A 144,179-nucleotide genomic window follows, 5' to 3' on the forward strand; every position below is an offset into this window, starting at 1 on the left:
CCATCACTTCTTCTAAAGACAGACACATCTACATTTGTAAATAAACAGTTATACCCCATGTTGCATAATTGACTAACAGATAGCAAATTATATCCCAAGGACTCAACTAAAAACACATTAGAAATTGAGTGCTCATTTGAGATTGCAATTTTACCTAACCCTTTTACCTTGCCTTGATTCCCATCACCGAATATGATTGAATCTTGGGAATCCTTATTCTTGACGTAGGAGGTGAACATTTTCTTCTCCCCCGTCATATGGTTTGTGCATCCGCTATCAATAATCCAGCTTGAACCCCCGGATGCATAAACCTGCAAGGCAAATTTAGGCTTGGGTCTTAGGTACCCAACTCTTGTTGGGTCCTACAAGGTTAGTTACAATTTCCTTAGGGACCCAAATGCAAGTTTTATCACCCTTGCATTTTGCCCCTAACTTCCTAGCAATTACTTTTCTATCCTTTCTACAAATTGCAAAGGAAGCATTCAAAGCACAATAAATTGTAGAAGATTCATTCACTACTTTCCTAGGCGCATGAATAATATTCTTCCTAGGCACATGATGAATAGCATTTCTCCTAGACACATTTCCATCATGCATAAAGGAAGAACTAGAAGCAAACATGGCATGAGAGTTAAAATCATCATATGTATTATAACTCCTATAAGCATTTCTAGTTTGTCTCCTATCATGATATATAAAAGCATGATTCCTTTTAGCGCTACTTGCCATAGGGGCCTTCCCTTTCTCCTTGGCAGAGATGGGAGCCTTATGGCTTTTTAAGTTCTTGGCTTCCCTCTTGAAGCCAAGCCCATCCTTAATTGAGGGGTGTCTACCAACCGTGTAGGCCTCCCTAGCAAATTTTAGTTTCTCAAAATCACTTTTGCTAGTCTTAAGTTGGGCATTAAGACTAGCTAATTCATCATTCAATTTTGAAATGGAAACTGCATGTTCACTACAAGCATTAATATCAACATCCTTACACTTAGTGCAAATTTCAACATGTTCAACACAAGAGTTGGATTTATGTGCTTCTACTAGTTTAGCATTTAAGTCATCATTAATGCTCTTTAATTTAGAAATTGAATCATGGCATGTTGACATTTCACAAGCAAGCATTTCATTCCTCTTAATTTCTAATGCAAGGGATTTTTGAGCCTCTACAAACTTATCATGTTCTTCATACAACAAATCCTCTTGCTTCTCTAAAAGTATATTCTTTTCATTCAAGGCATCAATTAATTCATTAATTTTGTCTATCTTAGATCTATCTAAGCCCTTGAACAAACATGAATAATCTACTTCATCCTCATCACTAGATTCGTCCTCACTTGAAGAAGCATAGGTAGAGTTGCGAGTACATACCTTCTTCTCCCTTTCCATAAGGCATGTGTGACGCTCGTTGGGGAAGAGGGTTGATTTGTTGAAGGCGGTGGCGGCGAGTCCTTCATTGTCGGAGTCTGAAGAGGAGCAATCCGAGTCCCACTCCTTGCCTAGATGCGCCTCGCCCTTTGCCTTCTTGTAATGTTTCTTCTTTTCCCTCTTGTTTCCCTTTTCCTGGTCACTATCATTATCGGGACAGTTAGCAATAAAATGACCAAGCTTACCGCATTTGAAGCATGATCGCTTTCCCTTGGTCTTGGCCTTGCTTGGCTGTCCCTTTTGACCTTTTAGCGCCGTCTTGAATTTCTTGATGATGAGAGCCATCTCTTCATCATTGAGCCCGGCCGCCTCAACTTGCGCCACCTTGCTAGGTAGCGACTCCTTGCTCCTTGTTGCCTTTAGAGCAATGGGTTGAGGCTCGTGGAGTGGACCGTTCAACGCGTCGTCGACATATCTTGCCTCCTTGATCATCATCCGCCCGCTTACGAATTTTCCAAGTACTTCCTCGGGCGTCATCATCATGTACCTGGGATTCTCACGAATATTGTTCACGAGATGAGGATCAAGAACGGTAAATGACCTGAGCATTAGGCGGACGACGTCGTGATCCGTCCAACGCGTGCTCCCGTAGCTCCTTATTTTGTTGATGAGGGTCTTGAGCCGGTTGTAAGTTTGAGTTGGCTCCTCTCCCCTTATCATGGCGAATCGTCCAAGCTCGCCCTCCACCAACTCCATCTTGGTGAGCATGGTGATGTCGTTCCCCTCGTGAGAGATCTTGAGGGTGTCCCATATCTGCTTGGCATTGTCCAAGCCGCTCACCTTATTGTACTCTTCCCTGCACAAGGAAGCTAAGAGGACAGTAGTAGCTTGTGCATTTCTATGAATTTGTTCATTTATAAGCATAGGGCTATCCGAGCTATCAAATTTCATTCCATTCTCCACAATCTCCCATATGCTTGGATGGAGAGAGAATAAGTGACTACGCATTTTGTGACTCCAAAATCCGTAGTCCTCCCCATCGAAGTGTGGAGGTTTGCCAAGAGGAATGGAAAGCAAATGCGAATTCGAACTATGTTGAATACGAGAATAATCGAATGAAAAGTTCGAATTGACCGTCTTTTTGTAGTCGTTGTCATCATCCTTTTGGGAAGAAGTAGACTCATCACTATCGTCGTAGTAGATGATCTCCTTGATGCGCCTTGTCTTCTTCTTCTTCCCTTCCTTCCGTCTATGCCCCGAGCCGGAGTCGGTAGGCTTGTCGTCTTTCGGCTCGTTGACGAAAGATTCCTTCTCTTTGTTGTTGATCACGATTCCCTTCCCCTTAGGATCCATCTCTTCGGGCGGTAAGTCCCTTTGTGAAGAGAACGGCTCCGATACCAATTGAGAGCACCTAGAGGGGGGGGGGGTGAATAGGTGATCCTGTAAAATCTTAACTTATAGCCACATAAACTTGTTCGAGGTTAGCACAATAGTTGCCAAGTGGCTAAGGAGGAGATCTTGCACAAAATGACAATCACAGAGAAGACACAGAGATTTATCCCGTGGTTCGGCCAAGTACAAAACTTGCCTACTTCCACGTTGTGGCGTCCCAACGGACGAGAGTTGCACTCAACTCCTCTCAAGTGATCCAATGATCAACTTGAATACCACGGTGTTTTTCTTTCCTTTGATCTTTTCCCGTTTGCGAGGAATCTCCACAACTTGGAGTCTCTCGCCCTTACAATTGAGTTCACAAAGAAATACGGAGTAAGGTGGGAATGAGCAACGCACACAAGACTCGAAAATCAGAGCAACAACACGCACACAAGTCGCAACAAGAGCTCGCAATGCAACACAAAGAGTTCACAACTCCACAAGAGCTCTATATGCTATCACAATGAAACGAATGCGTGAGATTGATGTCTTGGTGCTTAGAAGAGTTGTAGGAATGCTTGGTGTCCTCCTCCATGCGCCTAGGGGTCCCTTTTATAGCCCCAAGGCAGCTAGGAGCCGTTGAGAACACAACTGGAAGGCTATCCTTGCCTTCTGTCGTCTGGCGCACCGGACAGTCCGGTGCACACCGGACACTGTCCGGTGCCCGATTTGTTTCCATAATAGGCGCAGCCGACCGTTGCAGACTGTTGCAGATCTGGAGCACCGGACAGTCCGGTGCACACCGGACAGTCCGGTGCTTCCTTCCGACCGTTGGCTCGGCCACGTGTCGCGCGCCGATCGCGCGGCCGACCGTTGGCCCGGCCGACCGTTGGCTCACCGGACAGTCCGGTGCACACCGGACAGTCCGGTGAATTTTAGCCGAAGTCGCCGGAGAAAAACCCGAGAGCAGCCTCTTCGGCCAAGGCGGCCTGGCGCACCGGACACTGTCCGGTGCACCACCGGACAGTCCGGTGCCCCAGACCGAAGCAGCTCCTTGGCTGCACACAGCCAAGTCTTCTCTTCTCTTCTTCTTTCTGTTTCTAACACTTAGACAAATATATTAGTACACAAAACCAATGTACTAAGACTTAGAAACATACCTTTGCTCTAGATTTGCACTTTGTTCATCCATTGCATAAATTCACATTTAAGCACTTGAGTTGGCACTCAATCACCAAAATACTTAGAAATGGCCCAAGGGCACATTTCCCTTTCAGGGGTGAATTCGTCTGGGACTACTGTTCCCGCCCGAGGCTAGGGTCGGGCAAGGCGAGATTGTGTCCCTTGGTAGGCGAGGTCTTGACCTGAACCGTGCCCATCAGTCTCTGCAGTTCGTGCTGATGGTGTTTACCAGCCGTGTTTAGGAGTGTTGGGGGTACCCCTAATTATGGTACCCGACAGATATGGTCTCAAACTCAACTTTTACTAGGGGTTAGATTAGATAATTAGGCACAACTTTCATAATTAGAGCTAACGGTTTTGGGGCTTGTAGCTCGGTGAACATGGGGTTTCTTTGGGATAGGGCTGGTTTGGACTTAGGCAAAATTCTGTTTTTTTCTTTTCCTTCTCCCACATGTTTGACATAATTTGGACCTTTGCCACTTCTTTTCGGGGCATAACCCTTAACAACTTTTGTTAAACTCTTAGTGAGCTACAACTTTTGTTAAGGGTCCACTTATGGGTAGTTTCACGGAACCTCCCAAGGTATTAGGCCCACCTACAGTTCTCATTGTCCTAAGGACCTCGGACAACCCTGTAAATACACATAATCACTTGACAAGTTTGGTCATCTGTATCCTCATCATTTCGCCCAAGAGTGCTTTACCCATCACGTAGACATTACATCACATCGGAGGAAAGAATAAGCGGAACCAGATTACAATAACTTAATTTACATTCATAAAATATAGGGAGAGAGTATTATTACAGTACCGGGTGTTATGAGCGCATAAAATATTATTACATACCAGGGAGGCAAAACACCCTCCCGCACAAAGGCTTAGTGTTATCAAACTGGGAGGCAAACATCCTCCCACACACACGATCACTGATTTGGCTCCTCCTTTGGTACCACCTTCAAGAAGAAACAACAAAACTCCATTGTTTCATCACCTACAACAACATGGGTTCGAAAACCCTGAGTACGAAGTGTACTTTCGCAAGTCTTACCCGACAAAGGAAAAGACTCTCAAGGATATGCTGGCTTGTGGGATTCAAGGTAGAGCTGATCAAGAATCAAAGACTCTGTTTGCAGAAATGCTTACTAATAGTGGATCCTTAAATTTCCAATTTTATTATCAGGTTAAGTAAAGTTACCTGCATCTAAAGTTCTTTCTATCCTAGTTCAAGCACTTGGCCTACACTAGCCATCTTTTATCCACCCTTCACTTTACTGGATTGCTACGTGTAGGGCAGTGACATATCCGGGAAGTAACAGCGATCCAAATCCGAGAAGTAACAGCGATCCAAATCGATTAATACTGAGCTAAGGATCTCCAACCACACGACATATGTAGCACTTAACCCTTGCATATGTCAACTCGCCACCGAGTTTCTCAAGACCAGACCGGGTTCACGCCAACCGAGAGCACAGATACACCATCGTCCAGCCTCTTGCCACAGAGGGTACAAGCTACTCTCGCCATCTCTCCACTCCTATTGCGTGTTGGCCTTTCTGGTATTGGTCTGACCGAGGCAAAGCTTACCCATGACGAGGCATGTGGCCAGTTAAAAGGTCCTCGATCATCAAGTCTACATTGGTACGATCCTTAATCGACTCAGATGAAGACACTACACGGAGACTTCCTTCTCGTGCAAGTCCCCCCCTCGGTCTCGTCTTTATCATTTTAACCCAAAGTTTGGTACCTAACAGAGGTACATCTTTCCAGATGTTGAACCCATCATGGCCATGATGGATTCACCATCAAATCTTTTCTTTTGAAAACTTCCCATCCCATATGAAGCATCATCTTTGTTTAAAACAAAACATTTTGTTTTCTAAGGCAAGACTAAGCATCAGAAAACTTTTAAGTAATGTCCAAAGCATGTCAAACTTTACCCAAGGGCTTTAATCACTAACCCAAGCTTAATAAAAAAGTTTCATTATTTTTGGAGCTACCAATTTAATTCTAAAATTCTAAAAGACTAGGTTTAGGCGTCCTTAAATGCTAAATAATTCTTGGTTGGGATTAAAAATCTTGAAACTAGTTTTATTAAATATTAGAGGGATTTAGGAGTCCAGTAAAATTGGTCTCATGATTTTATCATTTTTCTATAATTTCCTATAAATTTCCTAAGCCTGACAGAAAAAGAAAAAGGAAAAGAATGAATAGTGCTAGGCTGAATCCAGCCCAAGCCGGCCCAAGAACGGAGGCAACACGTGCGCCCGCTCTCTCGCTGGCAACCTTGCGCAGAGACCCCTGTCAATTTGAAAAACCTGTAAAGAAGCCGCAACACTATTCACATGTTTCTCTGACATTCGCACTTAAGCCCTTGCACTTCTATTTCTTCACCGCACTCGGTCCACGATGGTGAACGGCGATGAGCGCGCCCTCCGGCGAACTTGTACCGGCCGGGATGCGCAACGACCGGTGCCCTAACTCGGTCGACACCTAATTCTACTCCTGGCGATCCTAATCCGACCCTCAATTGCACGAATCCGTCCAGGAGTTCATCTGTTCACGACGACGGCGAGACCCGAGGGAAAACTGAGGTGTTCTAGGTGACTCAACACGGTCAAGTTCAATCAATCAGGTCTACGAGCAACAAGAGACTTAAGGGATGCTAGAACACCAAGCAGAGAGGCATGAACCAACCTGTAGATGGGTGGCCACGGTGAGAAGCTCACGGCGGCGCGGAAAACCGATTTGGGGAAAAGCCTGAATTAAGGCGCTATGGTGGACGATTGGAGGCGAGGAGCGATGCACTAGGCGCGTAACAACCTAGAGGAGCTAGCTATGCACTCAATTTATAGAGATCAACAGCGGTGGCGCCCAATTTGAGGAAGACACGCTGGCGGGCGGAGAGAGGGGTAAGCTACTGGCGTGAGCTACCGTGGCAGTCACTGGCTAATGAGCTACGACGGTCACTGGTTACTCTCCACGACTCGCGACGGCGTGGTAAAATAGCCTAAGGCGTGGCACAACTGAGTGAACGGCGGCAGCCACGGCGATAGCCGCACAGCCACGTCGCCGGCAAGTGGGTAAAATGAACAGTCCGGTGACAGGGTTCGAGCTCATCCCAGCGCCAAGATATTTTACCCCGAGTCATTATCCGCGTGCCACCAGGCATGAATCGCAGCCCCGGCGCGAATCCAGGCGCGGGTATCACCGGCAGCGAGATACACTGCACCTGATCTTGTTCAATACTGTACCATCGAAACCATTCATCACAGCGCCTAACAGAGTGAGTTAGAGGGCTTGATTCTCAAACTTTTGTGTAGCAACTCACCAATCCTTCAGTAGCAAAGTTGTTGATCTATAATCTAGCTACAACTTTGTTACAAAGGTCTTGCGCAAACATCCACTAAATCCCCCACAATTCGATCACAAAGTTCATCTGATTTCACTGTCACTCAAAATTCAGTCTTTAATAGTGACTGACAGTCCAACTTCATGTCCATTTATCTTCAATTTTTTACAACACTAATGCTTAGTCACTTAATCAAAGTTGTGGTCCTATCATAGCTCTACAAGAATTAAGAAATACAAAGCTCCAAAGTTGGCCTAATCTCACTGAAATCAGAGTTAGCCACATAAGTCTGCTTGATACTTTTTGCAATTAAGTCCAAATTGTCCCACAATACTTGAAAATCCTCCAATGTAAAAGTTGTTTGGTTTTTGATGTTCTACCACTTTGATATTTACATTTTGGTCCAAAAGTATATAGAATTTGAATTCACACCATAGGTCACAAATTAGGGTTTTCTAGGGTTCCTTCTAGGGTTTTGAGCACTTTAGGGTTTTTTTGTCACTCAAATCTACCAAGCTTGATATCATGTGAACATTTCCAATGACTTTTGAGATATTACTCACTTTGGCTTACTATTATACAGATGCCCTAATCCCAGGGTTAAGTACCCTACCCTAGGGTTAAGAATACTTCAAATCATCCCATCACATTTGTTTTGAAATTTTACCTAGTGGATGCATTCTAGGTGTAGCAAACAACATGAAATGCCAATGCATATGATGTCATGCTCAAGTTTTAGTGCCACTAACACCAAGGGTGTTGCATCCTTCCCACCATAAAAGAATCTCGTCCCGAGATTTAAGGTCCTAGGGTAAGTAGTGGAAAAGGAAACACGTCACATCTTTATTTCCTTATTTATCTTATAGGGCAGGGGGTGGTATGGGGTTTATTCCAACTTTACAATCATATACACAAATCTTACAAGTTACATGAAGCTAAAAACCTAGAAAAATTCTTTTCCAAGAAATCTTGAGTCTCCCAGGTAGTTTCGACTTCAGTGTGCTGGTTCCATTGTACCTTATAGAATTTAAGAGTCCTTTTTTGGGTGATTATGTCCTTTTGATCCAGAACTCGAATAGGATGTTCCGAATAAGTCAAGTATGGTTCTAAAGTGACATACACCACGCCAATGGTTCGATCAGGAATCCGAAGGCACTTCTTTAACTGGGATACATGGAACACGTTATGTACCGCAGATAATGATTCAGGATGTTGAAGTCTATACGCCACTGGTCCGTATCGTTCAAGAATGGGAAATGGACCAATATATTGGGGTACCAACTTTCCTTTTACCCCGAATCAGTGGTGATACTTTCAAGTATACATGATCCTCGACTTGAAAGACCAAAGGTCGGCATCGCTTATCCGCATAGCTTTTCTGTCGAGCTTGAGCTTCCTTCAAGTTGTGTCTTATCTGTTGAACTTTTTCTCTGTTTCTTTGACCAAGTCAGGCCTGAAAAATCACCTTTCTCCAGGTTCTGACCAATTTAAGGGTGTCCGGCATCGTCGTCTGTACAGTGCTTTAAACGGTGCCATCTTAATGCTTTCCTGATAGCTATTATTATAAGAAAATTCTGTCAATGGCAGACAATCATCCCATTTCTGCGGAAACTCCAGGACGCATGCCCGTAGCATATCTTCTAGTATCTGATTTACTCTCTCAGTTTGTCCACTTGTTTGAGGATGATAAGCCGAACTGTGGAGCAACTTAGTACCCAAGGACTTGTGTAGCTCTTCCCAAAACTTGGATACAAATTGCGGTCCACGGTCCGACACTATTGTTTTTGGAACTCCATGTAAACTGAGAATACGGGCAATATAAAGCTCTGCATATGCGACCACTGGATATTTTGTCTTGACAGGAAGAAAAAGAGCAATCTTTGTAAGCCGATCAGTTATGACCCAAATAGAGTCAAAGCCTCTGGCTGTCTTGGGCAATCCCACAATGAAATCCATACTAATATCTTCCCATTTCCAAATTGGGATGGGCAAGGACTATAGTGGTCCAGCGGTCTTCATATGTACTGCCTTGACATGTCTGCAGGTGTCACATCTTGCCACATAGCGTGCGATTTCAATCTTCATTTTTGTCCACCAATAATGTTGCTTTAAGTCTTGATACATCTTAGTACTTCCAGGGTTAATGGAATATCGACTAAGATGAGCTTCATCCAAGATCTATTGGCGGACTTCAGCATTCTTTGGCACAACTATGTGATCTTTAAACCATATTACTCCTTGGTCATCCTTCCTGAAGCAATTTGCTTTGCCGGCTTCTATTTTCTCATGAATATACTTCATACCCTTATCGGCTCTTTGGGCATCAATAATTCTTTGTAGAAGAATTGACTCAAGCTTCAAATTCGTCAAGGTTCCTTGTTGTACATTACCCAGGTTCAACTTTTCCATTTCTTGACATAGAGTGGTGTCAGGTGTTCTTACTATAAAACAATGACAGGAAGCTTTGCGACTTAATGCATCTGCCACCACATTGGCTTTTCCTAGGTGATAATGGATCTCCAAGTCATAATCTTTAATTAGCTCAAGCCATCTTCTCTGCCTAATGTTCAGTTCTGACTGGGTAAAGATATATTTCAGACTTTTGTGATCCATATATAAATGACAAGTATTTCCTAGCAGATAATGAAGCCAAATCTTGAGGGCATGAACGACTGCAGCTAGTTCCAAGTCATCAATTGGGTAGTGTTCTTCATGCTGACACATTTGTCTTGAAGCATAAGCTATGGCTCATCCTTCTTGCATCAAGACACATCCGAGTCCACTGCCTGACGCGTCACAATATACATCAAAAGACTTTTCAATATCCGGTTGGGCCAACACAGGGCAGTGGTTAATAACACCTTCAGCTGCTCAAAGGCTTCATTGCATTTTGAGGACCAATCAAACTTTGTATCATTCTTCAATAATGCCGTAATGGGTTTAAAAATCTTGGAGAAATCCGGAATGAATCTGCGGTAATATCCAGCCAGTCCAAGGAAACTCCAAACGTGATGTACTGTAGTGGGTGGATTCCATTCTAGAATATCCTTGACTTTGCTGGGATCGACCACAATCCCTTTAGTAGACAATGCATGTCCAAAAAACTGGATTTCCTCCAACCAAAATGCGCATTTGCTGAACTTTGCATACAATTGATGTTCCCTTAAGCGCATCAGCATGATTCGCAAGTGCTTTGCATGCTCCTCTTCATTTTTGGAATAGATTAAAATGTCGTCAATGAAGACTACCAAAAATTTATCCAACTCGGGTATAAATACCAAGTTCATTAAATATGTGAAGCTTCCTTCAAGTTGTCTTATCTGTTGAACTTTTTCTCTGTTTCTTTGACCATGTCAGGCCTGAAAAACCACCTTTCTCCGGGTTCTGACCAATTTAAGGGTGTCCGGCATCGTCGTCCGTACAGTGCTTCAAACGGTGCCATCTTAATGCTTTCCTGATAGCTATTATTATAAGAAAATTCTGCCAATGGCAGACAATCATCCCATTTCTGCGGAAACTCCAGGACACATGCCCGTAGCATATCCTCCAGTATCTGATTTACTCTCTCAATTTGTCCACTTGTTTGAGGATGATAAGCCGAACTATGGAGCAACTTAGTACCCAAGGACTTGTGTAGCTCTTCCCAAAACTTGGATACAAATTGCGGTCCACGGTCCGACACTATTGTTTTTGGAACTCCATGTAAACTGAGAATATGGGCAATATAAAGCTCCGCATATGCGACCACTGGATATTTTGTCTTGACGGGACGAAAAAGAGCAATCTTTGTAAGCCGATCAGTTATGACCCAAATAGAGTCAAAGCCTTTGGCTGTCTTGGGCAATCCCACAATGAAATCCATACTAATATCTTCCCATTTCCAAATTGGGATGGGCAAGGACTGTAATGGTCCAGCGGTCTTCATATATACTGCCTTGACACGTCTGCAGGTGTCACATCTTGCCACATAGCGTGCGATTTCAATCTTCATTTTTGTCCACCAATAATGTTGCTTTAAGTCTTGATACATCTTAGTACTTCCAGGGTTAATGGAATATCGACTAAGATGAGCTTCATCCAAGATCTGTTGGCGGACTTCAGCATTCTTTGGCACAACTATGTGATCTTTAAACCATATTACTCCTTGGTCATCCTTCCTGAAGCAATTTGCTTTGCCGGCTTCTATTTTCTCATGAATATACTTCATACCCTTATCGGCTCTTTGGGCATCAATAATTCTTTGTAGAAGAATTGACTCAAGCTTCAAATTCCTCAAGGTTCCTTGTTGTACATTACTCAGGTTCAACTTTTCCATTTCTTGACATAGAGTGGTGTCAGGTGTTCTTACTGTAAAACAATGACAGGAAGCTTTGCGACTTAATGCATCTGCCACCACATTGGCTTTTCCTAGGTGATAATGGATCTCCAAGTCATAATCTTTAATTAGCTCAAGCCATCTTCTCTGCCTCATGTTCAGTTCTGACTGGGTAAAGATATATTTCAGACTTTTGTGATCCATATATAAATGACAAGTATTTCCCAGCAGATAATGAAGCCAAATCTTGAGGGCATGAACGACTGCAGCTAGTTCCAAGTCATCAATTGGGTAGTGTTCTTCATGCCGACACATTTGTCTTGAAGCATAAGCTATGACTCGTCCTTCTTGCATCAAGACACATTCGAGTCCACTGCCTGACGCGTCACAATATACATCAAAAGACTTTTCAATATCCGGTTGGGCCAACACAGGGCAGTGGTTAATAACACCTTCAGCTGCTCAAAGGCTTCATTGCATTTTGAGGACCAATCAAACTTTGTATCATTCTTCAATAATGTCGTAATGGGTTTAAAAATCTTGGAGAAATCTGGAATGAATCTGCGGTAATATCCAGCCAGTCCAAGGAAACTCCAAACTTGATGTACTGTAGTGGGTGGATTCCATTCTAGAATATCCTTGACTTTGCTGTGATCGACCACAATCGCTTTAGCAGACAATACATGTCCAAAAAATTGGATTTCCTCCAACCAAAATGCGCCTTTGCTGAACTTGGCATACAATTGATGTTCCCTTAAGCGCATCAGCACGATCTGCAAGTGCTTTGCATTCTCCTCTTCATTTTTGGAATAGATTAAAATGTCGCCAATGAAGACTACCACAAATTTATCCAACTCGGGCATAAATACCGAGTTCATTAAATATGTGAAGTGGGCTGGAGCATTTGTTAATCTGAAAGACATGACCAGATATTCAAATAACCCATACCGCGTAGTGAATGCGGTCTTGGGTATATCCTCGGGTCGAATACGGATCTGATGATAACCCGATCTGAGATCAATCTTGGAGAATACCCGAGCTCCTGTAAGTTGATCGAACAGAATATCGATCCGAGGAAGAGGATACTTATTCTTGATGGTAACCTCATTGAGGGGTCTATAGTCCACGCACATTCGTAGTGTCTGATCCTTCTTCTTGACGAAGATTGCTGGACATCCCCACGGTGATGAACTTGGTCTGATGAACCCTTTCTCCAACAAATCTTGGAGTTGAGTCTTGAATTCTACTAGTTCATTAGGTGGCATGCGATACGACCTTCTAGAAATGGGAGCCATACCGGGCTTCAATTCAATCACAAATTTCCACATCCCTTTCAGGAGGCAGTCTGGGCAAGTCTTCGGGAAAGACATATGAAAATTCACATACCACTAGAATATCCTGAATTTCTTGTACTATGGTTTCGAAAACTTGTCCAGATGCTTTGACTGGGACAGCTATAGGGATGGACAATTGGACTTCTTCATGACCATAACTTAACTTAATGGTCCTTTGGTCAGTATTGAGGATGGCTTTATTCTGGGCTAACCAATTCATCCCTAGAATCACACATATATCTTGCCCCTTTATAACAATCATGTTTGTAAGAAATTCCCGTCTGGCCGAAGATACGGGTATGTGGAAGGCTACTTCCTTAGTAAATATTCGGCCCCCAGGTGAATGGATAACAAATCCCTCCCTTGATTCAGTGCAATGTATGCAATATTTCTCCATAAAAGTCTTGCTTATGAAGGTATGTGATGCACCAGAATCGAAAAGGATAGCTGCTGGGCGGTTGGCAACAAGGAACGTACCCATCGTCACCGGTTCGCCTTCCGGTGTAGTAGCCACCTGGGTATAATAGACCCGTCCAGTTCTCTTCAAATTTTTGCCCGTAGAAGAGTTGGTCGTGTTCCCCTTTCCTTGATTTGATTTCCCAGAATTCTGCTGAAAGATGGATTTGTTTTGCTTCGGATATGGGCAGTCCTTGATAAAATGCCCGGACTTTCCACAGTTGAAGCAACCACTGGAGGAACTGGAAAGGGCAGGGAAACGAGTACCAGAGGCACTCGACTGATTGGTAGGAATGGGGCAGGAGTGGGACGAATAAATACGGGCTGCTTGAATGGATATGAAGGTGGGCGAGGCGAAGAACAATTTGGATTGAAAGGTCGGATTACCAACCTTGTTCTCTTTTTAGGTCCTTGAGTTGATTTTTCACTCGCATATCCCTTTGACTTTCCGTGTCCCGCATTTTTGGCTTCAACTACCAGTGCTGTATTGACAGCCCTACTGTATGTGAGGTCCAAACATGTCACCATCTTACGCTGAAGTCTGTCATTTAGTCCCCTCATGAAACAATTCTTCTTTTTCAGATCTGTATCCATGTGATCAATGGCGTATTGGAGAGGTGGTTGAATTTATTGAGATACTGCATCACAGTATCCCCCCTTGCTTCAGTTGGATGAACTCTTCTAGTTTCATTTGGAGCACTCCCTCTGGAACATAATGTTCCTGGAATGCCAGCTTGAATTCTTCCCAAGTGACTTGATGTCCAACAGGCTGGATCTTGGAAAAATTCGCCCACCAGGTACTGGTAGGCCCTCTTAACTACTAAGCGGCAAACAGGGGCTTTTGCGTCTCCGTGCATCGGATTAGCCCAAACTTCTGTTCCATTACTCGCACCCATTCGTCGGCTTCCAAGGGTTCCTCTGCCTTGACGAAGAGCAGTGGACGAGTTTCAGAGAACTCCAGAGAGGTAGTATCTCGTGGTCCCTGAGGAGGAACTCTTCCTCCATGTTGTTGAAATTGGTTGCCCACCATTTTGCGCAGAAAGCGTGTGTTATCGGCGGTGGCGTTGACCAAGGCAGCGATAGCCTTGGCCAATGTAGGAGGTACGAGCGACGGATTGGGAGTGTCCTCCCCACCACGAGATGTACCTACCCCATCATGTGCACGGGTCTGGGATGGCATCTGAGCCAAAGAAACATTTGGAAAAAATATAACATGCCATCATACACCATCTTTATTTCATTGCGTAATAGTAATAATTATACAGACTCCATTATACAACTCAACTTTTCTTACTTATTTTACATAAGTACATTACTTAGACTATACTACTCTAGTCTTCTTCATCCTTAGATGTTCCGCTGCCTGCTTCAAGAGACCATTCATCTGCCAGATTCATGGAAGGAGGGGCTCCAAAAAGGTCAATTCCCCCATCAGATCCTCCATTTGTGGTTCCAGATGGTCCAGCTCCCATTGCTGCCAAATTAGGTGGCACGTTCGGATGCAGTCGATTATACAGTACATGCACTTCTTCATGCAAGGTGTTACAGTACGCCTGCAAGTTTTCGAGGGATGCGCTACGTTCTGCTACACAAGCTAGAGCTTTGGCTTCACAGTCCCAAGCAAAAGAGCGCGAATTGATGGCCCAATCAATGGCCGTATCGCGTTCCAAAATTTCATACTGCAGGCGACTAACTTCGGCTGACAGCTCCGCTATACGATGGCTATCCCGCTCACGCGCCCTATTCCTGTGACGTTGTTCTGACCGAAGTTGTTCCACCCGGGCTTCCAGGTCTCCAATTGGGTCATTACTGCCACTACTACTTCCTTCATGCCTGGAGGCCAGCTGATGTCGAGGCACACCCTGAGGTTCAGTCGATTTGCGCTGGGTAGTCTTAGTGCGCGCCATATCTCCATAAGAGGGGAAATTTATTAGTATAGTTTTAAACATGATGCATGCGCAACCTAATAATTATGGGATCACACTTTCGTCGATCCCTTACTTCCTTATATATTGCACTCTGCTACCCGATTCTAAAAAGTAAGTTACAACCAGAAAGTGGCAAGATAAGAATGAAAGAATATTTTAAGGTGAGTATTTAAAAATTCTTTTGAAGTACTACGTAATGTCTGAAGAGATGGGCTTCGCTCTGATACCAGCTATCACGGAACCTCCCAAGGTATTAGGCCCACCTACAGCTGTCCTTGTCCTAAGGATCTCGGACAACCCTGTAGATGCACATAATCACTTGACAAGTTCGGTCATCTGTATCCTCATCATTTCACCCAAGAGCGCTTTACCCATCACGTAGACATTACATCACATTGGAGGAAAGAATAACTGAAATCATATTACAATAACTTAATTTACATTCATAAAATATAAGGAGAGAGTATTATTACAGTACCGGGTGTTATGAGCGCATAAAATATTATTACATACCAGGGAGGCAAAACACCCTCCCGCACAAAGGTTTAGTGTTATCAAACTGGGAGGCAAACATCCTCCCGCACACACGATCACTGATTTGGCTCCTCCTTTGGTACCACCTTCGAGCAGAAACAGCAAAACTTCGTTGTTTCATCACCTACAATAACATGGGTTTGAAAACCTTGAGTACGGAGTGTACTTTCGCAAGTCTTACCCCACAAAGGAAAAGACTCTCAAGGATATGCTGGCTTGTGGGATTCAAGGTAGAACTGATCAAGAATCAAAGACTCTGTTTGCAGAAATGCTTACTAACAATGGATCCTTAAAATTCCAATTTTATTATCAGGTTAAGTGAAGTTACCTGCATCTAAAGTTCTTTCTACCTAGTTCAAGCACTTGGCGTACACTAGCCATCTTTTATCAACCCTTCACTTTACTGGATTGCTACGTGTAGGGCCGTGACCAAGTCTTCATATCCGAGAAGTAACAGCGATCTGAATCGATTAATACTGAGCTGATGAGCTCCAACCACACGACATATGTAGCACTTAACCCTTGCATATGTCAACTCGCCACCGGGTTTCTCAAGACCAGACCGGGTTCACGCCAACCGAGAGCACAGATACACCACCGTCCAGCCTCTTCCCATGGAGGGTACATGCTACTCTCGCCATCTCTCCACTCCTATTGCGTGTTGGCCTTTTTGGTATTGGTCCGATCGAGGCAAATCTTACCCATGATGAGGCATGTGGCCAGTTAAAAGGTCCTCGATCATCAAGCCTACATCTGTATGGTCCTTAATCGACTCAGACAGAGACACTACACCAAGACTTCCTTCTTGTGCAAGTCACCCGCCCGGTCTCGTCTTTATCATTTTAACCCAAAGTTTGGTACCTGACAGAGGTACATCTTTCCAGATGTTGAACCCATCATGGCCATGATGGATTCACCATCAAATCTTTTCTTTTGAAAACTTCCCATAGCATATGAAGCATCATCTTTGTTTAAAACAAAACATTTTGTTTTCTAAGGCAAGACTAAGCATCAGAAAACTTTTAAGTAAAACAGGTATCAAGGAATGGTAAACAATTCCAAGGAAGGAAATGCAGCAATTGTTTAGCACTGAACTCCTATCACCTAATGCATCATTTCAAGTGATAAAGAGTTTGAAATAACAAGGAAGGGGTAAATGCACCGGGGCTTGCCTTGTGTTGTAGGAGACTCAGGATCTCTTCCACAAATATCAAAGTAGAAACTATTCTCGATAGGTGGAATTTCAGCTTGTGGGACAGTTTCTTCTTCGACTATCACTTCTTCTTCATTTTCTACACATAACAATACATATACATAAATGCTTATGTGATGCTATGAATATGCAGTTATAATAGAAACAGACTAAGTTGTATCTTGAATATAACTTTCCTTCACGGTACACCTGAGTCACTCGGGTTTCCTGAGTTAGTACTCTATTAGGGTTAGGCAATTTTATCCTAGGAAGCTAGTGTCTTGGGTTTGGGTGCAAACAATGTCCAAACCATGTCAAACTTTACCTAAGGGCTTTAATCACAAACCCAAGCTTACTCAAAAAGTTTCATTATCTTTGGAGCTACCAATTTAATTCTAAAATTCTAAAAGACTAGGTTTAGGCATCCTTAAATGCTAAATAATTCCTGGTTGGATTAAAAATCATGAATCTATTTTTATTAAATATTAGAGAAATTTAGGAGTCCAATAAAATTGGTATCATGATTTTATCATTTTTCTAGAATTTCCTATAAATTTCCTAAGCCCGGCAGAAAAAGAAAAAAGAAAAGAATGAATAGTGCTGGGCTGAATCCAGCCCAAGCCGGCCCGAGTAAGGAGGAAACACGTGCGCCCGCGCTGGCAACCTTGCGTAGAGACCCCTGTTGATTTGAAAAACCTGTAAAGAAGCGGCGGCAAAAACCTGTAAAGAAGCGGCGGCACTATTCACATGTTTCTCTGACATTCGCACTTAAGCCCTTGCACTTCTATTTCTTCATCGCACTCGGTCCACGATGGTGAACGGCGATAAGTGCGCCCTCCGACGAACTTGTACTGGCCGGGATGCACAACGATCGGTGCCCTAACTCGGTCGACACCTAATTCTACTCCTGGCGATCCTAATCCGACCCTCAATTGCACGAATTCGGCCCAGAGTTCATCTGTTCACGACGACGGCGAGACCTGAGGGAAAACTGAGGTGTTCTAGGTGACTCAATGTGGTCTAGTTCAATCAATCGGGTCTACGAGCAACAAGAGACTTAAGGGATGCTAGATCACCAAGCAGAGAGGCATGAACCAACCTGTAGATGGCTGGCCACGGTGAGAAGCTCACGGCGGCGCGGAAAACCGATTTGGGGGAAATCCCGAATTAAGGCGCTATGGTGGACGATTGGAGGCAAGGAGCGATGCACTGGGCGCGTAACAACCTAGAGGAGCTAGCTATGCACTCAATTTATAGAGACTAACAACGGTGGCACCCAATTTGAGGAAGACACGCTGGCGGTCGGAGAGAGGGGTAAGTTACTGGTGCGAGCTACCGTGGCAGTCACTGGCTAATGAGCTATGATGGTCACTGGTTACTCTCCATGACTAATGACGACGTGGTAAAACAGTCTAAGGCATGGCGTAACCGAGTGAACAACGGCAGCCACGTCGAGAGCCGCACAGCCACGTCACCGACAAGTGGGTACGGTGAACAGTCTGGTGATAGGGTCCAAGATCATCCCAGCGCCAAGATCTTTTACCCCGAGTCATTATCCACGCGCCACCGGGCACGAATCGCAGCACCGGCGTGAATCCTGGCGTGAGGATCACTGACGGCGAGATACGCTGCACCTGATCTTGTTCAGTACTGTACCATCTAAACCATTCATCAGAGCGTCTGACAGAGTGAGTTAGAGGGCTTGATTCCCAAACTTTTGTGTAGCAACTCATCAATCCTTCTGCAGCAAAGTTGTTTATCTATAATCTAGCTACAACTTTGTTACAAAGGTCTTGCGGAAACATCCACTAAATCCCCCACAATTCGATTACAGAGTTCATCGGATTTTACTATCAGTATAAATTTAGTCTTTAATAGTGACAGACAGTCCAACTTCATGTCCATTTGTCTTCAATTTTTGTACAACACTAATGCTTAGTCACTTAATCAAAGTTGTGCTCCTCTCATAGCTCTACAAGATTGATGTATTGACCTAGGGAAAAATCCTCATGAATTAAGAAATACAAAGCTCCAAATTTGGCCTAATCACACTGAAATTAGAGCTAGCCACATAAGTGTGCTTGAGACTTTTTGCAATTAAGTCCAAATTGTCCCACAATACTTGAAAATCCTCCAATGTAAAAGTTGTTTGGTTTTTGATGTTCTACCACTTTGATATTACATTTTGGCCAAAAGTGTATAGAATTTGAATTCACCCCATAGGTCACAAATTAGGGTTTACTAGGGTTCCTTCTAGGGTTTTGAGCACTTTAGGGTTTTTGTGTCACTCAAATCCACCAAGTTGATATCTTGTGAACATTTCCAATGAATTTTGAGATATTACTCACATTGGCTTACTATTATCCACATGCCCTAATCCCAGGGTTAAGTACCCTACCCTAGGGTTAAGAATACTTCAAATCATCCCATCACATTTGTTCTGAAATTTTACCTAGTGGATGCATTCTAGGTGTAGCAAACAACATGAAATGCCAATGCATATGATGTCATGCTCATGTTTTAGTGCCAGTAACACCAGGGGTGTTACAGGTAGGTGATTTGGTAATTTTTCTTGATCACTTTATGTTGGTGCTCCTATGCTCTTAGAAGGGTGAGGTTAGGGTTTTGGTCACTCCCTTCCATTTCACCACTATGGGATGGCTATGCTAATCCTCTAGGGTGTATAACACATAATTAGAAGTTTGATCCTTAATTTTGGTGGCTTTTGCCTTCATTTATCCACAATTGATAATATGTTATGTGGTGTGGGTTTGGTTAACCTCTCCAGCTAACACTAGAGGTGTTACAAAAAGCTCTAAAGTTGTACCCAAGGGAATTGATAGGTATCGAGTTATATTTGGTACTAGGGTGGCCCGATCTTCATGATAGTAGGTTGATAAATAGGATGATTGGATATAAAAAATAATGGAATAACAAGGTGAATTTGCTGAAGAACAGCGGGTAACTGACTTTATACCTGATCAAGGTCGGAGGTGACCAAGCGACGGGGAGAGAGAGACCGAAACCGTGTAGACTTCGACTCGATCTCTGAACGATCGCAGAACGAGAACTAGAGCTAATCCACACAATTCGGGGCAGCGTACTGGAACCCGCAAGGCACGAACTAGTGGATCTCGGAGGAATCTCTTCACAAGTCTAGGAGAACAACGAAGAACAGGGGTAGAGTAAACATTGAGCAGCTTGGCTGCACAAATCGGTTGGATTATCAAATCATCAAAATGCCTTTCAATCGTGCTTACATCATAGACATGTGGGGGTATTTATACTAGCAACAACCAGCCTTAGATAGGTATAAACAAGAAAAGAAAGTATTTTAACGTGCTAATGTGAAGGGGGCTCTTTGGGAGATCTCCAGAGTTGTTTCCGCGTGGTTGTTTGACTTCTGCACAGTTTTCAGTATTTTGATAATAACTTCTCCTAGGAGTCTCCAAATGGTGTGGGACTGGATGCATTGGAAAACTTCCTTGATAAGCTTTCTCACCATGTATAGCATGCCTAATGAAACTTCGTAGAATGAAGCAATTTAATATATAAACTTGGTCATCAAGCAGACTGTTGAACTTCTGACCACTCAGCACTAAAGTAGGTCGGCTGCCTTGCTGGGAGATCTAATTAAGTCGGCCTTAGAAGCATTGGAAAACTAGACTTCAAGAGCTCTCCAAAAAGTACTTATGGGTCTTCACAGCTTTTGGGAATCAAAACATATGACTGTTTCTTCTGGACGGTTCTGTTGCGCTAGACTAACTCGAACATAGCTCTTCTCTCTGATTCACCCTTGATATGTTCTATCCTTCCTCTTTGGTGAACCTAAGAAACATCAACATACACGACTTAGGTAGCATAGAGTTCTCATTAGTGTTTAATTGAAATTCATAAAGTAGTGCGTGCATGTCTTGTTGTATCTTTTTCTCTTAGCTCCGAGTGATAGGTCTAGTAGGAATGGTCGGCAAGGTTAACGATGTTGGTATGGTCACATCCTCCTCCTTGAAAAAGAGTCGTCCTTGACTCTTCCAATACAAAGAAAGGATAGTGGTCAGCCACATTAAAACTAGAACTCACACCATAAGTATCTGGTAGATCAATTTCATAAGCAATGTCGTTGATCTTGCGAAGCACTTTGAATGGACCATCAACTTGTGGTTGTAATTTGCTTTTGCGTTGTTTAGGAAATATTTCTTTGAGTAGATGTACCCAAACCATGTCTCCTGGTTCGAACAACATCTTTCTTCGACCCTTGTTGACACGCTTTTCATATTTCTTGGTCATCTCCTCAATGTTTGCTCGAGCTTTTTCATGAAGGTTCTTGATTAACTTGTCCCGCTTGCTAGTGTCAAAGTTTACCCGTTCCTGCACAGACAATGACAAAAGATGTATGGGAGCAGTGGGTTTGAAGTCTTATACAATTTCAAATGGACAAAATTTAGTAGTCGAGTGTACAACTCTGTTGTATGCAAACTCGACATGTGGTAGACTTTTTTCCCAAACTTTCAAATTTTTCGAGAGGATAACTCATAGCAGCATTGATAATGTTCGGTTTACAACTTTAGTCTGTGCATCTGTTTGTGGATGACATGTTGTAGAGAACAATAGTTGCGTACCAAGTTTTACCCAAAAATTTTCCAAAAGTAACTCAAAAATTTAATGTCTCGATTAGAAACAATGGTTCATGGACTCCCATGTAAATGAACAACTTCTTTGAAAAACAATTCAGCAATATGTGAAGCATCATCACTTTGTGGCATGGAATAAAATGTGCCATTTTGCTAAATCGATCAACCACAACAAAAATTGAATCCCTTCCCTACTTGGTTTGGTGGTAAACCATGAACAAAATCCATAGATATATTTTCCCAAGGCACACTAGGAATAGGTAGTGGAGTGTATAAGTCATGAGGGTTTAAACGAGACTTAGCTTTATGAAATGATTCGCATAAGAAGATGTCGATCCACATCCCTTCTCATTTTAGGCCAAAAGAAATGGTTGGCAAGCACTTGCTCCATCTTCTTGGCGCCAAAATGACCCATAAGTCCTCCTGCATGAGCTTCCTGCAAAAGTAAAATCCGAACAGAACATTCTGGAATGCAAAGTTTGTTAGCTTGGAACAAAAAATCATCAACAACCTGAAATTTTACCCATCCTCTAGCATCACAACACTTAGAATATGGCTAAGCAAAGTATGAGTCAGTGGGATATAATTCCTTTATACTTGCTAACCCAATAATTTTATCATCGAGTTGGGTCACAAAGCATGTCGTCGAGACAAAGCATCTGCTACCACATTATCTTTTCCTTTCTTGTATTTGACAATATAAGGAAATGATTCAATAAATTCACACCATTTTGCATGCCTTCTATTTAGTTTTAATTGTCCTTTATGGTGTTTTAATGATTCATGGTTTGAATGTATCACAAATTCCATAGGAAAAAGATAGTGTTGCCAAGTTTCCAAACTCCGAACAAGAGCATATAATTCTTTATCGTAAATTGAATACTTTAGAGTCGGACGACTTTTCACTGAAGTAGGCAGTTGGTCTTCGTTCTTGCATGACCATGCCTCCGATCCCAATTCCACTGGCATCACATTCTATTTCAAATGTCTTATCAAAGTTTGTGAGTGCAAGAACTGGGGCTGTTGTTAACTTCGTTTTCAATTCTTCAAATGGCTTCTGTTGTGCTTCTCCCCATTTGAAAGGTATTTCTTTTTTGGCCAATTCATTGATGGGAGCAGCAACAGTACTGAAGTCCTTTACAAACCGCCGGTAGAACCCAGTGTGTCCAAGGAAGCTTCTCACTTGGCTCACATTCTGTGGAGGCATCCAAACACGTAGAGCTTTGATCTTGTCTTCGTCTACCTCCACACCTTGTCCCGATACAACAAATCCAAGAAACGCTACCTTATCGGTGCAAAAGGTGCACTTCTCAAGGTTCGCATACATTTTTTGTTCCTGAAAGACAACAACTACTTATCAGATCTATTCAACATGTTCATCAAGGATTTACTATAAATTAGTATGTCATCAAAATAGACAACAACAAACTTGCCAATGGAAGTCCTAAGGACATGATTCATTAATCTCATAAATGTACTAGGTGCATTTGTTAACCCGAAGGGCATCACCAACCCTTCATACAACCCAACCTTTGTGTTAAAGGTTGTTTTCCATTCATCTCCCTCTTTCATACGAATCTGATGATAGCCACTTCTTAAGTCAATTTTAGTGAAAATAAAAAGCACCACTAAGTTCACCAAGCATATCATCTAATCTAGAATTGGATGTCTATACCTTACGGTGATGTTATTGATAGCTCGGCAATCCACACATATTCTCCAAGATCGATTTTTCTTAGGAACTAGTAGGATAGGTGTGGGGGACGGATATCCCCCGGGTCCACCGGAAGGGTAAAAGACCTCACAAAAGGCCCGTGGGCCCAATAATTCGCAAGGTCATTCTTTCATGGGCCTAGGGAGGAACGTCTAATGAAGCGGATTTACACAAGACCAGATCAACGCGAACCCAAACGGCCCGACGAGTTTGAATTACGACTGCAACGGAGACCCGACCTTCCCGCGCAGGGGCCTCGTACATTGGAACAGAGCGCGGATGAGTAGGCTGAGTTATAGGAAGATAGACTCAGTCGGTTCACTATTACTTAGGCACACATTGTTATCATATCCACATGTAATGCCCCATGGTCGAGTATATAAGGCCTAGGGGGCACCCCCTCAAAAGAGATCTATCTCACTACTTAGCCATCCACCCGGTTCTCTACGTCTTCAACACTAGAGAGCCTCCTTGTAACCCACCACATAAAGTACTCACGCCAGGACATAGGGTGTTACGCATCTCAAAGCGGCCCAAACCTATACAAAATTGTCCACACCCTCTCGTGCATTAGCACGAACCATCGAGCTACAGTCGGTAACACTGTCCTACTCCAAAAAGCACCTCGAGGGGCAACCCCGGGTGCGCGGTCGGACCCAAAACACCGAAAGCTGGCGCGCCAGGTAGGGGGTGTGTCACTGATCCAAGCTAGCTCAATGGCTGTCACTTTCCAGCACAAGATTGTCCTCCGCCCCGGGTCCGTGTTCTGCATCGGAACCATTTCGTCTGTAGCAGATGAGGAAGGAACTCTGCATCGCATCGCGGATCCACCGGAGAGAAAGTCTTCCTCAAAAATCTTTGGGAAAATCGGAGCGAAGCAGGAAAAAGCGCAACCTCCATCGCTCCGAGCAAAGACCACCTTCAGCAAGCTAGAAGCCGAGGGTCCGTCCACCCGGAGAACTCCGTTGTCCACTTCTCCGACGAAAAAATGGACACGGATCACAAGGAAAAAGGAAGTGAACAAGGTAAAGGATTGTCAAACTGCTCTTTCGGTGCCTCCGACCTCAAAGGAGAACGGAAAGAAGCTCGTCACAGCGGCAGTTCCATTCTACCCCGACGTCCTCTTCATCGGGAGAGTGGAGTCGCCCCCCGTCTCCTACGATGAACCAACCGCGCCCGGGGAAGAACTTCCTCAGCGGGAATCCCGCCGATGAAGGAACCGACGCCGAAATATTCGGCGACATCACGAGGCCGGAGAGTGGGACCCGGCGCAGCCCGTATCGAGAGACGAGGTCTCGGAGATAGGAGAAACTCCAGAAGAATGGGTCTTCAGGGAAAGGAGGAATTCCCGACGACGTGACCGTCGGCAAGCTCAAGAGCAGGCTGAGCAGGAAGCGAGGCAACATCGAGAAAATCCACTTTTCGGACGCAACCTGAACCCCGACTTCGCCTGAGCCATGAACTCATCGAGCGAAGTTGGTGGAGTATTGGCTCGGATAGCCGATGGCCTCCCCCGGACTCCAGACGCCGAGGGCTATCAGCGGCTGTTCACTCGAGCGGCCAACCACCTTCTACCTCTTGCTCATCCGCCGAGCGACCTACGACATGCCATCAACAGTCGGTGAGACGCACGGAGCTCCATCAACGCCTCGCGCGAACGATGACATGAGAAAGAGATTCGGCGCCTGGAAGAATATGACCGGGACCACGACATCCTTGCACGGAGTTAGGCCGCCAGGACTGAGTCGGCAACGGCTTCGACTGGCGGCACGACCCGGGGACGGTCGAGGAACCACGACAATGTAATACCTACTTTGTAAGAAAATCTAAAAAGAGAAATGAAATTCATGTATATATGTATGTGTGTTATCTCTACTTGTCATTTCATGTGGACACCTCACTTATACAAATGAATAAGTAATAAAAGGCACTCAAACAAATCATGCATCATGCTGGTATTTTATTTTGTGTGCATTATGTGACAAAAAAACAGTGTAAAAAGGAATATATCAAAATCCAAAATTTGGAGATTTAACCCCAATTTGTAAATTGAAGTTTAGAAAAGAGAAAAGAAGGAAAATACAATGCAAATGAGATAAAATAAATATATAAATATACTTACCTTCCACTTATATTTGAAATAATACAATTTTTGAGGAAGGGTGAATTTCATAACCTAATCCAAATTCAAATTTGAATTCTAAAAGCAAAGAGGGAAAATAAATTCAGAAAAGAAAAACCAGAAAAAAATAAAAGAAGAAAACCGCGCTTGGGCCCAAGACCTGATTTCGGCCCATCTCCTCTTTCCTTCTCTTCCGCGGCCCACTACCTGACTCAGTCGCGCGCGCTGACCGGGTACATCTGGCGTACCGGGCCCACCCACCATTCGCATGCGCGCCTGGTGACTTGCATGCGGGCCCCACTGCTCAGCTCGCTCGCACTGGTGCACGGGGTTAATCGCTGGCGACCTAGGCCCACTGGATAGCCCATCCATTAACGGATGCTCGCGCCGTGTTTCACCGCCAAGTGGGGCAGCGTTGGCAGACCCGTCTTCTTCACCGACCCAGTCTTCGCGGCAACAAAATTGCGCGCGCCGAAGCTGGGGGACGCAAATCGCAGGGGATAGCTCGGGTCGTGCAATCGCTTTGACCCTCTCCTCCGCGTATAAGTATTGGCACACCTCTTTGACTTCTCGTCCCTGTTGAACTAGCGTCCATACCCCAAGCCCTCACCATCGACGCAGATAATGGACTAGTGCCGTCGCCGCTAGTGTTCTCAACCGTGAGTAACTTTGCGACCCCGAGGAGTGATCGAGGTGGGCAGTGGAGTCTTCGCCTTTCGTGCGAGTCGCATCGTCGTGAGGGATCGGTACCGGGTGATCGGCAATTGCTCGCCGTCGTAGGGCACTACCGCGAAAACCGCCTATCGCCGTGGATCAGCTTCAACTCTCGGCCAGTGACGGTAAACACCCTCCCCTGTTGTTCATAATAGCATGCGCTTCGTGTAGCACACTTTAGATTGGGTCAGGGGCGCTGGAATGCCTATTGGGCACTGCTCCGGCAATGTCGCGCCGCGATTCGATGGGCGGCGCCGCCGGTGGTGGTCGGGGGAGACCAGCTCGTCCTAAGCCGTTGATGGCGCGATCTACAGTGTAGATTAGAGGGTGTGTACTAGGTTAGGTCAGAGTATTGTGGAGCATTCGATTCCAATCGAACGGATCGGTGCACGGACGAGATCGACACCGTCGGATTCGGATCGGATGGTGCTTAGCGCGTACCGATTCAATGTATAGTAGATCTAATCGAGGACGTAGAATTCCAATCGGACGGCCAGTGTCTGCCTGTACCCCTTCGGCCTTGTAATTTTGCGTAAGAGACCCTGCAGTTACCTTAATAACCCGCCGTCCATTTTTACTGTGCTCGGTGTCTGGGGATTCTTACTCCGAGCCCCCTTGGTTTCTCTGAATTTGAGGCCCAGTCCAGTCAACTCGAAAATCAGAGAAATAAAATAAAAATGGATTTTTAGTGAATAAATAATTGCTAGAAAATTGTATAATTCATAGAAAATTCATTTGGGCTCCAAATTACTTCATTCCAGTTTCGAAAAATTTGTAATATTATTCTCCATCACATAGAGGATCTGTTTTGTCATGAAAACAGTAATAAAATTAATTTCTCATTTAATCCTATTTCAAACACATTAAACCTTAGGAAATCCATAACTTAAAATCTATAACTCCAAATTTAATGATTCCTGTTCCTAGGGTCTTATTTTAATATGTAGATTTTTATCATGTATTTTATCTACATGTTTGGTGTGATGTTAAGTTTTGCTGTACTATGTATGTATTGTGTTGATGTGATTAGACGAGCAAGCCACTGTGGATTCTGAGGTTCAGCAAGTAGAAGTAGCTGAGCAGGAGCTCACTGAAGGCAAGTTGTGCCCTTGATCACTTTTATTTACCCAATAATATTCTTTATTATCACTATTCAATGCATAGGTTTAATTTTGATGGGACCCAATAGGTCACCCTAGTCTGTTTATCCTGATTACCTTGTTTACCCCTGAATCACTTGGGTAGTCCTGCTATTGCTTTATATGGTTTTGGGTTAATATTTCATTATATCTATGTTCCAATTATGTTGTTATTTTATTTATGTTCATGTCAAGATCATTAAATGTTAATTGGAACATAGAGCTTAACTTGAGAAACACGTGCCACCACACAAGGGTTTAACGGGACGCCCTTGGCCAACTAACTAGGAAAGCTAGTGGAAGACTACCTTACCCGAAAGGGGCAAGGGTAGTAGGGGATTGCATGCAAGGAGGTTCTCGGGTTGATTTTGCTGCGATGGCGGTCAGATGAGGGATTCTTGGAAGTGTTCTTCCCATAAACTGTAGCGGGTTTTCGGAAGCTAGTGGAACTTTGTAAAGGCCACGTAGTGGATCCCTAGCCATTCACCTCGGTAGTGTCTAAGGGTCTAGCTAACCCTGGTGGCATGGGATACACGACTTGTGGGTAAAGGGTACAACCTCTGCAGAGTGTAAAACTGGTATACTAGCCGAGCTCACGGTCACGAGCAGCTCAGGACTCTCTAATGATTAAATATGGAACCTAAACTCAATTTGTCATTTGCATTGCATCGGATTTGTTAATTAATTTTGTTCTATTATTATTTATTATGTTTTGGTATTTACTTACATCTAGTAATTGCTAATAAAATTTTGACCAACTTATTAAAAGCAATGCTCAGCTTTAACCCCTGTTGTTGATTAGCCTTACACATCACATGAACTCCCACCTTTGGTGAGTTCATGCCCACTGGTTCCCCACAACTTGTTGAGCTATGATCATGTGTGGGCTCACCCTTCCTGTCTCACACCCCCCACAAGAGAAGAACAGGTGGTTCAGGAGGAGCCACACAATGAGGAGTTCGATTCGATCTAGGTGGCGTCTCCTGTAACACCCCAAGTGTTACCATGGCCATGGCACATCTATGCACTAATGACTGTGATCACATGTGGAAGAAACTTGAGGAGAAGAGCATAAAAACTTGAGGTGACAAAAGATGTTGATTGATAAATTTGCTTGCTACCATGAATGAGTAGATAGTACACATCTAGTCTTAAGAGAGTCACACTAAAACTTGACAAAGCTAAAACTTGATTTATAAACTCGGCTAGTGCTTTTGGCAACCAAAACCCACAACCAAACAGCTGCATGTCTAGAGGTAGAGGAGTAGACTCCTCACACCGGGTAAGTCTAGCTGAGTATTAGTATACTCAGCCTTGCTTGTGGCATAATTTTATAGGTTCTCTGGAGGACATGGTTGCTGGAGTGACTTGGCCATCCATCTTGCCACCGGGTTGGACAGTCGAGTGGGATCCTACCTCGGCTGAGGAGGAGCATGAGGAGTGATGGGACAGGCTTCCCCATCTCTCTGTTTATTTTACCGTTAGTTTTATTTCGCTGCACTTCGAACAATGATGGCTACTTTTGCTAAAACTCCGATGAGGATGTAATAAGTTTAATACTCCTTATGTATGGTTTTATGCTTTATTGTATTTGCTCTGTGACTCACCATCGAGTGAGACCGTGGTACTTGATCCTGTCAGTGGCCTCGTGGGACTAGATCCGAGGGATTGACGGGTTATTCCCATTTAAGTGTGGTCTAGCTTCTAAGGCGGGACTTAGGCACTTAAGTTGGAATAATTCGGACAGTTCCGCCACATCTCCCAGCCAACTTTCTGGCGCCAAGGATGGATTTTAGATCCTGTTATATTTATCTTTTATTTTGTAAGACTTCCGCTATGTAATAAGTACTCTGATTATATTGTGACATTTATCTCTATACACTCTGTTATTATATATGTTGTCTTCTTTGGCGCATGTATGAGATGCACCCAACTTTGTCCCTTAAAGCCCGGGTGTGACAGAAGTGGTATCAGAGGAAATGTTGACTGTAGGACAAAACCTAGATAGAAATGGACAAACCCTTACCTACTTACCTTATTCTGAATCCTTCTATACTTACCTTACTCTGATTCTTTCTACACTTATTTTGATCCTGTCTCACCTTCTACTGTTCTACTCTGATCATTCTTATCTTTTCTACTATGAGACAAGATGGATTTCACACCTTGGAATCCTACACTTATGATCTTTTAAGAGATAGGAGACCTAAGACAAAATTAAAACTATTTTCTCTATTAAAAAATGTTGGTTGATTGTTCTGATGATAAATGCTTGATTTGCTTCTTTGATTGATTGAAACATTGTAGTTGGTCATCTTAGCATGTACTACCATAAGGTAATGTATTAGCTTTAATGGATAAAACACTAATATACTTTGCTAATAAATCCCCCGCAGTAACATTTCTCGTAATTACTCGCCTTGTCTACAATTCTTCCTTTCTTACCCTGTATTTCTAACCCAGATGGGCTACCCCTATAGTGTTAGAAGAGAGCACTATAGATGTGATCCTTGGTATGTCATGGTTAAGAAAGGCAAAGGCAGTTTATACACTGTGCTAATGGAACCATAGAACTCACCAGTTCCAAAGGAGAAAGATTTGAAGTTGGAATTGCAGTAACTACCGCCACCAGACTAGCGGCATTCTTAGTAGATGGGAAGTTTGTTGGTGTCAACATCTGTGTGGTTAGAGATTTTCCGGATGTCTTCCCAAAAGAGTTACCAGGGATGCCACCATATAGGGAAGTTGAGTTTGTCATTGATTCCTTACCTCGGACTGCCCCTACTTTCAAATGGCCATACAGGAGGTCTGTAGAAGAGTTAAAGGGACTGAAGAAGCAGTTAACGGAATTACAAGAGGCTGGTTACTTACGTTCGAATTCTTCACCTTGTGGAGCGTCGGTTCTATTTGTACAGAAGAAAGAAGGATTGCAAGGGATGTGCGTGGATTATTGGTTCCTTAACGATGTCACCGTGAAGGACAAGTGTCCATTACCACGCATTAAGGATTTATTTAATCAGATGAGAGGCGCAATGGTATTCTCAAAGATTGATCTCCGATCGGGTTACCATCAAATGAAGATTAGGCCATCGATATTCCCAAGACGGATTCCTCGACCCGATATGGTTTATATGAGTTCACCGTTATGTCATTTGGATTAACTAGTGCACCAACCTATTTTATGGATCTGAAGAATAAGGTGTTCATGATCTGGACAGATTCGTCGTGGTTTTCATCGACGATATTTTTATTTATTCCAAGAGTGATAGTGATCATGAGGAACATCTGAGATGGGTGCTACAGAAGCTACGAGATAATCAACTCTATGCCAAGTACAGTAAATGTGAGTTTTGGATTGACGAGGTGCCATTCCTTGGACATATCCTTTCTAATGGAGGGATATCAGTGGATCCTGCTAAAGTCAAGGAGATAGTGGTGTGGAGCATAACCAATACAGTTACGGAGACTCGGAGTCTCTTGGGACTTGTAGGATATTATTGGAGATTTATTGAAGGAGTTTCTAAGATTGCTAAGCCTATGACCTCACTTCTGGAGAAGGGAAGAGAGTTTAAGTGGGACGAGAAGTGTCAAGATAGCTTTGATCAATTAAAGAAGAGATTGATGTCACCACCAGTGTTGGTTATGCTAGTTCTAAAGGAGGGATTTGATATTTATTGTGATGCATGTGGCCAAGTCTTGGGATGTGTGCTCATGCAAGAAGGACATGTGATTGCCTATGCGTCTCGTCAGTTGCGGAAACATGAGTTGAACTACCCCACTCATGACTTAGAACTGGCAGCCGTTGTGCACACACTTAAGATTTGGAGACATTATATCATGTGAACTAAGTGCCAAGTGTACACATATCATAAGAGTTTGAAGTATATATTCACTCAGAAGGATCTCAACTTTAGGCAACGCCGTTGGTTGGAGCTTATTAAGGATTATGGTTTGGAGATTCACTATCAACCGGGCAAGGCGAATTTGGTTGCAGATGCCTTGAGTTGAAAGGAGCATGTTCATTCAGCCGTTGATGCCCAACTACCCGATAAGATTATTGAGAATTTCAGGAGACTTAACCTGGGGATAGTTGCTCACACTGGAGGAGTTACTATTGATGTGAAACCTACCTTGGAGCAAGAAATCCGCAAAGGATAGATTGGTGATGCTAAAATACAAGAGATTAAGGATCTGATTACTGAAGGTCGAGGTCCGGAATTCACGGAGGATGAGCAAGGCACCGTGTGGTTCAAGGACAGGATATGTGTTCCTGATATTGAAAGCCTTCGTGAGACTATATCGGAGGAGGCCCATGATTCAAAGTATTCTATTCATCCTGGTAGTACCAAGATGTATCAGGATTTGAAGCAGAAATATTGGTGGTATGGATTGAAGAGAGATGTGGCTGCACATGTGGCTATGTGCGATGTGTGTCAAAGAGTTAAGGCTGAACACCAGAGGCCAGCTGGACTACTGCACCCACTGAAGATACCCGAGTGAAAGTGGGAAGAGATTGGTATGGATTTCATTACTGGATTGCCTCGCACCCAGAAAGGATATGATGCAATATGGGTGATCGTGGATAGATTGACTAAAGTGGCTCACTTCATTCCGGTAAAGACTACTTATAAAGGCTCTCAACTGGCAGAGTTATATATGGCTCGGATTGTGTGTTTACATGGAGTACCAAAGAAGATCGTGTATGATCGGGGTTCGTAGTTTACCTCAAGATTCTGGAGAAGCTTCCATGAGAACATGAATACAAAGTTGAATTTTAGTACAACCTATCATCCTCAGACTGATGGACAGACTAAAAGGGCTAATCAAGTATTGGAGGACATGTTGAGAGCTTGTGCCCTTCAGCATGGTAGTAGTTGGGACAAGAGTCTACCTTATGCTGAGTTCTCATATAATAATAATAATTACCAGGCCAGTCTGAAGATGTTACCGTTTGATACTCTGTATGACAGGAAATGCAGGACTCCTCTATTTTGGAACAGACTAGAGGAAGACAGTTCTTTGGGCCTAAACTGATTCAAGAAGCAGAAGAACAAGTCCGTATAATTCGAGAGAATTTGAGGGTAGCTCAAACCAGGCAAAAGAGCTATGCTGATAATAGAAGAAGACCACTGGAATTTGAGGAAGGAGATTATGTGTACCTCAAGGTGTCACCACTTCGTGGAATGAGGAGATTTAAAGTTAAGAGCAAATTGTCCCCTCGCTATATTGGACCATTCTTGATCTTTAGGTGAGTTGGGGAGATGGCATACCAACTCGAGTTACCTGATAGTCTATCGGATATGCATAATGTGTTCCACGTGTCTCAACTTAAGAAGTGTCTCCGTGTCCCTCAGGAACAGTTACCAATGGAAGAGCTTAGTGTTCAGGGAGATTTGACTTACATGGAGTATCCTGTCAAGATTCTTGATACTTTGACTCGAGTTACAAGAAATAAGGTGATAAAGATGTGCAAAGTACAATGGAGTCACCATGGTGAAGATGAAGCAACATGGGAAAGAGAAGAAGAGCTTCGCATAGATTTTCCCCATCTTTTCCCTAGACCTTCTTAAATCTCGAGGACGAGATTATTTTTAAGGGGGGTAGGATTTGTAATACCTACTTTGTAAGAAAATCTAAAAGGAGAAATGAAATTCATGTATATATGTATGTGTGTTATCTCTACTTGTCATTTCATGTGGACACCTCACTTATACAAATGAATAAGTAATAAAAGGCACTCAAACAAATCATGCATCATGTTGGTATTTTATTTTGTGTGCATTATGTGACAAAAAAACAGTGTAAAAAGGAATATATCAAAATCCAAAATTTGGAGATTTAACCCCAATTTGTAAATTGAAGTTTAGAAAAGAGAAAAGAAGGAAAATACAATGCAAATGAGATAAAATAAATATATAAATATACTTACCTTCCACTTATATTTGAAATAATACAATTTTTGAGGAAGGGTGAATTTCATAACCTAATCCAAATTCAAATTTGAATTCTAAAAGCAAAGAGGGAAAATAAATTCAGAAAAGAAAAACCAGAAAAAAATAAAAGAAGAAAACCGCGCTTGGGCCCAAGATCTGATTTCGGCCCATCTCCTCTTTCCTTCTCTTCCGTGGCCCACTAGCTGACTCAGTCGCGCGCGCGCTGACAGGGTACATCTAGCGTACCGGGCCCGCCCGCCATTCGCACGCGCGCCTGGTGACTTGCATGCGGGCCCCACTACTCAGCTCGCTCGCACTGGTGTGCGGGGTTAATCGCTGGCGACCTAGGCCCACTGGATAGCCCATCCATTAACGGATGCTCGCGCCGTGTTTCACCGCCAAGTGGGGCCGCGTTGGCAGACCCATATTCTTCACCGACCCGGTCTTCGCGGAAACAAAATCGCGCATGCCGAAGCTGGGGGACGCAAATCGCGGGGGATAGCTCGGGTCGTGCAATTGCTTTGACCCTCTCCTCCGCGTATAAGTTCCGGCGCACCTCTTTGACTTCTCGTCCCTGTTGAACTAGAGTCCATACCCCAAGCCCTCACCACCGACGCAGATAATGGACTAGTGCCATCGCCGCCAGTGTTCTCAACCGTGAGTAACTCTGCGACCTCGAGGAGTGATCGAGGTGGGCCGTGGAGTCTTCGCCTTTCGCGCGAGTCGCTTCGTCGTGAGGGATCGGTACCGGGTGATCGGCAATTGCTCGCCGTCGAAGGGCACTGCCACGAAAATCGCCTATCGCCGTGGACCGGCTTCAACTCTCGGCCAGTGACGGTAAAGACCCTCCCCTGTTGTTCATACTAGCATGCGCTTCGTGTAGCACACTTTAGATTGGGTCAGGGGCGCTGGAATGCCTATTGGGCACTACTCCGGCAATGTCGCGCCGCGGTTCGATGGGCGGCGCTGCCGGTGGCAGTCGGGGGAGACCGGCTCGTCCTGAGCCGTTGATGGCGCGATCTGCGGTGTAGATTAGAGGGTCTGTACTGGGTTAGGTCAGAGTATTGTGGAGCGTTCGATTCCGATCGAACGGATCGGTGCACAGACGAGATCGACACCGTCGGACTCAGATCGGATGGTGCTTAGTGCGTACCGATTTGATGTATTGTAGATCTAATCGAGGACGTAGAATTCCAATCAGACGGCCAGTGTCTGCCTGTACCCCTTCGGCCTTGTAACTTTGCGTAAGAGACCCTGCAGTTACCAGAAAATAATCCGCCGTCCATTTTTACTGTGCTCGGTGTCTGGGGATTCTTACTCCGAGCCCCCTGGGTTTCTCTGAATTTGAGGCCCAGTCCAGTCAACTCGAAAATCAGAGAAATAAAATAGAAATGGATTTTTAGTGAATAAATAATTGCTAGAAAATTGTATAATTCATAGAAAATTCTTTTGGGCTCCAAATTACTTCATTCCAGTTTCTAAAATTTTGTAATATTATTCTCCATCACATAGAGGATCTGTTTTGTCATGAAAACAGTAAGAAAATTAATTTCTCATTTAATCCTATTTCAAACACATTAAACCTTAGGAAATTCATAACTTAAAATCTATAACTCCAAATTTAATGATTCCTGTTCCTAGGATCTTATTTTAATACGTAGATTTTTATCATGTATTTTATCTACATGTTTGGTGTGATGTTAATTTTTACTATACTATGTATGTATTGTGTTGATGCGATTAGACGAGCAAGCCACTGTGGATTCTGAGGTTCAGCAAGTAGAAGTAGCTGAGCAGGAGCTCACTGAAGGCAAATTCTGCCCTTGATCACTTTTATTTACCCAATAATATTATTTATTATCACTATTCAATGCATAGGTTTAATTTTGATGGGACCCAATAGGTCACCCTAGTCTGTTTCTCCTAATTACCTTGTTTACCCCTGAATCACTTGGGTAGTCCTGCTATTGCTTTATATGGTTTTGGGTTAATATTTCATTATATCTATGTTCCAATTATGTTGTTATTTTATTTATGTTCATGTCAAGATCATTAAATGTTAATTGGAACATAGAGCTTAACATGAGAAACACGTGCCACCACAAGGGTTTAACGGGACGCCCTTGGCCAACTAACTAGGAAAGCTAGTGGAAGACTACCTTACCCAAAAGGGGCAAGGGCAGTAGGGGATTGCATGCAAGGAGGTTCTCGTGTTGATTTTACTGCGATGGCGGTCAGACGGGGGATTCTTGCAAGTGTTCTTCCCATAAACTGTAGCGGGTTTTCGGAAGCTAGTGGAACTTTGAAAGGCCTCGTAGTGGATCCCTAGCCATTCACCTCGGTAGTGTCTAAGGGTCTAGCTAACCCTGGCGACATGGGATACACGACTTGTGGGTAAAGGGTACAACCTCTGCAGAGTGTAAAACTGGTATACTAGCCGAGCTCACGGTCACGAGCAGCTCAGGACTCTCTGATGATTAAATATGGAACCTAAACTCAATTTGTCATTTGCATTGCATCGGATTTGTTAATTAATTTTGTTCTATTATTATTTATTATGGTTTGGTATTTACTTACATCTAGTAATTGCTAATAAAATTTTGACCAACTTATTAAAAGCAATGCTCAGCTTTAACCCCTATTGTTGATTAGCCTTACACATCACATGAACTCCCACCTTTGGTGAGTTCATGCCCATTGGTTCCCCACAACTTGTTGAGCTATGATCATGTGTGAGCTCACCCTTGCTGTCTCACACCCCCCATAGGAGAAGAACAAGTGGTTCAGGAGGAGCCACACAATGAGGAGTTCGATTCGATCTAGGTGGCGTCTCCTAGCCAACTTTCTGGCACCAAGGATGGATTTTAGATCCTGTTATATTTATCTTTTGTTTTGTAAGACTTCTGCTATGTAATAAGTACTCTGATTATATTGTGACATTTATCTCTATACACTCTGTTATTATATATGTTGTCTTCTTTGGCGCATGTATGAGATGCACCCGACTTTGTCCCTTAAAGCCCGGGTGTGACAGACAACAACTCCCCTCCTCGGGACATGCATCATCATCGATGACATGAGGACACATGTGGAGTATCGACACTCACTCCACGCCATAGGGCCATTCAATGGCCCACTAACTTCAAAGTCTCCAATGTCGACAAGTACGAGCCTAAGCAAGATCCGGGAGGCTAGCTGGCTGTCTACACCATAGCCGCCCGAGCCGCTGGGGCAACCGAAGACATGATGACCGCATACTTGCCTATCGTTCTCGGGCGGGATGCACTGCAATGGTTGCGACACCTACCCCGACACTGCATCGACGACTAGAGCGATTTCAGTCGGTGCTTCACCGCCAACTTCCAATCTCTCTCCGACAAACCGGCGCAGCCATGGGACCTCAAATACATCAAGCGCCGAGGGGATGAGACTCTCCGGTCATACCTCAAAAGATTTCAAACCATGAGGAATTGTATCCCCGAGGTCGCAGAAGCAGCAGGGATCGAGGACTTCTACCGGGGATCTAATGACTCGGCCTTCGTCTGCGCCATACTGCAGAAAGCGCCGACTACCTCCGAGCAACTGTTCCGGGAAGCCGACCTCTACATCACCACCGACGAACGAGCTCAGGACCTCATCAGAGGAACAAAGCCTACATCGGCAGCACTGCGACGCGACACTAACCAACAACCCGACAAACGTTGGGAAAAGAGGCCTCGCGAAGAAGTCCACGCCGCCGGACCACCTGCCTCTCGCGCCCGAGGAGGACCTCGCGGAGGCGAACACATGCTGGACGACATCCTCGACGCCCAGTGCCCATACCAAAAGGACATGCGCCACACCCTTCGGAACTGCAGAGACTTCAAGCATTCCATGGGGAACGACCGACCCTTCCAACCTCTGCCGCCTCCCCCACCACGAGGAGGACCTGGAGAACCTCGACAACCCCAATAGCAGGAGGGGGTGGAGGTGGAGCCTTCCCACGCGTTAATGGAGAAGTCAACGTCATCTTCGGTGGACACGGGTCGCAAGAAAGCAAGAGGCAACAAAAGCTCAACGACCGTCAGATACTGGTGGCAGCCACTGGTCCTCCCGCCCCATATCGATGGTCCGAACACCCGATCACCTTCACCCGGGCAGATCAGTGGCTCAACTTCGACCACCCGGGCAAATACTCGCTCCTCGTCGATCTGGTGATCCGAGAGAGCAGGGTAAAGAAGGTATTAGTGGACGGGGGAAGCAGCATCAACGTCACCTTCCCCGGACACTTCAAGGCTTGGGAGTTCCCCTCAAAGAGCTCCACGAGTCGGACACTCCTTTCTTCGGCATCGTGCCGACTGAAGGAGAATATCCACTGGAACACATCTACATGTCGGTCACCTTCGGAACTCCAGAAAACTACAGAATCGAGTTCCTGAGGTTCGAGGTGGCAAACTTCGACTGCGGGTACAACGCCATCATTGGCAGGCCAGGATTGGCAAAGTTCATGGCCATTCCGCATTATACATACATGATATTGAAGATGCCAGGACCACAAGGAATCATAACTGTGCGCGCTGACTTCCAAGGCGCCGCAAAATGTTTCCGAGTGGCCATTCAAGTGGCCCTCACCACCAAACCATCGACGACTTCTTCTGCGCACGCAATCTCAAAGCCTGAAGAGGACCTCGCGGTACCCGCGAATGAAGCTCAAGCCATGACCTCTATGCGGCCGACCGAAGAAACCAAGAGAATCAACCTCGGGTTCGCCGATGAGCGCAAGACGGCCATCATCAGTTCTAGCCTGGATGACAAATAGGAAGGCACGCTCGTCCAGTTCCTGCAAGATAACCGAGACGTATTCACATGGCAACCTGCGGATATGCCGGGAGTCCCGAGAGAACTGGCCAAGCACAAATTGAAGGTCTACCCCCAGGCAAGGCCGATCCAACAAAAATTACATCGCTTCACGCCCGACAAAAGAGAAGCCATCCGTGCAGAGTTGGCTTGCTTGGTCGCGGCCGGATTCATTAGAGAAGTGTTACACCCTGAGTGGTTAGCAAATCCTGTTCTTGTACTAAAAAAGAATAAAGTGGATTGGTGCATGTGCGTCGGCTATACGGATCTCAACAAACACTGTCCGAAGGATCCCTTCGAACTTCCTAGAATAGACCAGGTGGTAGACTCGACCGCCGGATATTCTGTACTGTCTTTCTTGGATTGCTACTCCGGGTATCATCAGATCAGCCTAGCAAAAGAAGACGAGGAAAAAACAACATTCATCACCCCGTTCGGAGCCTTCTGCTATACCTCCATGCCGTTCGGCCTCAAAAACGCTGGAGCGACTTAGTAGAGGGCTATTCAGACATGCTTAGCCGACCACTGGGGCAAGCGTGTGGAGGCTTATGTGGATGATGTGGTAATCAAGATAGAGAACTCAGAAAATTTCATTGAAGATTTACAGCTGGTCTTCAACAGTCTACTGCTATATCGATGGAAACTTAATCCCGAAAAATGCGTCTTCGGAGTACCAGCAGGAAAATTGCTCGGGTTTGTTGTCAGCCACCGGGGAATTGAGGCCAATCCAGAAAAGATCGAGGCTATCATGAGAATGGAAGCACCACAATCACAGAAGAAAGTACAAAGACTTACCGGATGCATGGCAACTCTGAGCAGATTCATATCAAGGCTGGGAGAAAAAGGCCTACCGTTCTATATGTTGCTCAAGAAGGTAGACAAATTCCAGTGGAATTCAGAGGCACAGGAAGCTCTAGACGCACTGAAGAAATTCCTGACAACATCGCCAGTGCTAAAGCCACCACGCTGAGCCACACCGAGTCAACCGGCTGAAGATCTGCTGTTATACATCTCTTGCACGACTCACGTGGTGAGCACCACGTTAGTAGTCGAGCGAGTAGAAGAAGGACACGCATACCCAGTGCAACATCCTGTCTATTTCATCAGTGAAGTCCTAGGTCCTTCGAAGAAGAAATACCCTCAAGTTTAGAAATTATTATATGCAGTACTCCTAACTGCACGCAAGCTCCATCACTACTTCGACGATCACAAAGTCATAGTAATCACTGGATTTCCGATAGGGGATATTCTCCACAATAAAGAAGCCATCGGAAGAATAGCCAAGTGGGCCTGTGAACTGGGAGCTCATGACATTGAGTTTTGACCTCGCACTGCAATCAAGACTCAAGCACTAGTTGACTTTGTATCAGAATGGACCGAGCAACAAGTGCCCGATAACCCGGAAACTGCAGAAGTATGGCGAATGTATTTCGATGGCTCGTTGAAGCTGCAGGGGGCAGGTGCAGGGATCCTCTTCATTGCACCTGGAGGTGAACAACTCAAATATGCCCTTCAATTGTTATTCCTAGCGTCCAACAATGCAGCAGAATACGAAGCTTTGATTCATGGACTGAACATTGCCATGTCACTAGGCATCAAGAGACTGATGGTATATGGGGATTCTCTGGTGGTCATAAGTCAGATAAACAAAGAGTGGGATTGCTCGAATGACTCCATCGGGAAATACTGCTCCGCCGTCCGAAAACTAGAAGACAAGTTTGAAGATTTGGAATTCCATCATGTGGAGAGAGACCGCAACACGGCAGCTGATGCATTGTCAAAGCTAGGATCCAGTCGGACTCAGGTCCCGCTTGGAGTTTTCGTCCAAGAAGTACTGCACTCGAGCATTTCACTAGATCGGGTAGAGGAATGCAATATTCTGAGCCAACCAGAGTCAGATCCTGAAGACTAGAGGGAGCAGATCATCAGGTACATAAAGAATGAGGAAGAGTCAGATGACAAAAATGCAGCAGAGCGCATTGCGAGGCAGTCAGCTCATTATACTCTCATTTGGGAAACACTATACAGAAGGGGCGCATCAGGAGTCCTCATGAAATGCATTCTTTCGGCTACAGGGAAGCAACTACTAGATGAGGTCCATGCTGGACAATGCGGGATACATGCAACATCAAGGACTCTGGTTGGGAAGGTCTTCAGGTCTGGTTTCTACTAGCCAACGACGAAGAGTGATGCAGCCGAGTTAGTCCAGAGGTGCGAAGCCTGTCAGTACTTATCAAAACAACAACATCTACCAGCACAGCAACTGCAAACCATACCTGTAACCTGGTCGTTCGCGTGCTGGGGACTGGATATGATTGGACCCTTCAAGAAAGCTCAAGGAGAATACACTCATGTACTGGTTGCTATCGACAAATTCACTATATGGATAGAGTTCAAACCCATTGCTTCTCTAACTTCGGCTAAGGCAGTGGAATTCATACAAGACATAATATTCAGGTTTGGGATACCGAATAGTATCATAACCGACCTGGGATCCAATTTCACAAGCTCAGAGTTCTTCGATTTCTGCGAACAAAAAAACATTCAGATCAAATATGCCTTAGTGGCGCACCCAAGAGCCAACGGGCAAGTAGAAAGAGCCAATGGGATGATATTGGAAGCACTCAAAAAGAAAGTCTTCGATGAGAATGAAAAATTCGTAGGAAAGTGGATCAAAGATTGTCGTATGTTGTCTGGAGCCTGAGAACTCAACCTAGCCGAGCTCTGCATGGAAACACTCCTTTCTTTATGGTCTATGGTTCGGAGGCAGTGCTACCCGCTGATCTCAAGTTTGGGGCACCAAGATTAATCTTTGAAAACATAGCAGAAGCTGAGGCTACTAGACTAGAGGATGTTGATATACTAGAAGAAGAACGATTGAATACGGTGATTCAGTCAGCCTGGTATCAGCAAACTCTAAGGCGCTATCATGATAGGGCCATACGACATCGATCCTTCGCAGTGGGAGATCTCGTCCTCCGCCGAATTCTAACGGGGAGGGACGACACAAATTGTCGCCACTATGGGAAGGGCCATTCATAGTAGCAGAAGTCACTCGGCCTGGATCATATCGTCTTACTCAAATGGACGGCACGGAAATTGGGAACTCATGGAATATAGAACATCTCAGGAAGTTTTACCCCTAGCTATATTTCGAAAGCTATTGGGATAGCCTTGTAATCTGTAAACTAGGAAATATATCATCAATAAAAAGACTTCATTCTCAAAGGCGCTCAAATTGTTTACTGTCAACCTGCATGCTTACTTAACTCAGGGTGACCACTATACCCTACTAATGGAGCAATCGACTTAAGTCGGCAACGACTTAAGGTGGTGTAACATGCTCACGCTTACTTAACTCAGGGTGACCACTATACCCTACTAACGGAGCAATCGACTTAAGTCGGCGACGACTTAAGACGGTGCGACATGCTCACGCTTACTTAACTCAGGGTGACCGCTATACCCTACTAACGGAGCAATCGACTTAAGTCAGTGACGACTTAAGGCGGTGCGACATGCTCACGCGTAACTCAGGGTGATCACTATACCCTACTAACACTACAGGAATTCTACTGATTCCTGTCGGCCAGGGTAATTCCCGTCGGCCAGAGCGAAAGCCGACGGGAATAGACTAATTCCCGTCGGCCACAAAATAGCCGACGACCATTATTTTAATTCCCGTCGGCCCCGTCCCAAGCCCACGGGGATTAACTAATCCCCGTCGGCCCTGTGCTCTGGCCGACGGGAATAAGTTAATTCCTGTCGGCCCCGTATACTAGCCAACGGGGATTAATCTTTTTAGAGCCAGGCCGCAGCCGCGCGGGCTCATTTCTTCTCCGTTCGCACCCCTGCCCGACAGCCGCCCCTGCTCAACCGCCGCCCTGCCAGACCGCCGCCCGAGCCGCCCCTGCCCGAGCGCCGCCTGCCCGAGCGCCGCCGGCGAGGCCGCCCCCACCCGAGCCGCCCCGCCCGAGCCCGCCGGCCGCCCCCGCCCGAGCCGCCCCGCCCGAGCCGCTGCCTGCCCGAGCGGCGCCCTGGCCGAGCACCGCCGCCGCTTGAGCGCCGCCGCCCTGCCCGAGGCCGCCCTGCCCCCGAGGCCACCCTGCCCGAGGCCGCCCCGCCCGAGCGCCGCCGCCGCCCTGCTCGAGCGTTGCCACCGCCGTCGGCCCGCCCCGGAGCGCCGCCGCCGCCGCCCGAGTGCCACCACAAGCTCCCGAGCTCCTCGTACCCCGAGCGTCGTCGTCCCCAGCCCGTCGTCGTCCATCGTCCGCTCGTGCCCCGACGGGAATCAGTAACTGAGGTATAATTCTATCTATATGTAAATAAGTATTGATTATTTTCGTCGGTTTTTTGTGGCCGACGGGAGTTAACTTTCATGTGATTAGAGTTAGTTTAAAATTGTTAATTTATAGTGTTTTTAGTTTTCATATGACTTTATGCATTATTGAATGTAAATGCGAGTGCGATTGTTAATGTAAATGCGAGTGCGATTGTTAAATTTTTGTATACATGCTTATTTTCGTCGGTTTTTTATGACCGACGGGAGTTAACTTTCATATGATTAGAGTTAGTTTAATATCACATGTGATTAGAGTGTAATTAGAGTTAGTTTAATTTCACATGTGTGGCTTGATGTTAGGTAAATATTAATTCTATTATTATAATAGATTTAACTTATGCTATTGAAATGTTGAATTTGATGTTATTTAATAATTAGATTCAACTTATAATATTAGGTTGTATGAAGGTTTCGATATTGATAAATTTAATGTTATTTATGTATATATATAGTTATTTATGTATATATATAGTTTTACTACTTACCTATAGATGTATGTGTGACGTGTAGAAACGTGATTGTCTCACACACACTCTTTACTCGTACACACAGCCGCAATAATGTGTGATAGACGTGATTGGATGTATGAAGGTTTCAAGAAGGGTGGGTGTCACACAAGTGAATGGTTTGCCAAGACGCAGATATTTCTGGACCATGCAGCTGCTTTGTCACAAATAGATAATATTAGGTGTCCATGCAATAAATGTAGAAATATGACGAGCCACACCAAGAAACAGGTCACACTACACCTGTGCTCACATGGTTTCGTGCCAGGCTATAAGGTCTGGTATCTCCACAGTGAAGATGTTGAACGAGCAACAGAAGTAGAAGTTGATGATGGTGAAGATGATGTTGATAGGATGGACCAGATGCTTGAGGATCTGCAACCTGAACTAGCACCAGATCATCATGATTCACCTACACCGGAGGTTCAGAAGTTCTTCGACCTACTCAAAGTGTCAGAAGAGCCTCTTCACGGGCACACTGACGTGACCGTACTGGAATTCGTGACCCGGCTGATGTCAATCAAGTCCAAGTTTGCATTCTCAATTAATTGTTACAAGGAGCTTGTGGATTTGATTAGCGAGGTTCTTCCTACGGGTCACAAGATGCCCAAAGACATGTACCAGTCCAAGAAATTGCTTGAAGGTCTTGGTATGGAGTATGAGAAGATTGATGTTTGCCAAGACAACTGTATGCTTTTTTGGAAGGAACATGGCAGAGAACAGAAATGCTTAAAATGTGGGAAGTCGAGGTACGTGGAGCTTGTAAATGAAGATGGGGAGAAGGTGGTGACAAAGGTTGCACATAAACAACTTCGGTACATGCCTCTCACTCCTAGAGTGAAACGTTTGTTTCTCTCGAGGAAGACCGCTATGCACATGAGGTGGCATAAAGATTGTACGGACAGACAAGATGGGTTAATGGTGCACCCGTCAGATGGTGATGCATGGAAGGCTCTTGACAAATTTGATCCAGATTTTGCCAGCGATGCAAGAAACGTTCGTATCGGCTTGGCAACTGATGGTTTCACGCCGTTCAATATGACCGCTGCGTCGTATTCATGTTGGCCTGTCATTGCCATACCGTACAACCTTCAACCTGCTCTTTGCATGAAATATGAGTTTATGTTCCTATGTCTTGTTATACCTGGTCCTGAGCATCCTGGCGTACGCCTCAATGTGATGCTTCAACCACTGATTGAAGAGTTAAAGAAGCTATGGCAAGGTGTGGAAGCCTATGATTGCTTCAAGAAGCAGAAATTCAATCTTCGTGTTGCATATCTGTTCTCGGTTCATGATTTTATGGCGTATGGTATTTTCTCTAGATGGAGCGTGCATGGTAGATTGACGTGTCCTTATTGTGCTAAAGATACAGATTGTTTTCATCTTAGTGCTGGTGGCAAGATATGTTACTTTGATTGCCATAGATGTTTTCATCTTAGTGCCTATGGCCGCCACTCAAAATAGTGGAGTCATTACTAGGGCAACCGACATGGAAGGACACGAAGCCTACTATTACGGGAAAATCAAAAATATAATCGAGATTACATTTGCTGGAAATAAGCCTTTAGCGCTAGTTTTCTTTGAGTGTAAATGGTATGACCCGAAGTATTATAGGACCGAATTTGGGATGACACAGATCCAACCTGAGAAATTGCTTCAAGGACACGACACGTATATCCTTGCCCATCAAGCAGACCAAGTTTATTTCTCGACATATCCATGCAAAAAGTTGTCTAAATGGAGGGTTGTGTACAATGTAAATCCCCGCGAACGCCTATACACTCCTGGTGAGGACGAATATCAAATTGGTCACCTTGAGCAGGTTGATGAGGTGTTTCAAGAAGAAGAGTTGCCAACTAGTTTTCATATTGATCCTGCACCGGCATTAGATTCTCTAGTTGCAGACGTTAACGACTTAACTTTTCCCGAGAGACGGAGAAGACAACCTGTTAGGAGAAAAGTTACATGGCGACCTCTGCATAGAAGAGAACAAATAGATCCTGATTTTGATGATATTTAACAAGTAAAGTTGTTTTGTTATTTCATTTGTTTATATTTTAAGTATTATGTCATTTTTGATGCACTAATGAATAATTTCTTATTTTTTATGCAGGATGCCGCCAAAATCAAAGAAGTCAGTGAAGGGGTTGTTCAAGGGCCTGGGCCTTTTTCAGGGCAGTTCTTCGAGCAGCAGCAGACGTCGAGAGCTGTTGAGCGCGGTACATGGAGATGAGGTAACATATCTTGTACAAATAAATTTGTTTACATATTTACAAATAAATCTTGAGTTGTATGTACCAGGATGAGCAGCACACTGAGGAGCAGCACATTGAGGAGGAGCAGCACAATGAGGCTGAGCAACACAATGAGGAGGTGGAGCACAATGAGGAGGTGGAGCACGTGACATGGGACCAGGCCGCACAGCATCACCAGCCATGGGACCAGTGGGACCACCAAAGAGAGCAGCAACAGGCGTGGGACCAGTGGGGCCAACAGGGCGAACCGGCTGACAACCCGATGGATGATGGCTCGGGAGGCTCTTCAGCGACACGCACATGTCGCTCAAGAAAAAGCCACTCAGTAAAGCCTCGTCACACGATAGAGCGAGAGGCTGATAGGACTTTAATCATGCCACATGGAGATCGGTGAGTGTAATATATTAACTTATCTCATATAACTATTATGTGTATTATTAATGTTTTTGTGTAATGCAGGAATTGGGAGGACCTGTCCTTCGACGGCAAGGGACACCACACTCAGGTTAACCTTACGTTGGGTTCTCTTTGCCGCCTTCACTACCCTGGTATAGTGAAGGTGTCAAACGGTGATACCGAGGATGAGGTGCTCGTCAGTACCCGGACGAGTACAAGTTTAAAAAGGAACGAAACCACACCGACAGACAGGGACTTGTGCGTAATGACTTTTGGGTATGAATTCTTTATTATTTTTGTTATGTTTCTTAATATTGTAAATCTATGACTTATACCATTGTATTTGTATTCTTTATGTTGTAGCTTCGATATCGGTTGCCTGACGGAGAGGATTACATGGGGCACGCTGAACGTGTCTTCCAAAATAATGCAAAGAAGCTGGTGAAGGATGCCATATACTATGCGAGAATTCAGGCTACAAACCTGTATTTTCAAAAGCATCCAGAAGAAGCAGGCCCCTTGAGTAAAAAGGAAGGGTCCTCAAGATATATTTGACTGAGGATCAATATCGTGAGGTTAGTATTTAATTTGTTTTACCCTTTATATTGATTGTTGTGATTGATATAATATGTAACATTGTGTGTGCAGGTGATGGTTCCATGGATGGCGCCCGTGCCTGATGCGTACTATGCTTGGTGCCGATATTGGGCTTCCGAAGGCTTCCAGAAAGCGTCAGCGCATCACAGACAATGTCGAGGAACCAATCCTAACCACAAGTTTGGCGGTGATGACATGATACGAAAAGCTAAAAGAATGGTAAGTTTGATCTAGCTATGTCGATCAACAAATAGTACGATTTCTTATGAATGTGTTTTGTTTATATAGGAAGCTACAAGTGGCCAGAAGCCTAGTGACATTGAGGTCTACCAGGAGGGCCACAAAGGACCAGACCCGAACAACCCTGACCAGCTCTACAGCCAGACAGCCACGGATCACTTGGTAAGTTTTGGCCCAAAAGTACAAACGTTCAAAGTATAGAAATTCCTGCATTTGTAAGGTTGTGAATGATGTATAGGCGGCATATGGGGAGGAGATGGTTCGTCGCCATGGCCCTGACTTCGACTGGCGTCATGAACCGGTGGATCCCTCGGTGGTGTACGCAAGTGGTGGTGGCAAAGCACATGGACGGTAAGCTCTAACTTATGAAATTATATGGTTGACACTAAATTGATTATGCAGTAATAACATTTTTTGAATCACTTATAGATACGCACTCTTCGATGGATTCATTGACTCGTCGTCGGTGAGATCTCAGAGGACGGGTTCGTCTTCCCGTAGCTCATGCTCTCGTTGACCGAACGAGCAGGAGTTGGAGATTATGAGGATGCGTGAAGAGATGAGACAACAACGCGAATTTATGGAGGCTTGCAATGCCCATAACCAAGCCATGTATCAAGTGAGTACACATAATCCGAACTCTAAATTATTATATTTCAATACAACATCTTCAGTAGTAACACATATGTTTAACAGTTAATGCAGCAACAGAGCATGGCAACAAATTTTCCACCGCCACCACAATGGAGCCAATTTGCAAACACACCGGTTCCACCACCACAGTTCAACACCCCTCCGCCACATATACCTGCACCTGGAGATAGGGTACGTTTCATAACTCTCGATTAATTTATACACTTGTATACTTTTTGATATTTGTATTTAACGTGTTGATATTTGCTAACTTGCATAGGTTACGCCTGAAGCGGGTGGTAGTGGGTCTGATCCCGCAGCAGGGACTGGATTTGTTGACTCGCTCTTCGCATTCCCTCCTCCTGGTGGTGGTGGCAGCAGCGGTCAAAGCTCTAACCACCCAAGTGGTGGTTATCTCTAAACACTTGAACTCGTGCTCGTTATGTTTTAACTCCTGGACGTTATATTTGTGTAAACACTTGATCTTAACTCATATCAGAAATGTTTGTGTATGTTATGTGACGGATTTAACCTATAATGCGTTTGTGATGTGTATGTTCATGTGGATGATATATATGTTTGTGATGTGTATGTTTTGTGATGTGTATGTTCATGTGAATGATATATATATTTTGTCATATGTTTGTCTGTGGAGAAATATCTAATTTGGTGTTGCTGTTGCAGAATTATAGATTAACTCCCGTCGGCCCAGTTAATCCCCATCGGTTTGACCATAGCCGACGGGCATTAACTATTAATTCCCGTCGGCCCAGTTAATCCCCGTCGGCTGACTGGGCCGACGGGAATTAACAATTAATTCTCGTCGGTTGGTAGGGCCGATGGGAATTAATTGATAACGCCCGTCGGTTCTCCTGGCCGATGAGGATTAGCCATAACTCCCGTCGGCCATTGGCTAGCCGACGGGGATTAATTATTCCCGTCAGCCGCCGACGGGAATAACCGTATCCCCGACATCTGACGCCTGTCGGCTAACAACCGACGGGAATAAGCCATAAACCGACGGGAATAGGTAATTCCCGTCGGTTTAAGGCTTATTCCCGCCGGTTCCTGGCCGACGGGAATTAATTGATTTCCTGTAGTGTAACGGAGCAATCGACTTAAGTCGGCGATGACTTAAGGCGGTATGACATGCTCACGCTTACTGAACTCAGGGTGACCACTATACCCTACTAACGAAACAATTGACTTAAGTCAGCAACGACTTAAGGTGGTATGACATGCTCATACATAACTCAGGGAGACTACTATACCCTGCTAACAGAGCAGTCAGATTAAGTCGGTAGTGACTTAAATCGGCATGGCGCACTCACGCCTACTCGATCCAACACAAGCACGTTTGCAATTACTCATCTTAGGGCGATCTCTATGCCTCGCGAAATAAGAAAAAAATTCAAAATCATCACACTGCATTTACTTCTGCAATTGTATCTACTGTTGGATTCTAACAACAGGAAAATAATAATGGCATTCAGTACTGAAAACGCTTTCTGACATAATATTCGAGCACACTAACCACATATACAAGGCATTCAGTGTTGCTACTTGGTAATGTTTTTCTCATGACCGACCGATGAAGAGGGGCGACTCGAAGAATCAGGAGCAGCATTCACATCTGCCACTATGTCGTCAGGAACAATCACACTGGGTCTCCTCATCAAGATTCGCCCTGCGCGAATGGCTTTGTCCATAGCTCTGTCACGCTAGGCCCTCAAAGTAGCGAAAGTGTCTTCAGCAGCCTTGACAGCCAGCCGAGCAGTTTCTAGCTCCTGGACGACTGATCTCTTGGAAGCGCACAGATCCTTGATGACAAAATCTTTGCTCGACACCAATTGCCTAAGGCGAATCTTATCATCCAGGGACTCTTGCAGCTTATAACGATGATTATCCAAGTCCTCCATGGTGAAATGATGGCTCCTCTCTAAGATAGTCAAAGAGTTGCTGGCATCGCGATATAACTTGTCAAGGTTGTCACGAGAAGTTGCAAGGACACGTTTTTCCTCCTACAGACAAGAATCAGTTCTCCAACGTCAAGCAAGCATTAAGAACACAATAGAGAAAGTCAAGTAAAGCTTAATTCATTGGCCATCTTTTCAGAGTCAAGCTGAGGATTGAGAGTGGAATTCAGCATGTTGGCATCATTCAGAGAAGCAGAAACCTGGGCCAAGTCCATCTGACCTTGAGAATATTTCTCTTCAAGATCAGAGTACCGACGGTCCATATCTAGCAAGAAACGGTCAAACAAGGGTGTTCAGCCAAGAAGCAGATCAGTCAAGTAGCCAAGGAAGAAACAAAGGGCACTAACCAGCATTCGCCATCTCCAAGTCAGATACCCACTGCTGAAGCAGCACTGGATTCCAATGTGTTAGAGACAGAACTCTTTCTGGGACAGAGGCACCCTGTGATCTCAGCTGACCAGCCATCTCGTCAACCAATGCCTAACATTGAAAACAAATGAGTGTAATAACAGTATTTTACCCAGAGTATAGTGAGGTCAGAAAAAACCAAATTACCTGGAGATTGGAGAAGAACGAAGGAACCCCCAAATCATGGGAATTCAGTTGGTGACTTGATGAAGGATTACCAACCGAAGCAATTTGCAGAGCATCAGTGGGGACCAATTCAGCGTCACCAGCAGAAATCAAAACTCTATCATCAGGTGCGCCGGCCTCCTAGGCAACCTCCTGACCCGAAACTCGTGCTGCTACCATGCAACCAGAATGTGGAGGAGAAGACCCGACGTGAACATCCATGGAAGTATGAGAAGGAGAATCCGCTCGGACACCCTTGGGGGCTGGGTGATAGCACCTAGAGGGGGGGGGGTGAATAGGTGATCCTGTCAATTTCAAAACTTAAGCCACAAAACTTTGATTAAGTGTTAGCACAGTTAATGCCAAGTGGCTAGAGAGAAGATCTTGCACAATAGGATAATCACAAGGAGTTCAACACAGAGAAGACACAGTGATTTATCCCGTGGTTCGGCCAAGTACAAAACTTGCCTACTCCACGTTGTGGCGTCCCAACGGACGAGAGTTGCACTCAACTCCTCTCAAGTGATCCAATGATCAACTTGAATACCACAGTGTTATGCTTTTCTTTCAATATCTCGTTTGCGAGGAATCTCCACAACTTGGAGTCTCTCGCCCTTACACTTGAGATTCACAAAGAAATACGGAGTAAGGGAGAGAAGCAACACACACAAATCCACAGCAAAATGCGCACACACACGGCCAAGAATCGAGCTCAAAAGACTATCTCAAGTTTCTCACAAGAACGGAGCTCGAATCACTTAGAATGACAATCGGATGCGCAAAGACTGAGTGTGGATGATCAGGAATGCTCTAAGGTTGCTTGGTCATCTCCTCCATGCGCCTAGGGGTCCCTTTTATAGCCCCAAGGCAGCTAGGAGCCGTTGAGAGCAAATCCAGAAGGCCAATCTTGCCTTCTGTCGTCGGGCGCACCGGACAGTCCGGTGCACACCGGACACTGTCCGGTGCCCGATTTATTTCCATAAACAGCGCAGCCGACCGTTGCCGACCGTTGCAGATCTGGCGCACCGGACAGTCCGGTGCACACCGGACAGTCCGATGCCTACTTCCGACCGTTGGCCAGACCACGTGTCGCGCGCAGATTCTGCGGCCGACCGTTGGCTCGGCCGACCGTTGACTCACCGGACAGTCCGGTGCACACCGGACAGTCCGGTGAATTTTAGCCGTACGCCGTCGGCAAATTCCCGAGAGCAGCGTCTTCAGGTCGAGGCAGCCTGGCGCACCGGACACTGTCCGGTGCACCACCGGACAGTCCGGTGCCCCAGACTGAAACAGCCTCTTGGCTGTACACAGCCAACTCTCTTCTTTTCTTCTTCTTCCTGTTTCTAATACTTAGACAAGTATATTAGTACACAAAACCAATGTACTAAGACTTAGAAACATACCTTTGCTCTAGATTTGCACTTTGTTCATCCATGGGCATTGATTCACGTTTAAGCACTTGTGTTGACACTCAATCACCAAAATACTTAGAAATGGCCCAAGGGCACATTTCCCTTTCACTGGGTCATAGCTCGCGCTGCCCACCTGAGCCGGATCATCACCGGCAACACCCTCGGGGCTGGGTAAACGCAAGCGCCATCCTTGGGGACCGAGTTCTTTGTAGCAGCCACCTCTAAGGCTGAAGGATTTTCAACCACTTCCATAGGAACGGAGCAATCCAGATCAGCCTCCTGACTCTTAAAACCGCGCTCCAAGGTCGATGAGGCACGAGACGCTGCTCTGGATAACTCTACCCCGACAGCAGGCACGTCAGCACAAATTTCCATCATTCCACCATCTGCCGGCTCCGACGACAGGTCTTCAGGGACCTTATCTTCGATAGCCTGATCAAAATTTGCTAGAGACAATTCTTGCAGACCAACAAGAGCAGACAAAGCTGGAGAAGGAACACCACTACTCTCCCCACTGGCTATATAGCGCCGACTGTTCTTCCGAATTAAGGGGATTTCCTCCTCCTCTTCCTCATCCTCATCAATAATACGGACAGTACACCCATTGGGATCAGCTCTGACCGGATTACACCCATTGGGGTCAGCATCATCAAGGCCACACCCATTGGGGTCAGCATCAGTCGGGTCACACCCATTGGGTTCAGTTTCAATAAAAATTGGCACTAGCACTTCCCCGGTAGCAGGAGCAGAAGGGCCGGCATCCTGATTCAAGCATGACACTCGCCGAAGACGTCTCTTTTTCTTTTTCTTCCCCTCAGTAGGAGAAGTTGGATGATTGATTCGGCGAGGACGCTTCGGGCGAATACTATCAGATCTCTGAATGTCCAAAGTTTTTCCAGACTCTGGGATGGGTGCTACAGCTAGTGTTTCAACAGGGACCGAATCAGAGGAATCCTCAGCCAACATGTCTAGCATGGCACTTATTTCTATGTCACTCGGATTTAAAGGCATCTCAAAATGAACCTGCCTCTCGTCATCGGGGATTTCACCAAGCGAAATAACCAAAGCCTCAACCTCTTCGGGAGAAGGTCGCACTCTAAGGCCCAAACCACTGTCACCAAGAGGAGGATTTGACACAAAATTGATGAAAGCCTTGGAAGGATGCAGACTCCAGGCTGAATATGCAACAGGAGCACCGATATTCGACACCTTGCCTCTAACGTTCATTTCAAGCCGGCTTACCAGATCCACAACAGGAATCCTTCTGTTGGTAACCCGGGTCGAATCAATGAGGCCACGATACAAATAAGCTCGGTACGCTCTGTCTTTTAGTGGTTGAATGTTCTTAAAAACAAAATCAGCAACCAGAGCCTTGGCAGTCAGACCCTTCTTCAACAATCCAACCTCGGCAAGCAGAGCCTCGACCTCAGCTACCTCCAAGTCAGTGGGGGGTTCTGTCCAACTTGGAGTGCGAACATCTGGCTGTCTTCCTGACCGAGGGGGGAGAGAATTCCCGTGATTCTCTATGATAAACCATTACAGGCGCCATCCTTTGATGCTGTCCTTGAGTGGGATATTGAGGTACTCGGTTTTCCTCCCACGACGCATCTCCAAACTCGCACCCCCACGAGCTAGTGCTGTCCCCCGGCCATCCCAGGCCGACAGTGATACAAGTATTTCCACAAGCCAAAGTGTGGCAAAATACCAAGGAAGGCATCACACAAATGAACAAAAACGGAAACTTGCAGAATAAAATTGGGATTCAGATGGGTTAGATTCAAATGATAGAAATCAAGGAGACCGCGGAAGAAAGGAGAAATAGGAAGAGCAAGGCCGCGGATGAGGAAAGGAATATAAATAACGGATTCGTGGGTGTCCTCTGTCGGGACAGTGACCCCACGGTAGATCCGCCAAGAACAAAGTTCCTTCAGAGGAAGAACTCCAACGGATACAAGGTGAAGAAGGTCGGACTCAAAAACAATAGACATGTGATTACCTGCGAAAGGCAACTGGCTGTTGGGATCGATGGGAGGAATGGTTGCGACAGATGAACTCTGAGTCTTCCGCTTGGGCGCCATCTCAATCTTGCTGGCGAGCGGGGCGGAAGCAATATCGCAAGAAAGCAGAGAAGGTCTGGATGCAGAAAAGCAAGACTAGGGCTTAGAATACAGAGGCATGCGACGACGCAATGCAAATGGGGTTTTCCCGGGCCAGATGCCATTTCTAAAAAGCGCCCAGTCATCACTCAACTGTTATTTCGCCAACGCTGGCGTGCCATGTCATCACTCGGCCGTTATTTCCAAAACGGCCGACGTGGCCCAATATAACTCAGCTGTTATTTCTAAAAACGCTGACGTTACCAGTCTTCACTCGGTCGCTGTTTCCAAAGCGGCTGACATGGCCTGTTATCACTCGGCTGTTATCTCTAAAACACCGACGTCACTAGTAACCGCTCGGTCGTTATTTCTAAAACACCAACATGGCACGTTATCACTCGGCTGTTATTTCTAAAACGCCGACATCACCAGTAATCACTCGGCCGTTATTCCTAAAGCGACGATGCGGCTCTAAAGGACTCGGCTGTTACCTCTAAAACGCCAACGTCGCAAAAAGGGAAAACCACTCGGTCACCACCTCTGAAAATACTAACAGTAAATCAGCTGTTTTTTCTCTATGAATATGCAGGCAAATCTAAAACGTGACTCGATGATTCCAAGTCGTTTCTCAAGCATTAGATCCAAGAACAAAAGCTGCATTAAGCATAAATACGATCGACCGATCGACGAGAAAGCAAAGGAGCGCACACAGAATGGGGCGAAATCTTCTTCATTATAAAGGGAGGGGAAGTATTACCAAACTTAAAAAACCAACTCATTATGAGTTGGTTTTCTTCCCACTGTTCGACACCCTACACTACTACATTACATTTCACTACACTATACTACTAACTACTACTACATTATTTCACTAATACTACTTATACTACTAATCTATACTAACATTTATAACCAGTGGCGCCTAGCCACTGGCCTTGTTGCTGCCCTTGCTGCTGCCTTTGTTGCCGTCCCTGCCGTCACCGCTGCCGCCGTCGCCGCCACCCTCGCCACCGTCGCTGTCGCCATTGCCACCGCCTCCGCTGTCTCCGTCGCCCTCGCCATCGCCCTCCTCGGACGAGTCCGAGGAGACCTCCAACTCATCCGAGCCCTCGAGCCCGGCATGCTTGACGGCCCGGATGTAGGTCCATACCTCTGCGGCGATCCCCTAGGAGTCGTCTGAATCATGGACCAGCGAGCCCTCTGACTCGGAGGAGAACTCCTCCTCCGAGTACTCCGAGTCGCTGAAGTCATCCGAGGGAGGAGTTGGATCGCGTTTCCACTTATCGCCGGAATGATGTGAGGAACTCCCACGTTTCTTGCTCTTGCCCATGGTGGAGTGAGAAGGAAGTGAAGAGAGTAAGCAACAAGCGGCAGTAAGAGATGTGAAGATGCTGGAGAAGCAAGCACACTATTTATAGAAGAAGAAGGCAACCGCTCACCTCCTACCACGGCCACTGAACAGTCGCAAAAATTCAATATGCAATTCAAACCGTCTGGAAACACGTCAGGCGGCTGGCGCCGTTCCACGTAACACGACACCCATTGGGACTCCAGTCAACTGCTTGGGCGATATGATTACACTCACGGTCACGTCAAGTTACTACTCAGAAGCAGTTTGCTAAACGCTCAGCACACCAAGCCGTCCCTTGCCTACACCCATTGGGGGGGACATCCAGGAATTTTCAATAGATTTTCCCAAGCAGTCACATCCATACAGTATACGCAATGAATACCTCAAGACAGAAGGAAGATATCAACAGAGATCAGAGGAAAGCCAAATATAGCCGATGAGGTACAAGTCTAATCAATAGAAGCATTGAAGCACGAAGTGATATGAAAACTAGCCAAAGGCCATCTACCGAACGTCCAATCAGTCGCAAATCAAATAAATTGCAAGACCTAACAAGATATGGGCAGATCGCGTGCTCGATCTCAAAGAAAAAAAATGTATGCTGACCTCTAAAGCATAATGTTGATGGTACAATGCTGATCTCTAAAGCATTCGACAAAAGGAAAGGATGATATATGAAAAACAGCGTGAGATGAAGACCTTTGAGTGGATTGTTTTCAAAAATCCACTTAAAGCTTGAGGGCTACACCCATTGGGTGCACCTTTGGTGCACCCAACGAATCATCAACCCCGAGAGGCAGAATGTTAACTTCTAAAGCATAAGGCGAAACTAAGACAAGGCTGACTTCTAAAAAAGCACAAGTGGAAGATAAAAGTGATTTCTGAGAAGACTTAAAATGAAGACCTTCGAGTGGATTATTTACAAAAATCCACTCGAAGCTCGGGGGCTACATCCATTGGGTGCACCTTCGGTGCACCCAATGAATTTTGAAGTTCTATAGAGCGAAATGCTGACCTCCAAAGCATAAAACCCGAGACAGAACACCGAATTTTGAGGAATAGTAGCGAAAAAAGACAGTAAAAGATCGTTTTTACCGGATCACTCAGAGTTCAGAAGCAGTGGCCCGACAGACTTATTTTCAAGGCATTCCTTATCAAAATAAAAAAGGCTGCAAGCTGGACCTAGGATCTTTGGGCTGGTTATTTCAAAATCAACCCAAAGATCGGGGGCTTGTGTGGGACGGATATCCTCCAGGTCCACCGGAAGGGTAAAAGACCTCACAAAAGGCCCGTGGGCCCAATAATTCGCAAGGTCATTCCTTCGTGGGCCTAGGGAGGAACGTCTAATGAAGCGGATTGACACAAGACCAGATCAATGCGAACCTAGACGGCCCGACGAGTTTGAATTACGACCGCAACGGAGACCCGACCTTCCCGCGCAGGGGCCTCGTACATTGGAACAGAGCGGGGATGAGTCGGCTGAATTATAGGAAGATAGACTCAGTCGATTCACTATTACTTAGGCACACGTTGTTATCATATCCACATGTAACGCCCCACGGTCGAGTATATAAGGCCTAGGGGGCACCCCCTCAAAAGAGATCTATCTCACTACTTAGCCATCCACCCGGTTCTCTACGTCTTCAACACTAGAGAGCCTCCTTGTAACCCACCACATAAAGTACTCACACCAGGACGTAGGGTGTTACGCATCTCAAAGTGGCCCGAACCTGTACAAAACTGTCCACAACATCTCGTGCATTAGCACGAACCATCGAGCTACAGTCGGTAACACCGTCCGACTCCAAAAAGCACCTCGAGGGGCAACCCCGGGTGCGCGGTCGGACCCAAAACACCGACAATAGGGACAACACAAGGGGAAAGACTTTCTTTCACTTATCCTTTTTAATCAATTCTTAATCTTGTTGCTGAATGTCCTTTGTTTCTTCTAGGTTGGTTCGGTAGGCAGCACGATTTGGGAGGGAAACGCCAAACACATGGTCTATTTGATATTCAATCCCTCTCTTAGGTGGTAGCTCTGGTGGCACTTCATCAGGAAACACATCCTCATATTCCTGTAATGCATCAAAGACAATACTTGGCAAAGTATAGGGTAAGTTGCTAGTAGAAAGAAGGGTGTCCTTGTATAGGAGCACAAAGAACATGGCATTAGGTTCACTCGATTCTTTAGATCCCCCTTGCTAGTCATCAAGACTAATCCCTCCTTTCCCGGTGTCTTGGACATTGGAGGCTGTGGAGTTTTATTTGGCTTTGAAAACTCTTCCTTACTATTTTTGTGGACCACTCTCAAGTGATTCTCGCTCTCACTATTTCTTCTTTTAGATCATCCTTCATAATTTCCTCTTGTGTCAAAGGAAGCAAAGAGATTCACTCTCCTTTGTACAAGAAAGATAACTTGTTGGTTCTTCCAAAAATCTGGACATCACGATCATATAACCAAGGTCGGCCTAGCAGCAATTGACATGCTTGCATAGGATCCACATCACATTCCACATGATCATTGTACTTCCCAATAGAAAAAGGAACATTTACCATATAGCTAACATGCAACGCTCCAGAATCATTAAGCCACTGCATTTTATATTGATTAGGTTGACGCCTTGGTTTCAATTCCAATCTATCAACCGATTCTTGACTAGCAATATTGTTGCAACTACCATTATCAACTATGATGTGACATAGCTTATCTTTGATCATACCTTAGGTATGGAAAAGATTGTGGTGTTGTCCATTTTCTTCCTTTTCAGCAGTCACACTTAGCACTCGAAGAGAAATAAAACAATTATGATCTCCTTCTTCTAGCTGGATCTCATTCTCTTCCTGTTGAATTTCTTCATCAAACTTTGCTCCATCATCTTTTGGATCATTGACTGATTCCCATTCACCTTTTTCATTCAACAACTTTGTTCTTTTACATCGACATTGAGCCGTAATGTGACCACGACCATGGCACTTATGTCACACAATTTCTCTAGTACGGGTAGAAGAAGTAGCGATTAAAACTTTAGTTGGGTCTATTGTACTAGTAGCAGACCGTTGCTTATTTTTAGGGAATGACCCTATAGAAGTTTCCATTTTTGATGTACCATTGGATGGAGAAGACCTAGCCGTGTTTCCTTGGGACAACGTAAAATGCTTGAATCAAATGCGAAATGTAAAGCAAGGTTTAGAAGACTCCTCTAATTTTTTTCCCGAGGTATCGAAGAGTCGACACTCTTCCCTAGTCCTCGTTGGAGCACTCGCGCAAGGGTATCGCTCCCCCTTAATTGGTCCTCGCAAGAACCAAGTGCTCACTATGAGATGATCCTTTGCCACTCCGGCGCGGTGGATCCCTCACGACCGCTTACAATCTCAAGCCGGGTCACCAACAAGTCCTCCAAGGTGATCACCATGCTCCCAATGCCACCAAGCCGTCTAGGTGATGCTGATCACCAAGAGTAACAAGTCATAGGCTTTCACTTGACCAAGAGAAGCCTAATGCATGCGGTGTGTGCTCTAGGTGGCTCTCACTTGCACTAATGAGGTCCTAATGCGGGATTAAGATTTTCTTATCACTTCACTATGCTTTGTTGTGCTTGTAATGCTCTAGAAATGTATGGTTATCAATGTGGGCAGCAAGACATTCAATATGGTGGGTGGAGGGGGTATAAATAGCCCCACCCACCAAACTAGCCGTTACTAGGGTTTCCTGTGCATGGGCGCAGCGGACAGTCCGGTGCGCCACCGGTGCGCCAACGGTCAACTCCAACGGCTTGTTCTGACAGCTAGCCATTGGGTTGATGGCACACCGGACAGTGAATAGTTCCTGTCCGGTGCACACCGGACAGTCCAGTGTGATAGCTAAAATTCCAGTTCACAACTCATTGCTCTCAGGTTTTCATGGGGGAGAGGCTCTTCCCCCGGGCTTTACTGGCCCCACTGTCACGGGTCGTACCGGATAGTCTGGTGCACACCGGACAGTCCGGTGCTCCTAAGACAGAAACCCTAAGTTCTTTTTCATTCTGATTTTCGAATCCATTTTCGTTCTAACTCGTGAGTGTGTTATAGAGTGACACCTAGCACTAAATGTGAGTGTGAATATGCACCAACACTACACTAGAACACTCTTGGTCAAACTACTCATCCACAACCCCTCTTAATAGTACGACTAAAATAAAATAGAAGACCTAATACTATATAGAGGGTTGGCTCTGATACCACTTGTAACACCCCGTCCAATCCCTGGACCGGCGGTACTTACTCCTGGCAGCTCTCTAGGATCATATATCGTTCCCACAGACCAACACAGGTCTTTTGTGCGCATTTTTCCTCACTCATGTGAACCATCTTAGGGGCTAGGACATCACCATCCCAGGGGCCAGGATATCACAGTAGAAGTTGTGGCAGAAGGTGTGGAGGGAGCAGTGGAGCGAGGCCAAGATGTGAGGCGACGAACTCTATAGGCAATTTGATCGGAGGAAATCTCAAACTGTCCTCCCCGCTCTGTCTGTTCTGCTATTGCTGCCGCTGCAAGTGCTGCACGAGCGGCTCTGTCCATACGACGCTTCTTTCGGCATTTCTGCTGCTCAAGGTACACAGTCTTCCCCTTGACCTGCCTGAAGGGGCGAGGAGGATCCTTGTCGTCTCCTCCCCCTAGCGCTGAGACATTCTTCGTCCGCACCATCCTAACCTGAGTGTTGCATAAGTGATTGAAAGGCTAAGCAGGAGTAGATAGCATAAGATAAGATCATAAGTGAATGGATAGCTACCTAGAAACCTCACGAGAGAGAGAGAATCCAGGCAGGATAGGAGACGGGCACGCAGGCAGGTGAGATCACTGACATGACAAAAGAGGTGAGCACGTATTAGTCACATAGTCATAAGTATATGAAATTTGAATAAATACATACACAAAGAGTGAAGACACAAGAACTGACTGATATGGAGAATCAGATCTCAAACGACGCGAAAACAACGTTTGAACGAAGAAAATAGGCCATAGGAGGTTTGAAATTGGAGATGGGGCATTGAATGACTTGGGAGCTGATACTTCACAAGTAGTTATATATGAGTGCATATGAGTGAAGTGTGCGCTTGGTTTGAAATTTGGCGAAGAAAATGAATTTATGGCACTCAGCTCAGAAACAATCGTTATATATGTGAAATAGTGATGTAATCGGTGTTTGGGATTACGGATTGGCGTGAAATTTGGCAAAAGTGTTTCTTGAGCTGTCATGAAGGTGCTAGAAAAATCTGGGGTTTTGAGCAAGTTTAGCTAGTTTGGGCATTTCACCGAGCACTTGGCATGCGGGGTTTTGCATTAAGGGTGAAATGGCTATTTGAGTGGATGAATCCTTCTCTAGGGAGCTCAAGACCTACAGAGGAACTTAATGGAGCACTAGACACACACATGCACATGATTTATGAGATTTCCTAGGATTTTGAGAAGATTTGCAAAAGGGGGGGTGAAGCTCCTCCTCACTAGCAGAGAGAATAGAGGGAGAGGGAAAGAAGATAGCTCACCAGGAGGAAGAGGAAGGATCCGAGCACAGGCTGGGGCAGACCTCATAGGAGATCTGCTGGAGCACATCGGCGGTGAGGGAGAGGGAAATCGCCAGAGCACCAGAGACCGAGAGGAGAGGAGTAACTGAATGCCTGGCTCAGGCTCGGTTGGGGAAAGAATTTTTTAAAAACCAGTTATGGGCACACCGGACAGTCTACAGTGCATGGCCGGTGCACACCGGACAGAGAGACTCCGAACTAGATCTGCACGCTCCCAGCCGGTGCACCGGACTATGGCGGAACCACCCGAATTATTCCAGCTTAAGTGGCTAAGTCAGGCCTCAGGGGCCGTAACACACTTAAATCGGAATAACCCGTCAGTCCCTCAGATCTAGTCTGATAGAGCCACTTAACCAGGATCAAATTCCACAATCTCACTCGAAGGTGAGTCACAGAAGAAATACAATAAAACAGGAAACCTCAAATTAAGTACTGAGTTATTACATAAATCGGAGTTTTGGAGTAGCAAATAAGAGTTCACAAAAATAAAATGCAGCGGATAATCGACGTCGTCGGTATCGAGGAAATGGGCAAGGCCAAGCCCACTACTCCTCGTGCTCCTCTCCTGCCGGAGCAACATCCCACTCGACCGTCCAACCCGGTGGCAGGGTGGTAGGCCAAGTCACACCATCAACCATTTCCTGAATGGTACCTGCAAAAATTGTGCCACAAGCAAGGCTGAGTATACTAATACTCAGCTAGACTTAACCGGTGTGAGGAGTCTACTCCTCTACCTCTAGACTATGCAGCTGTTTGGGTGAGGGGTTTGGTTTGCCAAAAGCACTAGCTGTTTCTAAAATCAATTTTTAGCGTTTCAATTTCTATCATCATTAACTTAGCTAGATTTGCTCCTTCTAAGCATACATGGTGACAAGCATTTAGTTCAATCAACAAGTTATCTCATGTAACCTCATTTCACTTCTTACTCGATGCAGTACAAGGGGTCAAGCAGTCTCATTAGCTGCGAGAAGCAGACGATTCGAATCGAGTTTTAACCTTGCAAGGTAAACCTAAACACACGACATGTCAGGGTACTCCGACCCCACACATGACAACCGTCCCCATCGATTCCACGTTCGCGTCCTGGCCTCACCGCCTTGGCATACAATGCTCCACTGACCCCGGCTGCCGCCGTGCAGTGACCGCACTTGTACCCATCATAGCTAGCATGGGAGACCCAGTCTCAGGTCGCATGAGGGATAAAGTCCGCGCCCGGCTTCACTCAGGTACTAGGTTTACCGGTTACCATTTTTCCCGGCATGTGCTTAGCACGTTCAAAAGCTTGACTCAGGTATCCACACATTAATCCTTAATTCTTTTTCCCGTCTCATGGTCAAGGCATCCTCCCTGGATCCAAGTCCATAGACCAACATATATCCCGTTATCAAGATGAATACAATCAATTCCTGACCTCGCGCGAGTGCTAGAAAAATCACTCGACTTCTACCGAGATCCTGATTAGCAAGCAGCTACTCGACCTAGCATACTAGTATTCATCTCAAAAAGGAATCCTAAGTTCATGCAACTAGAGGTTTCAAGCAACTCCTACACTTAAGTGCACATTACAATCCTACAAGCATTAAGTGTAGTAAAATAGCATAATTAACAGGTTATGCATAAAACCGGGGCTTGCTTTCAATTGCTGGTGCTGCGGGGAGATCCTCAATAGCAGCCTCGGAAGCCTGCTCCTGGTCCTCCTCTTGGACAGGTCCCTGCTCAGGGATGAGCACGTACTCTCCGTCGGCAAGATTACAATCTAATGAATGCAATGCGTAAGATACATGCATGATATGATATGTACTTTTAGAAATTACAACTTTTGATGGTGTATGATCTACTTGAGTTAAACAAGGTTAACTTTACTGATGTAAGACCCTTGGGTGGTATACTTGGTAAATTGGGTTAAACTTAGCTAAGGCAAGTGGTAGGTTTATTTTTTTTGGGGCTCCACTGAATTCCTTTTTAAACCTTAGTGAGAATTGATAAGTACTCAAGTTAGACTTATTGGGGTGAGGTTTATTCCTTCTTTCCTTTTCTTTTATTCTCTTTAATGTTTTAAAGTGGGTTTGAACTACAAGTTACTTTTATAAAATTCCACGAATTCTGCAAAAATTACAGTGGCTTGGTGCTGGTGTATGTTTCTCTGTCTAAAAATTTGGGGATCAGAAAGTGAATAGTTTTCTCTGGACAAAATTATTAAATTCTAGGGCAGAAGGGGTGCTTTGAACTACAACTATTATTTAACAATGAGTAATTCTCTAAAACTTATTTTTGCTGGCTTTTAGGTGCTATAACATGACTTCATGCAAATTTCTAGTCATTAATACCTTTTAGTTATTTTACTATGGTTTTCTCAAGTTTCTAGCCAAGTAGGTGCTTTCTACTACCACTATATTTGAAAAATATCAAACAACAAAGTTCTTATTTTTCTTAGTTTGTATTTTGCGCAAGAGCAATCATTTTGAAGTTTGGCATCTTTTTGCTTAAGGGAAGGGGTGCTATGCATTATTTGAATTAAGTGGCCTTTCTCATAAATCCTTAGCAACATGTATGAGTTTGCTCCTTTTTCATGGGTTTGCATTTTTCACTGGTGGTTTATCTCATTATGGACTTAGCAAATTTTTGGTTGCCCATTATTGCATCATTAGGGGTTGTTCATGACTTATTTGGAAAATGCCTCATTATCACTTTATATTTATTTTCCTTACTTAAAATGTTGGGCTGAGGTGTTCTTTAATTTTATAGTGGGGCTCTAGTGGTTGTAAGTCCACTGGATTTTTATTATCCATTTTGGGTATAGTTTTGTAATTCTAATAATTGATTTTTAGTTGAAACAACGCTAAATAAAACATTTTAATTTAAAACTGATCTGAACTAATGGTCTCTTTATTTTTCCTAGGTTCTCTGTTACTTAAGCAAACTAGGAAAAATAATTCTAATCACTGTTCATCAATTTCTAATGCCTTTCCGATTTTTCCTAAGTTTTGGGCAAAATAGCTTTAAATGAATATCTACATCATATTTTTCAATACTGGGGTTCCTACTATTTTTAAACAATGTCTAAATGAGGTTTGAATACCTACAAATTTTCTTAGGTTCAGTACAGAAGTAAAACTAATTTTCCTTAATTAAACAAGGTTTGGTCAGTTTCCGTCTTTAATTTTAAACTCTAAAATTTAGAACAGAAGGCATAGGGTTTATCATTTTTAAATGATAGTTCATAATATTTAGGATTTAGCAAAATTAGTTTGGCAACTTTTTATTAAGAATTCATCAAGTTATGGGTTTTCTAAGTTCTCTGGTTATTTAAAAAGATTAACATAATTGATTTAGTGGAAAACCACTTTGCACGGGGGTCCCTGGCGGGTATTTTAAGTTTTCTTCGCGGATCAGTCCCTAGGCTACTATTCACATGGGTCACTGACGTTACAGAAAGCCCCTCGGGTTCTTTAAATCCTAACCTGAGGTCCTTCTCCTAACTTAAACAGTAACCGCGGCGGAAGAAAGGGCGGAGGGGCTTACCGGCGGCGAGATTGCTCTGGTGAAGTGGTCGAGGACGTAGGGGAGGTCTCGGGGATCACAACAGTGTGCGGGTCGCTGTCGGGGATGGTCGGAGTTGGCCGGTCCACGTGCGCAGGCGGGGATGCTCGTCGACGGCGAGGAGTCCGGCCTGCTCACGGCGAGATAGTTCAATTGGACGGGTCAGAGAGGTTCACGGGATGCCAGAGAAGATATGGGTGCAAGGAATTGGACAGAGACTCACCGGTTAGCTCTGTCCACACGCGGCGACGAAAGACCGAAGTCCGGTGAGGTCGATCTCGGGCCTCCGGTGAAGTCCGGCCTGGTCCGAGGGCTTGGAAAGGTTCACGGCCACTGGCGGAGCTAGCCGAAGCACTGGCTCGACTTGGGGGTGGCTGGAGTGGGCTGGCCACAGCGGCCGAAGCTCTGGTGGTTGTGGCGGGCGGAATTGAGCTCGCCGGAGCTAAGGAGAGGGGGCTGGCCGGTGAAGGTGAGCGCGGGGTGAAGTGAGGCGCGCCCAGGGAGGCTTTATAAGCGCGGGCGAGCACGGCCGAGGGCGGGGCTCTGACATGCGCTCGGGGCGTGCGCGGCGAACGCCAGTGCGCGCTCTAGCGCCTGGCACAGCGTCGAGCACGAGACAGCGCAGAGAGAGGTCAAGTTCAAACGCGGATTGGGCCCAAATCTTTGAGATTAAGGCCACGATCCCGTTGAAAGATCTCTTCCTCTCAGGTCCCTTTGTCGTTTGTGTGTGGAGGCTAGCAAGTTTCGCTGACTGGATTAGGAGATAGAGAGGGGAGAAATCCTGTTTGTCTCACTGCCACACACAGGGAGAAAATATCTGGTTTGACGTGTCCGAGGCACGCGTCCCAATGCCATCTCCTGGCACATGACAGAGGGGTTAGTTAGGCACATTTTTGTCAATGGGGCCATTAGGATTCGAGTTAGGGATCAAGGTGAACACCCTTGATCTTTGGCTCAAGGTCTGAATTTCAGAATTCTGAAATTCAGAATTCCCATTAAGTCCCCACATGAGAAGCTTGATTTGGGGTTTTATTTGAGTTATTTTGGCTAAGCTTTCTGAACCTTTCTTGTTGCTTATTAAATATACTTCAATTTTTATAATTGGCTCAAGTCATGATATCAAATTTTTCATACCCTTTTCCTTATTTTCTTGAATTTTGCTCATGGGGCTCACTTAGGGTTTTTATTAGGGTTGCAACATTCTTACCTTTTTGAAAGACCCATTTGTTTTGATCATGATGCTTTTAAGTATATGCTTGGTGAATTCTTTACTCTTAAGTTAATTTGATGCTCATGCTTACTTTGGTTCACATAAAATGATGGTTCTTGGTTTGGCATTTTAAGAGAAACCCTAGGTGACACTGGGGTGTCACAGCCTTCCCCCCTTAAAGGAATCTCGTCCCGAGATTCGGGCCAGAGTCCTCCCAGGGTGAAGCGAAGGGTGAGACTTATAGGAAATGGGTGATTATTGTTATTATTAGGGTAAAACTACTCTTCGAATGTAATTCTCTTTGCAACTTCAGAAGGAAGCCCTTTTTAAGTTTTACTTCATAGTTACTTCATTCTGAATTAAGATCATATTTTTGAAAATTAGATTCGAAGGGCAGGAGGAGGGGTTGGGTGTGATTACGTACCAGCTTCCTTAGGTAGGTAATCGGGGAAGTTGGATCTCAAGAATTCCTCGGTTTCCCAAGTAGCTTCCTCCTCTGAGTGATTACTCCACTGGACCTTGTACATCTTGATCGATTTAGCCCGAGTTGATCTTTCTTTGCAATCTAGAATCTTGGAGGGGTACTCTTGGTACGATAGATCTGGCTCTATCTCCAATTCTGGCTCTGCTATGATCTCGGTCGGCAATCGAACACACTTCTTCAGCTGAGATACATGGAATACACTGTGAATGGCAGACATTTTTGAAGGTAACTTCAGCTCGTATGCCACGGGTCCACATGCTTCTATAATCTCATAAGGTCCAATGTAACGAGGGGCTAGCTTGCCTTTGATCCCAAACCTCTGCACTCCCTTGGTGGGTGATACCTTGAGGTATACAAAACTTCCCACCTCGAACTGGAGAGGTTTCCTTCTTCTATCATGGTAACTCTTCTGCCTGGCCTGAGCAGCTTCTAGATTCTTCCTGATTAGTTTGACCTTCCTTTCGGCTTCAGTCACTAAGTCAGGTCCAAAAACTTCTCTTTCTCCAGGTTGAGACCAATTGAGTGGTGTCCTACACCTTCTTCCATAGAGAGCTTCAAAGGGTGCCATCCTTAGGCTGGATTGATAACTATTGTTATAAGCAAACTCTGCCAAGGAGAGGTGCTTATCTCAGTTCTTGCCACAATCGATTGCACAAGCTCTCAGCATATCCTCCAGGATTTGGTTTACCCTTTCTGTCTGACCATCAGTCTGTGGGTGGTAAGCTGAACTTCTAATTAGCTTGGTTCCCAAAGACTCTTGCAATTGTTCCCAAAATCTGGCAACAAATTGGGCTCCTCGGTCAAAAACAATGGTCCGAGGTAATTCGTGCAAACACACGATCCGGTCAATATATCGGTCCACAATAACCCAAATCGAATCATGATGACGAGAGGTGTTGGGCAGACCCACAATGAAATCCATGCTGATGTCATCCCACTTCCACGAAGGTATGGACAGGGGTTGCAAAGCTCCAGCTGATTTCAAGTGGCTTGCCTTTATCCTCTGACAGGTGTCACATTCTGATACATACTGGGCTATCTCCCTCTTCATTCTGGTCCACCAGTACAAAGGCTTCAGATCATGGTACATCTTGGTGCTTCCCGGATGCATAGAGAAGTTGGAGAGATGAGCCTCATCCAAGATTTTCCTCTTGAGGTCCTGATCTTTAGGAATTACCAATCTGCTTTTGAACCATAACACTCCCTTTTCATCCTGGCGGAAACAATTATACTTCTCAACCTTCTGATGGAGATTCTTCTTGAGAATTTGCACTCCCTTGTCACTGAGCTGGGCCATGATAATCTGGTCTTGCACAGCTGGCTCAACAGAAATGTGAGACAAAGAACCAGAAGGAATCACTTCAATTTGCATCTTGCTCAACTCATCACACAAGGTGTTAATGCGAGAATCCATTAGAATACAATTGCATTGCAACTTCCGACTCAAGGCATCTGCTACTACATTAGCTTTTCCTGGGTGATAATGTACCTCCAGGTCATAATCCTTGATCAGCTCTAGCCATCTTCTCTGCCTCATGTTGAGATCAGCCTGAGTAAAGATGTACTTAAGGCTCTTATGATCAGTGAAGATGTTGCAGTGGGTTCCCATTAAATAATGCCTCCACATCTTCAATGCATGAACCACTGCTGCCAACTCGTGGTCATGAGTGGAATAGTTTTGCTCATGAGGCCTGAGTGCTCTTGAGGCATAAGCAATGACTCGGTTGTCTTGCATCAAGACACAACCTAGCCCGGTGCCAGAGGCATCACAATATACATCAAAAGGCTTGCTGTTGTCGGGTTGTGCCAATACTGGTGCTGTGGTCAGATGCTGCCTTAATGCATGGAAGGCATCTTTGCACTTCTGACTCCAAACAAATTTGACTTCTTTCTTCAGCAACTCAGTTATAGGCTTCGCAATTCGAGAGAAGTCCGGAATAAATCTTCGGTAATAACCAGCTAATCCTAGAAAACTCCGAATCTGACGGACAGTTGTTGGTGGCTTCCAGTTCATCACCTCTTGCACTTTATTAGGATCAACAGCTATTCCAGCCTGAGTGATAGTGTGACCCAAGAATTTGATTTCCTTTAGCCAAAAATCACACTTGGATAACTTGGCATAAAGGTGGTGCTCTCGCAGACGTTGAAGTACTACATGCAAATGCCCGGCATGTTCTTCTTCGTTCTTTGAGTACACCAAAATATCATCAATGAAAACCACTACGAACTTGTCCAATTCCGGCATGAAAACAGAATTCATCAGATACATGAAATATGCTGGTGCATTTGTCAGCCCAAATGACATCACCAAGAATTCATATAGCCCATATCTGGTTGAGAATGCCGTCTTCGGAATATCACTTGCTCGTATCTTGATCTGATGGTATCCAGAGCGAAGGTCTATCTTGGAAAACACCTTGGCTCCGACCAACTGGTCAAAAAGAACATCAATACGAGGCAAAGGATACTTGTTCTTGATAGTTACCACATTAAGCGGGCTGTAATCTATACACAGCCTCAAGCTTTCATCCTTCTTCACAAACAGTGCTGGACATCCCCAAGGCGAAGTGCTTGGGCAAATAAATCCCTTGTCCAGCAACTCTTGCAATTGCTTTTTCAATTCTGCCAACTCAGCGGGTGGCATTCGGTAAGGCCTCTTGGAAATTGGGGCCGTTCCCGGTTGCAACTCGATGGCGAATTCAATATCCCGGACTGGTGGCATTCCTGGCAATTCATCAGGAAAGACATCTGCATACTCACAGACCAATGGGATCTTCTTCAGAGGTAACTCCGTCATAGAGAAAGCACATGACTGAGTAGAACCTTGACTAGGCAGAATTAAGGTGAAGTTCCCGCAGAACGGAGAATTAACTTCCACGGTACGGCTGGCTACATTAAGGACAACTTGGTGCAAGGTCAACCAATTAGCTCCCAGAATAATGTCCACAATTTCCAATCCCAACACAAGAAGAGTGGTTTTGACAATGTGGCTTCCTAGTTGAATAGGCACACTTTGGTTTAATTGGTTAGTTGCAATTTTACCCCCAGGTGTGACTATCATGAATGACCCTTTTGAGTGAGAGAATGGCAGTTTACATTTAGCACTGAACTTTTGGCTAATGAAACTATGAGATGCACCAGAATCAAACAGAATTAAAGCAGGTTGATTATAAACTGAAAAGATACCGGTCATGATAGGAGCTCCTTCTGGTACTTCCTCCAGAGTAGTGAAGTTGAGCTTCCCTTGCGTGACTTGCACCTTCTGCTTTCTTCCCTTGTCTTGATTTGGTGCTGGCATCTGCCTCTGCTGGTTCCTGGGACAATTCTTGGCATAGTGGCCCACATTGCCACAAGTGAAACACTTGTTCCCATTGCCATGGCGGAACTGCTGCTGCTGCGGAGGCTGATTGTTCCTTGGAGCGGGAGATGGAAAGCGGTTGGGTGCCGGCTGCTGCTGCTGGAAACCCCTGATCACCCATCTGCCTGCCTGCTGCTGGAAACCCCTGCTCTGATTGTGAGAAACAATCCGGAACCTCTGAGCCTGAGCGGATGGTGCTGCCATTGGTGCCTTTCTCTTCTTCTCTGCCCGGTGAGCTACAATGCAGTCCTCCTGGGAGATGGCCATGTTGACCAACTCATTGAAGCTATCAGCCCGGACAGTGTTGAGTCGTTCCCGCAGCTTGGTATTGAGACCCCTGCGGAAGCGATCTCTCTTCTTTTCATCAGAATCAGCATGATACCCTGCATACTGGCATAAGTCGTTGAAGGCTTGCGCATACTGCAGTACCATGCGGGTTCCTTGATTAAGGGCCAGAAATTCATTCAACTTCCGATCAAGAATGCCAGCTGGGATGTGGTGTCCTCTGAAGGCAGTCTTGAATTCCTCCCAAGACACTTCACGATCAGCGGGGAGCATAGCACGGAAGTGGTCCCACCAAGTCCGAGCAGGGCTGCGAAGCTGCTGTGCGGCGAAGCGAGCCTTGGCCTCATCAGGGCAGTCTCCCGTGAGGAGGGGAAACTTGGACTCAACGACGCGAAGCCATACGTCGGCGTCCAATGAATCCTCTGCCTTGGTGAACAAGGGTGGCTGCGTGCTCAGAAACTCCTGGTAAGTTGCCATAGCTGGGGGTCGCAGATGCTGGCCTCCACCATGCTGCTGAGGGTGGGGCTGGCGCTGCAAGAGCTGTCGCAGAATCTCATTCTGCTGGGCCATCAGCTCCTGCACTGTGGGAGCTGGAGGAGGTGGCGGGGGAACCTGCTCGTTATGCCTGCGACGCTGCCTAGCTGCCATCTGAAAACAGAGATTGTCGCCATTGTTATCCCAACTCACAGTTTCGAACGACAAGATATCATCTCATATGGAAGGAAAAAAAGCCATAATCATAATATTATATTCGAAATGAAGATAACATGGTGACAAATACCCCACAGATTTCAAAAGTTCACAGGGTTACATCAATCAGGGGAAGTACCCATAAGCCTAGTCCAAAATCTGACATTAACTAAGCTCGCATAGGTTTCTATCCGCCTAAAAGTGTCGAAGTGACTGCTTAACCCTGGGCGGTGGAAGCGACACTGGATACGGGTGAAGGAGGCATCGCGGAGGTAGTTCCATTGGCACCAAGGGCTGGTCCTAGCTCCTCGGGAGCCTCTTCTCCCTCGCTTCCTGCTTCATTGGCCTCCATCTCTAGGTGGTGCATGTCCAAGTGGTCGTTCGCTTCTTCGAGTTCCCTCTGCACATCGTGAAGCTGGTTCTCCAAGACATCAATAGTGTTGTCTTGGATCTCCACCTGCTGCTCCAAGGTGGTGATGCGCTGGCTCAGCCTCTCCACCTGCAGATCCTTCTCTACCAACTCGGTGGATAGATCGACCACAAACTCTTCTCGACTGTCGAGAGTGAGCTTGGCAGTTTGAGCGGTGTTAGCAAGGAGTGCCATAGCATCGCTCTGAAGGGCCTGGAGGCGGTACAGTGCACTCATGCACTAAACGGTGACCCTCCCAACCAAGTCAGGATACATCGCCCACACATCCTTTACATGGCTCACGCGGTTACACCACATGGGATCATCCTTCTTCTCAGCAGGGAAGAGTCCCAAGGGGTGCATCACCATCTCGAGGGGATGGTAGCCACAGAAAGTCGTCAGAGTCTTCATGGCTGCTGCTTCAACGGTGACGTCCGTCCTGAGTCCAATCGTCTCAGAATCAAGAGAACGCCAACCTGGCTGAAGGGGATGAGCCTCCAAAGTCAGCCAGACCTGACAACGAGGCACCCGATGCTCCTCATACAACTGCACCGTGTACAAAGGGGGCGTAGGGTAACCGGCGGAGTTAAGCACTTCCCACAAGATGGAAGGAAAGCCATCGCGAGAAAGGAAGTCAGAACTGAAATGAGAGTCTCCTCCACTGGCGGGGGTGGGTGAATTCATCTGCGGAAGGGAATCAAAGGTAAAGATTATGGTGGAAGGAAAAAGAAAAAGAGAGCCCGGATGGTTTTAAAGAAAGTGGGTTAGCTCAAAATTTTAATTCCTTTTTGTGTTTATAATGCATGCATGCTGGAAGTAACGTTGCCTCTCAAAAGAAAATAGGGTGCTTTTTAGGGCATCCATAAAAATATAAGTACTGGCCCACGGGGCCTAAGTAATTAGCCACCTAATTCTCCCTCTATGCCTAAGGCCTTTCGTCCTAGGTCTAGCGGTCTAGTCCTGACGATCCATAGCAGTTTTAGGCAAGTTTTAGATTTTGAAAATTGGTATTCATGGTTTATTGTCCTTCTCTGTGGTGGAATTTGCTCCGATACTAGCTGTGGCGGAACCACCGGAATTATTCCAGCTTAAGTGCCTAAGTCACGCCTCAGGGGCCACAACACACTTAAATCGGAATAACCCGTCAGTCCCTCAGATCTAGTCTGATAGAGCCACTTAACCAGGATCAAATTCCATAATCTCACTCGAAGGTGAGTCACAGAAGAAATACAATAAAACAGGAAACCTCAAATTAAGTACTGAGTTATTACATAAATCGGAGTTTTGGAGTAGCAAATAAGAGTTCACAAAAATAAAATGCAGCGAATAATCGACGTCGTCGGTATCGAGGAAATGGGCAACGCCAAGCCCACTACTCCTCGTGCTCCTCTCCTGCCGGAGCAACATCCCACTCGACCGTCCAACCCGGTGGCAGGGTGGTAGGCCAAGTCACACCATCAACCATTTCCTGAATGGTACCTGCAAAAATAGTGCCACAAGCAAGGCTGAGTATACTAATACTCAGCTAGACTTAACCGGTGTGAGGAGTCTACTCCTCTACCTCTAAACTATGCAGCTGTTTGGCTGAGGGGTTTGGTTTGCCAAAAGCACTAGCTGTTTCTAAAATCAATTTTTAGCCTTTCAATTTCTATCATCATTAACTTAGCTAGATTTGCTCCTTCTAAGCATACATGGTGACAAGCATTTAGTTCAATCAACAAGTTATCTCATGTAACCTCATTTCACTTCTTACTCGATGCAGTACAAGGGGTCAAGCAGTCTCATTAGCTGCGAGAAGCAAATGATTCGAATCGAGTTTTAACCTTGCAAGGTAAACCTAAACACACGGCATGTCAGGGTACTCCGACTCCACACATGACAACCGTCCCCATCGATTCCTCGTTCGCGTCCAGGCCTCACCGCCTTGGCATACAATGCTCCACTGGCCCCGGCTGTCGCCGTGCAGTGACCGCACTTGTACCCACCATAGCTAGCATGGGAGACCCACTCTCAGGTCGCATGAGGGATAAAGTCCGCGCCCGGCTTCACTCAGGTACTAGGTTTACCGGTTACCATTTTTCCCGACATGTGCTTAGCACGTTCAAAAGCTTGACTCAGGTATCCACACATTAATCCTTAATTCTTTTTCCCGTCTCATGGTCAAGGCATCCTCCCTGGATCCAAGTCCATAGACCAACATATATCCCGTTATCAAGATGAATACAATCAATTCCTGACCTCGCGCGAGTGCTAGAAAAATCACTCGACTTCTACCGAGATCCTGATTAGCATGCAGCTAGTCGACCTAGCATACTAGTATTCATCTCAAAAAGGAATCCTAAGTTCATGCAACTAGAGGTTTCAAGCAACTCCTACACTTAAGTGCACATTACAATCCTACAAGCATTAAGTGTAGTAAAATAGCATAATTAACAGGTTATGCATAAAACCGGGGCTTGGCTTCAATTGCTGGGGCTGCGGGGAGATCCTCAATAGCAGCCTCAGAAGCCTGCTCCTGGTCCTCCTCTTGGACATGTCCTTGCTCGGGGATGGGCACGTACTCTCCGTCGGCAAGATTACAATCTAATGAATGAAATGTGTAAGATACATGCATGATATGATAGTGTACTTTTAGAAATTACAACTTTTGACTGTGTATGATCTACTTGAGTTAAACAAGGTTAACTTTACTCATGTAAGACCCTTGGGTGGTATACTTGGTAAATTGGGTTAAACTTAGCTAAGGCAAGTGGTAGGTTTATTTTTTTGGGGCTCCACTGAATTCCTTTTTAAACTTTAGTGAGAGTTGATAAGTACTCAAGTTAGACTTATTGGGGTGAGGTTTATTCCTTCTTTCCTTTTCTTTTATTCTCTTTAATGTTTTAAAGTGGGTTTGAACTACAAGTTGCTTTTATAAAATTCCAAAAATTCTGCAAAAATTACAGTGGCTTGGTGCTGGTGTATGTTTCTCTGTCTCAAAATTTGGGGATCAGAAAGTGAATAGTTTTCTCTAGACAAAATTATTAAATTCTAGGGCAGAAGGGGTGCTTTGAACTACAACTATTATTTAACAGTGGGTAATTCTCTAAAACTTATTTTTGCTGGCTTTTAGGTGCTATAACATGACTTGATACAAATTTCTAGTCATTAATACCTTTTAGTTATTTTACTATGGTTTTCTCAAGTTTCTAGCCAAGTAGGTGCTTTCTACTACCACTATATTTGAAAAATATCAAACAACAGAGTTCTTATTTTTCTTAGTTTGTATTTTGTGCAAGAGCAATCATTCTGAAGTTTGGCATCTTTTTTCTTAAGGCAAGGGGTGGTATGCATTATTTGAATTAAGTGGCCTTTCTCATAAATCCTTAGCAATAGGTATGAGTTTGCTCCTTTTTCATGGGTTTGCATTTTTCACTGGTGGTTTATCTCATTATGAACTTAGCAAATTTTTGGTTGCCCATTATTGCATCATTAGGGGTTGTTCATGACTTATTTGGAAAATGCCTCATTATCACTTTATATTTATTTTCCTTACTTAAAATGTTGGGCTGAGGTGTTCTTTAATTTTGTAGTGGGGCTCTGGTGGTTGTAAGTCCACTGGATTTTTATTATCCATTTTGGGTATAGTTTTGTAATTCTAATAATTGATTTTCAGTTCAAACAAGGCTAAATAAAATATTTTAATTTAAAACTGATCTGAACTAATGATCTCTTTATTTTTCCTAGGTTCTCTGTTACTTAAGCAAACTAGGAAAAATAATTCTAATCATTGTTCATCAATTTCTAATGCCTTTCTGATTTTTCCTAAGTTTTGGGCAAAATAGCTTTAAATGAATATCTACATCATATTTTTCAATACTGGGGTTCCTACTATTTTTTAAATAGTGTCTAAATGAGGTTTGAATACCTACAAATTTTCTTAGGTTCAGTACAGAAGTAAAACTAATTTTCCTTAATTAAACAAGGTTTGGTCAGTTTCTGTCTTTAATTTTAAACTCTAAAATTTAGAATAGAAGGCATAGGGTTTATCATTTTTAAATGATAGTTCATAATATTTAGGATTTAGCAAAATTAGTTTGGCAACTTTTTATTAAGAATTCATCAAGTTATGGGTTTTCTAAGTTCTCTGGTTATTTAAAAAGATTAACATAATTGATTTAGTGGAAAACCACTTTGCACGGGGGTCCCTGGCAGGTATTTTAAGTTTTCTTTGCGGATCAGTCCCTAGGCTACTATTCACATGGGTCACTGAGGTTACAGAAAACCCCTCGGGTTCTTCAAATCCAAACCCGAGGTCCTTCTCCTAACTTAAACAGTAACCGCGGCGGAAGAAAGGGCGGAGGGGCTTACCGACAGCAAGATTGCTCTGGTGAAGTGGTCGAGGACATAGGGGAGGTCTCGGGGATCACAACGGTGTGCGGGTCGCTGTCGGGGATGGTCGGAGTTGGCCGGTCCACGTGCGCAGGCGGGGATGCTCGTCGGCGGCGAGGAGTCTGGCCTGCTCACGGCGAGATAGTTCAATTGGACGGGTCAGAGAGGTTCACGGGATGCCAGAGAAGATATGGGTGCAAGGAATTGGACGGAGACTCACCGGTTAGCTCTGTCCACGCGCTGCGGCGAAAGACCAAAGTCCGGTGAGGTCGATTTCGGGCCTCCGGTGAAGTCCGGTCTGGTCCGAGGGCTTGGAAAGCTTCACGGGCCATTGGTGGAGCTAGCCGAAGCACTGGCTCGACTTGGGGGTGGCTGGAGTGGGCTGGCCACGGCGGCCGAAGCTCTGGCGGCAGTGGCGGGCGGAATTGAGCTCGCCAGAGCTAAGGAGAGGGGGCTGGCCGGTGAAGGTGAGCGCGGGGTGAAGTGAGGCGCGCCCGGGGAGGCTTTATAGGCGAGGACGAGCACGGCCGAGGGCGGGGCTCTGACATGCGCTCGGGGCATGCGCGGTGAATGCTAGTGCGCTCTGGCGCCTGGCACAGCGTCGAGCACGAGGCAGCGCAGAGAGAGGTCAAGTTCAAACGCGGAAGGAGAAATCATGTTTGTCTCATTGCCACACACAGGGAGAAAATCTCTGGTTTGACGTGTCTGAGGCACGCGTCCCAATGCCATCTCCTGCCACATGACAGAGGAGTTAGTTAGGCACATTTTTGTTAATGGGGCCATTAGGATTCGAGTTAGGGATCAAGGTGAACACCCTTGATCTTTGGCTCAAGGTCTGAATTTCAGAATTCTGAAATTCAGAATTCCCATTAAGTCCCCACATGAGAAGCTTGATTTGGGGTTTTATTTGAGTTATTTTGGCTAAGCTTTCTCAACCTTTCTTGTTTCTTATTAAATATACTTCAATTTTTATAATTGGCTCAAGTCATAATATCAATTTTTTCATACCCTTTTCCTTATTTTCTTGAATTTTGCTCATGGGGCTCACTTAGGGTTTTTATTAGGGTTGCAACATTCTTACCTTTTTGAAAGACCCATTTGTTTTGATCATGATACTTTTAAGTATATGCTTGGTGAATTCTTTACTCTTAAGTTAATTTGATGCTCATGCTTACTTTGGTTCACATAAAATGATGGTTCTTGGTTTGGCATTTTAAGAGAAACCCTAGGTGACACTGGGGTGTCACACGGACATTGCACAATGCAGTGTCTGGTGCACACCGGACTGTCCAGTGCACACCGAGTAGAAAACCAATATCACAACGTCTTTGAAACTTCCCTAGGTGTTGGTGTTTCTTGTAGATGTAGCATTTGCATCCAAACACCCGAAAGAAGGAGACGTCTGGTTTTTTCCCATTTAGTAGTTCATAGGGTGTCTTCTCAAGTAGCCGGTGAGGAAATAGTCTGTTTGATACATAGCATGCAGTGTTGACAGCTTCAGCCCAAAACCTCTCCAGTGTGTTATACTCATCAATCATTGTTCTTGCAAGAGTGATCAAGGTCTTGTTCTTCCTTTCAACAACTCCATTCCATTGAGGTGTGTATGTTGCTGAAACTTCATGCTTGATCCCAATCTTGTGGCAGAACCGCCCGAATTATTCCAGCTTAAGTGCTTAAGTCACGTCTCAGGGGCCGTAACACACTTAAATCGGAATAACCCGTCAGTCCCTCAGATCTAGTCTGATAAAGCTACTTAACCAGGATCAAATTCCACAATCTCACTGTGACACCCAGTGTCACCTAGGGTTTCTCTCAAGTGCTAACCCAAGAACCATCATCTTATGTGAATCAAAAATGAGCATGAACATCAAGTTGATTTAAGAATAAAGAACCCACTAAGCTTATACATAAAAGTATCATGATCAAAACAAATGGGTTTTTCAAAAGGCAAAATGTGCAACCCCAACAAAAACCCTGATTGAGCCCTATAAACAAAATTCAAGAAAATGGGGAAAAGAGTATGAAAAACTTAGAATCATGGCTTAGGCCAATTATAAACATTGAAGTATATTTAATAAGCAACAATAAAGATTGAGGAAGCTTGGCCAAAGCAATTTAAATAAAACTCTAAACAAGCCTCTCATGTTGGATTTCATTAAGGAATTCTGAAATTCAGAATTCTGAATTTCAGACCTTGAGCCAAGATCAAGCGTGTTCACCTTGATCCCTAACTCAAATCCTAATGGCCCCATTGACAAAAACGTGCATAACTAACCTCTCTATCTTGTGCCAGAAGATGGCATTGGGACGCGTGCCTTAGACATGTCAAACCTGAGATCTTCTCCCTGTGTGCGGCAGTGAGACAAACATGATTTCTCCCCTCTCTATCTCTTAATCCAGTCAGCAAAACCTGCTAGCCTCCACACACAAACGACAAAGGGACCTGAGAGGAAGAGATCTCTCAACGGGAACATGGCCATAATCTCAAAGATTTGGGGCCAATCCGCGCTTAAACTCGACCTCTCTCTGCGCTGCTTCGTGCTCGACGCTGTGCCAGACGCCAGAGCGCGCACTGGCGTTCGCCGTGCACGCCCCGAGCGCTTGTCAGAGCCCTGCCCTCGGTCGCGCTCGCCCGTGCCTATAAAGCCTCCCCGGGCGCGCCTCACTTCACCCCGCACTCACCACCGCCGGCCAGACACCCCTCCTTAGCTCCGGCGAGCTCCTTTCCGCCCGCCATTGCCGCCAGAGCTTCGGCCACCGTGGCCAGCCAACTCCAGTCACCCGCAAGTCGCTCCAGCGCTTCGATTAGCTCCGCCATAGGCCCGTGAAGCTTTCCAAGCCCTCAGACCTGGCAGAACTTCACCGGAAGGCGAAGATCACCCTCACCGGACTTCGGCCGCCCGCCTGCACGCGTGGACCGGACACTTCGGTGAGCCATTCTTCAATTACTCGCGCACACACCTTCCTTGATCCCTGGTGAAGCTCTCTGACCCGTTTGATTGGTCAATTTCGCCCTGGATAGGCCGGACTCCTCGCCGCCGATGAGCTCCCCCGCCTGCGCACGTGGACCGGCCAACTCCGACCATCCCTGACGGTGACCCCCACATCGTCGTGACCCTCAGGACCTCCCCTAGACCCTCGGCCACCTCACCGGAGCAACCTCGCCGCCGGTAAGCCCCTTCGCCCTTTCTTCCGCAGCGGGTACTGTTTAATTTGGGGGAAGGACCTCGGGTTAGGATTAGAAGAACCCACGGGGTTTTCTGCGATGTCAACGACTCATTTGAATAGTAGCTCAGGGACTAGTCTGTAAGGAAAACATAAAACAACCGCCAGGGACCCCGTTGCAAAGTAGTTTTCCATTTAATCATTTCTATTTAACCTTTTTAATAAACAGAGAACATAGAAAATTCATAACTTGATGAATTCTTAAGCAAAAGTGGTCAGACTAATTTTGCTAGATCCTGAATAATATGAACTATCATTTAAAAATAATGAACCCTATGCTTTCTGTTCAAATTTTTAGAGTTTAAAATTAAAAACAGAAACTGACCAAACCTTGTTTAATTAATGAAAATTAGTTATGCTTCTGTGCAGAACATAAGAAAATTTGTAGATGTTCAAACCCCATTTAAACACTGTTTAAAAATAGTAAGAACCCCAGTATTGAAAAATTTAGTGTAGATATCCATTAAAAGCCATTTCTGGCCAAACCTTAGGAAAATCAAAAAGGCATTAGAAATTAATGAACAGTGAGTAAAATTATTTCCTAGTTTGCTTAAGTAACAGAGAACCTATAAAAAATGAAGGGACCTCTAGTCCAGATCAGTTTTAAAGTGAAATGTCTTATTTAGCATTATTCCAACTAGAAATCAATTATTAGAATTACAAAACCAGATCCAAAGTTGATAATAAAAATCCAGTGGACTTGTAACTACCAAAACACCACTGTAAAAATAATAAACACCTCAGCCCGTCATTTTAAGTAGGGTAAATAAATATAATATGATAATGAGTCATATTCCAAATAAATCATGAATAACCCATAATAATGCAATAATGGGAAAACAAAATTTTGCTAGGTCAATAATGAGGAAGGCCACCAGAGAAAAGTGCAAACCCATTAGCACGATGCAAAATAATACCTATTGCTAATATTTTATAAGAAAGGACATTTAATCCAATTAATGCATACCACCCCTTCCTCTAAGCAAAAAGGTACCAAACTTTAGAATGATTGCTCTTGCGCAAAATAGAAGCTAGGAAAAATCAGAAATATGTTGTTTGATATTTTTCAAACATAGTGGTAGTAGAAAGCACCCCTTTGGCTAGAAACTTGGGAAAATCATGATAAAATAACTAATAAGAATTAATGGCTAAAATTTTGTGCCAAGTCATGTTATAACATCTAAATGCCAGCAAAAATAAGTCTTAGAGAATTACCTACTGTTAAATGGTAGTTGTAGTTCAAACCATCCCTTTTGCCCTAATATTTGGTAATTTTGTCCAGAGAAAACTATTCACTTTCTGATCCCCAAATTTTTAGTTGCATGAACTTAGGATTCCCTACTGTTAAATGGTAGTTGTAGTTCAAACCTCTAGTTGCATGAACTTAGGATTCCTTTTTGAGATGAATACTAGTATGCTAGGTCGAGTAGCTGCTTGCTAATCAGGATCTCGGTAGAAGTCGAGTGATTTTTCTAGCACTTGCGCGAGGTCAGGAATTGATTGTATTCATCTTGATAACAGGATCTATGTTAGTCTATGGACTTGGATCCAGGGAGGATGACTTGACCATGAGACGGGAAAAAGGAATTAAGGATTAATGTGTGGATACCTGAGTCAAGCGTTTGAACGTACTAAGCACATGTCGGGAAAAATGGTAACCGATAAACCTAGTACCTGAGTGAAGCCGGGCATAGACTTTATCCCTCATGCGACCTGAGACTGGGTCTCCCATGCTAGCTATGGTGGGTACAAGTGCGGTCACTGCACGGCTGCAGCCGGGGTCAGTGGAGCATTGTATGCCAAGGCGGTGAGGCCTGGACGCGAACGGGGAATCGATGGGGACGGTTGATGTGTGTGGGGTCGGAGTGCCCTCACATGTCGTGTGTTTAGGTTTACCTTGCAAGGATAAAACTCGATTCGAATCGTCTGCTTCTCGCAGCTAATGAGACTACTTGACCCCTTGTACTACATCGAGTAAGAAGTGAAATGAGGTTACATGAGACAATTTGTTAATTGAACTAAACGCTTGTCACCATGTATGCTTAGAAGGAGCAAACCTAGCTAAGATAATGATGTTAGAATTTGAAAAGCTAAAAATTAATTTTAGAAACAGCTAGTGCTTTTGGCAAACCAAACCCCTCAGCCAAACAACTGCATAGTCTAGAGGTAGAGGAGTAGACTCCTCACACCGGGTAAGTCTAGCTGAGTATTAGTATACTCAACCTTGCTTGTGGCATAATTTTTGCAGGTGCGATTCAAGATATGGTTGATGGTGTGACTTGGCCTACCAACCTGCCACCGGGTTGGACGGTCGAGTGGGATGCTGCTCCGGCAGGAGAGGAGCACGAGGAGTAGTGGGCTAGGCCTTGCCCCTTTCCTCGATACCGACGACACCGATTATCCGCTGCTTTTTATTTCGTGAACTCTTATTTGCTACTCGAGAAACTCCGATCTATGTAATAATTCAGTACTTAATTTGAGGTTTCTATTTTATTGTATTTCTTCTGTGACTCACCTTCGAGTGAGATTGTGGAATTGGATCCTCGTTAAGTGGCTCTATCAGACTAGATCAGAGGGACTGACGGGTTATTCCGATTTAAGTGTGTTACGGCCCCTGAGGCGTGACTTAGGCACTTAAGCTGGAATAATTCGGGTGGTTCTGCCATAGCTGGTATCAGAGCAAATTCCACCACAGAGAAGGACAATAAACTATGGATACCATTTTCAAAATTTAAAACTTGCCTAGAAACTGCTACGGATTGTCAGGACTAGACCGCTAGACCTAGGACGAAAGGCCTTAGGCATAGAGGGAGGAATAGGTGGCTAATTAATTAGGCCCCGTGGGCCAGTACTTAGACTTTTTAAGGATGCCCTAAGAGCACCCTATTATTTGGAGAGGAGACGATACTTCCAGCATGCATGCATTATAAACACAAAAGGGAATTAAAACTTGAGCTAACCCACTTCCTTTAAAAACCATCCGGGCTCTCTTTTTCTTTTTCCTTCCACCATAATCTTTACCTTTGGTTCCCTTCCGCAGATGAATTCACCCACCCCCGCCAGTGGAGGAGACACTCGTTTCAGTTCTGACTTCCTTTCTCGCGATGGCTTTCCTTCCATCTTGTGGGAAGTGCTTAACTCTGCCGGTTACCCTACACCCCCTTTGTACACGGTGCAGTTGTATGAGGAGCACCGAGTACCTCGTTGTCGGGTCTAGCTAACTTTGGAGGCTCATCCCCTTCAGCCGGGTTGGCGTTCTCTTGATTCTGAGACAATTGGACTCAGGACGGACGACACCATTGAAGCAGCAGCCATGAAGACTCTGACGACTTTCTGTGGCTACCATCCCCTGGAGATGGTGATGCACCCCTTGGGACTCTTCCCTTCTGAGAAGAAGGATGACCCCATGTGGTGTAACCGCATGAGCCATGTGAAGGATGTGTGGGCAATGTATCCTGACTTGGTTGGGAGGGTCACTGTTCAGTGCATGAGTGCGCTGTACCGCCTTCAGGCCATTCAGAGTGACTCTATGGCACACCTTGCTAACATCGCTCAAACCGCCAAGCTCACCCTCGACAGTCGAGAAGATTTTGTGGTCGATTTATCCACCGAGTTGGTAGAGAAGGATCTACAGGTGGAAAGGCTGAGCCAGCGCATTACCACCTTGGAGCAGCAGGTGGAGATCCGAGACAACACTATTGATGTCTTGGAGAACCAGCTCCACGATGTGCAGAGGGAACTCGAAGAAGCAAATGACCACCTGGACATGCACCACTTGGAGATGGAGGCCAATGAAGCCGGAAGCGAGGGAGAAGAGGCTCCCGAGGAGTTAGGACCAGCCCCTGTGCCAATGGGACTACCTCTGCGATGCCTCCTTCACCCGTATCTAGTGTCGCTTCCACCGCTCCGGGTTGATCAGTCACTTCGACACTTTTAGGCGGATAGAAACCTATGCGAGCTTAGTTAATGTCAGATTTTGGACTAGGCTTACGAGTACCTTTTCCCCTAATGTAACCCTGTGAACTTTCAAAACATGTGGGATGTTTGTAATCATGTTATCTTCATTTCGAACCTAATATTATGATTATGGCATTTTTCCTTCCATATGAGATAATATCTTGTCGTTCGAAATGGTGAATTAGGATAACAATGGCGACAATCTCTGTTTTCAGATGGCAGCTAGGCAGCATCGCGGGCATAACGAGCAGGTTCCCCCGCCACCTCCCCCAGCTCCCACAGTGCAGGAGCTGATGGCCCAGCAGAACGAGATTCTGCGACAGCTCTTGCAGCGCCAGCCCCACCCTCAGCAGCATGGTGGAGGCTAGCATCAGCGACCTCCGGCAGCGGCAACCTACCAGGAGTTTCTGAGTACGCAACCACCCTTGTTCACCAAGGCAGAGGATCCGTTGGACGCCAATGTGTGGCTCCGCGTCGTTGAGTCCAAGTTTCCCCTCCTCACGGGAGACTGCCCTGACGAAGCCAAGGCTCGCTTCGCCGCGCAGCAGCTTTGCGGCCCTGCTGGGACTTGGTGGGACCACTTCCGTGCTATGCTCCCTGCTGATCGTGAAGTGTCTTGGGAGGAATTCAAGACTGCTTTCAGAGGACACCATATCCCAGCTGGCATCCTTGACCGCAAGCTAAATGAGTTTCTGCGCTTAACCAAGGAACCCGCACGGTACTGCAGTATGCGCAAGCCTTCAACGACCTATGCCAGTATGCAGGATACCATGCTGATTCTGATGAAAAGAAAAGAGACCGCTCTGCAGGGGTCTTAACACCAAGCTGCGGGAACGACTCAACACTGTCCGGGCTGATAGCTTCAATGAGTTGGTCAACCTGGCCATCTCCCAGGAGGATTGCATTGTAGCTCACCGGGCAGAGAAGAAGAGAAAGGCACCAATGGCAGCACCATCCGCTCAGGCCCAGAGATTCTGGATTGTTTCTCACAATAAGAGCAGGGGTTTCCAGCAGCAGGCAGGCAGATAGGTGATCAGGCCACCTCAGCAGCAGCCGGCACCCAACTGCTTTCTAGCTCCCGCTCCAAGGAATAATCTGCCTCCGCAGCAGCAGCAGTTCCGCTAGGGCAATGGGAACAAGTGTTTCACTTGTGGCAATGTGGGCCACTATGCCAAGAATTGTCCCAGGAACCAGCAGAGGCAGATGCCAGCACCAAATCAAGACAAGGGAAGAAAGCAGAAGGTACAAGTCAGGCAAGGGAAGCTCAACGTCACTACTCTGGAGGAAGTACCTGAGGGAGCTCCTATCATGACTGGTATCTTTTCAGTTTATAATCAACGTGCTTTAATTCTGTTTGATTCTGGTGCATCTCATAGTTTCATTAGCCAAAAGTTCAGTGCTAAATGTGAACTGCCATTCTCTCACTCAAAAGGGTCATTTATGATAGTCACACCCGGGGGTAAAATTTCTACTAATCAATTAAACCAAAGTGTGCCTATTCAACTGGGAAGCCACATTGTCAAAACCACCCTTCTTGTTTTAGGTTTGGAAAATGTGGACATTATTCTGGGAGCTAATTGGATGACCTTGCACCAAGTTGTGCTTGATGTAGCCAGCCGTACCGTGGAAATTAATTCTCCGTTCTGCGGGTACTTCGCCTTAATTCTGCCCAGTCAAGGTTCTACTCAGTCATGTGCTTTCTCTATGACGGAGTTACCTCTGAAGAAGATCCAAGTGGTCTGTGAGTATGCAGATGTCTTTCCTGATGAATTGCCAAGAATGCCACCAGACCGGGATATTGAATTTGCCATCGAGTTGCAACCGGGAACGGCACCAATTTCCAAGAGGCCCTACCGAATGCCACCCGCTGAGTTGGCAGAATTGAAGAAGCAATTGCAGGAGTTGCTGGATAAGGGATTTATTCGCCCAAGTACTTTGCCTTGGGGATGTCCAACACTGTTTGTGAAGAAGAAGGATGAAAGCTTGAGGCTGTGTATAGATTACCGCCCTCTTAATGCGGTAACTATCAAGAACAAGTATCCTTTGCCTCATATTGATGTTCTTTTTGACTAGTTGGTCGGGGCCAAGGTGTTTTCCAAGATAGACCTTTGCTCCGGCTACCATCAGATCAAGATACGAGCAAGCGATATTCCAAAGACGACATTCTCAACCAGATATGGGCTATATGAATCCTTGGTGATGTCATTCGGGCTGACAAATGCACCAGCATATTTCATGTATCTGATGAATTCTGTTTTCATGCCTGAATTGGACAAATTCGTAGTGGTGTTCATCGATGATATCTTGGTGTACTCGAAAAACGAAGAACATGTCGGGCATTTGCATGTAGTGCTTCAACGTCTGCGAGAGCACCACCTTTATGCCAAGTTGTCCAAGTGTGATTTTTGGCTAAAGGAAATCAAATTCTTGGGTCACACTATCTCTCAGGTAGGAATAGCTATTGATCCTGATAAAGTGCAAGAGGTGATGAACTAGAAGCCACCAACGACTGTCCGTCAGATTCAGAGTTTTCTGGGTTTAGCTGGTTATTACCGAAGATTTATTCCGGATTTCTCTCGAATTGCGAAGCCTATAACTGAGTTGCTAAAGAAAGAAGCCAAGTTTGTTTGAAGTCAGAAGTGCAAAGATGCCTTCCATGCATTAAGGCAGCATCTGACCACAACACCAGTGTTAGCGCAACCCAACAACAGCAAGCCTTTTGATGTATATTGTGATGCCTCTGGCACTAGACTAGGTTGTGTCTTAATGCAAGACAACCGAGTCATTTCTTATGCCTCAAGAGCACTCAGGCCTCAAGAGCAAAATTATCGTCCCACTCATGACCTCGAGTTGGCAGCAGTGGTTCATGCATTAAAAATGTGGAGGCACTATTTAATGGGAACCCACTGCAACATCTTCACTGGTCATAAGAGCCTTAAGTACATCTTTACTCAGGCTGATCTCAACATGAGGCAAAGAAGATGGCTAGAGCTGATCAAGGATTATGACCTGGAGGTACATTATCACCCAGGAAAAGCCAATGTGGTAGCAGATGCCTTGAGTCGGAAGTTGCAATGCAATTGTATTCTGATGGATTCTCGCATCAACACCTTGTGTGATGAGTTGAGCAAGATGCAAATAGAAGTGATTCCTTCTGGTGCTCTGTCTCACATTTCTATCGAGCCAGCTTTGCAAGACCAGATCATCATGGCCTAACTCAGTGACAAGGCAGTGCAGATTATCAAGAAGAATCTCCATCAGAAAATTGAAAAGTATAATTGTTTCCGCCAAGATGAAAAGGGTGTGTTATGGTTCAAAAGCAGATTGGTGATTCCTAAAAACCAGGACCTCAAGAGGAAAATCTTGGATGAGGCTCATCTCTCCAAATTCTCTATGAATCCGGGAAGCACCAAAATGTACCATGATCTGAAGCCTTTGTATTGGTGGACCAGAATGAAGAGGGAGATAGCCCAGTATGTATCGGAATGTGACACTTGTCAGAGTATAAAGGCAAGCCATTTGAAATCAGCTGGAGCTTTGCAACCCCTATCTATACCTTCGTGGAAATGGGATGACATCAGCATGGATTTCATCGTAGGTCTGCCCAACACCTCTCGTCATCATGATTCGATTTGGGTTATTGTGGACCGACTGACAAAAGTGGCACATTTTCTTCCTGTGCACACCACTGATAAGGCTCAAAAGTATGCAGAATTGTACATTGACCGGATCGTGTGTTTGCACAGATTACCTCGGACCATTGTTTCTGACCGAGGAGCCCAATTTGTTGCCAGATTTTGGGAACAGGAGTCTTTGGGAACCAAGCTAATCAGAAGTTCAGCTTACCACCCACAGACAGATGGTCAGACGGAAAGGGTAAACCAAATTCTGGAGGATATGCTGAGAGCCTGTGCAATCGATTGTGGCAAGAACTGGGATAAGCACCTCTCCTTGGCAGAGTTTGCTTATAACAACAGTTATCAATCCAGCCTAAGGATGGCACCTTTTGAAGCTCTCTATGGAAGAAGGTGTAGGACACCACTCAATTGGTCTCAACCTGGAGAAAGAGGAGTTTTTGGACCTGACTTAGTGACTGAAGCCGAAAGGAAGGTCAAACTAACCAGGAAGAATCTAGAAGCTGCTCAGGCCAGGCAGAAGAGTTACCATGATAAAAGAAGGAAACCTCTCCAGTTCAAGGTGGGAGATTTCGTATACCTCGAGGTATCACCCACCAAGGGAGTGCAGAGGTTTGGAATCAAAAGCAAGCTAGCCCCTCGTTACATTGGACCTTATGAGATCAACGAAGCATGTGGACCCGTGGCATATAAGCTGAAGCTACCTTCAAAACTATCCGCCATTCGCAGTGTGTTCCATGTATCTCAGCTGAAGAAGTGTGTTCGATTGCCGACCGAGATCATAGCAGAGCCAGAATTGGAGATAGAACCAGATCTATCGTACCAAGAGTACCCTTCCAAGATTCTGGATTGCAAAGAAAGATCAACTCGGGCTAAATCGATCAAGATGTACAAGGTCCAGTGGAGTAATCACTCAAAGGAGGAAGCTACTTGGGAGACTGAGGAATTCTTGAGATCCAACTTCCCCGATTGCCTACCTAAGGAAGCTGGTACGTAATCACACCCAACCCCTCCTCCTGCCCTTCGAATCTAAAATTCAAAGATATGATCTTAAATCAGAATGAGGTAATCATGAAACAAAATTTAAAAAGGACTTCCTTCTGAAGTTGCAAAGAGAATGACATTCGAAGAGCAGTTTGCCCTAATAATAACAATAAGCACCCACTTCATATAAGTCTCACCCTTCGCTTCACCCCGGGAGGACTCTGGCCCGAATCTCGGGACGAGATTCCTTTAAGGGGGGAAGGCTGTGACACCCAGTGTCACCTAGGGTTTCTCTCAAGTGCTAACCCAAGAACCATCATCTTATGTGAATCAAAATTGAGGATGAACATCAAGTTGATTTAAGGATAAAGAACCCACTAAGCTTATACTTAAAAGTATCATGATCAAAACAAATGGGTTTTTCAAAAGGCAAAATGTGCAACCCCAACAAAAACACTAATTGAGCCCTATAAACAAAATTCAAGAAAATGGGGAAAAGAGTATGAAAAACTTAGAATCATGGCTTGGGCCAATTATAAACATTGAAGTATATTTAATAAGCAACAATAAAGATTGATGAAGCTTGGCCAAAGCAATTTAAATAAAACTCTAAACAAGCCTCTCATGTGGGATTTCATTAAGGAATTCTGAAATTCAGAATTCTGAATTTCAGACCTTGAGCCAAGATCAACGTGTTCACCTTGATCCCTAACTCAAATCCTAATGGCCACATTGACAAAAACGTGCATAACTAACCTCTCTGTCTTGTGCCAGAAGATGGCATTGGGACGCGTGCCTTAGACACGTCAAACCAGAGATCTTCTCCCTGTGTGCGGCAGTGAGACAAACAGGATTTCTCCCCTCTCTATCTCTTAATCCAGTCAGCAAAACCTGCTAGCCTCCACACACAAACGACAAAGGGACCTGAGAGGAAGAGATCTCTCAACGGGATCATGGCCATAATCTCAAAGATTTGGGGCCAATCTGCGTTTGAACTCGACCTCTCTCTGCGCTGCCTCGTGCTCGACGCTGTGCCAGATGCCAGAGCGCGCACTGGCGTTCGCCACGCATGCCCCGAGCGCTTGTCAGAGCCCCGCCCTCGGCCGTGCTCGCCCACGCCTATAAAGCCTCCCTGGGCACGCCTCACTTCACCTCGCACTCACCACCGCCGGCTAGACACCCCTCCTTAGCTCCGGCGAGCTCCTTTCCGCCCGCCATTGCCGCCAGAGCTTCAGCCACCGTGGCCAGCCAACTCCAGTCACCCCCAAGTCACGCCAACAGTTCGGTTAGCTCCGCCATAGGCCCGTGCAGCTTTCCAAGCCCTCGGACCTAGCAGAACTTCACCGAAAGGCGAAGATCACCCTCACCGGACTTCGACCGCCCGCCTGCACGCGTGGACCGGACACTCAGGTGAGCCATTCTTCAATTCCTCGCGCACACACCTTCCTTAATCCCTGGTGAACCTCTCTGACCCGTTTGATTGGTCAATTTCGCCCTGGATAGGCCGGACTCCTTGCCGCCGATGAGCTCCCCCGCTTGCGCACGTGGACCGGCCAACTCCGACCATCCCCGACGGCGACCCGCACATCGTCGTGACCCTCAGGACCTCCCCTACACCCTCGGCCACCTCACCGGAGCAATCTCGCCGCCGGTAAGCCCCTCCGCCCTTTCTTCCGCCGCGGGTACTGTTTAATTTGGGGGAAGGACCTCGGGTTAGGATTAGAAGAACTCAGGGGGTTTTCTGCGATGTCAGTGACTCATTTGAATAGTAGCCCAGGGACTAGTTTGTAAGGAAAACTTAAAACAACCGCCAGGACCCCGTTGCAAAGTAGTTTTCCATTTAATCATTTCTGTTTAACCTTTTTAATAAACAAAGAAATTAGAAAATTCATAACTTGATGAATTCTTAAGCAAAAGTGGTCAAACTAATTTTGCTAGATCCTGAATAATATGAACTATCATTTAAAAATAATGAACCCTATGCTTTCTGTTCAAATTTTTAGAGTTTAAAATTTAAAACAGAAACAGACCAAACCTTGTTTAATTAAGGAAAATTAGTTATGCTTCTTTGCTGAACCTAAGAAAATTTGTAGATGTTCAAACCGCATTTAAGCACTGTTTAAAAATAGTAAGAACCCCAGTATTGAAAAATTTAGTGTAGATATCCATTAAAAGCCATTTCTGCCCAAACCTTAGAAAAATCAGAAAGGCATTAGAAATTAATGAACAGTGAGTGAAAATATTGTTTCTAGTTTGCTTAAGTAACAGAGAACCTAGGAAAAATAAAGGGACCTCTAGCCAGATCAGTTTTAAAGTGAAATGTCTTATTTAGCATTATTCCAACTAGAAATCAATTATTAGAATTACAAAACCATACCCAAAATTGATAATAAAAATCCAGTGAACTTGTAACTACCAAAACCCCATTGTAAAAATAATAAACACCCCAGCCCATCATTTTAAGTAGGGTAAATAAATATAATATGATAATGAGTCATATTCCAAATAAATCATGAATAACCCATAATAATGCAATAATGGGCAAACAAAATTTTGCTAGGTCAATAATGAGAAAGGCCACCAGAGAAAAGTGCAAACCCATTAGAAGGATGCAAAATAATACCTATTGCTAATATTTTATAAGAAAGGCCATTTAATCCAATTAATGCATACCACCTCTTCCCTTAAGCAAAAAGATGCCAAACTTTAGAATGATTGCTCTTGCGCAAAATAGAAGCTAGGAAAAATCAGAAATATGTTGTTTGGTATTTTTCAAACATAGTAGTAGTAGAAAGCACCCATTTGACTAGAAACTTGGGAAAATCATGATAAAATAACTAATAAGAATTAATGGCTAACATTTTGTGCCAAGTCATGTTATAATATCTAAATGCCAGCAAAAATAAGTCTTAGAGAATTACCTACTGTTAAATGGAAGTTGTAGTTCAAACCATCCCTTCTGCCCTAATATTTGGTAATTTTGTCCAGAGAAAACTAATCACTTTCTGATCCCCAAATTTTGAGACAGAGAACTATACACTAGTAATAAGCCACTGTAATTTTTACAGAATTTTCGGAAATTTATTAAGGCAACTTGTAGTTCAAACCCACTACAAAAACTTAAGGGGGATAAAGAAAAAGAAAGAAGAAATAAACCTCACTCCAATAAGTCCAACTTGAATTCTTGTCAATTCTCACTAAGGCTTTAAAAAGAATTCAGTGGAACCCTAAAAATAAACCTACCACTTACCTTAGCTAAGTTTGATCCAATTTACCAAGTATACCACCCAAAAGTCTCGCATAAGTAAGGTTTAACTCTACCTAACTCAAGTAGATCATACACCATCAAAAGTTTAAATTACTAAAGCACATATCATATCATGCATATATCTTACGCATTGCATTCATTAGATTGTAATCTCGTCGACGGAGAGTACGTGCTCATCCCCGAGCAAGGAACTGTCCAAGAGGAGGACCAGGAGCAAGCTTCTGAGGCTGCTATCGAGGATCTCCCCGCAGCCCCAACTATTGAAGGCAAGCCCTAGTTTATATGCATAACCATATTATTATATGCTACTTTACTACACTTAATGCTTGTAGGATTGTAATGTGCACTTAAGTGTTGGAGTTGCTTGAAACATCTAGTTGCTTGAACTTAGGATTCCTTTTTGAGATGAATACTAGTATGCTAGGTTGAGTAGCTGCTTGCTAATCAGGATCTCGGTAGAAGTCGAGTGATTTTTCTATCACTCGCGCGAGGTCAGGATTTGATTGTATTCATCTTGATAACGGGATCAATGTTAGTCTATGGACATGGATCCAGGGAGGATGCCTTGACCATGAGACGGGAAAAAGGAATTAAGGATTAATGTGTGGATACCTGAGTCAAGCGTTTGAACGTACTAAGCACATGTCGGGAAAAATGGTAACCGATAAACCTAGTACCTGAGTGAAGCCGGGCGCAGACTTTATCCCTCATGTGACCTGAGACTGGGTCTCCCATGCTAGCTATGGTGGGTACAAGTGCGGTCACTGCACGGCGGCAGCCGGGGTCAGTGGAGCATTGTATGCCAAGGCGGTGAGGCCTGGACACGAATGGGGAATCGATGGGGACGGTTGACGTGTGTGGGGTCAGAGTGCCCTGACATGTCATGTGTTTATGTTTACCTTGCAAGGATAAAACTCGATTTGAATCGTCTGCTTCTTGCAGCTAATGAGACTGCTTGACCCCTTGTACTATATCGAGTAAGAAGTGAAATGAGGTTACATGAGACAATTTGTTGATTGAACTAAACGCTTGTCACCATGTATGCTTAGAAGGAGCAAACCTAGCTAAGATAATGATGTTAGAATTTGAAAAGCTAAAAGTTAATTTTAGAAACAGCTAGTGCTTTTGGCAAACCAAGCCCCTCAGCCAAACAGCTGCATAGTCTAGAGGTAGAGGAGTAGACTCCTCACACCGGGTAAGTCTAGCTGAGTATTAGTATACTCAGCCTTGCTTGTGGCATAATTTTTGCAGGTACAATTCAAGATATGGTTGATGGTGTGACTTGGCCTACCACCCTGCCACCGGGTTGGACGGTCGAGTGGGATGCTGCTCCGGCAGGAGAGGAGCATGAGGAGTAGTGGGCTAGGCCTTGCCCCTTTCCTCGATACCGACGACACCGACTATCCGCTGCATTTTATTTCGTGAACTCTTATTTGCTACTCGAGAAACTCCGATCTATGTAATAATTCAGTACTTAATTTGAGCTTTCCTGTTTTATTGTATTTCTTCTGTGACTCACCTTCGAGTGAGATTGTGGAATTTAATCCTGGTTAAGTGGCTCTATCAGACTAGATCTGAGGGACTGACGAGTTATTTCGATTTAAGTGTGTTACGGCCCCTGAGGCGTGACTTAGGCACTTAAGCTGGAATAATTCGGGTGGTTCTGCCACACTCACTCGAAGGTGAGTCATAGAAGAAATACAAAAAAACAGGAAACCTCAAATTAAGTACTGAAGTTATTACATGAATCGGAGTTTTTCAAGTCGCTGATAAGAGTTCATAAAATAAAATGCAGCGGATAATCGATGTCGTCGGTAGCGAGGAAATGGGCAAGGCGTAGCCCACTACTCCTCGTGCTCCTCTCCTGCCGGAGCAGCATCCCACTCGATCGTCCAACCCGATGGCAGGGTGGTAGGCCAAGTCACACCATCAACCATAACCTGAAGCGTACCTGCAAAATTATGCCACAAGCAAGGCTGAGTATACTAATACTCAGCTAGACTTACCCGGTGTGAGGAATCTACTCCTCTACCTCTAGACCATGCAGTTGTTTGGCTGAGGCATTGGGTTTGCCAAAAGCACTAGCTGTATCTAAAACCAAGTTTTAGCTTTTCGAATTCTAACATCATTAGCTTTACTAAGTTTGCTCCTTCTAAGCATACATGGTAACAAGCATTTAGTGCAATCAACAAATTGTCTCATGTAACCTTATTTGACTTCTTACTCAATGTAGTACAAGGGGTCAAGCAGTCTCATTAGCTGCGAGAAGCAGACGATTTGATTCAAGTTTTATCCTTGTAAGGTAAACCTAAACACATGACATGTAAGGGTGCTCCGACCCCACACATGTCAATCGTCCCCATCGATTCCCCGTTCGCGACCAGGCCTCACCGCCTTGGCATACAATGCTCCACTGACCCCGGCTGCCGCCGTGTAGTGACCGCACTTGTACCCACCATAGCTAGCATGGGAGACCCAGTCTTAGGTCGCATGAGGGATAAAGTCCGCGCCCGGCTTCACTCAGGTAGTAGGTTTACCGGTTACCATATTTCCCGACATGTGCTTAGTACGTTCAAAAGCTTGACTCAGGTATCTACACATTAATCCTTAATTCCTTTTTCCCATCTAATGAACAAGGCAACCTCCCTAGATCCAAGTCCATAGACCAACAAATATCCCATAATCAAAATGAATACAATCAATTCCTGACCTCGCGCGATTGCTAGAAAAATCACTCGACTTCTACCGAGATCCTGATTTGCATAGCAGCTACTCGACCTAGCATACTAGTATCCATCTCAAAAAGGTATCCTAAGTTCATGCAACTAGAGGTTTCAAGCAACTCCTACACTTAAGTGCACATTACAATCCTACAAGCATTAAGTGTAGTAAAGTAGCATATAATGATACGGTTATGCATAAAAAATCGGGGCTTGCCTTCAATAGCTGGGGCTGCGGGGAGATCCTCGATAGCAGCCTCGGGAGCTTGCTACTGGTCTTCCTCTTGGACAGTTCCTTGCTCGGGGATGAGCACGTACTCTCCATCAGCGAGATTACAATCTAATGAATGCAACGAGTAAGATACATGCATGATATGATATGTGCTTTAGAGATTAAACTTTGATGGTGAATGATCCACTTAAATTAGATAGAGTTAAATCTTGTTACACAAGATTTTTGGTGGTATTATTAGTAATTTAGATCACACTCAGTTAAATTAAGTGGTAAGTCCATTTTAGTGTTCCACTGAATTCTTTTTAAAGTCTTAGTGAGAATTGTCAAGATTTCAAGTTGGACTTATTGGGGCGAGGTTAATCTTTCCTTTCTTTCCTTCATCTCCTTTATCTTTCCTTTCTTTCCCTTGATTTCAAGTTGGACTTAATAAATTTCCAAAATTTTTGTAAAAAGTACAGTGGCTTATTACTGGTGTATAATTCTCTGTCTTAAAATTTGGGGCTTAAAAAGTGAATAGTTTTCTTTGGGCAAAATTACCAAGTTTTAGGGTAGAAGGGGTCATTTGAACTACAACTACCATTTAGCAGTAGGAAGTTTTCTAATACTCATTTTTGCTGGCATTTAGATGTTATAACACGACTTGGCACAATTTTCTAGCCAATAATACTTACCAGTTATTTTATTATGATTTTCCCAAGTTTCTAGCCAAAGGTGTGATTTCTACTACCACTATATTTGAAAAATATCAAACAACATATTTATGATTTTTCCTACCTTCTATTTTGTGCAAGAGCAATCATTCTAAAGTTTGGCATCTTTTTGCTTAAAGGAAGGGGTGGTAGGAATTATTTGAATTAAATGGCCTTTTTCATGAAGTATTGGTAATAGGCATTATTGTACACCTTTCAATTGGGTTTGCATTTTTCTCTGGTGGCCTATCTCATTAGTGACCTAGCAAAATTTTATTTGCCCATTATTGCATTATTTTGGGTTACTAATGATTTTTTCAAAATATGACTCATTATCATGTTCTATTTATCTACCCTACTTAAAATGATGGGCTGGGGAGTTTATTATTTTTGTAGTGGGGTTTTGGTGGTTATAAGTTCACTGAATTTTTATTAATAACTTTGGGTCTGGTTTTATAACTCTAATAATTGTTTTCTAGTTGGAATAATGCTAAATAAAACATTCTACTTTAATTCTATTCTAGACTAGAGGTCTTTCTATTTTTCCTAGGTTCTCTTTTATTAAGTAGGCTAGGAGAAATATATTCATCCACTGGTCATTAATTTCTAAGGCCTTTCTGATTTTCCTAAGTTTTGGGCAAAAATGGGTTTTAATAGATATCCCCACTAAATTTTTCAATACTGGGGTTCTCACTATTTTTAAACAGTGTTTAAATGTGGTTTGAACATCTACAAATTTTCTTAAGTTCAACACAGAAGCATAACTAGTTTTCCTTAATTAAACAAGGTTTGGTCAGTTTCTGTATTTAATTCTAAACTCTAAAATTTAGATTAGAAAGCATGGGGTTTAGCATTTTTAATTGGCAGTACATAATATTTAGAATCCAGCAAAATTGGTTTGACAATTTTTGGTTAAGTATCTCTCAAGTTATGAATTTCCTAAGTTCTCTGTTCATTAAAAAGATTAAACAGAAATGATTAAATGGAAACTACTTTGCAATGGGGTCCCTGGCGAGTGTTTTCAAGTTTCCTTACAGACTAATCCTTAGGCTACTATTCAATTGAGTCGCTGACAATTCAGAAAACCCCCTGAGTTCTTCTAATCCTAACCCGAGGTCCTTCCCCCAAATCAAACAGTACCCGCGGCGGAAGAAAGGGCGGAGGGGCTTACCGACGGCGAGACTGCTCCTGTGAGGTGGCCGAGGGTGTAGGGGAGGTCCTGAGGGTCACGGCGATGTGCGGGTCGCCATCGGGGATGGTCGGAGTCGGCCGGTCCACGTGCGCAGGCGGGGGAGCTCGTCGGCGGCGAGGAGTCCGGCCTATCTAGGGCACAATTGACCTATCAAACGGGTCAGAGAGCTTCACCAGGGATCAAGGAATGTGTGTGCGCGAGGAATTGAAGAACGGCTCACCGGATTGCTCGGTCTACGCGCGTAGGCGGGCGGTAGAAGTCCGGTGAGGGCGATCTTAGACTTCCGGTGAAGTTCTGCCGGGTCCGAGGGCAGCGAAAGCTTCACAAGCTACTGGTGAAGCTAACCGAGCGGCTGGCGCGGCTTGGAAGTGACTGGAGTGGGCTGGCCACGGTGGCCGAGGCTCTGGCGGCAATGGCGGGCGGAAAAAGAGCTTGCCGGAGCTAAGGAGGGGCGTTTGGCCGACGAAGGTGAGCACGAGGTGAGGTGAGGCGTGCCCGGGGAGGCTTTATAGGCGCGGGCGAGCACGACCGAGGGTGAGGGCGCGCGGCGGACTTGACTGAACGCTGGGGCGAGCGTGCGCGCGGGTTGGGCGAACGCCGACGTGCTGACCAGGGTCGAACACGTGTGCTCGTTCGTTCTGCCCAAGTTCTGGCGCGTGTAGTCATTCATCCGAGCCTGCTCTCGCCTTGGTCAGTGCACAAAACCTCTTCTCCTCCCTGCAAGCTATCGATCTTATGTGGGGGTCATAGGATTTTGCCTACTGGTTTCAGAGATTTGGAGCCCGGAAATCCAGTCTGTCTCTCTGCTCAAACCCAAGGCAAATCCAGGGTTTTGTTGTGTCTAGGGCTCGCGTCCCATTGCCATCTTCTGGCATGTGACAGAGGAGTTAGTTAGACACGTTTTTGTCAATGGGGTCATTAGGATTCGAGCTAGGGATCAAGGTGAACACGCTTGGTCTTTCGCTCAAGGTCGGAAATTCAGAATTCTGAATTTCAGAATTCCCTATTGAGTCCCCACTTGAGAAGCTTGCTTGGGGTTTTGTTTAAATTATTTTGGCCAAGCTTCCTTAATCTTTATTGTTTCTTATTAAATATACTTCAATGTTTATATTTGGCCTAAGCCATGATTCTATATTTTTCATACTCTTTTGCTTTTTCTCTTCAATTTTGCTTATAGAGCTCAATTAGGATTGTTATTAGGGTTTCAACATTTTGCCCTTTGGAAAAACTCATTTGTTTTGAACATGATGCTTTTAAGTATAAACTTAGTGGATCCTTTATTCTTAAGTCAATTTGATGCTCATGCTCAATTTGGTTCACATAAAATGATGGTTCTTGGGTTAGCACTTGAGAGAAACCCTAGGTGACACTGGGGTGTCACAACCTTCCCCCCTTAAAGGAATCTCGTCCCGAGATTCGGGTCAGAGTCCTCCCGGGGTGAAGCGAAGGGTGAGACTTACATGAAGTGGGTGCTTATTATTAGGGCAAACTGCTCTTCGAATGTCATTCTCTTTGCAACTTCAGAAGGAAGTCCTATTAAGTTTTGTTTCATAATTACTTCATTCTGATTTAAGATTATTTTTCTGAAATTTAGATTCGAAGGGCAGGAGGAGGGGTTGGGTGTGATTACGTACCAATTTCCTTACGTAGGCAATCGGGAAAGTTGGATCGCAAGAATTCCTCAGTCTCCCAGGTAGCTTCTTCCTCTGAGTGATTACTCCACTGGACCTTGTACATCTTGATCGATTTAGCCCGAGTTGATCTTTCTTTGCAATCCAGAATCTTGGAAGGGTACTCTTGGTACGATAGATCTGGCTCTATCTCCAATTCTGGTTCTGCTATGATCTCGGTCGGCAATCGAACACACTTCTTTTCAGCTGAGATACATGGAACACACTGTGGATGGCAGACATTTTTGGAGGTAACATCAATTTATATGCCACGGGTCCACAGGCTTCTATGACCTCATAAGGTCCAATGTAACGAGGGGCTAGCTTGCCTTTGATCCCAAACCTCTGCACTCCATTGGTGGGTGATACCTTGAGATAAACAAAATCTCCCACCTCGAACTGGAGAGGTTTCCTTCTTTTATCATGGTAACTCTTCTGCCTGGCCTGAGCAGCTTCTAGATTCTTCCTGATTAGTCTGACCTTCCTTTCGGCTTCAGTCACTAAGTCAGGTCCAAAAACTTCTCTTTCTCCAGGCTGAGACCAATTGAGCGGTGTTCTACACCTTCTTCCATAAAGGGCTTCAAAAGGTGCCATCCTTAGGCTGGAAAGATAACTGTTGTTATAAGCAAACTCTGCCAAGGAGAGGTGCTTATCCCAGTTCTTGCCACAATCGATTGCACAGACTATCAGCATGTCTTCAAGAATTTGGTTTACCCTTTCAGTCTGACCATCAGTTTGTGGGTGGTAAGCTGAACTTTTGATTAGCTTGGTTCCCAAAGACTCCTGTAGTTGTTCCCAAAATCTGGCAACAAATTGGGCTCCTCGGTCAGATACAATGGTCCGAGGCAATACGTGCAAACACATGATCCGGTCAATGTACAACTCTGCATACTTTTGAGCCTTATCAGTGGTGTGCATAGGGAGAAAATGTACCACTTTCGTCAGTCAGTCCACAATAACCCAAATTGAATCATGATGACGAGAGGTGTTGGGCAGACCTACGATGAAATCCATGCTGATGTCATCCCATTTCCACGAAGGTATAGACAGGGGTTGCAAAGCTCCAGCTGATTTCAAGTGGCTGGCCTTTATCCTCTGACAGGTGTCACATTCCGATACATATTGGGCTATCTCCATCTTCATTCTGGTCCACTAATACAAAGGCTTCAGATCATGGTACATTTTGGTGCTTCCCGGATGCATAGAGAATTGGGAGAGATGAGCCTTGTCCAAGATTTTCTTCTTGAGGTCCTTGTTTTTGGGAATCACCAATCTGCTTTTAAACCACAATACACCCATTCCATCTTGGCGGAAACATTTATACTTCTCAACCTTCTGATGGAGATTCTCCTTGATAATTTGTACTCCCTTGTCACTGAGCTGGGCCATGATGATCTGATCTTGCAAAGCTGGCTCAACAGAAATGTAAGACAAAGCACCAGAAGGAATCACTTCAATCTGCATCTTGCTCAACTCATCACACAAGGTGTTGATACGAGAATCCATCAGAATACAATTGCATTGCAACTTCCGACTCAAGGCATCTGCTACCACATTGGCTTTTCCTGGGTGATAATGTACCTCTGGGTCATAGTCCTTGATCAGCTCTAGCCATCTTCTCTGCCTCATGTTGAGATCAGCCTGAGTAAAGATATACTTAAGGCTCTTATAATCAGTGAAGATGTTGCAGTGGGTTCCCATTAAATAGCGCCTCCACATTTGTAATGCATGAACCACTGCTGCCAACTCAAGGTCATGAGTGGGATAATTCTGCTCATGAGGCCTGAGTGCTCTTGAAGCGTAAGCAATGACTCGGTTGTCTTGCATCAAGACAGAACCTAGTCTAGTGCCAAAGGCATCACAATACACATCAAAAGGCTTGCTGCTGTCGGGTTGCGCTAACACTAGTGTTGTGGTCAGATGTTGCCTCAATGCATGGAAGGCATCTTCGCACTTCTGACTCCAAACAAACTTGGCTTCTTTCTTCAGCAGCTCAGTTATAGGCTTCACAATTCGAGAGAAATCCTCAATAAATCTTCGGTAATAACCAACTAATCCCAGAAAACTCCAAATCTGACGGACAGTCATTGGTGGCTTCCAGTTCATCACCTCTTGCACCTTATCAGGATCAACATCTATTCCTGCCTGAGAGATAGTGTGACCCAAGAATTGATTTCCTTTAGCCAAAAATCACATTTTGACAACTTGGCATAAATGTGGTGCTCTCGCAGACGTTGAAGTACTACATGCAAATGCCCGACATGTTCTTCTTCGTTTTTTGAGTACACCTAGATATTATCGATGAAAACCACTACGAATTTGTCCAATTCAGGCATGAAAACAGAATTCATCAGATACATGAAATATGCTGGTGCATTAGTCAGCCCGAAAGACATCACCAAGAATTCATATAGCCCATATCTGGTTGAGAATGCCGTCTTCGGAATATTGCTTGCTCGTATCTTGATCTGATGGTAGCCGGAGCGGAGGTCTATCTTGGAAAACACTTTGGCTCCGACCAACTCGTCAAAAAGAACATCAATACGAGGCAAAGGATACTTGTTCTTGATAGTCACCGCATTAAGAGGGCGGTAATCTATACACAGCCTCAAGCTTTCATCTTTCTTCTTCACAAACAGGGCTGGACATCCCCAAGGCGAAGTACTTGGGCGAATAAATCCCTTGTCCAGCAACTCCTGCAATTGCTTCTTCAATTCTGCCAACTCAACGGGTGGCATTCGGTAACGCCTCTTGGAAATTGGTGTTGTTCTCGGTTGCAACTCGATGGCGAATTCAATATCCCGGTCTGGTGGCATTCCCGGCAATTCATCAGGAAAGACATCTGCATACTCACAAACCACTGGAATCTTCTTCAGAGGTAACTCCGTCATAGAGAAAGCACATGACTGAGTAGAACCTTGACTGGGCAGAATTAAGGTGAAGTTCTCACAGAACGGGGAATTGATTTCCACGATGCAGCTGGCTACATCAAGCACTACTTGGTGTAGGGTCATCCAATTAGCTCCCAAAATAATGTCCACATTTTCCAAACACAACACAAGAAGGGTGGTTTTGACAATGTGGCTTCCCAGTTGAATAGGCACACTTTGGTTTAATTGATTAGTTGCAATTTTACCCCTAGGTGTGGCTATCATAAATGACCCTTTTGAGTGAGAGAAGGGCAGTTGACATTTAGCACTGAACTTTTGGCTGATGAAACTATGAGATGCACCAAAATCAAACAGAATTAAAGCAGGTTGATTATAAACTGAAAAGATACCGGTCATGATGGGAGCTCCCTCAGGTACTTCCTCCAGAGTAGTGAAGTTGAGCTTCCCTTGCCTGACTTGTAACTTCTGCTTTCTTCCCTTGTCTTGATTTGGTGCTGGCATCTGCCTTTGCTGGTTCCTGGGACGATTCTTGGCATAGTGGCCCACATTGCCACAAGTGAAGCATTTGTTCCCATTGCCCTAGCGGAACTGCTGCTGCTGCTGCGGAGGCTGATTGTTCCTTGGAGCGGGAGCTGGAAAGCGGTTGGGTGCCGACTGCTGCTGAGGTGGCCTGATCACCCATCTGCCTGCCTGCTGCTAAAAACCCTGCTCTGATTGTGAGAAACAATCTTGAACCTCTAGGCCTGAGCGGATGGTGCTGCCATTGGTGCGTTTCTCTTCTTCTCTGCCCGGTGAGCTACAATACAGTCCTCCTGGGAGATGGCCAGGTTGACCAACTCATTGAAGCTATCAACCCGGACAGTGTTGAGTCATTCCTGTAGCTTGGTGTTAAGACCCCTGCGGAAGCGGTCTCTCTTCTTCTCATCAGAATCAGCATGGTAACCTGCATACTGGCACAGATCGTTGAAGGCCTGAGCGTACTGCAATACCATACGGGTTCATTGATTGAGTGCCAGAAACTCATTCAGCTTGCGATCAAGAATGCCAGCTGGGATGTGGTGCCCTCTGAAAGCAGTCTTGAATTCCTCCCAAGACACTTCACGATCTGCGGGGAGCATAGCACGGAAGTGGTCCCACCAAGTCCGAGTAGGGCCGCGAAGCTGCTACGCGGCGAAGCGAGCCTTGGCTTCATCAGGGTAGTCTCCCGTGAGGAGGGGAAACTTGGACTCAATGACACGGAGCCATACGTCGGCATCCAATGGATCCTCTGCCTTGGTGAACAAGGGTGGTTGCGTGCTAAGGAACTCCTAGTAGGTTGTCGCTGCCGGAGGTCGCTGATGCTGGCCTCCACCATGCTGCTGAGGGTGGGGCTGGCGCTGCAAGAGCTGTCGCAGAATCTCATTCTGCTGGGCCATCAGCTCCTGCATTGTGGGAGATGGAGGAGGTGGGGGGGGAACCTGCTCGTTATGCCCGCGATGCTGCCTAGCTGCCATCTGAAAACAGAGATTGTCGCCATTGTTATCCCATCTCACAATCTCGAACGACAAGCTATTATCTCATATGGAAGGAAAAATGCCATAATCATAATATGAGGTTCGAAATGAAGATAACATGGTTACAAAACATCCCACAGATTTCAAAAGTTCATAGGGTTACATCAATTAGGGGAAGGTACCCCTAAGCCTAGTTCAAAATCTGACATTAACTAAGCTCGCGTAGTGTTCTATCCACCTAAAGTGTCAAAGTGACTGATCAACCCTGAGCAGTGGAAGCGACACTGGATGCGGGTGAAGGGGGCATCGCGGAGGTAGTCCCATTGGCACCAGGGGCTGGTCCTAACTCCTCGGGAGCCTCTTCTCACTCGCTTCCGGCCTCATTGGCCTCCATCTCCAAGTGGTGCATGTCTAGGTGGTCATTAGCTTCTTCGAGTTTCCGCTGCACATCATGGAGCTGGTTCTCGAAGACATCAATAGTGTTGTCTCGGATCTCCACATGCTGCTCCAAGGTGGTAATGCGCTGGCTCAGCCTTTCCACCTGTAGATCCTTCTCCACCAACTCGGAGGATAAATCGACCACAAAATCTTCTCGACTGTCGAGGGTGAGCTTGGTGGTTTGAGCGATGTTAGCAAGATGTGCCATAGCGTCGCTCTGCAGGGCCTGGAGGCGGTACAGCGCACTAATGCACTGAACAGTGACCCTCCCAACCAAGTTAGGATACATTGCCCACACATCTTTCACATGGCTCACGCGGTTACACCACATGGGGTCATCCTTCTTCTCAGCAGGGAAGAGTCCCAAGGGGTGCATCACCATCTCCAGGGGATGGCAGCCACAGAAGGTCGTCAGAGTCTTCATGGCTGCTGCCTTAGTGGTGTCATCCGTTCTAAATCCAATTGTCTCAGAGTCAAGAGAACGCCAACCCGGCTGAAGGGGATGAGCCTCCAAAGTCAGCCAGACCCGACAACGAGGCACCTGATGCTCCTCATACAGCTGCACCGTGTACAAAGGGGGCGTAGGGTAACCGGCGTAGTTAAGCACTTCCCATAAGATGGAAGGAAAGCCATCGTGAGAAAGGAAGTTAGAGCTGAAATGAGTGTCTCCTCCACTGGCGGGGGTGGGTGAATTCATCTGCGGAAGGGTATCAAAGGTAAAGATTATGGTGGAAGGAAGAAAAATAAAAGAGCCTGGATGGTTTTTAAAGGAAGCGGGTTAGCTCAATTTTTAATTCCTTTTTGTGTTTATAATGCATGCATGCTGGAAGTAACGTCTCCTCTCCGAATAATAGGGTGCTTTTAGGGCTTCCTTAAAAGTCTAAGTACTGGCCCACGGGGCCTACTTAATTAGCCACCTATTTTCCCCTTTATGCCTAAGGCCTTTCGTCCTAGGTCTAGCGGTCTAGTCCTGACGATTCGTAGCAGTTTCTAGGCAAGTTTTAGATTTTGAAAATTGGTATTCATGGTTTATTGTCCTTCTTTGTGGTGGAATTTGCTCCGATACCAACTGTGGCAGAACCGCCCGAATTATTCCAGCTTAAGTGCTTAAGTCACGCCTTAGGGGCAGTAACACACTTAAATCGGAATAACCCGTCAGTCCCTCAGATCTAGTCTGATAAAGCCACTTAACCAGCATCAAATTCCACAATCTCACTCGAAGGTGAGTCACAGAAGAAATACAATAAAGCAGGAAACCTCAAATTAAGTACTGAAGTTATTACATGAATCGGAGTTTTTCAAGTTGCTGATAAGAGTTTATAAAATAAAATGCAGTGGATAATCGATGTCGTCGATAGCGAGGAAATGGGCAAGGCCCAACCCACTACTCCTCGTGATCCTCTCCTGCCGGAGCAGCATCCCACTCGACCGTCCAACCCGGTGGCAGGGTGGTAGGCCAAGTCACACCATCAACCATATCCTGAAGCGTACCTACAAAATTATGCCACAAACATGGCTGAGTATACTAATACTCAGCTAGACTTACCCGGTGTGAGGAATCTACTCCTCTACCTCTAGATCATGCAGCTGTTTGGCTGAGGGGTTGGGTTTGCCAAAAGCACTAGCTGTATCTAAAACCAAGTTTTAGCTTTTCGAATTCTAACATCATTAGCTTTACTAAGTTTGCTCCTTCTAAGCATACATGGTAACAAGCATTTAGTGCAATCAACAAATTGTCTCATGTAACCTCATTTCACTTCTTACTCAATGTAATACAAGGGGACAGGCAGTCTCATTAGCTGCGAGAAGTAGACGATTCGAATCGAGTTTTATCCTTGCAAGGTAAACCTAAACACACGACATGTCAGGGTGCTCCGACCCCACACATGTCAACCGTCCCCATCGATTCCCCGTGTGCGTCCAGGCCTCACCGCCTTGGCATACAATGCTCCACTGACCCCGGCTGCCACCGTGCAGTGACCGCACTTGTACCCACCATAGCTAGCATGGGAGACCCAGTCTCAGGTCGCATGAGGGATAAGTTCGCGCCCGACTTCACTCAGGTACTAGGTTTACCGGTTACCATATTTCCCGACATGTGCTTAGTACGTTCAAAAGCTTGACTCAGGTATCCACACATTAATCCTTAATTCCTTTTTCCCGTCTCATGAACAAGGCATCCTCCCTGGATCTAAGTCCATAGACCAACAAATATCCCGTTATCAAGATGAATACAATCAATTCCTGACCTCGCGCGAGTGCTAGAAAAATCACTCGACTTCTACCGAGATCCTGATTTGCATAGCAGCTACTCGACCTAGCATACTAGTATCAATCTCAAAAAGGTATCCTAAGTTCATGCAACTAGAGGTTTCAAGCAACTCCTACACTTAAGCGCACATTACAATCCTACAAGCATTAAGTGTAGTAAAGTAGCATATAATAATACGGTTATGCATAAAAATCGGGGCTTGCCTTCAATACCTAGGGCTGCGGGGAGATCCTCGATAGCAGCCTCAGGAGCTTGCTCCTGGTCTTCCTCTTGGATAGTTCCTTTCTTGGGGATGAGCACGTACTCTCCGTCAGCGAGATTACAATCTAATGAATGCAATGAGTAAGATACATGCATGATATGATATGTGCTTTAGCAATTAAACTTTGATGGTGAATGATCCACTTAAATTAGATAGAGTTAAATCTTGTTACACAAGATTTTTGGTGGTATTCTTAGTAATTTAGATCACACTCAGTTAAATTAAGTGGTAAGTCCATTTTGGTGTTCCACTAAATTCTTTTTAAAGTCTTATTGAGAATTGTCAAGATTTCAAGTTGGACTTATTGGGGCGAGGTTTATCTTTCCTTTCTTTCCCTTGATCTCCTTTATGTTTTTAGAGTGGGTTTGAACTACAAGTTATCTTAATAAATTTCCAAAACTTCTGTAAAATTACAGTAGCTTATTACTGGTGTATAATTCTCTGTCCGAAAATTTGGGGCTTAAAAAGTGAATAGTTTGCTCTGGGCAAAATTACCAAGTTTCAGGGCAGAAGGGGTGATTTGAACTACAACTACGACTTAGCAGTAGGATGTTTTCTAATACTCATTTTTGCTGGCATTTAGATGTTATAACATGACTTGGCACAATTTTCTAGCCATTAATACTTACCAGTTATTTTATTATGATTTTCCCAAGTTTCTAGCGAAAGGGGTGCTTTCTACTACCACTATATATGAAAAATATCAAACAACAGATTTCTGATTTTTCTTAGCTTCTATTTTGTGCAAGAGCAATCATTCTGAAGTTTGGCATCTTTTTGCTTAAAGGAAGGGGTGGTAGGAATTATTTGGATTAAATGGCCTTTTTTATGAAGTATTGGTAATAGGCATTATTGTACACCTTTCAATTGGGTTTGCATTTTTCTCTGGTGGCCTATCTCATTAGTGACCTAGCAAAATTTTATTTGCCCATTATTGCATTATTTTGGGTTACTAATGATTTATTCAAAATATGACTCATTATCATGTTCTATTTATCTACCCTACTTAAAATGATGGGCTGGGGTGTTTATTATTTTTGCAGTGGGGTTTTAGTGGTTATAAGTTCACTGAATTTTTATTAATAACTTTGGGTCTGGTTTTATAACTCTAATAATTGCTTTCTAGTTGGAATAATGCTAAATAAAACATTCCACTTTAATTCTATTCTGGACTAGAGGTCTTTCTATTTTTCCTAGGTTCTCTGTTACTTAAGTAGGCTAGGAAAAATATATTCATCCAGTGGTCATTAATTTCTAAGGCCTTTCTGATTTTCCTAAGTTTTGGACAAAAATGGCTTTTAATAGATATCCCCACTAAATTTTTCAATACTGAGGTTCTCACTATTTTTAAACAATGTTTAAATGGGATTTGAACATCTACAAATTTTCTTAAGTTCAGCACAAAAGCATAACTAATTTTACTTAATTAAACAAGGTTTGGTCAGTTTCTTTATTTATTTCTAAACTCTAAAATTTAGATCAGAAAACATAGGGTTTAGCATTTTTAATTGGTAGTCCATAATATTTAGAATCCAGCAAAATTAGTTTGACAATTTTTGGTTAAGTATCTCTCAAGTTATGAATTTCCTAAGTTCTCTGTTCATTAAAAAGATTAAACAGAAATGATTAAATGGAAAACTACTTTGCAACGGGGTCCTGGCGGGTGTTTTTAAGTTTCCTTACAGACTAGTTCTTGGGCTACTATTCAATTGAGTCGCTGACAATTCAGAAAACCCACTGGGTTCTTCTAATCCTAACCCGAGGTCCTTCCCCCAAATCAAACAGTACCCACGGTGGAAGAAAGGGCGGAGGGGCTTACTGGCGGCGAGACTGCTCCGGTGAGGTGGCCGAGGGTGTAGGGGAGGTCCTGAGGGTCACGGCGATGTGTGGGTCGCCGTCGAGGATGGTCGGAGTCGGCCGGTCCACGTGCGCAGGCGGGGGAGCTCGTCGGCGGCGAGGAGTCCGGCCTATCCAGGGCACAATTGACCAATCAAAAGGGTCAGAGAGCTTCACCAGGGATCAAGGAAGGTGTGTGCGCGAGGAATTGAACAACGACTCATCGGATTGCTCGGTCTACGCGCGTAGGCGGGCGGCCAAAGTCCGGTGAGGGCGATCTTGGCCTTCCGGTGAAGTTCTGCCGGGTCCGAGGGCTGGGAAAGCTTCACAAGCTACTGGCGAAGCTAACCGAGCGGCTGGCGCGGCTTGGAAGTGACTGGAGTGGGATGGCCACGGTGGCCGAGGCTCTGGCGGCAATGGCGGGCAGAAAAAGAGCTCACCGGAGCTAAGGAGGAGCGTCTAGCCGACTAAGGTGAGCACAGGGTGCGGTGAGGCGCGCCCGGGGAGGCTTTATAGGCGCGGGCGAGCACGACCGAGGGCGAGGGCGCGCGGCAGACTTGACTGAACGCTGGGGCGAGCGCGCGCAGGTTGGGCGAACGTCAGCGTGCCAACCAGGGTCGAACACGTGTGCTCGTTCGTTCTGCCCAAGTTCTGGCGTGTGTAGTCATTCATCTGAGCCTGCTCTCGCCTTGGTCAGTGCACAAAACCTCTTCTCCTCCCTACAAGCTACCGATCTTTTGCCTACTGGTTTCAGAGATTTGGAGCCCGGAAATCCGGTCTGTCTCTCTGCTCAAACCCGAGGCAAATCCAGGGTTTTGTCGTGTCTAGGGCTCGCGTCTCAATGCCATCTTCTGGCATGTGACAGAGGGGTTAGTTAGACACGTTTTTGTCAATGGGGTCATTAGGATTCGAGTTAGGGATCAAGGTGAACACGCTTGATCTTTGGCTCAAGGTCTGAAATTCAGAATTCTGAATTTCAGAATTCCCTATTGAGTCCCCACTTGAGAAGCTTGCTTGGGGTTTTGTTTAAATTACTTTGGCCAAGCTTCCTTAATCTTTATTGTTGCTTATTAAATATACTTCAATGTTTATATATGGCCTAAGCCATGATTCTATATTTTTCATACTCTTTTGCTTTTTCTCTTCAATTTTGCTTATAGAGCTCAATTAGTGTTGTTATTAGGGTTTCAACATTTGGCCCTTTGGAAAAACTCATTTGTTTTGAACATGATGCTTTTAAGTATAAACTTAGTGGATCCTTTATTCTTAAGTCAGTTTGATGCTCATGCTCAATTTGGTTCACATAAAATGATGGTTCTTGGGTTAGCACTTGAGAGAAACCCTAGGTGACACTGGGGTGTCACAAATCTCATCACAATATTCATGTATGTTGGTGTTGTCAAATTCTTTTCCGTTGTCACTTCTAATCTTCTTGATTTTACAATCAAATTCATTTTGAGCCTTCTTGGCAAACTTCTTGAATATAGATGCAACTTCAGACTTATCATGGAGAAAGAACACCCAAGTGTAACTTGAAAAGTGATCAACAATAACCAGACAGTAGAGGTTGCCACCAACACTAGCATAAGTTGTCGGTCCAAATAGATCCATATGAAGCAGTTCTAGTGTCCTTGATGTTGACATAAAAGCTTTTGTAGGATATGTGTTAGCAACTTGCTTTCCAGCTTGACATGCACTACAAGGCTTGTCTTTTTCAAATACAACATCCTTTAGTCCTCTAACCATGTCTTTCTTTAGTACTTTCTTGAGTGTGCTCATTCCAACGTGTGCAAGCCTTCTATGCCATAGCCATCCAAGTGATGCTTTGGTAAAGAGGCAAGTTCTTAAGTTTTCATATTTGGAGGTGAAATCCACTAGGTAGAGATTGTTGTATCTAAATCCTTTGAACACCATTTACACATCATCCATTTTTTGACACAACAACCTCTGTAGGAGTGAATAAGCATTAAAGGCCAAGATCACAAAGTTGACCCAATGATAATAAGTTGAAGCTCAATGGTGCAACCAAGAGAACATTTGAAATTGAAAGATTATTTGAGATAGCGACCTTGCTAGGCCCTTGAACTTTTCCCTTTGAATTATCCCCAAAAGTGATTTTGTCTTGTTCATCAACATTTTCATCAAGTGAGGTGAACATCCGTGGGTTGCCAGTCATATGTTGAGTGCATCCACTATCAATAACCCAATGGCTCCCACCAATCTTGTAGTTCACCTACATGAACAAATAAATCAAGCTTCAATTTCGAGGGCCCTATTTTGCATAGGACCAGTGACTTTCTCAATCACTTTGCAACCCAAATTTGTCTAGGTCTACTCTTGCTTGGTGGACCTAGGAATGTAACTTTATTTTTCCATTTGCTACTTTTCTTAGAACATAATGAGCATTGAAAGCAAATGGTTTTGCTTGCTTTGGCAAGGGAGTTGGTGGTTTGGCTTTACAGTTGTGGGCAAAATGTCCTTCTTTTCCACACACAAAGCATTTGATAGGCTTAGGAGTCTATTTTGCCTTCTATTGATTTGTTGCTTTCTTTTGCACAAAAGAATTATATCCAATATCACTCTTGTTGTTTTTCATGACAATGTTCATGAGCAACTCATTTTGAAGGTATTGTCCTTTGTTGAACTTTTGCACACATGTAGCAACATGTTCATTTTCATTCTTAAGTTTCTTGACCTCATTTCAAAGCCTTCCATTGTCCACTGCCAACTCATTGTTAATGTCATTGCTCTCTATGGCAACCTTTCTCTAGTGGTTGCATCAGCCAAGTATCTCTTCAATTTCTGGTTGTCTAGTGTCAAAACTTCAACTTTTTTAGTCAATTCATCATGAAGACTAGTTTGATCATCTTGGCTCAAGTCATCACATGAGGTTGCTACATCAATCTTAACAGCAGGGTTAATATCCTCATATGTATTGCAAGATAAAAGCTCATTTGCAGCAAGAAGATTATCATAGTCAATTTTGATTTTTGTATAATCTTCCTTAATTTTAACAAGTCTATCTTTCCACTCCCTATTTGCTTCATTTAATTTGTCACACTTATCCTTAGCATCTTTTAGGGAGGATTTGAGCTCATTTATAGTGGATGACATAGCTTTATTCTCTTCTTTCATTTCATCACTAGCTTTTACAATTATGTCATACCTCGCAGTTAAAAATTAATTTTCATCCTTTAACTTATCACATTTAGCCTTTGACTTCCTAATGATTTGAGTGTATTCCTTAAGTAAATCAGCTAATTCATCATAGGAAGGTGAAGCAAACTCATCATCACTATCACTATCACTATCACTATCATCAATAATATCATTCTCAATTTGTACCTTCCGTTCACCTTTAGCCATAAGGCATAGGTGAGAAGTAGATGAGGGTGATGGTGGTGGTGAAGAGAAGTCCCCAGCGATAGCGGCAACTTTTTCATCATTTGTTTCTTCGCTTGAGGAAGACCCGCTTGAGGACTCAATGTCAGTGAGCCAGTCACCAACAATGTATGCCTTTCCATTTTCTTTTTATGGAGTCTTTTGTGCTTCCCATCATTTCTTTTGAAGAATTTCTTTTCCTTTTTCTCATCACCACTGTCATCATCTTTCTTGCCCTTGAACTTGTTCTTCTTGGGCTTGTTGCATTTATGAGCAAGATGACCAAGTTCTCCATAATTATAGCAGTCCATCTCAGAGACGGGCTTTCTTTTGCTAGAGAAGAACTTCTTCTTTCTTGAGTCAAACTTGATGCCTTCTCTATTGAGTTTCTTTAACATTTTGGTGGTCTTCCTCACCATCAAAGCAATGTTAGCATCAAGATCATCATCACTTGAGGATTCCTCCTCAATTTGCACTTTAGCTTTCCCTTTCTTTTCTTGATTGGCTTTGAGAGCCAAGTCTTTTCTCTTGGAAGATGACCCATCCTTGTCATTTATGTGCATGTACATTTCATGAGCGTTGATCTTTCGCAATATTTGTGTAGGAGTAGCAACTGAAAGATCCATCTGATGTAGCACTGTTACAATGTGTCCATATTTGTCAATTGGGAGGACACTAAGAATCTTCCTCACAACATCCGGCTGTGAAATTTGGGTGAGCCCCAAGCCATTGACTTCCTCTACAAGAATGTTAAGACGTGAGTACATATCATTGGCATTTTCATTTGCAAGCATCTCAAAAGAATTTAGTTTTTTCATTGCAATGTGATATCTCTCCTCACGCTCACTTTTAGTCCCTTCATGTAGAGCACAAATATCCATCCACAAATCATGAGCATTTCTATGATTTCTTACTCTATTAAAGACAGCAAAGGCCTCTAAAAAGAGTGTGTTTGGCCTTAGCATTCCACTTTTCATAATTAAACTTTTCTCCTACTAGATTTGTGGGAACTCTTGGTTTGGGGAACCCTTGTGTGGCGGCTTTATATACACCAATGTCTATAGCCTCTAAGTAAGCTTCCATACAAATTTTCCAATATGGAAAATCGTCACCATAAAAAACGGGAGGAGGTCTGTCCCCACTGGACATCGCTACTCTAGCGATTAAGCTAATCTAAAAGCAACCTGGCTTTGACACCAATTGAAAGGATCACGATGCCCAAGAGGGGGGTGAATTGGGCTTTTCTAAAAATCAACAACAATTAAACCCTAAGCAAGAGCCCAACTTCACCCAACTACTAGCAATAATGTAATACTACTAGAAAGACAACAATACTAAAACATTATTTCAACTACTTGCTAAACAATTAGACATGGTAAAATGCTTGAATTATATGTGGAATGTAAAGCAAGGTTTAGATGACTCCTCCAATTTTTCCCGAGGTATCGAAGAGTCGGCACTCTTCCCTAGTCCTCGTTGGAGCACCTGCGCAAGGGTATCGCTCCCCCTTAGTCCTTGCAAGAACCAAGTGCTCACTATGAGATGATCCTTTAACACTCCGGTGCGGTGAATCCCTCACGACTGCTTACAATCTTGAGCCGGGTCACCAACAAGTCCTCGAAGGTGATCACCATGATCCTAACGCCACCAAGCCATCTAGGTGATGCCGATCACCAAGAGTAACAAGTCGTAGACTTTTACTTGACCAAGAGAAGCCTAATGCATGCAGTATGTGATCTAGGTGGCTCTCACTTGCACTAATGAGGTCCTAATGTGGGATTAAGATTTTCTAATCACCTCACTATGCTTTGTGGTGATTGCAATGCTCTAGCAATGTATGGTTATCAATGTGGGCAGCAAGACATTCAATATGGTGGGTGGAACGGGTATAAATAGCCCCACCCACCAAACTAGCCATTACTAGGGTTTCCTGCGCATGGGCGCACCGGACAGTCCGGTGCGCCACCGGTGCGCCAATGGTCAACTCCAACGGCTAGTTCTGATAGCTAGTTGTTGGGCTGATGGCACACTAGACAGTGAACAGTTCCTGTCCGATGCACACCAGACAGTCCGGTGTGACGGCTAAAATTCCAGTTCGCAACTTGTTGCTCTCGGGTTTTCCTGCGGGAGAGGCTCTTCCCCCGGGCTTGACTGGCCCCACTGTCAGGGGTCGCACTGGACAGTCCAGTGCACACCGGATAGTCCGGTGCCCCTAAGACAGAAACCCTAAGTTCTTTTTCATTCTGATTTTCTAGTATGTTTTTGTTCTAACTCGTGAGTGTGTTATAGAGTGACACCTAGCACTAAATGTGAGTGTGAATATGCACCAACACTACACTAGAACTCTCTTGGTCAAACTACTCATCCACAACCCCTCTTAATAGTATGGCTAAAATAAAATAGAAGACCTAATACTATATCGGTCTGCAACTCCTTTGACACTCATAATACGAAGACCTTCATCTTTTGATTCATCGTTTCAGTCGTCGCTTCAAGTTCTCGTCTCAGGGATTGTTTTCACCGTTGTAGTACGACTTCCTGTAATGCGACCTAATTTACCATTTGCTTTGCAAAACACACGTTAGTCACATATAATATTACGTTGTCATTAATCACTAAAACCAACCAGGGGCCTAGATGCTTTCAACAACATTATAATGACTTGCATAAGACATTCCACGTGATTCTTGCTGAATTTTTCTCTCTGTACACATTGCTTCAATAGTTGACTTGGGAATCTTCATTGAGCCTAGAAATCTTGCAAGGTATGGTATGGAAACATCTCGACAAATCTAGAAATCTCTTCATTGAGCCCACCTAGAAATCTTGCCATGGTTGACTTAGGATCTTCTCTATTTACAGTCTGCACTAACAACAACTCCATCTCCTTAAAGTATTTGTCAACTGATCTCTTCCCTTGCTTCAACAATTGCAATTGGTTTCAAAGATCATGCTGATAGCTAGAAGGCACAAATCACCTCATCATTACTCGTTTCATCTCTGCCCATGTATTGATATGTCTCAATCCCATTCTAAGTTGATGTTTTTGCAATTGGTTCCACCAAGTAAGAGCACAACCAAGGAACTCGACTGAAGCCAAGTTCACTCGGTGTTGATCTGAAAGATTGTGAACTCTGAAAATTTGATCACACTACTCAGCCCAATTAAGATATTCATCTGCACTTTCTTTCCCAGTAAATTTAGGAATATCCAACTTGACTCGGGCAATATTGTTTGGGTCATTTCTTTGACAACTTCCATGATAACGGTCTCTATCTTCAAAGTCAGCATGTCGGTGATGATGACGTTGACCAAACATTCCATCATTTGCAAAGGGATTCTCATCAAATCCTCCCTCACAATCATGGTATTTAAACTCCTCATCTTCAAATCTTACTCAGTGTCCGTGTGCACGATGCCTTCCACACGAATTATCAAAATCAGCGTGGCAAACACCAACATAATCTCTACGGTCATCGCCAAAGAGATCAAATTCATTGCCGAAACCAGAATTCTCATCTCTAGATTTTTCTAGGTAAAATTGTTCTGGATCACGATGATGTAGCCTTCGACCTCCTGTCGCAGGCAGACGTTCATTAAACATCCTTTCCATGGTCTCCACGAGTGAATCAGCCATGTGATGCAATTTAGCTCGAGAGACAAGGGGCTCTCCATCTCCATGGTTTCCACCGTGAACACTCGAATTGGATCTTACCATGTTAGAGGGAAGCAGGAGAAAGTAGAATACGAAAGTATTTGTGGAACACTCGATCTCACCTCTTACTTTCCCAAGCTCTTTCCTGATCTCTAGGACTCTGATGGTGCTGGTGTGACAGCTTCGATAGAGGTGGTAGAGCGGTTGAAAGGATCACAAGTCGAACGTCCCTGTTCTGGTTTTTTGGTGGAGCTATAGGAGGCTAACAAGGTGGGCTATGGTACTGTCAACCAAGTGTGTTGATGTGCTAAAAAGATATGAAATTGTTGCTAGAAAGATTCCCACGAAATCAATGTAAATTGAAGTTTTGAGCAACACAGTCCAACATAATCCCCTTTCAATTTTTTTCGCTTCTTTTTTTGACTTATTTCTCCCTTTTTGTCTTTCTCTCTTTTTTTCTCTCTATCTTTTTATAACACTAATGGGATGCAGAGATCAAATGGAATGACACAATGTGAATACGATGGTGGTAAATAGCACTTGAAGGAACACAAACGACACAAGATAACAGTACCGCCAAAGGGCTATAGAGTTTTTTGTGGCTTTGGACTATAAGACAAAACAAAATATAAGATAGATGAACACTAAGATAAATATGTGGATAACTGTAAGACCTTCCATGACAACGAAATATCTGATACCAGGTGATAGGTACGGAGTTATATTCGGTACTTGGGTGCCTCGATCTTCACGATAGTAGGTTGATAAATAGGATGGTTGGATATAAAAAGTAATGTAATAACAAGATAAATTTGCTAAAGAACAGCGGGTAACTGACTTTATACTTGATCAAGGTTGGAGGTGACGAAGAAACGGGGAGAGAGAGACTGAAGCCATGTAGACTTCGACTCGATCTTTGAACGACCGTAGAACCACAACCAGAGCTAATCCACAAAATGCGGTGCAACCATACTGGAACCCGCAAGTCACGAACTAGTGGATATCAGATGAATAAGGAAGAACAGGGGTAGAGTAAGCACTCAACAGCTTGGCTTCACAAATCACTTGGATTATCAAATCATCAAAGGTTTTTCAATCACCCTTACATCATAGACATATGGGGGTATTTATACTATCAACAACCAGCATTAGATAGGTATAAACACGAAAAGAAAGTATTTTAATGTGCTAATGTGAAGGGGGATCTTTGGGAGATCTCCATAGTTGTTTTCGCATGGCTGTTTGACTTCTACGCAACTTTCAGTATTTTGATAATAACTTCTCCTAGGAATCTCCAAATAGCGTGGGACTGGATGCATTGGAAAGTTGAATTGATAAGCTTTCTCACCATGTATAACATGCTTAATGAAACTTCGTAGAATGATGCAGTTTAATATGGAAACTTGGTCATCAAGCACCATTGACCAGTCAGCACTAAAGTAGGTCGGCCACCTTGCTGGGTGATCCAATTAAGCCGGCCTTAGATGCATTGGAAAACTAGGCTTCAATAGCTTTTCAAAAAGTACTTATGGGCCTTCATATATGACTGTTTCTTCTAGACGATTCTGTCACGCTAGACTGACTCACACTTAGCTCTTCTCTCTGATTCACCCTTGATTTGTTCTGTCCTTCCTCTTTGGTGAATCTAAGCAATATCAACATACATGACTTAGGTAGCATAAAATTCTCATTAGTGTTTAATTGAAATTCATAAATTAGCGCGTGCACCTCTTGTTGTATCTTTTTCGCTCGGCTCCGAGTCATAGGTCTAGTAGGAATGGTCAACAAGGTTGACGATGCTGGTATGGTCACATCAGAAATGCAGAGCTTGATTCAAAATTACCATGTAAAGGGAAAAAAGCTTTGAAGTCATATCCAAGGGAATGCAAAGCTCAATTCAAAATCACCAAGTAAAGGTGAAAAAAGCTCTGAAGTTGTTCCTAAAGTAATGCAGAGCTCGATCCAAAATCACCAAGTAAAGGTGAAAAAAGCTCTAAAGTCCTTTATAAGGGAATGCAGAGCTTGATTCAAAATCACCTAGTAAAGGTGAAGATGCTTCGAAGTTGTTCCTATGCAAATGCAGAGCTCGATTCAAAATCACCTAGTAAAGGTGAAGATGCTTTGAAGTCATTCCTAAGGGAATAAAAAAGCTTGTGTTTCCAATGTACTAAAAACGAAGGTATCATTCCTAAGTACAGGCAATTAGAAATTTAACATACGCCAAATGCATGGTTACAAACAGTAATGCATTTTTAATGTGTGAAAAGAAGGGGAGGTGTTTTTCGCCTTCAGCTCAAAAACGTGAAAGATTTAAGTTTCACATATCATAAAAGGAAAAGATCAGTGTTGGGACCGACTGACACGTAGTCAAGTGGGACCAAGCAATGCAAAAAAGGAATGCTTTGATGCTTAGCAACACAATGGATTAGGGCAACAATGTTGTTCAGCGTGTCCCATCATGGTACAGTGCAAGGGTATTTATAGGTAACCCGGAGGGCGGTCTCACCCTTATAAGTACAATTATGCCCCCGGTTACCTATGTTATCTCCATAATATTCCCCCTTAGGGGTGTAACACCCTGTCCAATCCCTGGACCAACGGTACTTACTCCTGGCAGCTCTCTAGGATCATATATCGTCCCCACAGACCAACACGAGTTTTTTGTGTGCACTTTATCCTCACTAATGCGCACCCGAGAAAACTTTCCGGTCGGTCACCCATCCCAAATTTGTCCAAGCCAAGCATGCTTAACTTGGAGGTTTCTTCGAGATAGTCTTTCGAAAAGGAAGATGCACCTTGTTGGTATGAGTACTTTATTAATTATATTAAGCCTTGGGTGAGGATATCCCATCCACCGGGGCCAGGATATCACAATCCACCCACCTTAGAAGACCGACGTCCTCGACGATCAACCCCAATCTAGGAACCTCCCCTCTTAGCCACGTATGTGTGTCTAGTGTTGTCATATGCCATGCCATGTGATCACTCCCAGTCTCTTTAAATAGCCCGCTCACCCCGGTTGCTTTCTCCACTCGTTCTTGTTCATTCACCTTTGCCTTCTCCTTCTTCTTCCCTTCCCCTCCTTCTGCGTGGACCATGGCCGGAGGCAAAAAGGGGAAGAAAGGGCGTCACCCTGCTGACGGGAAGCGCAAGCGCCCCCCGATTCCTCCCTTGGAGGACTTCGGGGCCTCGGAGTACTCGGAGGAAGTCTCCTCCGAGTATGGTCGCTCGCCCGCTCCGGCGTCCCTCGTGGCGTCGTCTGAGGATTCGGACAACTCCATGGGGTTGTCCGTCGCGGCGCGGGCGTACTAGCAATCCATCGAGCGTGCGGGGATCGGTGGGTCGGACGACTCGAAGGAGGCCTCCTCGGAGGAGGAGGACTCCTCTGACTCCGAGGAGGGGAGCGACGGCAACGGCGACGAGGGAGACAGCAGCAGCGGCAGCGGCGGCGACAGCAGCAGTGGCGACAACGACAGCGGTGATGACGGCAGCGAGGGCAGCGACGATGACGGTGATGGCAAAGGCGACGACAACGGCGACAACGGCAAGGCCGGTGGCACAATGCTGCCGGCTTAAATATTAGTATAACATAATAGTAGTAGTAGTTAGTAGTAGAATAATGTAGTTTAACTAGTAGTGTAATGTAGTCTAAGTAGTAATGTAATGTAAGATCGAGGGGCTGGAGGCTGACTCATAATGAGTCAGTCTTAATTTTGTAATGACTCTCCTACTGGTGAATGAAAACCCGCTTTTGTGCCAATCTACTGTTGCACGCTCCGCTCCTGTCTGACGATTCACTAGCATTTTAGAGGTAATGCCTGAGTGATGTTGTTTTACTGCAACCAAAACTCTCCCGAGCTATCGGCCTGCCCCTTTGTGCCCGACTTAGTAAGCCAACCCATACTTCTGCTAACGTCCTCTTGAGTTCTTGTTTTTTCCTCCGTCGCTCTCTAGCTTTCTGAGTTCCCGAATCCGTTTGCGTCGTTTGAAAAATTGCGATGGCACCTAGGAAAATAAAATAGAGTGCTACTATCCCAGACATCCCTCCGATCGATCCCAGTAGCCAACTCCCTTTCGTTATTAACCATGTTTTTGTCGTTTCTGAGGCTGACCTTCTGCATCTTGTTGAGATTGGTGTTCTACCGTCGAAGGAACTATGTTCCTGGCAGATCTTGCGTGGACTTACTGTCCCGATAGAGGATACTCATGAGGCAATTATCTTTGTGCCTTTTCTCATCTGGGGACTGGCCCTACCAGTTTCTCCCTTCTTTCGCGGTCTTCTCGATTTTTACTCTCTGAACCTCAATAATCTGAATCCCAATTTTGTGCTTCAAATTACTGTGTTTGTTCATCTTTGCGAAGCTTTCCTTGGAATCCTTCCACACATTGGGCTTTGGAAATATCTTTACCATTGTCGGCCCGAAATGGCTGGAGGGCAGCATCAGTTTGTTGGAGGTGTTAGCTTGGAACTTCGCCGAGGTAGGAAAGCTGAGTATCTCGACATTCCTTTGAAAGACAGCATTAACAGATGGCACTTTGGTAAGTTGGTCCAGCGTTTGCCCCAGTGTTCGGCTAAGCATGTTTGGATAGCTCTTTGGTAAGTTGCTCTAGCGTTTTTGAGGCCGAACGACATGGAGGTATAATAGAAAGCTCCAAACGGCGTGATGAATGCAGTCTTTTCCTCGTCTTCCTTTGCCAGAGTGATCTAATGATATCCGGAGTATTAATCTTGGAAGGAGAGCATAGAATAGCTAGCAGTCGAATCAACTACCTGATCTATCCTAGGGAGTCTAAAGGGGTCCTTCGGATAGTGCTTATTGAGATCGGTATAGTCGACGCACATGCGCCAATCAACTTTATTCTTTTTGAGTACAAGAATAGGATTTGCCAACCATTCATGATGTAGTACTTCTCTAATGAATCATGTCGATGCCAGGCGAGCTAAATCCGCCCGAACGGCTTCTCTTTTGTCAAGCGTGAAACAGTGTAGCTTCTGCCGGATCAGCCTTTCTTGAGGGTACACTTTGAGTTATGCTTAGCCAGCTCTCTCGGTACTCCGTGCAGCCCACTTATCCGCTTCCCTCTGCCTTGGCTTAATGGGCTAAATACACATCCGCGCGGCCCACTTATCCGCTTCCGTGGTACCATGCCTTGGCATTCACCGCCAGGTGGGCCCCACTTCCCAGGGTCGCCCAGCTCCAGATCGTGGATTGGCGCTCCTGCGACGACGACCGACTGAAGGGACCCACGTCCCAGCCTCTGTATTCCGCTCATCCGCGTCGTGCCACTGTCTTGTGGGGTCCACTGTTCTGGTTCGCGGCACTCGTGCAGTTCTCCACTGTCTGTAGGTGGGACCTTGGCGGCGGGTGTCTTTAACCTCGCACCGGACTCACAACAGCAACGGTGTCCGCAGTTTTAGCACAGATTGGGCGGGTTGTTCCGATCTTCTGGACGAAATCTGTCGTGCATGCCGTGCGCGCCCTTTCCCATTTTCGCGCCCATGACTCCGATTGACCTGGGCGCTCGTCCTTGCGGATGACTCGCCCGCACCTTCCTCGCGACCGAAATCGGGGGGACCGAATTGGGGGGGGGGCGAATCGGCCGAATTGACCTCGCCTGTGCAATAAAAACAGACCCCATGCCCTCGCCTATGTAATAAAAACGGACCCCGTGCCCTCGCCCGCATGAACATCTGCGTCGAAGTCATGCCTATGAAGAAAATATATAGAGAGAGAACCAGAGAACCGGCGGATGCCGCCATCCTTGGCTGTCACCGCCATTTGGTCTGCGGTGTGGTCAAGAATGGCTGCTAGGGCATGTGCAAGCTTGTAGTGGCATCAATGGATAGAGAACATCACCGTTGCGGACCCAATTTCTCACCGGCGATCTCTGCTCGCTGCGGGGCCGCCATGCGTCGTGGCCGAAGCTTGCAGTTGTGCGATTCACAGTGAGGTATTCCCGATTCTATTCTACCAATACTCCGCTTTGTCTAGCAAGTTTTAGCACTTTTAATAGGGCACTGGGCAGGGGAAAGCTCCGCTCGTCGGCGTGAGCTCCGCAGTGGTGGCGTGTGTGCTGCCGTGTTTCAGCGTCGTGGGTGGAAGAAGTCCCTCCGGCCGTTAGATCCACGTTGTGCGCTCCTGATTAGATTTGGGGGATGATGAGCTCGGGGCCGTGGATCCGGTGTTGGACGGCCCAGATTAGCTGGTGCATACCGGTTCGGCCCCAGTTCATCTCGACTGTAGATTGTTGGTCCGACGGATAGGGTGCAACTGTGGTATTTTAGAATCCTGACCAAAGGATTTGGATCCAACGGTCTATGCTCCGTACCGGTTCGATGAAATATGGATCTAATCTAAGACGTAGAATTCCGATCGGACGGCCGTAGTGGCTCCATACCCCTTCGTCGAGCCGATTTTGTAAAAGAGTCTCTGCCCTTAGTAGAAACTAACCCGCCGTCCTCGCGGGATACCTCTATGTCTTAGTGCAAATTGTGCCAGTGCCCCTGTGCTTTACAGAAATTGTTGCGTGGTCCAGGGGAATGGAAAATCAGAGAAATTGATTTATAAAATGAATTTCTTTTATAAAAACAATTCCAGAATCTTGTTAAATCCATAGAAAATTCATGTTAAGCCCAAATGAGTCTATTCCAATTTATATAATTCTATAATATTATTGTTTATCACATAGTACCTCTATCTTGACATGAATATCAAATTAAAACTAATATCCTAATTAATCTTTTATTCAACACTTAAAACTTTATAAATTCATAACTTCTTCATTTTAAATCCGATTTGATCCGTTCAAGTTGCGTTAGTCTCGTATAAATATTTACTACGCAGTAACAACATTGATTATACCATGTTTCATTCTTTTATAATTAGACTTTATTTAACTTATGTTGGTTAGTCTTGATAATTTGCTTATCATTATAATCTACTAAAACATGATCTATGGTCAATTTATAACTTAGATCAAAGTGAGTTAATCATTTATAAGATAACCTCTCATATGATTTATATTAACCAATTTATAATATAGTTTAATATTTTAATCACACAGATCTTTTATAAAATCATAACTCCTTAACCGTAACTCCGATTTTAGTGGTTCTTGTTCCCACGACCTCGTAGCAATGTGTAGATCATTATTATGCAGTATGTTCTTATGTTTGGTGTGATGTTAATTTTGTCTATACCATGTTTGTTTGTATTGCTACGACTAGTGCAAGGTTTCGAGGATCTGAAGAATCACCCTGGTAACTAGAATCTCAAGTGCCAGGCAAGTTGTGCCCTTGATCCACTTTTGTTACCCAATAATATTCTTTATTATCACTATTCAATGCATAGGTTAAATTTTGATGGGACCCAATAGGTCACCCTAGTCTGTTTATCCATTTTACCTTGTTATCCCTGAATCACTTGGGTAGTTATGCTATTGCTTTATATGGTTTTGTGATAATGTTTCATTATGTTCATGTTCCAATTATTCTGTTATTATATTTATGTTCATGTCAAGATCATTATATTATGTTAATTGGAACATGGAGCTTAACTTGAGAAACACGTGCCACCATAAGGGAGGAATGGGACCCCTTGGCTAACTAATTAGGAAAGCTAGTGGAAGACTACCTTACCCGAAAGGGGCAAGGGCAGTAGGGGAGTTGCATGCAAAGAGGTTCTCGGGTTGATTTTGCTGCGATGGCGGTAAGACGGGGGATTCTTGCAAGTGCTCTTCCCATAAACTGTTACGGGTTTTCGGAAGCTAGTGGAACTTTGTAAAGGCCTCGTTATGGATCCCTAGCCATTCACCTCGGTAGTGTCTAAGGGCTTTGCAAACCCTGGCAATATGGGATACACGACTTATGGGTAAAGGGTACAACCTCTGCAGAGTGTAAAACTGGTATACTAGCCGAGCTCACGGTCATGAGCAGCTTAGGACTCTCGCATGATTAAATTATGGAACCTAAACTCTATTTGTCATTTGCATTTGCATGGGTTTATTATTAATTTTGTTCTATTATATTTATTATGGTTTGGTATTTACTTATACTTAGTAATTGCTAATAAAATTTGACCAACTTATTAAAAGCAATGCTCAGCTTTAAACCCCTATTGTTGATCAGCTTTACACATCACATGAACTCCCATCTTTGGTGAGTTCATGTCGCATTATTCCCCACAACTTGTTGAGCGACGAAAATGTGTGAGCTCACCCTTGCTGTCTCACACCCCCCCCACAGGAGAAGAACAGGTGGTTCAAGTGGAGCCACGTATCGAGGAGTTCGATTCGATCTAGGTGGCGTCTCCAAGTTGACTTTGCGCCAAGGATGATCCTTAGTTCATTTTACATTTATCTTTTATTTTGTAAGACTTCCGCTATGTAATAAATACTCTGATTATATTGTGACATTTATTTCTATACACTCTTGTATTATATATGTTGTCTTCTTTGGTGCATGTATGAGATGCACCCGGCTTTGTCCCTTAAAGCCCGAGGTGTGACAGAAGTGGTATCAGAGGAATGTTGATTGTAGGACGAAACCTAGATAGAACTGGACAACCATTGTCTACTTATCTTTGCTACTTTGATTCTTTTCTAAACTTATCTTAATCTGTTCTCAACTATTTCCGCTTTACTCTGATTATTCTTACCTTTTCTTTCTAAAGACGAATATGGATTTTACACTTTGAAATCATGTGCCTAAAGTGACCTTTAGGAATAGGAGACCTAATCTTAGGAACAAAAACAAAACTATTTTTATAGTTATCTATACGCTTGAGTGTTTGTTCTTATGATATTTGTCTGATTTGGATCTTTGATTGATTGTGATTAGTTGTGGAACAGTGTCCACAATTACATCTACATATACATATAGGTATAAATAAAATTCATGAGATAACTAAACAATTTAGATTATCTTCCATTAAAGTGTATCTATTTTAAATAGACCCTTCTTACCTTAAAAGATTATCCCTTACCTTAATGGATCCTTCTTATCTTAAAAGATTCCGTCTTATCTTAATAAATTCATCTTATCTTAAAAGATACTCTCTTACCTTAATAGAGTCATCTCATCTCGAAAGGATTTTCATCTTATCCTAATCGATCTAACTAATCGCAAAAGATTTTGTCTTATTCTTGGAGACTCATCTTGTCCTAACAAGCATACTCATCCTAACCACTTTGCTTATCTCATAATAGTGTAACAAACATGATCTAATCCAAAATAAATTAAGTAGATCTTATCTGATTACACCAATTTAATTCTGATCCCATCTAATTTGATCAGATCTAACCTAATGGACAAACATGTTAGATAATACTAGTAAAATAAGATTGGATCCTACTCTTATAAATATGTTTTAATCCAAGTTGGACTAAGATTCCAATTTAGAATAGACCACATACAACAACATGGCCTTATGCAACTACCTCAACCATTCGATGGTTGCAAAACTCCTCTGTTTTAATTTAAATGGAAATTCTGATCTACCTACCCATATAATCCATCCCATCTCAAAAGATTCTAACATATATTAATATACCCTACCCTGGTAGATCTATCCAACTCAAACTAGTCTAATCTAGTTATATCCAATCTAATCTAGACCCTACTAACCGGGTGTTACTTTAACTTAGCACATTAGATCAACTCAATCAATAGAGATTTAACTCAACCAATAGAGTCATGATGAATTGCATAATCTGACTATCCTCACCTAACATCAAACAAACTTTTGATTCACATCATGTGGTTTACCTCATTATCTATCTTAACCATATTTCCCAACCCCGATAATATACACTAACCTCGAATCAATGAGACCAAGTCCGAGGATGAAAAGATCAACATCAACAAGGAAGGATATAACAATCAAAGTGAATCTCGAGATGAATTAAGACTTACACATTTCAGATGAAGTCTTTTCCTTGCCATAATTTTTCTTACCTCAACCTGTTCAATTTAGATCCCACATAAATAGTAGCTAGATACCTATGCTCTCCCAATCTTCCACTACCTCCACCACCACCACCAGCTTCACCAAACTACATAAACATAAATCTATATATCTACTACTATTTGTAAGATCTAAATGTTACTTTAGTTAGTAGATGGTATGATACTATTTTAGGAGGAATAATAAGGTCTATTTGATCCATGTGTTGCTAATAAATTATGCATCATGCTGAGATTTTTGTTTGTGCATATGTGTTGAGATAATATGACCTTACACCCTTTTCTTACAAATCTCGAGGGTGAGATTTCTATTTAGGGGGGTAGGATTTGTAAAGCCCTAAAATCTGTATAAGGTGAAAATAATAGAATAAATAAATACATGTATTTATATAAAAGTGTTTTGGGAGTTATTTGATTTTCTTCTCTTTGTGCAAACTCAATTATGGGAATTAAAGTAGCCAAATAGAAAATAAATAAATATAGAAATATGCATCTCATGTTGAGGTTCTTGTATTTGTGCATTTGTGTTTAAATTCGCAAGACAAGCTTAAGTTAGGAAACTAGAATTTGAAAATGGAAATAGAAAAGAAAAGAGAAGCAAAAAGGAAAAGAATATGTGCTATAAGGAAAAGAAAATAGTAATAATGATATATAAATAAATATATCTTCTTACACTGGTATTTTAATTATGAACTTAACCTATGTGTAAAACCCACTAACAAATTCAAATTCAAATAGTAAAATTTTGAAAGGGAGAAAGAAATGCAAAACATAAAAAAAGGATAAAAAAGAGAACGAAGCACGTGGGTTGGTTTCCCTCTGCCTTGGCTTAATGGGCTAAATACACATCCGCGCGGCCCACTTATCTGCTTCCGTGGTACCATACCTTGGCATTCACCGCCAGGTGGGCCCCACTTCCCAGGGTCGCCTAGCTCCGGATCATGGATTGGCGCTCCCGCGACGGCGGCCGACTGATGGGACCCACGTCCCAGCCTCTGTATTCCTCTCGTCCGCGCCGTGCCACTGTCTTGTGGGGTCCACTGTTCTGGTTCGCGGCGCTCACGCAGTTCTATTTCCACACATATGTTGACGTCACAAGTGTAATATATCAAAAGAACAATGCATAAAAGCGTAAATAAAGATTATATTAACATATTACACTTCGAACAGACATAATGTCTTAACCTTTATTCATCAAAGTACAGCGAAACATGGACATCCATCCACAGGAAGATGACCGGGGGTATCACTAGACTAGCATCCATTAAGCTCAGCAACATAACTTCATCTGCAAACTTCTGATCAAAATTTAAACAAGGGTGATCTCACTTATGGTCGGGGCTCAGCAAGTGGAGAAAAACTAATGCAAGTTTAGCAAGGTGAGGATAAGGTTGAGCAGTAAGCATTTTAGTTGGTCAACATTTTATTAGCAACACCTGTCTTACTAATAAGTGTGAATCCCAAGTATTCCCATTAAACAAAGGTATAAGAGTATATCAAAAACACTTAAGTGAAACCACTTAAGCAAACCATTGGCAGATCATCGGATCTCAATTTATTTCCATCTTCAAGTTCAATTATCATGTGAGGAGTCCAGGCTGCTCATAACCGTGAGCACGACTGATATATCAATTTTACACTCTACAGAGGTGGCGCATTTTTACCCATGAGTCACGATTCCCTTCTAGACCGGGTTAGCTAGACCCGTATTCACTTCCAAGGTGAATGGCCAGGGTCTCACTATGAGGCTTCTCCCTAGAGTCCTCATTACGCAAATGCTGGAAATGGTCAACTGCATAAGGTACACCTACCGTAACCAACTTATAATCCAGACTATAGGGTAAAGCTTTGGGAACTATGCCCGTATCCAATCTACCTGAGCCGGAACTATAAGCGCTTGCCAGATGCCCCCGTTCAGGTCGACCACGACCAGCACCGAACATAAGACTTCCCTAGTTATTTAGCCAAGACCAGAGCCATGATAGTTCTCATGGTAGCACTGTTTTCCCGGGTGGTCACTCCATGTTCCAATTAATATGCAATAATCTTGTTTAACCATCGGGTTAACAACAATAAAGTAAACTTACCATTTGGAACATTAATATCATAAACAGGAGTGAATGCATAAATTTAAAGTTGTAGCAATAGCATAGCTACTTGATTAGATCATAATCCCAGGTTAAACAAGGAGTAAGGTTGGAAAGGTTAGGGGTATCTAAATAGGTAACCCATCAAATTATGCATATATATCCAAGAATAAACTTTATTAAATGTATTGTTTGGGATCAAACAAAGTATGTAGAGGGAGAAGTCCACTTGCCTTGCTTATAGAAAACTTGAGGTTCCTCCACAGATAGGAATAGATCTTGATTCTTAACTACTAGATCAACCACTGAATATCACACAAACAAACAAGAAGAACAAACACCACTCAATAACATACAACATTCACCATACGTAATGCTAAAAGAAAGCCTAACGAAAAGAGCGTTCATTTTTTTCAAAAACATCGCAAGTAATGGTTATAATAAGAAGGTATTCTTTTCAAAATGTGTGATCTATACTTTATAAAACAAGACATGAGCTTAAAATATCTTAATTAAAATATACAAATATCAGGTTCACCAAATTAATCTTTTATAAAACATCATATGTGATATGTCTAAGATTAAGGGTTTATAAGACGATTAAACATGTTATAACGATATTAAACCTTTTTAACTTTTTTAGAAAAGATATATTTTATATATCTAAGGATAAAGGGGCTACGATATGCGTTATTAATTTTGGAAGCATTATGAAACATATTATAATTTATTGTTAAACATTCACTTATGATAAACTAACATATAAGTTTAAATAGGTTTTATGTGAAAAGATCATTATTATTAAACACCTATTTTATGAAAAGTTATGATATATGCTTTTAAGTGGATTTTCATGCAAAAGATAATAAACAAAATACTATCTTTTATTTTTATTAGAAAACACATAGCCTATACTATTATATTTGAAGTCAATATATAAAGTAACATTTAAAGTTATAAAAGAACTTAACTCTTATTACTTTATCCTTTAGGAAAAACTAAGTGATTCGTATATAATGTGGACTAAATTCTATGCAATCATTAATTATGTCATAAATCTAGTTAAGAACAAATTGACTATAGGTTTGATTAATAAATTATGATAAAGGACAATTAATCTATTAATTATCTTTAATTCTAGTGTAGGAACAAATGATCTAAATGATCTAATTCATTAGAAAGGAAATTATGTATAAACTATCATTTTAGTTTATAAAAGCAATGACTGTTGTTATCTTTTTATTAAGAGAAAATATAAATAATCTATTTGTCGGCGTTTTGAACCCGGGGGGTCCCTGGACCGACGAGTAAATTGTCGCCGCGTGCCCCAGCCCAGATGGGTCGGCGCGAGACGAAGCACGAAGGGGGGAAGAAGCCGGAGGGAGACGGGCGTGAGAGGTGAAATCCTGCGGCCTTCGTGTTTGTCCCGCGCCCAGGTCAGGTGCGCTTGCAGTAGGGGGTTACAAGCGTCCACGCGGGAGGGAGCGAGCGGCCTCACGCGAGCGTCGTCCCGTCCTTCCCCGCGCGGCCAACCCTCTCTAAGAGGGCCCTGGTCCTTCCTTTTATAGGCGCAAGGAAAGGATCCAGGTGTACAATGGGGGGTGTAGCAGCGTGCTAACATGTCTAGCGGAGGAGAGCTAGCGCCCTAAGTACATGCCATCGTGGCAGCCGGAGAGGTTTTGGCACCCGGTTCGTGTGGTGTCGTGGCCGTCGGAGGAGCGCTGGAGCCTGGCGGAAGGACAGCTGTCGGGGCTGTCGAGTCCTTGCTGACGTCCTCTTGCTTCCGTAAGGGGGCTGAGAGCCGCCATCGTCATAGAGCGTGTGGGCGCCATCATTACTTGTTTGGCGGAGCGAGCCTAGATGGGACACCGGTCTTGTTCCCCGTAGCCTGAGTCAGCTTGGGGTAGGGTAATGATGGCGCCTCCTGTTGACGTGGTCGGTCCGTGCCCTGAGTTGGGCGAGGTGGAGGCTCCTCCGAGGTCGAGGTCGAGTCTGTCTTCCGAGGCCGAGGTCGAGTCCGAGCCCCTGGGTCGAGCGAAGTGGAGACCGTCGGCTGAGGCCAGGGCTGAGTCCGAGCCCTGGGGTCGGGCGAACCGGAGTTCGTCGTCTTCCCAGGCTGAGCCCGAGTCCGAGCCCTGGGGTCGGGCGGAGCGGAGTTTCGTCGTCTTCCGGGGCTGAGCCCGAGTCCGAACCCTGGGGTCGGGCGAAGCGGAGTTCGTCGTCTTCCGGGGCTGAGCCCGAGTCCGAGCCCTGGGGTCGGGCGAAGCGGAGTTCGTCGTCTTCCGGGGCTGAGCCCGAGTCCGAGCCCTGGGGTCGGGCAAAGCGGAGTTCGTCGTCTTCCGGGGCTGAGCCCGAGTCCGAGCCCTGGGGTCGGGCGAAGCGGAGCTTCCTATGGCACCTGAGGCCGGACTTGGCTGCTGTCAGCCTCACTCTGTCGAGTGGCACAACAGTCGGAGCGGCGCTGGCGGCGCTGTCCTCTTGTCAGACCGGTCAGTGGAGCGGCGAAGTGACTATGGTCACTTCGGCTCTGTCGACTGGAGGGCGCGCGTCAGGATAAAGGTGTCAGGCCACCTTTGCATTAAATGCCCCTGCGATTTGGTCGGTTGGCGTGGCGATTTGGCCAAGGTTGCTTCTCGGTGAAGACTGGGCCTCAGGCGAGTCGAAGGTCTGTCCGTTGCTGGAGGGGGTCCTCGGGCGAGACATAGATCCTCCGGGGTCGGCTGCCCTTGCCCGAGGCTGGGCTCGAGCGAGGCGTGATCGCGTCCCTTGAATGGACCGATCCTTGACTTAATCGCACCCATCAGGCCTTTGCAGCTTTGTGCTGATGGGGGTTACCAGCTGAGATTTAGGAGCCTTGAGGGTACCCCTAATTATGGTCCCCGACAGTAGCCCCCGAGCCCCGAAGAGAGTGTTAATACTCGCTTGGAGGCTTTTGTCGCACTTTTTTGCAAGGGGACCAGACTTTCTCGGTTGCGTTTTGTTCCGGTGGGTGCGCGCGAGCGCACCCGCCGGGTGTAGCCCTCGAGGCCTCGGAGGAGTGGTTTGACTCCTTCGAGGTCTTAATGCATTTCGCAACACTTCGGTTGGTCTGGTTGTTCCCTCATGCGAGCTGGCCGTAGCCCGGGTGCACGGTCGGGTCCCAAGTTCTCGGGCTGGTATGTTGACGCTGTCAACGGTTTGGCCGGAGCCGGGTTTGCGAGAGCAGCCCCCGAGCCTCTGCACAGGGCGAGAGGACGGTCAAGGATAGACTCGACTTTTTTACATATGCCCCTGCGTCGCCTTTCCGCAAGGAGGAGGGGAGGAAAGCGCCATGTTGCCCTTGGAGGGCGCCGAACATGGTGTCTCCGGTGAGCTGCTGACGGGTAATCCGAGTGGACGCCCGTGCCCCATTTGTTAGGGGTCGGCTAGAGGCCCGGAGGCGCGCTCCAAAAGTACCTGCGGGTGATCTGCCGGACCCGGTCCCCTTTCGACGGGGTCCGAGGGCTCGATGCCTCCCTCTGATGGGATTCCGTTATAAGATCGTTCCCGCTGGTCTCGGAAATGTCCTAGGGTACCTCGGGAGCGTAGCCCGAGCCTTGGTTATGTATCGAACGTACCCAGGGTCATCCCTCGCTCTGTGTCTGAGGCGGCTGTGAACCCTTCGAGGGCCAACCTACGAACCCCTGATCAGTAGTGGGCGCAGAGCCCGAGTGGCCTGAGGCGGCCGTTGAACCCTTCCGAGGGGCCGGCCTTCGAACCTCTGACCAGTAGTGGGCGCGGAACCCAAGCGCTCTGAGGCGGCTGTTGAACCCCTCCGAGGGGCCAGCCTTTGAACCTCTGATCAGTAGGGAGGCTCGGGGCCTGTTTCCTTCATGGAGAAGGATCCTTTTCGGGGTATCCCCCTTTCCCGGTCCCTGTTGTAAGAGAGAGAAAGAGGAAAAGGAAAAGGATACGAAATCGAATGACGTGGCATACCTTTTTGACGCGGTCATTATGGCGGAGGCGAAGCGTCGCTCGCTTCTCCTGCCAGAGGCGCCGCCTGTCCCGCCGTGGAGTTAATGCGACGGGGCGAGTGGTTCGTGGGGCAGCCGTTGCGCGTGCGCGGGCCGTTTGAGGAACGGAACACGGGCGCGTCGTCTTCACGCCGTGAGAGAGGGTTCTCTCGCTGTCCCACGAGGTGATGTGAGCTTGGCTGACGACGTGACCGCTGCATCTGCCCGCCTGCCACCGCCATTACTGCCGGCCCATTTTTGGCCGCATCGACCGTCACGCCTCCTCCCGCGGCTGACTGGCCCGTGATCGATGCGCCTGGCTGGGACTGTTGGGTCATACGCAGGGTTGCCTCGAGTCGCGGTACTGGTTCCGCAGTCGAGGAGGCGCGGTAGTGGTGCGAGTGGCAGTGCAGTTGCTCGCACGTAGCAACCGGCGCGCTGGTTGCATGACGTGTGGGCCTGGGCCTCCATGCTGGGTGCGTTGGAAGTCGGAGGGGTGCACCCACTTGGCGCGGTTGCATGTCGCCTGCATGGCTGCCCGCCCTTTCACCCGCTGGTCTGGGCGAAAGTGGAGGAATGCTCGTAACCGCTTGGCAGTTGCATGCACCACGCGCGGCGGTTTGGCTTCTTCTGCTCTGGGCCAGCCTGCATGACGCGTGGGACCCAGCCCCCCCGCCGTAGGGGGAGGACCTTGGAGCGTGTTGGAGAAGACTCAGCCCGCGACGGCTGGGGACGCAAGTAGGGAGAGTCGCCTTTAAAAGGAGGGTGACCCCCTTGAAAGGCGACCATGTCTTCGTGCTCCCTTATGCATCGTGTCTTTCCACCTTTCGGGCCCCCGGATGAGGAACACCCACAATCCTTCCGCCTTGTTGTTGGAGGAATGCAACTTCGTGGAAGTTGGTACCTTTCAGCCATCGTTCGGCTTCAAGGATTTTCATCAGGCAGCCCGGCTGCATCCCCTCGCCGGTGGTCACCCAAGACGGTGACCACCAGCCCCTAGGTGGGGAGAAGCAAGCCGGGCTGCGATCTTGGTCCCGCCCTCAGCCTCAAGGATGTTCATCATCCTTGCTGGGGCGGAGGCCGGGCTGAGCCGGAGCTCTACCTCCCGCGCGGGTTCGTGGGTCAGCCTCTTTTTCAGCATTCAAGGGAGAGGGCGCTCACTGGCCCTGCGAGAGGGGCGGACTTCGACAACGCGGGGCTGGTCGACGGTGGGCGCCATCAGATTTAGCGCGTTGGGCTTGCCGGCTTGGCTCCCGGTGCCCCCTCCCGCCGCAAGGGCGGTTGTCGCGTCGCGCGCATGGGGGGACCGCCCAAGACGTCGCGCGCTGCTAGGGCGCCGTTCGTGTTCTGGGGTTGTCCTGCCATTGCTCCGGTACGGCGCCTCCGCGCGGAGGTCGGTGCTCCGCTCGTCCGGGAGGATCCGAGTGGGGATCTGCCGGTGGGCTGACGGCTCCTGTCGTCGGTGCCGAGGTGGAGGCGGCTCGAGAAGTCCTCGTCGCCGACGGGATCACCGCCACCATCCGCGCTCCGGGCCTCCGGCTCTTTGTACTTGTCCTCGCCCCTCGAGCTTCGGTGTGGGTGAGGGCAAGGTTGCAGCGGCGTCCGCCCTGAGGCCATCGCTGCTGCAGTTCGGCCACCCGGAGCAGGGGTCGTTGTCGCTGCTGCTGGAGCGGGCGACGGCGAGCCATCCGTCGGCCTTCTGTTGCTCCGCAGGGCCCCCAATCATGTGGGGTTGTTCGTACCTGCGGAGGTGGAACCGGGGTTCCGTTTGTAATGGCACCTTGAGTGCCGGTGTCTTGTTCATTGTGGCTTTCGGGGCCTGAACATGTATGTATTTTCGGCACGGAGCCGTGTTTTTTCCTCATTTTCGAGCACTAAGACTCGCCTGTTGGTTATCTGAACCGCTTCACCAAGCGTGAGTCGCCTCGTGCGAAGGTGACGAGTGAGGTATCCGTATCCCGGAGGCATAGGAGTCCCTCGGCTCGGTCGGCCTTGCTGTCTGAGGCTTCTCTTGCTTAGTTAAAGGAACCCCTCGACCGCTCTTCGATGAGCCGAAGCCGGAGGTAGCGGTGTCAGCTCGAGTAGAGGCAGAGTTGGCTTCGAAAAGAAGATTTGGTCGGCCAGAGCCTGGCCGGGTCGTCCACTGGCGGGACCGACGCCGAAATTGAGTTGCCGAGGCCTCGGGCCGGGCTGATGTCTTCGGGGGACAGCTGGCCGAGGCCTTGGGGTGGCCGGCCGAGCCGTCTGCTCGAGCCGGATTCCTGGACAAGACCCTGGCGGCGATGGCCCGGGCGTGGTGCTGATGTCGTCCTTCAGAGTGGAGATCCTCCGACCGCGTCGCCGTCCGAGGCTAGGTCGGACCTCGTCGAAGGCGTAGTTGACGCCAAGGGTGCTGCTGCTCCCTTCAACTATCAAGATCCGAGCCTGCAGGGTCGGATTATCTAGTAGTGTGTGTATGTTTTCTGCGGCCGCCGAGGCCAAAACACACTGTCGTCGTGTTGTAAAGCTGCGATTCTATTCCCCTTGTTTCGAGCATCTGGACTTATTTGTCGGTAACAGAATTGTTTGTGCGAGCGCAAGTTGCTTTTCACGGAAGGTTATGAGTGAGGTATCCGTATCCCGAAGGCGTAGGAATCCCTCGGCTCGGTCGGCCTTGCCGCTTACGCGCACTCTTACTCGTCCATAGGGTTCTGTCACCGACGCAGTCGAGAAGGCCCGAAAAATCGTTTTGGCAGAGGAGCTTTCGAGCGTGAAGACTTGTTCGGTCCACGGAATCACATCTTCCGAGCGCGAGTTACTTATCGCAGAAAGTGATGAGTGAGGTATCTGTATCCCGGAGGCGTAGGAGTCCCTCGGCTCAGTCAGCCTTGGCTGCTTACGTGTACTCCGTCGTTTTCAGGATCCCACTTTCGAAGTAGTCGAAAAGCACGAAAGACGTTCTGGCAGAAAAGATCTTTTCCGAGGAAAATTTCGACGCAGAGGGGGTTCCCCCCTTTTAGCCCCCGAGGGAGGGTCGGGCTTTGCCGAGGCAAGGCTGACCCTTCCTTGATGACTAAACTTTGCGTGGGAACGAGGTATACGAACAACTTGAAAGCATCTTAAGGGTAGAAGCGACGTAGCTGTTGGATGTTCCAAGCGTTGTTGTAGACCTCACCTTGACTGTTGGCCAGCTTGTATGTCCCGGGCTTCAGAACTTTGGCGATGACGAACGGCCCTTCCCAGGGAGGCGTGAGCTTGTGCCGCCCTCGGGCGTCTTGTCGCAGCCGAAGCACCAGGTCGCCCACCTGGAGGTCTCGGGACCGAACCCCTCGGGCGTGATAGCGTCGCAGGGACTGCTGGTACTGCGCCGAGTGTAGTAAGGTCATGTCCCGAGCCTCTTCCATCTAGTCCAGTGAGTCTTCTCGATTAGCTTGATTGCTTTGGTCGGCGTAGGCCCTCGTCCTCGGGGAACCGTATTCTAAGTCTGTGGGCAAGATGGCCTCGGCCCCATAGACTAGAAAGAACGGTGTGAAGCCCGTGGCTCGGCTCGGCATTGTCCTCAGACTCCAGACCACCGAGGGGAGTTCCTTCATCCACCGCTTGCCGAACTTGTTGAGGTCGTTGTAGATCCGAGGCTTGAGTCCTTGAAGAATCATGTCGTTGGCATGTTCTACCTGCCCATTTGTCATGGGGTGGGCCATGGCGGCCCAGTCCACCCGGATGTGATGATCCTCGCAGAAGTCCAGGAACTTCCTGCCGGTGAACTGGGTGTCGTTGTCAGTGATGATGGAGTTCGAGATCCCAAAGCGATGGATGATGTTGGTGAAGAATGCCACCGCCTGTTCGGACCTAATGCTGTTTAGGGGTCGAATCTCGATCCACTTGGAGAATTTGTCGATGGCGACCAACAGGTGTGTGTAGCCCTCGGGTGCCTTCTGCAAGGGGCCGACCAGGTCCAGACCCCACACAGCAAACGACCAGGTGATAGGTATGGTCTGCAGGGCCTGAGCAAGCAGGTGGGTCTGCCTTGCGTAGAACTGACACCCTTCGCAGGTGCGAACAATTCTAGTGGCGTCGGCCACCGCCGTCGGCCACCGCCGTCGGCCAGTAGAATCCTTGTCGGAAGGCGTTTCCAACAAGGGCTCGAGGTGCTGCGTGATGGCCACAAGCCCCCGAGTGTATCTCTTGTAGGAGCTCCTGGCCTTCGGCGATGGAAATGCATCGCTGGAGGATGCCCGAGGGGTTGCGGTGGTAGAGCTCCTTCCCGTCTCCTAGCAAGACGAACGACTTGGCGCGCCGCGCCAACCGCCGAGCTTCGGCTCGGTCGAGGGGTAGCTCTCCTCGGTGGAGATATTGCAGGTACGGGGTCTGCCAGTTTCGATTAGGCGTGACCCCACTCCGCTCCTCCTTGATGCGCAGTGCCTCACCCTCGGGGGCCGAGGGTACCTCAGGCGAGCCGAGGGTGCCTCGGGTTGAGCCGAGGGTGCCTCGGGCTGAGCCGAGGGTGCCTCGGGCTGGGCCAAGGCCTTCTCGGGCTCGGGCGTGTCGTCGGTCTTGACGGAGGGTCAATGCAGGTCTCGGGAGAAGACGTCCGGGGGAACCGTTGTTCGCCCCGAGGCTATTTTAGCCAGCTCGTCCGCAGTCTCGTTGTAGCGTCGGGCGATGTGGTTGAGCTCGAGCCCGTAGAACTTGTCTTCCAGGCGCCGAACCTCATCGCAGTAGGCTTCCATCTTCGGGTCGCGGCAGTGGGAGTTCTTCATGACTTGGTCGATGATGAGCTGCGAGTCACTGCGAGCGTCGAGGCGTCGGACCCCTAGCTCGATGGCGATGCGCAACCCGTTGACCAGAGCCTCGTACTCAGCCACATTGTTGGACGCCGGGAAGTGGAGGCGTAGCACGTCGCGTAGGTGCTTCCCGAGGGGCGAGATGAAGAGCAAGCCTGCGCCTGCTCCTGTCTTCATCAGCGACCCGTTGAAGAACATGGTCCAGAGTTCCGGTTGGATCGGAGCTGTTGGGAGCTGGGTGTCGACCCATTCAGCCACGAAGTCCGCCAAGACCTGGGACTTGATGGCCTTCCGAGGGGCGAACGAGATCGTTTCGCCCATGATTTCCACCGCCCACTTTGCAATTCTACCCGAGGCCTCTCGGCACTGGATGATCTCCCCCAGGGGGAAGGATGACACCACAGTTACCGGATGAGACTCGAAGTAGTGTCGCAACTTCTGTCGCGTCAGGATCACCGCGTATAGCAGCTTCTGAATTTGTGGGTAGCGGATCTTGGTCTCGGACAGTACCTCGCTGATGAAGTAGACTGGCCTTTGGATGGGCAATGCATGCCCCTCTTCTCGTCTCTCAACTGCGATCGCGGCGCTAACCACCTGAGTGGTCGCGGCGACGTAGATTAAGAGGGCTTCTCCGGCAGCGGGGGGCACCAAGATGGGCGCGTTTGTGAGGAGCACCTTCAGGTTCCCGAGGGCTTCCTCGGCCTTAGGGGTCCAAGTGAAGCACTCGGCCTTCCTTAAGAGGCGGTACAGAGGCAGGCCTCTTTCGCCGAGGCGCAAGATGAAACAGCTCAGGGCCGCAAGACATCCCGTGACTCTCTGTACGCCTTTCAAGTCCTTGATGGGCCCCATGCTGGTGATGGCTGCGATCTTCTCCGGGTTAGCCTCGATGCCCCGCTCGGAGACGATGAACCACAAGAGCATGCCTCGGGGAACCCCGATGACACACTTCTCGGGATTGAGCTTCATGCCTTTCGCCTTGAGACATCGGAATGTCACTTCAAGGTTGGAAAGGAGGTCGGAGGCTTTCCTCGTCTTGACTACGATGTCATCGACGTAGGCCTCGACCGTTCGGCCAATGTGTTCGCCGAACACATGGTTCATGCACCGTTGGTATGTTGCACCCACATTCCTCAAACCAAACGGCATGGTAACATAGCAGTACATGTCGAAGGGTGTGATGAAAGAAGTCGTGAGCTGGTCGGACTCTTTCATCCTAATCTGGTGATGCCCTGAGTAGGCATCGAGGAAAGACAGGGTTTCGCACCCCACAGTGGAATCCACGATTTGATCGATGCGAGGAAGAGGGTAGGGAACTTTCGGACATGCTTTGTTTAGACCAGTGTAGTCTACACACATCCACCATTTCCGTCCTTTCTTTCTCACAAGCACAGGGTTGGCAAGCCATTCGGGATGGAATACCTCTTTGATGAACCCTGCCGCCATTAGCTTGTGGATCTCCTCGCCTATGGCTCTGCGCTTTTCTTCGTCGAATCGGCGCAGAGGCTGCTTCACGTGTCGGGCTCCAGCTCGGATATCCAGCGAGTGCTCGGCGACATCCCTCGGTATGCCGGGCATGTCCGAGGGACTCCACGCGAAAACGTCGGCATTTGCGCGGAGAAAGTCGACGAGCACTGCTTCCTATTTGGGATCGAGCTCGAAGTCGATCCGGATCTGCTTGGAGGCGTCGCTGCTGGGGTCGAAGGGGACGGATTTAACCGTCTCCGCTGGCTCGAAGTTGCCGGCATGGCGCTTCACGTCTGGCACCTCCTTAGAGAGGCTCTCCAGGTCGGTGATGAGGGCCTCGGATTCAGTGAGGGCCTCGGCGTACTCCACGCACTCCACGTCGCATTCGTACGCGTGTCGGTACGTGGGGCCGACGGTGATGACCCCGTTGGGGCCCGGCATCTTGAGCTTGAGGTAGGTGTAGTTGTGGATGGCCATGAACTTAGAGTAGCACGGCCTCCCCAATACTGCGTGTAGGTTCCTCGGAACCCGACCACCTCGAACGTGAGGGTCTCCCTTCGGAAGTTGGAGGGCGTCCCAAAGCAGACGGGTAGATCGAGTTGTCCGAGGGGCTAGACGCGCTTCCCGGGGATGATCACGTGGAAAGGCGCAGCGCCTGCCCGGACCGAGGATAGATCAACACACAGAAGCCCGAGGGTCTCGGCGTAGATGATGTTGAGGTTGCTGCCTCCGTCCATGAGGACCTTGGTGAGCCTGACGTCGCCGATGACGGGGTCGACAACGAGCCGGTATTTCCCCGGGCTCGGCATGCGGTCGGGGTGGTCGTCTTGGTCGAAGGTGATGGGCTTGTCGGACCAGTCTAGGTAGACTGGCGCCGCCACCTTTACCGAACAGACCTCCCGACGCTCTCGCTTGCGGTGCCGAGCCGAGGCGTTCGCCACTTGCCCACCGTAGATCATGAAGAAGTCGCGGACCTCGGGGAACTCTCCTGCCTGGTGATCTTCCTTCTTATCGTCGTCGCGAGCCCTGCCACCCTTCGTGGGTGGCCCGGCCTTGTGAAAGTGGCACCGAAGCATGGCGCACTCCTCAAGGGTGTGCTTGACGGGCCCCTGATGATAGGGGCACGGCTCCTTGAGCATCTTGTCGAAGAGGTTTGCACCTCCGGGAGGTTTCTGAGGGTTCTTGTACTCGGCGGCGGCGACAAGGTCCGCGTCGGCGGCGTCGCGTTTCGCTTGCGACTTCTTCTTGCCTTTCTTCTTGGCGCCGCGCTGAGTTGACGCTTCGGGGACATCTTCCGGTGGGTGGCTCTGGGGCAGCTTGTCCTTCCGGAAGATGGCCTCAACCGCCTCTTGGCCAGAGGCGAACTTGGTGGCGATGTCTATCAGCTCGATGGCCCTGGTGGGGGTCTTGCGACCCAGCTTGCTCACCAGGTCGCGACAGGTGGTGCTGGCGAGGAACGCGCCGATGACATCTGAATCGGTGATGTTGGGCAGCTCGGTGCGCCGCTTCGAGAATCGTCGGATGTAGTCCCGGAGATACTCTCCCGGCTGCTGTCGGCAGCTTCGGAGACCCCAGGAGTTTCCAGGGTGCACGTACGTGCCTTGGAAATTGCCGGCGAAGGCTTGGACCAGGTCGTCCCAGTTGGAGATCTACCCCGGAGGCAGGTGTTCCAGCCAGGCGCGAGCGGTGTCGGAAAGGAACAGGGGGAGGTTGCGGATGATGAGGTTGTCATCGTCCGTTCCACCCAGTTGGCAGGCCAGCCGGTAGTCCGCGAGCCACAGTTCCGGTCTCGTCTCCCCCGAGTACTTTGCGATAGTAGTCGGGGCTCGGAACCGGGTCAGGAACGGAGCCCGTCGTATGGCGCGGCTGAAAGCCTATGGACCGGGTGGTTCGGGCGAGGGACTCCGATCCTCCCCGCTGGCGTAGCGTCCCCCACGCCTGGGGTGGTAGCCTCGGCGCACCCTCTCGTCGAGGTGGGCCCGACGGTTGCGGTGATGGTGCTCGTTGCCGAGACGACCCGGGGCCGCAGGCGCCGTGTTGCGCATGCGCCCGGTGTGGACTGAGGCTTCCCGCATGAATCGGGAAGTCGCAGCGCGATGTTCCTAGGGTTGCCCCTACCTTCGGGAGGCGGAGCTTTCGGTCCGTCGGACCGCGGCGTCCTCCAGGAGATTCTTGAGCTCCCCCTGGATACGCCGCCCCTCAGTGGTTGATGGCTCCGGCATCGCGCGGAGAAGCATTGGCGCTGCAGCCAGGTTCTAGCCGACTCCACTGGAAGTCGGTGGCGGTCTTGCCCTGACACCATCGGCGATGCGGTGCTGGATACCCTGGGGTAGATGACGCACTTCTCCGGCCGGAGGTTGGCCCGCCCATTCCTGCCCGATGTCCCGGCGATTCGGCTCAAGTGTTCCTGCCCCCTCGTCGAGCCTGGCCTGTATCTCGCAGATTTGCTCGAGCTGTGGGTTATGACCCCCCGCCGAGACGGGGACCACAGCTAGCTCTCGAAGGATGTCAACGCGAGGCATAGGCCTAGGGGGATCACCGTTCTCCGGCTTACCAGGATGGTTGCCTTCGTTGGGACCCCCTAGATCGACGTGGAAACATTCACGACTTGGGCCGCAGTCCTCGTCGCCGAGGCTGCGGCTACCGTCGGAACAGTCGGAAAGGCAGTAGTCGCACGCGGTCATAAAGTCCCGCATGGCACTGGGGTTACCAAGTCGGGAGAAATCCCAACAGAAGTCGGGTCCGTCATCTTCCTTGGACCCCGAAGGCCTGTAGGTCGAGACGGCCGTCAGCCGGTCCTAGGGTGACCGCATACGATACCCTAGAGGGTTTGGACTCGCCTCTATGAGAGCGTCCACCAAAGCGAAGTCGCTTGGTGGATTGAGGCTGGATCCAAAAGGCGTGAGATGGGCATCGGTTGATACCTCTTGGTCGACGGGCGGTGACGAAGTCACGTCAGGAGCTGACTGCACCGTCATCTCAGGTACGAGGGTGACGCCCAGCAGGTCCTTCGCGAGCGTGCTGGCGTCGTCCATTTGCTTGGGGTTGGCGTGTTGCGGGGAGACGGCGCTCGTCTTCGTCTCAGACGCGAGATCGATGCCCGACGTGCCCCCCGTCGGGGCGCCGGCGCCGTCGACTCCCTCGACAGCCGACGAGGTGCCGCCTCCTGCTTGGCCTCGGTTGCCCCGCCTCCTCCTCCGTCGGCGGGGGAGGGGACGAGGCGAGCTCGAATGTTGTTCTTCCACCACACGGGGAAGACGTCGTCGATTCCGCCGCCGGCGGGCGGGCTATCGGCCGCCATTGCCGCTGTCGTGCGGCGGGGAAGGAGTATCATGTCGTAGCTGCCGTCGAGGGACATGAACTCAAGTCTCCCGAAACGGAGCACCGTCCCAGGCTGGAAAGGTTGCTGGAGACTGCCCATCTGGAGCTTGACGGGAAGCTGTTCGTCAACACGCAGCAGGCCCCTACCTGGTGCGCCAACTGTCAGCGTTTTGAACCCGGGGGGTCCCTAGACCGACGAGTAAATTGTCGCCGCGTGCCCCAGCCCAGATGGGTCGGCGCGAGACGGAGCGCGAAGGGGGGAAGAAGCCGGAGGGAGACGGGCGTGAGAGGTGAAATCCTGCGGCCTTCGTGTTTGTCCAGAGCCCAGGTCGGGTGCGCTTGCAGTAGGGGGTTACAAGCGTCCACGCGGGAGGGAGCGAGCGGCCTCACGCGAGCGCCGTCCCGTGCTTCCCCGCGCGGCCAACCCTCGGCAAGAGGGCCCTGGTCCTTCCTTTTATAGGCGCAAGGAAAGGATCCAGGTGTACAATGGGGGGTGTAGCAGCGTGCTAACGTGTCTAGCGGAGGAGAGCTAGCGCCCTAAGTACATGCCATCGTGGCAGCCGGAGAGGTTTTGGCACCCGGTTCATGTGGTGTCGTGGCCGTCGGAGGAGTGCTAGAGCCTGGCGGAAGGACAGTTGTCGGGGCTGTCGAGTCCTTGCTGACGTCCTCTTGCTTCCGTAAGGGGGCTGAGAGCCACTGTCGTTATAGAGCGTGCGGGGCGCCATCATTACTTGTCTGGCGGAGCGAGCCTAGATGGGACGCCGGTCTTGTTCCCCGTAGCCTGAGTCAGCTTGGGGTAGGGTAATGATGGCGCCTCCTGTTGACGTGGTCTGTCCGTGCCCTGGGTTGGGCGAGGTGGAGGCTCCTCCGAGGTCGAGGTCGAGTCTGTCTTCCGAGGCCGAGGTCGAGTCCGAGCCCTTGGGTCGGGCGAAGTTGAGACCGTCGGCTGAGGCCAGGGCTGAGTCCGAGCCCTGGGGTCGGGCGAAGCAGAGTTCGTCGTCTTCCGGGGCTGAGCCTAAGTTCGAGCCCTAGGGTCGGGCGAAGCGGAGTTCGTCGTCTTCCGGGGCTGAGCCCGAGTTCGAGCCCTGGGGTCGGGCGAAGCGGAGTTCGTCGTCTTCCGGGGCTGAGCCCGAGTCCGAGCCCTAGGGTCGGGCGAAGCGGAGTTCGTCGTCTTCCGGGGCTGAGCCCGAGTCTGAGCCCTAGGGTCGGGCAAAGCGGAGTTTGTCGTCTTCCGGGGCTGAGCCCGAGTCCGAGCCCTGGGGTCGGGCGAAGCAGAGCTTCCTATGGCGCCTGAGGCCGGACTTGGCTGCTGTCAGCCTCACTCTGTCGAGTGGCACAACAGTCGAAGCGGCGCAGGCGGCGCTGTCCTCTTGTCAGACTGGTCAGTGGAGCGGCGAAGTGACTACGGTCACTTCGGCTCTGTCGACTGGAGGGCGCGCGTCAGGATAAAGGTGTGAGGCCACCTTTGCATTAAATGCCCCTGCGATTTGGTCGGTTGGCGTGGCGATTTGGCCAAGGTTGCTTCTCGGTGAAGACTGGGCCTTAGGCGAGCCGAAGGTGTGTCCGTTGCTGGAGGGGGTCCTCGGGCGAGACGTAGATCCTCCGGGGTCGGCTGCCCTTGCCCGAGGCTGGGCTCGGGCGAGGCGTGATCGCGTCCCTTGAATGGATCGATCCTTGACTTAATCGCACCCATCAGGCCTTTTCAGCTTTGTGTTGATGGAGGTTACCAGCTGAAATTTAGGAGCCTTGAGGGTACCCCCTAATTATGGTCCCCGACACTATTAATTGGACATATGTTTATCTTCTATTTTTATTAAGAAACATATGGTTTACATATTCTTTTAAGTTTCTATTTAATACGGCTATACTTAAACATCTATAACGAACCTTGTTAAATATGATATCTATTAAAATGTCATTTTAAACTAGAAACAACTTATCTAATTTTTTAGTAAAAAACCTATGTTTACCAACATAATTATCAATTTCTTTATTAGAAAAGTATGAGCACCTAATTAAGTCATTTTAACATTATAATAAAATTCTATTCTTTCGGGTTTTCTCTTTTCTTTCTTAAATAGAAATTATACGTGTGGCAAAAATTGTTTACTTAATTCTTATAACATTAATATTCTAAGAAGTAATGTAAATTACTAATTGGGACTTTTAATGACATATTCATGGTTAATATGACATAGATAAATATCTTACTAATTCTAAGTAATTAAGTGCTATACTTATGAATACATTTATCATGACTAGTGAAATCTATATTTTCATTTGACCAGAAATACGTGGCTCAATACCTATTTCAATTTCTTATATCACTTATATCAATATTAACCAATTATCGCTCCACACATTAAAACAAAATTAATTATAAACATATATGGTATGAAAATCACTGAGTTAGTGAATAGTGACCATATTCATTTTTTTAAAATGATAAAATCATACACATATTCAAAGTATTGTCGCGGGGTTCGATTTTGGCTACACGTATACTTTGAAATCTCTTAAATCATACAGGTAAATCGTCAAATCACATCATCTCAACATTACAACAATAATTTATAAAATTCATAAATTAATTTAAAACATGCTTTAGAAAATAAATCAACGTTTTGGGGTTGTCTTCAACCTTGGGTTCTTGTTCATGCACAGCGATGAACTCGACGAGCAGGGATGGCTGGCAGACGGACGACCGAGAGGGAGAGGTCGGGCGCTGGCAGGGAAAGGTCGTCAGCTTCGCGGTGGTTCTCGCCGGCGACGGACGGTGTCGACGGCTTCTTGTCAACGACGAACAGACACGTTGGCGACGAGCTTTGCGGGGCAAAGAGTTGGGGCACGGGGAGAGCACGGAGAGGTAGGGAATCAGTTCAACATGGGGGCTATGATTTATAGGGCGAGGAGGTAGTAACGGCGCCGCAGAATGGGCAGAGGACGCGAGCAGTCTGTATATCCAATAATGGCGTAGAGAAATCTTCGTAATGCAGCATAATGGGGAGGAAGAGGAAATGTTGCATGTCCATTACGGTGGAATATGGACCGGCGAGCAGACGTCATGAATAAGAGAACTGATGGCGGCGTACGGCACTTTACTACAGGCGTGCGAGCAGCATCTATGGAGAAGAAGTATTTCTCCAATGCCATGCGGTGTGGGTCCCACAAGCAAGTGAGACAAAAAGGGAGGGAGAGAAAACGTGACTGCAGGAAGCTGGGCCGCCTAGTTTTGTTGGCCGAGCGACCGTTTTCCATTTTTTTCATTTCTTTTTTTTCTTCTTTTTGTTAATTTCGAAATTCATTTTATTTTATTTTATTTAAATAAGTTATTCATTAATAATTATACTTTAAATATTCCCAAAAGTATAATAAATCTAATAATAAAATTCATAGTAAATAATCTTTAGGCAAATTTCTATTATTTATATAAATTAGGCCTCACAAAAGAGAATAAATTAAAACAATTTTGTTGCAATTCATTAACAAAAAAATCATGCTCCTTAAAATGAATGCATCAAACATTTGTGACCAATATATATTCAAAACTTTATTATTTATTTATCATTTTTTTTATCTTAATTCTTGAGAATAACTTTTTTCTATCTAATATATTTAACAACTAAAATTGAATCATCATTTTTTTAATTGATGGATTTGAGGTGTTACAGTGTTTCAGCGCCGTGGGTGGAAGGAGTCCCTCCGGCCGTCAAATCCACGTTGTGCGCTCCTGATTAGATCTCGGGGATGATGAGCTCGGGGCCGTGGATCCGGTGTTGGATGACCCAGATTAGCTGGTGCATACCGGTTCGGCCCCAGTTCATCTCGGCCGTAGATTGTTGGTGTGACGGATAGCACAACAACACTGTAGATCATTTTCGGCGGTTAGAGTTATTTTCGGCGGCTGAACCCTGGCCGCCGAAAATTACACGTTATTTTCGGCGGCCCGAGCTGGCCGCCGAAAATAGCACTAATTTCGGCGGTCTATGAGGTAGCCGCCGAAAATAGCACTAATTTCGGCGGCTACCTGTCTCGGCCGCCGAAAATTAAACATTAAAAACCGCGTCTATTCCTCTGTTCTCTGTCTTTCTCTCTCTCTCGGTCGATCCCACGCGCGCTAGCCGTTCGTCCGCCGCCGTCGCCGCCAGCCCCTGCCGCGCTCCAGACCGTCGCCCCTCGCCGGTCGCCCCGCCGCGCCGTGGACGCCTGCTGGCCACCCCCGCCCTCGGCCCCTGCCGGCCGACCACCCCCGCCGTCGGCCCCCGCCGACCGCCCGAGCGCGCGGTCCGCCCTCGTCGGCCGCCGTCCCCGCCGCGCCGTGGACGGCCGCCAACCTCCCCCGCCGTCCGCCCCCGCCAGCCACCCGCGGTCCGCCCTCGCCGGCCACCCCCGCCGCGCCGTGGACCCCCGCCGTCCGCCCCCGCCGCGTCGTGTGGACGACCGGCCGCACGGCAGCGCCGCCGGCCCGCCCACAGCTAAACCACGCCGCACGCGCCACTCACAGCCACGCTGCCCGTGCCTCGCCGACGCGCCGCACGCAAGCCCGGACACTCGGATCGACCTCGGCTCCATTAAGGTATTTTTTGTCTATTTTATTTCTTATTTTCGACGGCCTTTTATTTAATTGCCGCCGAAATTAGTATATCGTTGTAATTGTGTTTGTTGATTAGTGCGTTTGATTAATACTATTGTTTAGTATATTTTTGAAATTATATTGTGTATTTTTGGCCATATTTTATTGTATAATATGTGGTTTATTAATGTATTAGTGGTTTATATATATGTGTTTGTTGATTAATTATATATGTGTTTGTTGATTAGTATTATATGTGGTTTATGTCGTTTAGGAAAGACATATGTACGTGGTATATGTGGTTCATTCTTATATTGTTTAGTGGCAGCGAGGTCATGCTGCTGAATTTTTTTGGTCCTGCTAGCTTGTTGTGGGTTTAGAACCTATTCTTGCCTATACATATATAGGACCGAAACCATTAACGTAGTTGAATAATGTTTTCACGATATGGTTCGGTTTAACAGTCTCAGGCATGGCTGAAGATCGTGCATGGATGTACAATGACTGGAGTAGAAATGGACGTCATTCTGATGAGTGGGTAGCCAAGACCAAAGATTTTGTGGACCACGTATTCGCCTTGTCCTTAACCGGCACTGTCAGATGCCCTTGTAGGCGGCACGAAAACAATATATTTCTTAATAAGGAAAGAGTTAGCCTAGATCTTTGTCAGTTTGGATTTATGCCCGGATATGAGGTGTGGGAACATCATGGTGAGGTAGTACCCAACCGGAATGTAGAATAGGAGGAGAACAATGATTGGGCTGGCGATGATGCGATGCATGAGATGCTAGATTCGCTACGTCCAGAATTCAACCTAAGCTCCGAGGATCCTGCCACACCAGAGGTTTCCAGATTTTTTAAACTACTAAAAGACTCTGAAGAGCCGTTGCATGAACACACAGATGTGAGTATACTCACTTTTGTGACTCGGCTCATGGCCATTAAGTCCAAGTACTTTTTCTCGAACAATTGTTACAATGAGATTTTAAAGTTATTAGGAGATGTGCTCCCAAAGCCCAATAAGTTGCCTAAAGACATGTACCAATCAAAGACAATTATCAAAGGTCTCGGTATGGATAATGAGAAGATTGATGTGTGCAAAAATAATTGTATGATTTTCATGAAGGAGCATGCGGAAGAGAAAAAATGTCTGAAATGTGGACAATCTAGATTTGTGGAAGTTGTTAATGATGAGGGTGAGAAGGTGATGACAGATGTTGCACATAAGCAGCTCCGCTACTTGCCACTAACTCCTCGAGTGAAATGGATGTTTCTATCTAAAAAACTGCTATGCACATGCGATGGCACAAAGAAGGTGTCCGTGATAACGATGACCTAATCGTGCACCCTTCAGATGGGGATGCATGGAAGGCTCTCGACACGTTTGATCCCGAGTTTGCAGCTGATTCGAGGAATGTTCGAATCGGCCTCGCGACCGATGGCTTCACACCTTTTGGTCAAATGGCATCATCATACTCATGTTGGCCCGTCTTTGTTATTCCATACAACCTTCCACCTTCTATTTGTATGAAATATGAATTTATATTTCTTTGCTTAATCATTCCTGGCCCAGACTATCCTGGAAAGAACCTCAATGTCCTGTTAAAACCCTTGATTGAAGAGTTGAAGGAGCTTTGGAAAGGTGTTGAAGCATACAATGTTTTTACAAAATAGATATTCAAACTTCGAGTTGCGTATTTGTGGTCGGTGCATGACTTCATGGCGTATGCTATTTTTACCGGTTGGAGTACACATGGTAGATTGACATGTCCATATTGCGGTTCAGATACAGATTGCTTCCGTCTTGCTCATGGTGGAAAGATCACTTACTTCGAT

This window comes from Zea mays, chromosome 3 (assembly GCF_902167145.1).
Source record: "Zea mays cultivar B73 chromosome 3, Zm-B73-REFERENCE-NAM-5.0, whole genome shotgun sequence".
NCBI lineage: Eukaryota > Viridiplantae > Streptophyta > Magnoliopsida > Poales > Poaceae > Zea > Zea mays.